General features: G+C 44.1%; 1 protein-coding gene and 1 pseudogene across 1 annotated transcript; one reads left to right on the plus strand and one right to left on the minus strand.

Moving 5' to 3' along the window:
- Window positions 1–44,163: 44,163 nt before the first annotated feature.
- MMP7 (matrix metallopeptidase 7) lies at window positions 44,164–50,562 on the plus strand. The gene is made up of 6 exons (XM_054016462.1): window positions 44,164–44,375; window positions 46,188–46,411; window positions 46,515–46,663; window positions 48,993–49,118; window positions 49,552–49,713; window positions 50,355–50,562. The coding sequence occupies exons 1-6, from the start codon at window positions 44,268–44,270 to the stop codon at window positions 50,375–50,377; spliced, it is 792 nt and encodes a 263-aa protein (XP_053872437.1). The 5' UTR covers window positions 44,164–44,267; the 3' UTR covers window positions 50,378–50,562.
- Window positions 50,563–67,692: 17,130 nt separating this feature from the next.
- On the minus strand, window positions 67,693–96,611 carry LOC128841111 (maestro heat-like repeat-containing protein family member 2B; annotated as a pseudogene).
- Window positions 96,612–118,473: the final 21,862 nt, after the last annotated feature.

The raw sequence follows: 118,473 nt of genomic DNA on the forward strand, positions 1-118,473 counted from the left end.
CACGGGAGATTTCTCCCAGCCAATTCAATATTGAGGGGTCGTGTACTGGACAGCAGGGTAAACGCCAGTTGGAGGGCTCCTGTCAGACACCATGGGTCAAGGGACTAGTGTGCCTCTTGAGAGTCCGTTGGGGATTGTAAATAAGTTATGGAACGAAGGGAAACTCCCAGTACAGACAGGAATGTCTAGGAGAAAGTTGTACACACTGTGTGTAAGGAATTGGACTGGGTATACCGCGGTATTGGCCAACCCGGAGATGAGGTGGCCTTCGTATGGCTCTTTCGAACAGGCTGCCTTAAGAGGAGTAAGGAGCCAGATCGAAAAAGACCATCCGGGACAGTTATGTTACTGGTTTTGTTGGGACACAGCAGCAGAGCTGTGGAAATCTTTAAAAATTATGAACAGGAGTACTTGTGGCACCTTAGAGACTAACAAATTTATTAGAGCATAAGCTTTCGTGGACTACAGCCCAGAAGTGGGCTGTAGTCCACGAAAGCTTATGCTCTAATAAATTTGTTAGTCTCTAAGGTGCCACAAGTACTCCTGTTCTTCTTTTTGCGGATACAGACTAACACGGCTGTTACTCTGAAACTTTAAAAATTATGGCAGTCAGGTATTCTCCCGAGAGTGAACCCCCCTCCTTGTTATTTCGATGAAGGGTGTAAACCACGGCGTGTTTTGACTCGTCAGTTGGTCCCCACTGCACCTGCCCCTATTCCTCCGCAGGGGGACTCTCTCCAGGGTGCAGAGGGGAATCTGCAGGACTCCAGGTCGGAATCTCTGCAGAGGGATAAGGGGGAAATGGAAGGGCACACCTCGGGAGGAATAATTACTAGGCAAATGACCAAGCAGATGCAGCAGGTTGCATACCCCTCCCCTGGGGACGCCCAGAGGGTCCGGTCGCATCCGCAGATACTTACACCAGGGACGAATACATCCCTGAACCACCAGCTCAGCCCGTTCCCCAGGCCTGGATCAACTACGGGCAACAGCAGCAGCTGCAGCAAACTCAGCCTCCTCAATGACGGTACCCCGGGGGCAAAGGCAAACAATGTGATGGTCTTATTTCCTTAATGTCTTTAGCCGGCTCCTTCCTCACTTTCTCCCCTCCCAGCAAAGAGCCTCGTCTAACCCTTTCAGTCCAGGGACTGCCTGTCTCCTTCCTCAATGATACTGGAGCTACTTTCTCTCTTTTAAATCATGCCCCCTCTCCCTGGCTATCCTCTGAGGTTAAAACTGCAACTGGGGTGGAGGGCAACCCAGTCTCTGGGACTCACTTTGCCTCTAAATGTTATTTATGCTGATAAATGTTTTTCTCACCATTTTCTTTTTTCCCCAGCTTGTCCGATCCCTTTGATGGGCCGGGATTTACTCTGTAAGCTTGAGGCTACTTTAACCTGCACTCCTGAAGGGGTAGGATTATTGATGACAGTGTTAGGAGATTCGGCCCCAACTCAGGGTAATTGGGACCCCCCCCTCTCCCCTGACCTCACTGACTTGCCTTTAACCCTCTGGGGAATTTCTGACACTGATGTTGGCCTGCTCCTTTCAGCAGAGCCAGTAAGGATTCAAGTGAAGCCCTCCTTAACCCCCCCGTCAGTCCCTCAATACCCCCTGTCGTTGGAAGCCCGGGAGGGCATCCGCCCCATTATCGAGGGATTCATTGCACAAAAGCTAGTCCGCCCTCAGCGCACCCCCTGTAACACCCCTATACTGCCTGTCAAAAAGCCTCCTAAAAAGGACGGAGACCCTATTCGTTGGCGCTTTGTACAGGATCTACGGGTTGTTAATCAGTATGTGGTCCCTCTTCATGCAGTAGTTCCTGATCCAGCTACTATCATCAGCCAAATCCCCTGGGATGCTGAGTGGTTCACTGTTATTGATTTAAAATCAGCTTTTTTCAGCATTCCTGTGCACCCAGACTCTCAGTATCTCTTTGGTTTCACCTGGGAGGGACAAAGTTATGTCTGGCAACGACTTCCTCAAGGCTACAGAGACAGCCCCATGATTTTCAGCCAATGCCTTCGCCACGACTTGGAAGGCTTCACCAGTCCGCAGGGATCCACGTTAGTCCTATACGTAGATGACATCCTATTAGGTAACCGCGAAGAAGCTGCCCTCCGCATCGATGGTAAGGCACTTTTATTATACCTACACACCAGAGGCCACAAGATAGACCCTAACAAGATTCAGTGGGTCTCACAGAAGGTCCGATATCTGGGCTTCCTGTTAACCCCAGAGGGGAGACAAATGGACCCAGTCCGCATAAAGACTATCCAAAACTGCCCTCTGCCAAACACCAAGAAACAACTTCAAGGTTTCTTAGAATTAATTGGCTTCTGTCACCCCTGGTTGCCGTCCTGCGGGGAGTTAAGCAAACCACTCCACCGACTCACTGCTAACCTTGCTCCTGACCCTTTGCAGTGGTCCCCGGACACAATCCAAGCCTTTCAGTTACTCAAGGACAGTGTGGCCTCCTCCATCTCTCTCCGCCCCCCAATTACAGCAACCCTTTCACCTTTTTGTCCACGAGAGGGGCGGAATTGCTAGTGGCGTCCTTACCCAGCTGAGCGGGCCCCACCATTTCCCGCTTGCTTTTTACTCTCAGCAGATCGACCCTGTCGCTCAGGGAACCCCATCCTGCACCCGGACTCTGGCAGCAGCTGCCCTGCTGATCACAAAGGCAAAGAGCCTGACCCTGGGTCATTTTACCACGGTTTGGACCTCTCATGCCTTGTCAGCCCTTCTGCGTAGGGGCACAACCCAAGTCTTTTCGGCCCATCGTCAGCAACAGCTAGAGGCCGAACTCTTAAAAGACACTAACCTAATTTTTGAAAGGTGTGGGCCCCTTAATCTAGCTACCTTGCTTCCTGACCTGCCAGTCCTCCAGGATCAGCACGACTGTTTGGAAGTAGTTTATAGCATCTTACAAATAAGGGACCTGGCTTATGCCGGATGGCTGAGCCTGCCTCCCTCGCTCCACATACCCCGTGGCAGTTCACTGGCACCATGATAAGGGGGGTCACTACGGCACGCACGCCCTTGTGGACACCATTGCTCGCTTTTGGTATGCTCCAGGCATTCAACCCTACTTCCTGTCAATAGTGAAAGCATGCAGCACATGTCAGCGTAATGGACCTGCTCCGCCTCTTAAAAAAATTAAGGGTGGAAGACCTCCGCCTGCTGCTCCATTTCAACATCTTCAAATTGACTTTGCAGATATGCCAAAGGCTTTTGGAAAAAAGCACCTCCTTGTTTTGGTTTGCCCTCTGACTTCCTGGGTCGAAGCTTTTCCTACTGCTAATTGTACTGCTGCCACAGTGGCGAAGATTCTCCTTAGAGACATTGTACCCCGTTTTGGCATCCCTCTCGTGCTTGACTCAGACCACGGACCTCACTTTACTGGTCATGTCCTTGGCTGTTTAGAACAAGGACTGGGCATTTCACACTCCTTTCATACACCCTACCACCCTCAGTCTAGCGGGAAAGTTGAGCGTATGAATAGGGAGCTTAAGTTTACATTGGCTAAATACTGTCAGGAAACAGGATTAAAGTGGCCTCAGGTACTTCCCTTGGTCCTGTTTCACCTTCGTACTCGCCCAACCCGTGTATTGGGATTATCCCCCTTTGAACTACTCTATGGACACCCCCCTTTCAAAGGCGGGGCGCTACCACATGCTGATGTTTCACTATTGGGAGGGGATCATATGACCGCGTGCCAGTTTCTCTCCCTACAGGCTCGCCTCCGTACCCTTTGGAAAGCCTCGCAGTTTTCCCAGTCCGTGCCGCTGGAAGAACAGATCCACCCGTTCCAACCAGGGGACTTCGTCTGGGCCAAAAAGTTCATTCGTGGCGACACCCTCCAGCCGAGGTTTACTGGACCCCACCAGGTTCTTTTAACAACCCAGACTGCAGTGTTCCTGGAAGGACGCAAATCCTGGATCCACCACTCCCACGTCAAGCCAGCCGTAGTGGACCACAGTGACGGACCAGCAGCTCTTGCCACCACTGAGGACACTGCCTCCAACCAGTGGACCAGCTTACCTCTTTCAGACATCAGACTTAAATTGACTCGGCAAAAATGAGAGGACCTTTTATTCTGACAACTGTATGTTTTTTATTATGCCTTTTTAGTTTATTTTCTACTTATGAAGATAATGCTTTTATTAGATATTCCCATGAGGTTAAAACTCGTATTTTAGGAAATAGAAGTAATTGCTGGGTATGTACTCAATTTCCAGTAAATGCAGAACAGGGACTACTAGAATCTTTAACCAATGAAACTGCGACCCTATTTGAGAATCAGGCCGGGGAAATGTCCCAGCTGCGCCAGTTAGCTTTGCAAAACCACATGGCTTTAGACATAATGTTAGCAGCCCAGGGAGGAACTTGTGCCCTCATAAATGAAGAATGCTGTGTTTTTGTAAATGACACCTACTCTGACACTTTTCAATGTACCAAACATCTAAGGGAAATGGCTAAGAACTACTCCTCTGGCCAGCCACCTTATAATTGGTGGGGAGCCTTATGAAATTGGCTGCCTGGATTTGGGTGGGTTAAAAAAACTCTTGGTGGGTATTGTTGGGGCCATAGTAATCCTTATAATACTGTGTTGCTGTATTCAGTGTGTCCCCTCCCTCATAAACTCATGTAGGTCAGTTTATTCTTTTCCTACTTCAGCCAAGGGCCTTACTCTCTTCAAGTTGGCCCAGGCTGAAATTGCCAAGCGGCCCTTGGCTCCTTTAAATGGGGTGTAGCTTTTGGTAAATAGTTATCCCAAAGCTACAAATGGAGGAATGTTGAGTCTGAACTTTTGATGAGCTTAAACTTAACCCAGACTTGATGTCTCTGTCTGAACTTTTAACCGAAGCTCTGACCTGCGAACTACTCATGACACCCCCCCCTCCCCTTAAGTAGCCATCTCCCCTTATCTCTTTTTGAATATACATTTTAACCTGTTTTATCCTGTAAAATCTTGTTTGATTATGCATGACCATTATGATCTGTTAATCACTTTGTTTACTTCTGTGTATAAATATTGATGCTCACTCCTAATAAATTTGCCACACTTACTCTGAAGCCTTTCAAGCTAAGGATAGTGTGAGCCCGTTGATCAACGAATTGGTGTCTGGTCTCTGACAGATTGTGAGCCCCATACCAACTCCGCACGAACTCGGGTGCTGGAGAGGTGAGTGAGGTTTTTACCTAACAGTTGGATTACATCTACAGACTATGGGCCAGACTCTGTTACTGTTGATGAACTGTATTTTTGATTAACTGTATTTTTTTTAAAAAACATCCTTCTAAAGTTGGGGGCCAACATTGGTGTGGGAAGTAATGAAAACTCCTACGTCTGGAGTACCTGATAAAAAACATTTTATCCCTGTGGGGCAACAGAGTCCCTGGCTCAAGAAAGTATTAACATACATGTAAAGAGCCCCTGGCACATATGTATTATTCTGTGGTTGAAGCTCTAGTTCTAAAATCATTTGTACTCAGCTGCATAATGTTCACTGATTCACCCAGAAGGGCTTTCCTGTTTAAGTAATGGAAAATAGAGATCAGTGCACAATTAGAGAATGAACTCATGGAAAAAACATATCAGATTATTTTACTGTATGAAGAAGGGGGGTATAATTGAGGAACAAATCCTGCCTATCCCTCTATGGCCATGCAGAAAGCAGGATTTGGAGGAAGCGTTCGCACCTCCTTTGCAGTGCAGACCTACAGGGGTATCTTGTGTAGTATGGTACAGAGGAAAGGTTAGGATGGTTTCAATACACTGCCCAAATTAGCTGATAAATGTAATCTAGGGTGTGAGTCACATGCTGCTACTGGCAAGAACAGATTTGCCTTTATGAAAATATATTACAGAATTCTACAGTAATTGCCCTAAAATACTTACACTTTCAAGGGGGAACGAGGGAGGAAGAAACAGTCAGTACTGTAGATGGGATTAATTGCACCCTCAGGAAGTTCGCAGATGACACTAAGCTGTGGGGAGAGGTAGACACGATGGAGGGTAGGGATAGGGTCAAGAGTGACCTAGACAAATTGGATGATTGGGCCAAAAGAAATCTGATTAGGTTCAACAAGAACAAGTGCAGAGTCCTGCACTTAGGAAGGAAGAATTCCATGCACTGCTACAGGTTGGGGCCCGATTGGCTAAGCAGCAGTTCTGCAGAAAAGGACCTGAGGATTATAGTGGACAAGAAGCTGGATATGAGTCAGCAGTGTGTCCTCATTGCCAAGAAGGCCAAAGGCATATTGGGCTGTATTAGTAGGAACATTGCCAGCAGATCGAGGGAAGTGATTATTCCCCTCTATTCGGCACTGGTGAGGTCACACCTGGAGTATTGCGTCCAGTTTTGGTCTCACCACTAGAAAGGATGTGGACAAATTGGAGAGTGTCCAGCAAAGGGCAACGAAAATGATTAGGGGGGCTGGAGCACATGACTTATGCGGAGAGGCTGAGGGAACTGGGGTTATTTATTCTGCAGAAGAGAAGAGTGAGGGGGTATTTAATAGCTGCCTTCAACTACTTGAAGGGGGATTCCAAAGAGGATGGAGCTAGGGTGTTCTCAGTGGTGGCAGATGGCAGAACAAGAAGCAATGGTCTTAAGTTGCAGTGGGGGAGGTCTAGGTTGGATATTAAGAAACACTATTTCACTAGGAGGGTGGTAAAGCACCGGAATGGGTTACCGAGGGAGGTGGTGGAATCTCCATCCTTAGAGGTTTTTAAGGCCCAGCTTGACAAAGCCCTGGCTGGGATGATTTAGTTGGTGTTGGTCCTGCTTTGAACAGGGGGTTGGATTAGATGACCTCCTGAGGTCTCTTCCAACCCTAATATTCTATGAAAACAGCTGGTCAAATACCACAGAATTCTCCTTCTTCTTTTTTGTTTTTTAAGTTCTGAATGGCTGTTTGATTCAACCATATTTGTCACCTTAGTTGTTGCTATTCATATGCAAATCATTTGGCTCCCATGACTGAAGAATTACTGTTCATTGTACAAAAGAATACCTGTATTTGCATGCAAACAAGGGTGTCGATCTGCAGAACAGAACTGCTCATATACAAAGGGTTATGAAAGTGCTCTATAAGGGCACCATCTATTGTCATGTAAGAATTTATAGCATTGTCTATAAGGTAATAGGTTCAATAAAGTTGTTGTACACTTCAAGCAGTTTCCTGTGTTCATCTCTTTAACATGCTGTGATGGGGTGTTCAGCCCACATAAGCCACTGAGACAGTTAATATGGGCCAGAAGGGTCCAATTAACTTTATATGTTGCACTGAGAGGGAAGCCAGGCATTGATAAGGCCTGATTGCAGAGGAAGCCCAGCTGAGGGAGGGGTTGGAATAGGATTCTAAAGCTAGGAATTGAGAAAAGGAGGAGGCTGCCAGTTGCACTATGAATGAAACTAGTGGACCTCCTTTCTCTGCCAAAGTTAATTGGGAATTGCAATGATGAAAGTACCAAACAAATATATGAGACTTGTTGGGAATGCACTAGGTGAGCTATAGCTCACAATGTTAGAACTCCACATGCTGTTCAACTTACAATGTGGATGCAAGAGTTGAAAGACAAGGAAAAGCTAAACAAAGTCAAAACTTTTAGTCAGAGGGAAATTAGTTATGGATGGAAAGTCATAAATCCAAATGTTGAATTAGACGTGTTTTATAAATTTAAGGGTAAAAAGGAGACAATAGGTATAAAAAATGAAGTGTACCAGCATATAGATGAGAAGTGGAGTTGTTTTTGTCAAATATATACAGATGGGTTCAAAAATGAAAAAACAGCAGGAGTAGGGGACGGCATATTGTATACCAAAATTAGGAATTAGTACATCTAAAAGAACATCTGATTTTGTAGCTATCATGGGAGCCAAACTAATAGCAATAATGTTAACTTTAAGCTGGATCTGGGATATATGCCCAACATTGGTGATCATTTTTTAGGACTCAATATCAGGCTTTATGAAAATAAAAAGGGGTGTCTCCATATGTAGAAGTGATTTAAACAATGAAATTATATTTCTAATAAAATGAAATGGTGAACAAAGCAGCTAAAAATACTATGAGAACTGGAAAGACTGACAAAGAAATACCCTTGAGTTAACAGGAATTCAAAAGCCTAGAACAAAACAATTCAGGGATGGCAAAAAAATTGGATCAATGAAAAAGGAAGACATTTTTTTGAACTGTGCCCTGGAGTTGAAGGTATTGACAAACTTCAGAGCCCCGATAGGGAAAATTAACTGATTTTATTTAGAGTACTAATTGGCCATTGTTGTCTAAACAAAAATCTTTTTTGAATAAATGAACACAAAGATGCATTATGTGCGCAAGATAGAAGAAACACATGATCATCTTTTATGGGTATGTCAGGGCTTTGATACAGATTGGGAAAAGCTTTTGAGGAATTTAAGCAGTATAAGGTAACAAAAGTTACATTACATTATTTATTAAAAATGTAAGGGAAATGGGGTAGTATTAGAAAGGCATTCTTACATTACCTAAAAGACACAGAGCAGAATGAAATAATATAAACTGTTAGATATTTAGTAATTATAGTTGGTGGCAGCTATAGAGTATCCAACAAATCTGCTTCACCATGAAAAAGAAAGGAGGATGCTTCAGGGAAGGGGCCTGCAGTCACTCTCTAGATGGAAAGGGAGTTGGTCAAGGAGGAAGTCCAAGGGGAAAGTAAGCTACAGGGAGCAAAGGAAGCTCTGGTGGTAAACTCAGAGATAGACTAAGAGATAGAGAGGTGAGATAGGAAGGCGCCCAGGGAACCAGCAACTGGGACTGAACCTGAGCAAACCTGGATTACATAGGACCCCTGGGCTGGAACCCAGAATTGCAGGTGGGCCTGGGTTCCCCTACCAGCCACTTGGAAGTAGCACAGGACATGGGGGTGGAGAGGAAGACCGTCTGAGGCAGAATTTGGATAGGTTGGCTCAGTGGCGGCTCCAGGCACCAACACTCCAAGCGCGTGCCTGGGGCGGAAAGCCACTGGGGGCGCCCTGTCGGACCCTGCGAGGGCAGCAGTCAGGCAGCCTTCGGCAGCATGCCTGTGGGAGATCCACCCGGTCCTGCGGATTCAGCGGCAATTCAGTGGTGGATACGCTGAAGTCGCGGGACTGGTGGACCTCCCGCAGGCATGCAGCCGAATCCGCGGGACCTGGGAACTCCCGCAGGCGCGCCACTGAAGGCAGCCTGCCTGCCATGCTTGGGGCGGCAAAAACGCTAAAGACGCTCCTGGCTTGGCTGGTGGGACTTTGGTGCTCCAGAAATGGGGACTGTACAGTGAACTGGCAAGTGGGCCAAGTCACAACGAGGGAGCACTTCACTTTGCAAAAATAGCAGGACGATAGTGCAAACAACAAAAAAGCAGGGGTGCCATATAAAATGAAAGCTAATTCCTGGAACTAGGCACAAGAAGGCATAGCTGCCATGAGTGGAGCCCTTTACACATGCACTTCTTAGCACAAATTGACAATTTTACTGTTTAAAAGTTTCTGTCATCCAATACCACATGACCACATCGGCCAACCACACACCACAAATAAAGACTACTCAAAGTGAACAGTTTGGAAACAATTCATGGGTTGAAGTGTTTGCATTAGCTCTGTGCGAAGATATTTATAAGAAATCAAAGTCTATTGTTGAAGTATGAGACTCTGTAAGCTGATCACTTCCATTAAAAGGTCACTTAAGACTCCCTGGCCTGTGTGTATTTTTGTAACTCTAGGCATATCTGGACTGGAAAATTCGATTTGAGAATGTGGCTAAGATTTATTGTGGGAAAGTCTAAGGACCACAGCAGCTCCCAGGAGCAGTTCAGGTGCCTTATACAATTGGCTCCTAATTGGGGAAATGGCTGTTGCCCAATTTGGTATAACACAGTTGCACACTCATTGAAAATTGAGGACTGGAGTTTAATTACATTGAAAAGAGTTCATTTGCATGGAATTTCCAGTCCAGTCTTTTGTCTCATCCTTGGTTTGTGCCTGTGGGGTGCTGCCATTGTGTGCTCTGCTCTAATCTAATTTTTCAATTAAAAACCACCGAACTGGTGTGTCCTATTTTCTTTGAATTAATTTTTCCTGGAGACATTCCAATAGCAGTAGAGTCACATTGTTCTGATTCTATTAGGGGTGACATTAGAACAAAAACACTTTGGTGGCTGAATGCTACATTTCATGGGATTCAAAAGCACAGCTGATATAATGCATGTAAATGCAAATAAGTTTCCATAAATTGCTCCACTGCAGACTGCAGGCCATATCTTTGAGTCTGGCCAAACTGCACAAGCTGCCAATAAGGGGCCAGTATCCAGAGGTGACTTAAAGTTGTCCTTTGTATACTGTTGTTCCTCTGTATGCCATCCTCCCTGCACTGTTAAGCACTCCCAGAAATACCGTTATATATATGCCATCCCAGAATAGCCATAAGGAGCTAAAAACATAGCCCATGATGGGTATGGCTTAGGGGCATCTCAACTATGCCATCTTTTCTCTAACCACACCCCTGTCCCAGAGAGGGCATGTGACACACAACCCTCGGGTTGACACTTTATCACTGCAGGATCCTTCTTGCCCTGGGTGGACCCTCCCTGAGCCATTTAATCAGGTTTTACTGCTAAAGTACCCAAAGATCTGGCCTAGTACCGTTTACACAATCAATCACTTTTTCACAGCCAGGTATCTTCTGATTTGTAGTTAGAAAATGTCTTAAAGAACGTACGCATTCGCTCTGAACTCCATGAAAAAAAAAACACTGAAGGGCCCAATCCTGCAAATATTTTAACTACCAAGAGCAGTTCCATTAATGCCAAAGCTATTACGCAGGGGAGTAAGCATTAGAGCCCAGATTCTCAAAAATATTTACCTAACTTCTATTGCTTTCCTTGGGAGTGAAGATTCTCAGTACTTTTGAGGATCTGAGCTAAGGTGCTTGCAGAATCAAGCCCTAAATGTACCCTTTCATTCACCATAAATGATTATCACTTCTGGATCACAACTATAAATATTTATTTTAAAATGCATTAGAAAAATGCACCCTACTCTATGACTACACTAAATTTACCATTACATAATGTGTATCCACAGGAAACCATGGCTTATTAGTAAAGTGTAAAAGCAACTGGAAGAAAAGGATCAGAGAATAATTGTTTGATGTTAATCATCCTCTTTCATTTGTAAAGGTACGTCTATACTTACTTCCTGGTCTGGATGTAAGTGATCGATCTTCTGGGATCGATCCCGGAAGTGCTCGCCGTCGACGCCGGTACTCCAGCTCAGCGAGAGGAGTACGCGGCATCGACGGGGAAGCCTGCCTGCCCCGTCTGGACCCGCGGTAAGTTCGGACTAAGGTACTTCGAATTCAGCTATGTTATTAACGTAGCTGAATTTGCGTACCTTAGTCTGAAGTGGGGGGTTAGTGTGGACCAGGCCTAAATGCCTTCTTCATCAGAGAGTTTCATTAATCTTAACACACAGTCACAACAATATTCATTCTAAAATCTAAAGTACTTGATCCATTTATTGTCACTCTGTCATCCCCATAACACCCAGAGGTTCGCTAATGGATTTCAGTGTATCTGAAAAACATGAGTCACTTTCAGGCAGAGTCATTCAACCCCCATAAAGTCCATGAAGAATAATGGGAAAGTTTCATTGTTAGATGGAAATGCTGTTAAAAGACTTGAAGTCCACTTGGATAGTTTTCTTCATTTTGTCAAACTCTGGATTTTATTTTTGTTTACCCTTGCAAAATGAGCCTGAGGGATTAATTTAGCATGATTTCACATTTGCAAAGGTAGGGACAAATCCTGTTGCAGTATATCAGATGCTCAAATGAATTGCACCATAATCTCTAAACACTATGGGTAAGTTTTTGTTAGGCCAACCCTGAGTGCTTCTGAAAATCTCACCCTATGGGCCAGATTCTGATACCATTACTCTCACCAAGCAGCACCAAATGTTAGTCCCAGTCACGCCAATGGGACTACTCATGGAGTAAATTATTGTTCAGAGTGAGGAAGGGCAGAGGGACCCAGTCCTATGGACTAATGTCTGCAGTCCTTAGGTAAGCAAAATAGAAGTCAGAAGGAATTTTCCTGAATGAGGATTGAAGGGCCTGGCCTGCATTCCATGCACCCCTAGGTATCTTCAAAACTTGCTCTGGCTCCAGTTGACATTTTGTTGTGTCAGAATACAGACTGAGCCCAGAGAGAGAGCTGCAGTATGTGGCTATGTGAAGAAAAAGGAGGATAAGTCACAATAGCAATAAATCTCTGAGAGCTTGTCTCATGTTGGGGGTGGCATGCATTTGACAATGTCTACTGACGTGATCATGAAATACCAAATTCCATCAGAGATGCTATTAAATTAAATCCCAAATCTAACTCACTGGGGCAAGATGTTGATTGATGTTACAGCTTCAGATTGGCTGCTGCACTCCAAAGAAGTGCTAATAACTATTTTGTGGTGCCCAGATGGACTTTTTAGAGTGTTAGTTACAATGAGGGTTCTCAATCTTTTTCTTTTGAAGGCCCCCCCCAACATGCTATAGAAACTCTATGGCCCAGCGAGGGAGGGCCCTCCAGGATTCAGACTCGGGGGGGGCTCTGGGCTTCAGCCGTGGGCAGCATTCTGCCCTATGGGGCTGGGAGTGGGGGGCTCGGGAGCTTCACGGGATGGGGGGGCTCAAGACTTTGCCCCTCAGAGCAGGGAGCTCGGGGGTTCTGCCACTCGGGGCAGGGGACAGCTCAGGACTTGAGCCCTGCAGGGTTGGGGGGCTCCAGGCTTCTGTCCTGCAGGGCAGCTTATTGCTGGGGCTTGGAGAACCAGGGTTTGGGCTTCAGCCCTACAGGCAGGGGGGCACCAAGCTTCTGCATCATGCCTCGCAGGGTGCAGGGGCTCAGGGCTCTGAGCAGCCCTGCTTGGCGGACCCCCTGAAATGGCTCACAGCCCCCAGTGGGCCGTGGACCTGCAGTTGAGAACTGGTGATTTACAACACAGCACCAAAAATAATGAGAGAGAACGATTAATCCAAAGAGATAGACAGTTTGTTTGAAAGTGGGAGCGACTTTAGCTGCAATTTACATATAAAACAATGTAGATTACAACAGTGCTCCGGCATCTACACTGGCATGGCAGGTAGCTATACTACCATCACCAGCCATATACCTGCGGTGATTCCCTTATACAGGAGGAATTCTCTAACGTCAAGCTGCAGCTGGTTTAAGTTCACTTAGTGCTACTTACATGGTGTAAAATGAACTTGGTGGGCCAGAGAATACAGCCCTCTGAGCTCACAAGTCACAACTCTGAATAGCTGTCTATTAACATTTATTAAAGAGACAAGGTGGGTGAGATCAACCAACTTGGAAGTGGGAAGATGGAAGCAACTTGAAAGTTAGTCCAATAAAAAATATTACCTTACCCACCTTATCTTTCTAATATCCTGGGACCAACAGGGCTATGACAACACTGCATATTAACATTTATTTGTCCTGCACTTTCCTTGCATGTAGGATAGTGAATTATACCAACAAACTGAGGCATGAGGAAGTGGACCAAGCAGTAGAGATGTCTGTAAATGTCTGGAGTGATGTCACACCACTAAATTTTGTGACTGTAGACAATGGCAATGCTAATATCATGATTACATTTGCTTCTAAAGGTTCCTGGTTTCTTCGGTGGGGCTTCCTTAAAGAGAATTTCCAAAAGACATTTTGAAGTGCTAAGGTTTCCTTTTGAGGAAAGTAAACAACATGAATTTCAGTGCTGTCAATCTTCTCATATCAAGTCAGGCTATTCCTTCTATTGATGTACAGTATCTGGCCCTCATCGTCATAATATCTGAGCATCTTACAGTCAGAAATGAACTTTGTCCTCACAGGACTCCGTGAGGTAGAGAAACATGATCCCTACTTTACAGAGCAGGAACTGAGGCACAGGGTAGATTAAATGACTTATTCAAGGTCACACACTGGAAGTCTGTAGTTAAGACAGGAATTGATCCCAGGTCCCATCTATCCTAGTGTTATACAGCTGACCATCTCTGTAGTATTGGAGCACAATTGAGCCTCAGTCTAGTGCATCAGCCACTAGACCATCCTTCCTATTTGATGACTATTACAAGCCAGTGTAAGCTGAGCTGCCTTAAGGCTGCTCTACTTTATGGCAGCCCAGGGAATGGGGAGAATATAAAGATGGTGTTTAGATACTTTTCTCCTTTCCTGTCACGTCCAGCACAGAGTGCAGCTCAGCAGAAACCACAGATTGGAGATTCTGAGTTTAAGGCCTGATTCTACCCTCAGATACACATGTTAAACATCCATTGAATGCAATGGGAATAGCATGGTTGTAACTGAGGGCAGAATTTAGGCTTTAAAGGGAATTACTACTACAAAGATTTTAGGATTGGGACCATAGTGTAAATCTACCCTGTAAGGAAGATATCAGTCTCTTCATAAAATTGATTACTTTAATAGGGATCATTTAATTTTGTTTGGAAAAATCTGGGAACTCACATGGAAACAGTTTTTAATATTTAGAAATACATGTGTGGAGGACAGATGTGAAAGAAATATTAACAATGTTTAAATTGGATGGCCCAGATCCTGACTTTCTTATATGTCCCCTTTGAGCCACTGCATTGGCTCAGAGAGCAAAAAGGGAACTAAACATTGCTTTAAAGCAGCAGCTGAAGATTCCCCTGTAAATAGTAGGGGGCATTCTGGGGCAGGCTAAGGACCAGGAGGGGGCATGGCAAAGGTTTGAGAGGTGCGACTGGAGCATGATGCGCTCTGGCAATCTTGGCCAGCAACATCTTGGGAGTAGTTACCTGGCACAGGAAGTTAGAACTTGGCCCCTGGCAGCTTAGATTGGTTGGGTCAGCAGAAAGCTGGCTTGAACCCACCTGTGATCCTCTATTTCCCCAGAACATGAAGCAGAGCTCTGGAAAATTTGGAGGTTTAGCTCTATGAGTTGTTGACCTAACACATGCCTGTGTGGTTTGAAACACTAGCAACAAAGTCAAGTTAAATGAGATGGAAAATTTGAGGACCATGTTTTTATCTTTGCTCGAATTATGGTAGTTTGACGTTGAGTTGATTACTTGTTTCCATCAACTGTCAACTAAAACCTTTATGTGCACTTTGCCAGAGTATGGAGCCTTTTCCCATTTGATGGGTCTTGTGCTGTGCTGGGTCATGTATATGGACCTGGGGAAGAAATAGGAGGTGACATTCATTTGAATGAAGAGGAATTTTGGACAACGGATCATGTCTGGAAAGGCAGGTGTTTTGTTTAACTGATCAGCTCTCCCCCGAAGTGCAGTGGAGCAACAAGCATTAGCTTCAGACTCTTACGGCAACTTTATATACAGTAAAAAGCAACAGAAAGTCCTGTGGCACCTTTAAGACTAACAGATTTATTGGAGCATAAGCTTTCGTGGGTGAATGCTCACTTCGTCACATGCATCCGACGAAGTGGGCATTCACCCACGAAAGCTTATGCTCCAATACATCTGTTAGTCTTAAAGGTGCCACAGGACCCTCTGTTGCTTTTTACAGATCCAGACTAACACGGCTACCCCTCTGATACTTTATATACAGTTAATTTCATTGCATATGTCCCTCTGGCTGCTGCCACCATGGAAATAGGTAACACATGAATACAAGCCAAGTTTGATAAAAAAAAAATGATTGCCTCAGGTTAGGCTATTGAGTTCACATCTTGATCCCCAAATAAATGGCTTGATTTGTAAAAGCGCTGAGCACTAAGAAATTCCCAATAGGTACTCGTTTTTAAAAACAATATTGGGCACAGTCCACTGGGAATGCAAAGCAGTTTTGCTATATAGAAAGAGTAGCATGCTCCAGCAAACAGGCTGCTTTCAATTATCTTTGCACTATAACTGTTCTTGGAGCATGACAGGATGAAAAGACTTTGCAAGAAAAAGAAGTTTAGTCTTATTACCTCAGAAAAATCCAAAGACTATTGAAAACTATTGGAATCTTTTCATTACTTCAGTGGGTTTGGGATCAAGCCCAAAATAATAATGCTACAAACAATAAATGGTGAAAACCAAAACCATGAAAGCATTGTAGCAAATAATCTTCATCTTAGTATACACACTTTTTCTCTATTCACTCGTGAACGCCAGTTAAAGTGTGTTCTGTTTGTCAAAAGAATCTTCAGGGTTTTGTATTATGGCATGTATCAGACTTTTGAAGAATAGTCAATCCACAGGCTTTTAATGATAAGTCCTTTTTATTATTTCCTTCCATGTCCATCTTCATTTACTTAGTAAGAATATGCACTTTCTTTGCAGTAGTCACCTCTGACACACATCCCTCCTGAAAACCTGTTTTCCTGGAGTATACTTGATTTAGAGCCAAATTTAACTTTTCTCCAGGAAATACCTGCAGGAGGCTGGTAGGTGAGCCAGGAAACTCAGTAAGATACAGAGGTACAACAGCATCCAAAGAGTGGAAGATTAATCCAGACAAATTCAGACTTGAAATAAGGTGCAAATTTTTTACTGAGGTTAATTAATCATTGGAACAATTGGTAGTGCACATTGTTTACTAGAAATCGAAGGAAGCGCCTGTGTGTGGGGTAGATTGCTATATGAAAATATGCGTCCTTCATGTCGAGGGTGGCGTACCAGTCTCCAGGATCCCGGGAAGGGATGATGGTCCCCAAGGAGACCATGCGGAACTTCAACTTTACTATGAATTTGTTGAGTCCGCGTATGTCTAGAATGGGTCGCAGACCCCCTTTTGCTTTGGGGATCAGGAAGTAGCGGGAGTAAAATCCCCTGCCCCTTAACTCTGGGGGAACCTCCTCTATGGCCCCCATAGAGAGGAGCCCAAAAACCTCCTGTGTAAGGAGATGCTCGTGAGAAGAGTCCCTGAAGAGGGACGAGGATGGGGGGTGGGAGGGGGAAATGAAGAAAACTGGAGAGCGTATCCCCTCTCCACCGTGCGAAGGACCCAACGCTCCAAGATTATAAGGGTTCAAGCACGGTGGAATCGGGAGAGGTGATCCCGAAAGAAAGGCTAGAGATGAGTTTGAGCTGCAGAATCCATACTTCTCTGTAGTTCAAGGGTATTTAGAGTAAGATCTATGTTTGATTTACGTGCATGCCCCTGAAGTTGAGATTCCTTTGTCTATCTGCAAAAAGATTGTAGTAATGGATATTGTTATTTGCTGCTCGTTAGAATGTGCAGTTCCAAAAGGAGTGGGTTTAGTTCTTTAAAAAAAAACAGTTGGAAATAAGTATTGTCTCTCAGTTTTGACGACGTTCCAAACATGATGGAACCTGGATACTCTAAAAAGATGGTTTCTTAGCAATTAATAGTCTAAATGCAGCCTTTGAATGGGAAGGTGAGTGGCAAATATGATGCTGAGCCAGAAGAAAATGTTTAAATGTACTATTTGTTCAAATATAAAATTCTACTTTGCAGGATAATTTAAATGACTCCATATAGCAAGTATTCATATATGGGTTGGTTTTGTAAATTAGTATTATTACTGTATCATGGTCTGATGCAGTGGTTGTGGGTCAAAATCCTTCACCTAACCTGCAAATAGGGCCTAGGGAACCCACACAAATAAGCTGTAACAATTACTACACAGCATAGGTAGAAATAATTGACATATCCCATTGCTTTATGCTGCCCTCCTATAGGTTTGTGGTCCAGTAAATCTGCCAAGTGTGGTTAGATGTTGATAGCTGTTTGGCTGCTTGTGTGTGTTTCCTTTGCATGCCGCCCCAGCCCTGTGCAGACAGCTGGCATGGCAGATCTTGAGCGAACCCCACAATGACCACAAGATCTGTTAGAGCAGTGGTTCCAAACTTGTTCCGCCGCTTGTGCAGGGAAAGCCCCTGGCGGACCTGGCTGGTTTGTTTACCTGCTGCGTCCACAGGCTCGGCCGATCGCGGCTCCCAGTGGTTGCGGTTCGCTGCTCCAGGGCACTGAGAGCTGCTGGAAGCGGCGCGGGCTGAAGGATGTACTGGCCGCCACTTCCAGCAGCTCCCATTGGCCTGGAGCAGTGAACTGCGACCACTGAGAGCCGCGATCGGCCGAACCTGAGGACGCGGCAGGTAAACAAACCAGCCAGGCCCACCAGGGGCTTTCCCTGCACAAGCGGCGGAACAAGTTTGTGAACCACTGCGTTAGAGGATGAAGGCACCCAGACAGGTTTATTGTTGGCAAAGCATGGTATTAGTATTCCACAGACTCTACTGGACCATTAATACATGTATGCTCGTAACAATGGAGCAGCTCAGTGAATGGCAGGACTTTTCGTTTCTCCCTAAGGCCAGCCAAAGATACTCCCTTTGAGATACATCTTTATACCCTGATACAAACAAGTTAGTACTGCCCCTTTGACATAGTTAGTTACTGCCCCCTGATGTTGCTAGTTATTACCCATTATTTTGTACATGTTGGTTTGATTAAAACATTTTTATTACGTACCGTCATTCTGACCTTATTTTTTAAGAGGGGTCAGTGTGTTCCTGTTATCCCTGGGGAATGTTTTTGTACTGTCCTTGATATTGGGATGTTTTGGTACCACTTGATATTGGGATGTGTTTGCGTGAGTGCTCTGTGCCTAGCACTTCTTAGGAATGTGTATTTCTGCAATATTAGCCCTGTTCTTGCCAAATTCTGTGAGCAGGTCCTGCCTTATATAAGGGCTTATGTCTCAGGCTCTCTTCCTACTACACCATATACAGCTCCACTGACCAAGACCCAATACACTTCTTATTCCCTGTGCCTCAGTCAGAAACTTCTTAGCCTTGCAAATATTCTAAGAAAATTATGGGTGAGTGAAACTACATTATTGTTCTTTTTCTCTCATAGGTTTCATGTACATTTTTGGTGGCTCTCAAGTACATGCATTTAGCTACGAAGAAAGAAAGATTGTGTTTTCCATCAAGATGAATGCTTGGTTTGGATGTTAATACTCAAAGACAGTGGTCTCATAAGCGCCAAAAGGATGCTATCAGCTTGCCGTGTTTGAAACAGCCCCCATTTGTGTGCATGCAACTTTGTGCATGCATGTATTTGTGCAGCTGTCTTGGTGCACGAGCACCTGTGGGTTCAGCTGAAAGATGGTGGAATTTATACATGCAAAACATATTTGGAGAAATGAAATTTGTGCACAGAATAAAATCTCTCACATGCATATGTGCCACATGTCTGAAAATCAGGCACTTAGTGTTCCAGTACTTCTGCTCTTTACCTTTGATAGCTTGCAGCACAGATACGTCACTCAGAAACACTGCTGAGACACTATGACTATGGGGATGGTATTTAAACGTGGGTAGAATAAATAAGAAAGAGAAGTTAAAACCATGAGCTAGGCTTTCGGTTAAGTGTTCCACACAATTATACAAGGGGCTTTTCCCATATGGGGACACTTAATGAAAAACCTGGCTCATGACTGTAACTGCCTTCCCCATGGTAATGTGAAACGCTTAACCACAAACCTAGCACATGATTGCAATTGCTTTTAAAAATGTGATCTATTGGGTATTAGAGGATAAATTATAGGTTTCTAACTTAAATGTGTATAATATGCTGCTTCAATGTGTGTGCACAAATTCCAGAAGGGTTCACAGCTCTCATACACAAATGCTTGTGTTTGACATTATATGTTTGGCTAACAAATAATGGTCCTGCTTGGTTTGGTCTCTCAACCCCAGTACTGGAAAGTCTTTATGAATGTTTACATCAGTGAATCCTTATCTCAAAGGTTAATCATTTACACAGCCCAAGGGCTGCTGTTAAGTCCTTGGTGTTTATTCCAAATAGAGACATAGAAACAGTAATTTACCAGGTGGAACCTCAGAATAACATTTACTGACCTCACGGTTTTTCATGCTTCTTTGGGTTTCAGGCATGCCTAAGCAGGATACTGAAATGAAAACCCTGTGGTTTTCACACCCATAGAGGAGAATAAGACAGAATAGCTCAATTATACTAACAGGGAAACAAAACTCATCACTTTGAATGAAGCAACAATGAAAATCATTCCAACTTTATAGCAAAGAGATTGATAAGCCCCATTTTGTTAATGTACAATAGCACAGATTCATATTAAAGTACCCAGTGTGGGCATCATGATTCACATAAACTGCCTTCCTAGTATTTGACCCAGGTATATTTCCTGATCAACATAGGAAGACAACATGTCTTTTCCATTGCTGATATAGAATGAAGCTTATTTATACAAATCCATCAGGCTTCAGTGTGCGCAGGTAGCATCCTTGCCTGCTCCAAAACGTAGTAGTTCCTACATGTTGCTTAGGGTCCAAACTCACTCGCCCCCTTCCTGGGGTTTGTCTTAACAATAAATTATCACAAAATCAACCACTAACTCCAGCTCATGTCTCCTGTGTTCCTCGCCTTAAGAGTGGTCCGCCCCAGCCACGGGACCCCTTTATATTTCTAGAGAGAGCTATTTTCACCTCCCTTATATCTAGGGTGGATTTAACAAATTATATGCAACAGTAAATCAGCAGCACTCACTTACCATCTTCCCACAGGATGAACATCTACTGATAGGGTGGGTTCACACAAGTTGTCAGTGTTTGAGCCCTACACAGCCTTACGGATCTTAAACCATGAAGCTCTTGCAAGGGTCTTTGTTTATTAAACCCAACAAGTGAACTGGGGGAAAAACTGCCTTTTACATACAGCTAAAACTCATCTCTCATCCTGATCGCTGCAACCTCCTGCTCCCTGAGCCCCACAAAACCCAGGTCTCAGCCCACGCAAAATGCTGTTGCTAAGTCCATCTCCCTTGTCTGTCATTCTCACCCCCTCTTTGAATCCCTCCTTTCCTAACTGCATCAAGTTCTGCCATTCCCAATTTATCCACCCTTTTCTCTTAGTGTGTCACCCCATTGCCCTACCCATGGCGCCAGCCTGGGTGACCTGTTTATCCACTTCTCCCACAACTGTCTCTGTATGTTCTGCCATGCTGCCCCCTATGCTTGGAGTGACCCTTTGTGAGTGCTCTCTAGGGACCCGAGTGTGACAGGGCTGTTCTCAATTCTAACTCATAGCTCATCCCATGCTCTTAGGCAGAATATTTATCCCCATGGCTCTCCCATCTGTGGCTAATACATTCCTTTGAAATAAGCCCAGTATTAGATAAAGTTTTAGCAGCTTTGTCCTCACAAAAAAATTCAGGGGAATCTGGAGTAGGAGAAGAGAGGTTATTTTACCTCCATATTTGGCACTGGTGTGACCATGGCTGGAATACTGCATCCAGTTTTGGTGCCCACAATTCAAGAAGGATGTTAATAAATTGAAAAGTGTTCAGAGAAGAGCCACGAGAATGATTAAATGATTAGAAAACCTGCCTTATAATGACAGACTCAAGTAGCTCCATCTATGGGCAGGATCCCCTGGGAGGCTAATATGTGGGGGAAAGGAGTCTAGGAGAGCTGGCTGTATTTTAAAGAAGCCTTATTGAGGGCACAGGAACAAAACATCCCGAAGTGCAGAAAGAACAGCAAATATGGCAGGCGACCCGCTTGGCTTAACAGTGAAATCTTTGGTGAGCTTAAACTCAAAAAGGAAGCTTACAAGAAGTGGAAACTTGGACAGATATTGCTCAAGCACGCAGGGGTATAATCAGGAAGGCCAAGGCATGATTCAAGTTGCAGCTAGCAAGGGATGTGAAGGTAACAAGAAGGGTTTCTACAGGTATGTTAGCAACAAGAAGAAGGTCAGGGAAAGTGTGGAACCCTTACTGAATGGGGGAGGCAACATAGTGACAGACGATGTGGAAAAAGCTGAAGTACTCAATGCTTTTTTTGCCTCAGTCTTCACAGACAAGGTCAGCTCCCAGACTGTTGCACTGGGCAACATAGTATGGGGAGGAGGTGAGCAGCCCTCAGTGGTCAAAGAACAGGTTAAGGACTATTTAGAAAAGCTGGACATGCACAAGTCCATGAGTCCAGATCTAATGCATCCAAGGGTGCTGAGGGAGTTGGCTGATGTGATTGCAGAGCCATTGGCCATTATCTTTGAAAATTTGTGGCAATCGGGGGAGGTCCTGGATGATTGGAAAAAGGCAAATAAAGTGCCCATATTTTAAAAAGGGAAGAAAGAGAACCCAGGGAACTACAGACCAGTCAGCCTCACTTCAGTCCCCAGCAAAATCATGGAGCAGGTCCTCAAGGAATCCATTTTGAAGCACTTGAAGGAGAGAAAGGTGATCAGGAACAGCCAACATGGATTCACCAAGGGAAATTCATGCCTGACTAAGCTGATTGCCTTCGATGATGAGATTACTGGCTCTGTGGATGAGGGGAAAGTGGTGGATGTGATATACCTTGACTTTAGCAAAGCTTTTGATATGGTCTCACACAGTATTCTTCCCAGCAAGTTAAAGAAGTATGGATTGGATGAATGGACTATAAGGTGGATAGAAAGCTGGATACATTGTCAGGCTCAACGGGTCGTGATCAATGGCTCAATGTCTAGTTGGCAGCCGAGTGCTCCAGGAGTCGGTCCTGGGACCGGTTTTGTTCAACATCTTTATTAATGATCTGGATGATGGGATTAATTGCACCCTCAGCAGGTTTGCAGATTACACTATGTTGCGGGGAGAGGTAGATACGCTGGGGGGTAGGGATAGGGTCCAGAGTGACCTAGACAAATTGGAGGATTGGGCCAAGAGAAATCTGATGAGGTTCAACATGGACAAGTGCAGAATACTGCACTTAGGAAGGAAAAATCCCATGCACTGCTACAGGCTGGGGACCGACTGGCTAAACAGCAGTTCACAGAAAAGGACCTGGGGATTACAGTGGATGAGAAGCTGGATATGAGTCAGCAGTGTGTCCTTGTTGCCAAGAAGGCCAACAGCATATTGGGCTCTATTAGTAGGAGTATTGCCAGCAGATCGAGGGAGGTGATTATTCCCCTCTATTCGGCACTGGTGAGGCCACACCTGGAGTACTTTGTCCAGTTTTGGTTCCCCCACTACAGAAGGGATGTGGACAAATTGGAGAGAGTCCAGCGGAAGGCAACGAAAATGATTAGGGGGCTGGGGCACATGACTTATGAGGAGAGGCTGAGGGAACTGGGTTTGTTTAGTCTACAGAAGAGAAGAGTGAGGGGGGATTTGATAGCAGCCTTCAACTACCTGAAGGGAGGCTCCAAAAAGGATGGAGCTAGGCTGTTCTCAGTGGTGGCAGAAGACAGAACAAGAAGCAATGGTCTCAAATTGCAGTGGGGGAGGTCTAGGTTGGATATTAGGAAACACTTTCACTAGGAGGGTGGTGAAGCAGTGGAATGGGTTACCTAGGGAGGTGGTGGAATCTCCATCCTTAGAGGTTCTTAAGGCCCAGCTTGACAAAGCCTTAGCTGGGATGATTTAGTTGGTGTTGGTCCTGCTTTGAGCAGGGGGTTGGACTAGATGACCTCCTCAAGTCTCTTCCAACCTTAATATTCTATGACTATGATTCTATTTAGCTCAACAAAGAGAAGGTTATGGGGTGACTTGATTATAGCCTATAAGTATCTATGTGGGGAACAAATATTTGACAGTGGGATCTTCAGTATATCAGAGAAAAGTATAACACAGTCCAATGGCTGGAAGTTGAAGTAAGACAAATTCAGACTGGAAATCAGGCATAGATATTTAACAGTGAGAGTAATTAATCATTGAAATAACTTACTCAATGTTGTGATGGATTCTCCATTGCTGGCAATTTAAAAATCAAGCTTGGATGTTTTTATAAAAGACATCTTTGGAATTTTGGGGGCAAGTGCTAGGGCCTGTGTTATACAGGATGTCAGACCAGGACCGCAATGGTCCCTTCTGAGCAAGCCCATCAACAAAACCAGCGAGGGATTGTAGCTAATATGTGCTATATCTGTGGGTTTCACCTACTGCTGCAGCCATCCCTGGGTGCCAGACACAGGAAGAAGGATGGATTTTATTTATTTATTTATTTATTTAATTGCATTGCAGTACCACCTAGGAGCATCAATCAAGGTTTGGGGCTCTCTTATGCTGGGCACCATATAGACACACCATAAAGAGGATAGTCCCTGCCCAAAGAGCTCACCATCTAGGTCATGAAAAGACAGCAGGTGGATAAGACAAAGGGGATTTGTGGGGAGGACAGGAACAGTAAAGTGAATAGGTTGTCATACAACAAGCAGAAGTCTCAGCCCACTACTGGCCTAGACATTAAATGTGAGTATTGCCTGAAATCAGTAAGTTTTATCTCTAGGATTGAGTTATATAACCAGCAAAACTTCTTGACTCTTAGCAAAAGTATTGCAATTTACAAATTTTGTCTGAGTTTGGGTTTGTACAAAGCCAGAACAATGTGCTGGAAACTCATGTGAACCAAAACCACACACTTTCTCTGCTGTAAATTCACAAACAGCTGTTAATTAACACCCTTCATATTCTCTTGTTACAGAGCCAGGAGATTTCAAAATGATCCTCAGTTTTCCATCTCATCCCAAGCTGCACACCATCCCTGACAGCATTCTGGACTTTCATTTAGGATTGTATCAAACATAAATGAGTGAGCCACCTACTCAGTTAGGACCACCATTCCTGCAGTACTTTGGTATCCCATGGCCATCTTTCAGCCAGGTACTTACCCTTGTTTAGTTTGTAAGATCTGATGTTTTTACAGCAGAGGAAGTGAATGAAAATAACTTTCATTACAATGTATTTTGGGATCTACCAACCCTTTCCTCTTACACATGTTCACTAGATTTCTCAATTTCTTTAACTCTAATACACACTGCTGTGTTTTGTGGACTCATCCCTCATTATGCTGAGCTCAAGTTGCTCATGATCACTGACACCAGACTTTCCTATTATTCACATGTTTTCAGTAACTTCTTCTTTCTCAGGAAAAAACAGATGTAAAGGATGGTTGCTCTGCTTCTAGACTGAGAAGTTTTCCTCTATTTTTCTGGGATACATTCATTATGGTTACAATAATAATACTTTGCATTTTAATAGCCATTTATGTGCTCAAAGCACAGTATAGATACTGACTAATTGATTGTCACATTTCCCCCTTTGTGTTAGGTAGGGAGGTATTGCAATCCTCAGTTTACAAATGGGGAAAAAGATGAAGTGATTTACCCAAGTCCATACAGTGTCAGATTAGAACACTTAACTCCTAACCTAATGCTCCTTTCCCAACACCATATTTCTTTCCAGCTTCTTACTGTACTCTGCCACTCCCCTATCATTACATCACAGTATCAGGATTAACTGCACCTTTGACTCCCCTCCTGGTCTTCCTTGAGGGCACCCACTCAAGGTTTTAGGCTTCCCAGCTGTCACCTCTCATGGGGCAGATACCTACATCTCTCCCTTCAGGCTGGGAGTTTAGGCTTGCAATCCCTCTGCACCTCACTGTGATTTCCCAGGAGGTCTCTCTCGGATCCAGCACCTGTGGTTAACTCTTTCTCCAGGGACCACTTACCATTCAGCCTTCACAAAGCAAACTGCAATTATTCTTAGGACAAAAGCATTACAGACAAAACATAGAAAGAACAATAAAAGAACTTACACACATGCTAAAAGCTTACCAGATGTCACCCCCAAATTCAACACAGCACTCTGTTGGGGGTCAGTCTTTCAAACCCCACAACTCATTTTGCGCCCTTGGTTACAAGTTCACATCAGTTTTTAGATCAGGAACCAGACCACAGCTGGACAGTTCAGCTGTTTCTTTATACACCTTGGGCCTTTGAGCTCCATTCTCCAGAACTAGGTAATCACTAGTCACTTACCCTCTGCTAAGGGCATAGGTTCAAAAGGCTGGGATTTTGCATAACTGGGGTGGTATAATTTGCATGAAGCACGCCCCAAGGATTCCCCAGGAAACCCATGTAACACTCATTGTCCCAAAAGACCATGCCTGTCTGGCACATTTCAATATAGTCGTTTGAACTCCTTACACCTCCCAGGTTTCACATCTGTCACACATTATACCTCCCTTTTGTGAACAGCTCCATGAAGGAAGTTGGTGTCATCTCTGAGAAATAATCATAGTATTTCCATTTTATATCTTAAGTTATTTTATAGCTTTACTGATGCCAAGTGATGCCATCCTGGAAAGTCTGATAACGCTGTACCCATTTATTATATAACTTGCCATCTCTTTTCTGTCTGCCCTACTTAAAATATTGTACTTCTGTTAAAAATTAATTTAAAAGGTGCAAGGTAGAAGAAACACAGTCTACTGTGTATAAGCTTCAGGGAGTAAAATGGTCCATTTTACTGTTGTGCCAGTTTTCCACAATAAAGAACCTAAAGGCACACCAGTGTCATACAACCAAGTAACCAAGAACAGAGACTACATTCTCTAAGTCATTCCATCTATTTTAGGTCCTGTAAGCTGTGTACTCTGAACACATTACATTACAGGTATGTAGATCTAGGCAGAATTGATGCAGTGGAACTAGCGTCCACCATCAGTTCAGGGATTCTCCAATGATGAAAAGAGAACAGCTTATTAACAGGTTGAAGTAAATTACAATTATCTACATGAACTCCACATACTTGATATTGGGAGTGAGAACCACAGTATACTGAAGCAAAATGGTGCCTTTTAATACTTGTGCCTCATGGGGCATTATCCTGTGCAGCTGGCTTTTGAACAGTAGAGATGTTCAACAAACTATCACATTTTTTCATAAAAGGAGGGTACTGAGGTGCTTATTAGATACACAGATCGTACTCCATTGATTAGCATATCATCTGCCACTCCTGTGCTGATTTAGAGATTGCACCATTAGGGAATGAAGAGCCAGATTTTCAGATTTGCTCATCACCCATATTTGGTACCAGAACTTTCAAACGTGCTTAGCATCCATTGAAAGCAATGAGTTGTTGGCCATGGAGCTATAGTTTCCTGAATGGTGCTGATCAAAATTCCATTGTTCGTCAGAATTATGAATTTTCATGAAAAATGTTCCCCTTTCTCTACAAATTCAATGCACTTGTTATGATTATAACAGTAAATGTCATGATTAAATAAAAGTTGCACTTTGTTTCTCAGGTTATGAATCAATAGGTTCTGTGGGCTAAGATACTTCCTCACTTGTGTAGTAATATTGGCTGGCTAATTGCTGGAAGAGCAACAATGTGGTTGAATGAGGATCCCCTTAAAATTTGTCTGATTCCCTTCCCAGCTTGTTGAGCAAGTTAGGACATTTTACTGATCTCTACAAGGACAGTTAAACCTCATGACAGCCAAGAACAATAAAAAAGGTGATTAAACACTCAGAGAAATAACACACTGGGCCAACCCCATCCCTGGGGTTACACCACTCAAGTCACTAGAATTATTCAGGAGATTAATTTGGTCTACTAAGATGTATTGGTTGAGGGATACTTCACATACTTCTGCTACCATCATACCTTTTCATGAAGCCCTACAGGATGTCTGAATTATGTTGTGAGCAAATCCTTTACTCAAACTGTCTGCTACTTATGTCATTTCAACTATGTGTTTTGCTATTCTTGAAAAGTACAATTCTATTTTACTGCCTAATGGATTAATTTTCTCCTTTGCAAATCTCAGGGACAAGGGGCCTGAAATTCTATCTCCCATTGTGTGGTATATTTACATCACACTATTGATAATCCTAAATGTCTTCTCTGTCCATTTAGCTACCTGGGCTCTCTTGTTACTGGCTTGATAAAATGTTTCTTTCCATATATTTTTCTTTTATGTTTATTTTTTTCAGAAACTAAATAAATATTGTACTACTGTAAGCTGTAGAAAAACCTATAATGTAGCATAATATTCTGCCCATGTATTTCAAAAAAATCAAAAATATACATTTCTCCCATATTATACTTGATTTAAATCAAGTAAAGTCTATGTAGAAGATAGTAAAGTGTCAAGATGATATGGTCCCGCATGTTATTCTTATCGATAAACTAGGCAAATACAATTTAGATGGGGCTACTATAAGGTGGGTGCATAACTGGCTGGATAACTGTACTCAGAGAGTTGTTATTAATGGTTCCCAATCCTGCTGGAAAGGCATAACAAGTGGGGTTCTGCAAGGGTCTGTTTTGGGACCGGCTCTGTTCAATATCTTCATTAACAACTTAGATATTGGCATAGAAAGTACGCTTATTAAGTTTGCAGATAATACCAAACTGGGAGGGATTGCAACTGCTTTGGAGGACAGGGTCATAATTCAAAATGATCTGGACAAATTGGAGAAATGGTCTGAGGTAAATAGGATGAAGTTTAACAAAGACAAATGCAAAGTGCTCCACTTAGGAAGGAAAAATCAGTTTCACACATACAGAATGGGAAGAGACTATCTAGGAAGAAGTACGGCAGAAAGGGATCTAGGGGTTATAGTGGAACACAAGCTAAATATGACTCAACAGTGTGATGGTGTTGCAAAAAAAGCAAACATGATTCTGGGATGTATTAACAGGTGTGTTGTGAGCAAGACACAAGAAGTCATTCTTCCGCTCTACTCTGCGCTGGTTAGGCCTCAGCTGGAGTATTGTGTCCAGTTCTGGGCACCGCATTTCAAGAAAGATGTGGAGAAATTGGAGAGGGTCCAGAGAAGAGCAACAAGAATGATTAAAAGTCTTGAGAACTTGACCTATGAAGGAAGGCTGGAAGAATTGGGTTTGTTTAGTTTGGAAAAGAGAAGACTAGAGGGGACATGATAGCAGTTTTCAGGTATCTAAAAGGGTGTCATAAGGAGGAGGGAGAAAGCTTGTTCACCTTAGTCTCTAAGGATAGAACAAGAAGCAATGGGCTTAAACTGCAGCAAGGGAGGTTTAGGTTGGACATTAGGAAAAAGTTCCTAACTGTCAGGGTGGTTAAACACTGGAATAAATTGCCTAGGGAGGTTGTGGAATCTCCATCTCTGGAGATATTTAAGAGTAGGTTAGATAAATGTCTATCAGGGATGGTCTAGACAGTATTTGGTCCTGCCATGAGGGCAGGGAACTGGACTCGATGACCTCTCGAGGTCCCTTCCAGTCCTAGAATCTATGAAATGCATAAAGTCAGTGTAAGTTTATGCAGACAAGATTATGTTACTATCTCTATAGGAAGATCTTAGAAAAGGAAATATTGTAGGAAATCTCTCACAACATTAGGGTCCAAATTCTGCAGTCATGTCAATGGTGGTGTAAATTATACATTGGGACAAATCATTCCCCCCGATATGTAAAACTGCCAACTTGGGCAGGTTGGTATTCCAAGGACAATTTCTGACTTCTTGACTTTTACAAAACTTAAATATTTGACTCTGGATAGTACTCTCATACAATGGCATCCAAAACTCTAGCTCAGTCAGCTCCCCAGTAGCAAATTCAATGTGGGGCTGTGGAGCTGCTTCTGAAGCTGTTTTCCAGTTAGCTTGATTCTGAAAAAATGTTATTGTTCAAGAAAAAGATCTTCAGTAGATCACCACTTCACCAAACAGGTGTGATAGAACTGCTGGTCAGAGTTCTAGGAAATGTTTTCCCTTGGGGTTAAATTGTGGCCACGTTATTCATGTAATGAATGTCACTGACATCCCAGGGTCATATCATCCCTTGTGAAATCAATGGAGCCACACTGAGGATAAAGCTAGTCTAATGGAGCTACTCTAGTGATTAAGACAAGGAAAGCTGGCACTTTATTGATGACATCTGTTAATTCTATGGAGTTCTGGGGTGTACAGCATGATAAATTTCACGCCTCTAAGGTCATGACACCATTGTCTGTGCTAATTTATGGGCACCACCAATCTTGTTTAAGGATAACATTTTAGATTAGAAAGGTGATTGTTTTTTCTAATCTAAGTAGTCAGAGTGTGTCCTTGACCCACACTGTGACTAGCCACTGCAGTCCACTGGCCTCTGTTACACAAATATTATACACAAAGGGACAAAGCTGTGCCTGGCATAACTCCATTGAATGTCATGGAGTTGCACCCAGGTGAAATTAGAACCATATTTTAACAACATAATTACAATTAAAATATTTGAAATACATTGGCCCTTTGAACCTTGTGTGGTCATTCACACCTGTGCAAAGTGAGTGCAAAATGGATGTAGAGCACTACCAAATCAGTAGTACTTCATCCGATGAAGTAGGCTGTAGCCCACGAAAGCTTATGCTCAAATAAATTTGTTAGACTCTAAGGTGCCACAAGTACTCCTGTTCTTTTTGAGGATACAGACTAACACGGCTGCTACTCTGAAACCTACTACATCAGAATTACACTCGCACTTTGCACAGGTGTAAATGATACATAAAGTACACAGCATGGTGACATCAGGCTGAAGTTTGTCATAGATCACATTCATACACATAGTGATGACAAATATTTTTGTTATAAATGTAAAGGAAAATTAATTTATAGGAAAACATGAGTGTTGGAAAATCCCTGGTATTTTGCCATTCTTTGGTCTTGCTACTCAATCAAGGTTTGTTCTCCAGTGAGGTTATATAAGAATGCAAATTATGAAGCCACAGGGACACAAAATGGGCTATGTTCCAAGGATTGGGGAGAGACTCAGGATGGTTGGAGAATGTCCTGTTTCCTTTATTAAACATTAATGCAGAGATCCATGCGGACTAAAGTGCATAAAAGACAAACACATTGTTCCTGGTTTGTGCTCAGGGAATAATAATGGTGAATCATCTTAGAACCAATAAATGGCATAAAGTTGTTCTTTTAGTCTTCAACTTTTGGGTGTTGAATCAAAACACCTGAGTTAACGTAACATTCATTTTCCTCAGAGGGACAGAAACGCATTAGAACATATCATAGCGAGATGCCATATCTTGCCTGATGCCTTCTATGGTATGTGATTTTGCTTGTCGGGTTGCTTTGGCTCGTGGAAACAGAAGCCACAAAGGAAATTAGAATGTATACCTCATCCCAGCAATAAGAACGCACATTCCATTCATGTTGAAGATAAAGAACGTTATCAGATGAGACCCAAGATACCATCATTCATTTGCCTGAGACAGATATGAGGAAAGCAAAACCTCCTACCACCAATATAAAGTCCCAAATTCTGATCACTGTTACACTAGTGTTAACCCAGAGTAACTTTTGTGAAATCTGTGGCGTGACTCCAGGTTTACAGTTCACTGATATAACTGACATTACAATCTGGCCCAAATGGGTTAATGATTCTAAAGAAAGGCCAGCTATTAAAACATCCATTTCTCTCTCTGACTTGTTTTCCATTAAAGTTATAAGTGTTCATAGAAAGAGAGCCTTACAATTGTGAATTATAGCCACTGTTATCGACTCAAGGAAACATACTTATTGCTGAAGTGGTACTGGAAGTCGTTTAACTGCAAGTGTAGACGAGACCTGTATTCTTGTGTGTATATTAATTAATTCTGATAGCATCCAGTGAAACTCTCAGGCTTATTCCCAGCTCACTTCCACCTCTGCCTAAGTAGATTCTCTAGAAATGTGAAAACAGAGTGCAGGACAGGTTCTATGTGACATTTATTATATGTGTTACTATAACGCCTAGGAGCCCTAGTCATGCGGCAGGACCCCACTCTGCTATGTGCTGTACAAACACAACACACAAAGATGGTGCTTGCCCCAAAGGCTTTACAATCTAAAAGGAGAGTTATATAAGAGTTTTCTCTCTCATTGCCATGGCAGCTAGCCACCTTTTTTGTTACCATGTGGTTAGAAGGCACTTCAGCTCTGATTTTCTGAAATTTCATGTCTTCCTTGTGTGTGTGTGTGTGTGTGTGTGTGTGTGTGTGTGTGTGTGTGTGTGTGTGTGACTATATGATTTCTTTAGGGCCTAATTGTGTGGCCCTTAGCAGGTACTCACATAAACAGTCCCATTGAAGTTAGTCAGACTATTCATGTGAATCACTATTTTACAGTGCACAACTGCCCCTCCTTTTTTAAAATATGTCTCCAGGTAGAATTCCCCAGCATAGACTCCTAGAGTACCATGTGCTAGCAAGAACTTCTGCTATGAGAAAAGAAACTCTGAGTCATGTTCATCATGAGGGTTTTCTTCTTCTCCTTCATGCCATTCTGCTCTCTCTAGGGACGGGGAAAAGTGACATGGGAATATCTAGGAATCTTTTATTGGATGCTATTAAAATTAATGAAGCCAAACTCAGTTTTAATTCTTAAAATTTCTAAAAGCAAAGGCCCAATAGAATTTTTCAGAATAAATTTCAAAACATTGTTGCCAATTAGGATAATAGGAAAAGAATGAATTAAAATGGTGTCCCTGTCCAGTAAATTAATTAATAGAAAACAACAGAAAAATTGAAATATGAGGATTCTGGGTAGACCTGCCTTGGATTTTTCCACAAACCATTCCCCCACCACCACCCATCAGAAAATGATGATTCAGCAAAACTTTTTGCAGAAATATATTTGTTTTGATTAAAATTTTGTCAAGAAGGTTTCTCAAGACCAGGATAGAATTTCTGGTCAAAACCAGAGAGAGTGAGAGACTCTGGAACAGCCAATAACCCAGTCATTAGGACACAGGCCTAGGAGGTCAGAGACTCAGCTTCAAGTCCTGGTCCATATCAGGCAGACCAAAGATTTGGGTGTGGATCGCCTACATCTTAGCTAAGTGCTCCAACCCACTGGACTATTGTCTATTCCAGAGGGAGAGTGAGGAGTGTGTCTCCAACCCCCAACCACTCCCAGAACAAAGGTCTTAGTTTTATTCTGCATTAGGATGGAACAAATTTTGAAACTTCAACACCAAATCTGATTTGACACCAGTTGTATGATGGTGTAACCCCATTGTATTTGTGGAGTTCCTCTGGATTTACGCTACCATAATGAAGATCAGGTTCAGACTTATTATCTCTGAGTCCTTTTTGATAGAAACAGAATTCTGTAAATCATGAAAAATTCTACATTATTTGGTTTACTGTGTCTGTATTCCCAAAACTTTGTACAACCACCTAAGCATGTACATCGGTTTGATCAAAAAGGATAAGAAGATAAAGACTGGATTTGTCTATACATAAACTTAGGCCTTGTCTACACCGCACAGTTTTGTCAGTAAAAGGCAGCATTTGCTGACAAAACAGAGAATATGTACACACTAAAAAGCTACTTTTGGCGGCAAAACTCTGCTGTCCAATCACCTTGATGAGAGGCATAATGCTTTTTGTGGCAAAATTAAAGCGACAAAGCATCAGTGTAGACACTACCATTCCTTATGTTGACATAACTGGCCTCTCCCAGTAGCCCACAATGCCTACCGTGACCACTCATCTCACTGTTTAGAACTCAGCTGCCCTGCAGGCATGCACCTCTCCCCTTTCCTCCAAGAAGCTTTGACATTCCTCAGCTTGGAGAGCTCACAGAGCTGCTAAGGATGCCACTCCTGGTAGCTGAGGCTGGAGCAGAATTTGAGGGAATCACACACCCATTAACTGGCAGACAGAATGGGCTGCTGTTGCAGGCAGGGAGAAAGGGGACAGACTGCTGTGCTGTGCTGGGCTGTGCTGTGCTGTGCAGACCTGGGGGCTGATGCCGGGAAGGGGAGGTGTCCACCTCCCCCAGGATTAGTTGCTCAGGCTGCTGTCTGAACTTAAAGCGACAGCATGCTGACACAATCTCCCCAAACACACACACTTCCCCAACACACACTCTGTTTCTGTCTCTCACACACACACACTCCCTGTCACACACTCTCTCCCCCTCCCCGCCACATACACTTCAGTTCAAAAGCGGCTGACAATCTAGTAGGATGCCCAAGGAACAATTTTTTAGGTATAAGAAGTATAGACTGTTTAATATGTTCAATTAGTTGTTGTTTAATATGTTCAATTAGTTGTTTAATAAGGCGTTTATGAAGTAATGTTAAATAAATCACTGGCTTTAAAATAAGATCCAATATGGAATGTATAAATTATTGACCCTTGGACTCCATCTCTGAGAGCGGACTTGTTTACCATTAAGACACAGGCTCAAACCAGTCGAGACCAGTTTTTCCCACCAAAACCAGCCCTCAGCATTCCATCTCCTCAGAACTTTTCCAGCCACAAAAGCTTTATAAGGACATGTTCAGCGCCTGCACGGCGCTGTCCACCCCAGCGACAGCACAGACACGGTCAGGTCTTCACAATGCTCCAGAGCTGAAGAGTGAAGAATACCATCTATCCCGCAGTGAGGCTGAGGAAAAGGAGGCCTGTCATCACCATTCCTGCCACATCTTACCTGTGGAGGATCCTGCATTCCTGGTGTCCATCATCCCAGAGGGTCTCCTTAGTCATCTGGACTCCCCAGTGCTCATCCTCAAAGGCTCTAAATCAGCCGGAAAGTGGAAGGTCCTGGGCATCACAGCTGTACGTGGTATCCATTGCACCTGAACAGTAGGAAAGGTTTCTGTGTTGGGGCATCATTTAGTGTTTTCAAGTTTCCAAGGGAGGGTTTATGGGCCTGAGCTTTAAGCTCCCAAAGCCAGTCACTGTTTCATTGTATTAATTAAGTTTGCATTTTCCCCTATTCCTCCCAGTTTTCTGTACCTTTACCCTGAATACACTTACCTTTGTTTGCACCAGATCACCTTGTCTCCTCTTTATTTTATTTACACCCACACAAGGACGGAGGCTAAATCCACTTGTGATAGATACAGGAGGGAGTCGAGTTTGTATCTTCTGAGAAAAGGGGCTTTCCTTTCCTATTTCTCCCCTTCCATTTCTAAAGTTTTCCTTTGAAGCGTTGCCTTATTCCCCTTGAGGTAACAAACTGGATTGAGAAATCTGCATCATGTGATGCTGTACCTGCCCCATGAGGCATTGCAAACCCTTCCTAAAGCACTCTGTGGCCATTTGCACAGTGGGATAGCTACCCACCATGCACTGCTCTCGGTGTCAACATAAGAGCTGCTAGTGTGGATGTGCTCTGCCGACACAAGGAGCATAGTGTGGACATGCAACAGCAGTTTTAATTAAAGCGGGATAACTTTTTTTTGATGAAACTCTGTAGTGTAGACAAGGCTTTAGTGCGTGAGTAGGCAGGGTGTGAATATACAGTGCACCAGCTTAGTACGTGCCAAGTGGCCACATAGATCCTGCTGCTGCACACTAAACAGCAGTGGGTCAATGCACATTATGGAACTTTTAGTGCATGGCAGCAGCACCTACGTAGGCACTTAGTGCATGGCAGGCTACTGCACGGTAGATATACACCCCAGCTTACCACACACTTAAGGCTTGTCTTCACTACCAGGGTAAGTCGACCTAAGTTACACTACTCCAGCTATGTGGATAATGTAGCTGGAGTCTACGTACCTTAGGTCTACTTACCCCGGTATCTTCACTGTGCTGAGTCGATGGGAGACGCTCCCAGTCCACTTACCTTAATCTTCTCGGGGAGCTGGAGTACTGGCGTCGACCGGAGAATGCTCTGCTGTCGATTTAGACCAGCTGCATCAATTGCAGCAGTGTCCGTCTCCCCACAGCGAAGACCAGCCCTAAGTCTCTATATAGACAAGCCCAGATCCTCAAGGGTAGGAGTTAGACCCCTAAATAACTTAGAGGATCTGGGCCTCTGTGACTGATTCTGACTATTCCTTATTTGCCTATTTATTTTTGCATTATTTTTAATTGTATTGCAGTTGTGCCTACAGCCCCACCCATGGACCAGGACCACGCTGTGCTAGACACTGTACAGACACAGAATAAAAAGAGTGCGCATGACCCAATCTTCATTTTGTAATTTATTTTTAATTACAGTAATATGATTCCCAATATGATTCTATAATGACCAGGAAAATGTTTGCAACTGTTTAAAATATGTCAGTTCTTTGCTGTTTGATGCACATAGCCATTTTTAAAAAATCCCAGTATGTAGTAGGTGCTTTCCAGCAGAAAAGAAGGAATCATCCCTGCTCCAAAGAGCGAACAATCTAAGGATAGGTTGACGGACAAATAGACATAGAATTATAAATTCTTTACCATTCCTCCTAATCTTCATTTTTTGTGTGGTTATTCTTTCTGTCTCCAATTCAAATTGAATAAAGCAAAAATTGCATATCAAAAAGAAATTCTCATACAACCCAGGTGTGTGTGTCACCATGAAATAAAGAGACTACGTGTCTATGAAGATTATCAAGGAAGTGAAAAATAAAATGTATAAGATGTCAGATTTAGGTAATGTTTTCAGGAATGCACATCCTGTTGTGGTTTATTGCTTAATTTGATTATTGCAAAAACATACTCACTTGCACTGCTCTACATCCATTAACACCCAATGACTGCAAATACAATAAGAAGGTTGTGAACCCATAGTATGAGACATATTCTGCCCTATTGCTTAATTAGTGGGGACTCAAGTGTTTCTCCATTGTCATAGAAGCAGGATGGAACCAGAGGGGACTTTAAGGTCTCATTGTTATAGAATGTGCAGGCTGGAGGATTTAGCAGAGGAGGTGGTCTGCTGGCTAATCCCCAAACTGGAGGCAGAGGGAGAAGCACAGTGGCCCAGATCCTCAAAGTATTTAGGCACCTAATTCCATTGTAATCAATGGGAGTTTGGCCACTGTCTCCAAGGCTTCTGGAGGGAAAGTGGCTACCAAACTCCTTTCTAGAAGCTAAGACATCTAATGTAGTAAGTAATGGCTGTGAGATACCAGCATTGCACAATGTCTTAAGTAAAGGATTAAAATCAGTCTTGAGCTTGATTTAGGGTACGTCTATACCCAGCCGCTAGTTCAGCGGCTGGCAATCGAACTTCTGGGTTCGACTTATCGCGTCTTGTCTGGACGCGATAAGTCGAACCCGGAAGTGCTCGCCGTCGACTGCGGTACTCCAGCTAGACGAGAGGAGTACCGCGGAGTCGACGGGGGAGCCTGCCTGCCGCGTGTGGACCGAGGTAAGATCGAACTAAGGTACTTCGAACTTCAGCTACGTTATTCACGTAGCTGAAGTTGCGTACCTTAGTTCGATTTGGGGGGTTAGTGTAGACCAAGCCTTAGTTAGAGTACTATGAGCCTATGTGGTTCTGCTGGCAAAACAGACTGTATAAAGTTGATACCCCACTGTTACTTGGCACCGACAGAATCTGAATACAGTAGAACCTCAGGAACATCTTGGGAATGGAGGTTGTTTGTAACTCTGAAATGTTCATAACTCTGAACAAGATATTATGGTTGTTCTTTCGAAAGTTTACAACTGAACATTGACTTAATATGGCTTTGAAAATTTATTATGCAGAAGAAAATGCTGCTTTTAACCATCTTAATTTAAATGAAACAAGCACAGAGAGTTTCCTTACCTTGTAAATTATTTTTAAAACTTTCCCTTTATTGTTTTAATACTTTACATTTAACACAGTACTGTACTGTACTGGCTTTTTTGTTTTGTTTTGTTTTTGTTTCTGCTACTGCCTGATTGTGTACTTCCAGTTCCAAATGAGGTTTGCGGTTGACCGGTCAGTTCGTAACTCTGGTGTTCGTAACTCTGAGGTTCTACTGTACTTCTAACTATTAGCAAGCTAGACTTATGTCAGCATAAGTAAAACCATTTTTCCATTTTGAAAAGTTACTATGGTGTAGTTTAGAATATTAGATCTGTTTTACTACATCAGTTAGAGGTGTGAAAAATCTACACTCCTGAGCGATGTAGTTAAGGCGACCTAAGTCCCCATGTAGACAGGGCTAGAATTCTTCAGTCAACCTAGCTACTGCCTCTCGGGGAGGTGGATTAGCTACATCAGCAGAGAATCCTTCTGGTCTGCATAAGTAGTGTCTACACTGAACTGCTATAGCAGCCCTGCTGCAGTGGCACCGCTATAGTGTTTAAGTGTAGACAAGCTCTATGTAAAAATGATCCCTAAATACTCATCTGCTCTGTCAATCTGTGCAGTCAGAGTAATATTTGCTTCCTTCACTCTCCAAACTACATTTTTACCATCTTTTACACCAGTTACCACTGCAGAACCAACACACATATGGGAGAGGGAGCCCAGTCTGGCTGCCCTGGCTCATCCACCCCTAAAGGGGCTGTTAATTAAGTTCTATGAGCATGTACTTAGCATCTCCTTTGCAGCCCCAGTGAAGACAATGGTGATGAATCAGTATAGTAGTGGTTATCATCAGGTCTGAAGAGTCTTTATTACTAGAGATGATGAGCAAACCAGAAAGAACACAGCCTGATTTCCTACCCCAGGGTAGAGTTTGTATGGATGGTGTGATAAATGAAGTGTGTGTGTGCGGGGGGGTAAGCTCCCTTTGATGGACACCCAGCCAGCCAGTTAGCTGAGAAAATCCCCTTGGACCAAGGAAGGAGCACTTGGGAATTCCTCCCTGTGGGGTACCCTCAAGCCCTTTCACACACACCCTCCGGGGAAGAGCTGAGAAAGAAAACAAAGGAAATTAGCTGTTGCTACCAGCTAATCAAACAACATGCACAAACCTCTTAGAACACCAAAAATACAATCCTGTTCTTAAAAAAGATAAAATGTATTAAAAACAAAAAGAAAGGAAATACATTTGGAACTTAGGCTTTTTGCTAGATCTTAAAAGAAACAATTACAAAAATTAAGCATCAAGAGAGCTCTCTTGAGGTTCAGCTTAAAGGTTACAAGCAAAACAAAAGCATCTGGGGTTAGCACAGAGGAATCCACAAGCCAAAATAAAGAAATAAACCGAATTGCATCTATTTAAACATGCCCTGTCCAATGATTTCTTCTAGGTATGGAAGATGAATTTTTATACCTGGTTCAAGCCTTACACAGCATTCCTGCTTATAGCATTGCTGGGAAATTATATATTTACTTATAAATGGAGCAAAATTAACATGAAACACACTTATTATTAACAATAGCATTACAGATAAGATCAGAAACCCATTCAAATAGGAACTGTACAAATAGGAAACTGCACCACTCCTGAGGAACTTACAATCTAAACAGACAAGATGAAGTGTGGGAGAAAGGATGCAATATAATCCCTATTTTACAGATGAGGAACTGAGGCAGAGATATTTAAGTAATTTAGCTAAGGTCACACAGGAACTTTGTAGGAAAGCCAAGACTTGAACCCCATTTGTAGAAGTCCAAGCATAGTGACTTAATCACAAGATCAACCTTTCTAGGTAGCAAGTATCAGAGGGGTAGCCGTGAAGCTCCCCCTCCTAGGTCACTTTTTTAAAACACAAACATTATTCTGTTCCATAAAATCCAGATGGGTTTTTGTGCGTCTCCAGCATGCCAAGGGAAGAGTAGGCCTTTTAAAAGCTCAAGAATCCTATGTGTTGCGATTACAATAGTGGGAATGTTTGCGACTAAGGGAGACAGTTTCCATAGAAGCTAAACCTAAATTATGGAATTCGTTCTTGCAAGACACAAGTTTGACAAGAGACCAGAGACTTCCCCGCTTGCAGAAAGAAATGCAAACTCATTTCTTTGACTGAGCTGTTCCCCAGAGACACAATAGGCACAAACAATCAATAAACAAACCAAACTTTTTCTCCTGAAAAGGAAGAAAGAGAGAGAAACATTGTAAAATTTCATTTTAAATACTTGGAAGGCTCTCACATACTGCAGTGATACGGATTATGTAAGCAGACAGAGAGATGGCTAAGTGGTACCCATTAGTTAAGTTAATGCATGGGGAATCATGTGGGGTTGCAGCTGCTGAAATAAACTTGGTTAAGAATATTTATAGAGCACAAAAGACAGAGTAGCAGAATGAGTTCTTCATTTCAGCCTGTGAAGTAAGTTCTGAAAATATGGCTTTTTAACTAAGCAGTCTGTCAAAGTTAGACTCAGGACTCATAGTTTGTCAGACCATTCTGTTTTATTAGCACAGTGCTCTGCTAATAACACCCAGATAATATGAGCACCATGCAAGATTCAAACAGTCTTATTTATACAGATAAAAGGGTGCAAATTAAACAAAGGGACAGAGAGAGCAAAATTGTAAAATTTGCCTGGGGCACAATATGCATATCCTGCTTCCTTATTAACTCTTATCGATCTAAGGCTAATGCTTCACCAATCGCCCTTAAATGGAGCAATTTATTAACAGTTAATGTCTGCTTTCCTGACACCTGGATTGCAGCATGTCTCATTTTTACTTAAAGGTACATACCGCATTCTTTAAGTCATTCTATTTCTTTAATATAATTCATTTCACTTTCATACGTCATAGAAGGCTCTTGAGTTAAACGGTACTTCTGTCTCTGTGTCAAATATTGCAGGCACCAGCCTGTAAATATCAGATACTTGAGCCTACTGTAGGTGTTCCGATAAAGTTCCAACCCCAGGGTCTTTCTAACTAACCCCTACACTGACAGGTGCAAAAGGTGCAGTACGGTAGAAAGTAGAACCATAGGACTGGAAGGGACCTCGAGAGGTCATCTAGACCAGTCCCCTGCACTCATGGTAGGACTAAGTATTATCTAGACTATTCCTGACAGGTGTTTGTCTAACCTGCTTTTAAAAATCTCCTATGATGATGGAGATTCCACAACCTCCCTGGGCAATTTACTCCAGTGCTTAACCACCCTGACAGTTAGGAAGTTCTTCCTAATGTCCAACCTAAACCACCCTTAGTGCAATTTAAGCCCATTGCTTCTTGTCCTATCCTCAGAGGTTAAGAAGAACAATTTTTCTCACTCTTCCTTGTAACAACCTTTTATGTACTTGAAAACTGTTATCATGTCCCATCTCGGTCTTCTCTTTTCCAGACTAAACAAACTCAATTTTTTCAATCTTCCCTGATAGGTCATGTTTTCTAGACCTTTCATCATTTTTGTTGCTCTTCTCTGGACTTTCTCCAATTTGTTCACATCTTTCCTGAAATGTGGCGCCCAGAACTGGACACAATATTCCAGTTGAGGCCTAATCAGCACAGAGTAGAATGGAAGAATTACTTCTCGTGCCTTGCTTACAACACTCCTGCTAATACATCCCAGAAGGATGTTCACTTTTTTTGCAACAGTGTTACACTGTTGACTCATATTTAGCTTATAGTCCTCTATGACCCCCAGATCCCTTTCCGTAGTACTCCTTACTAGGCAGTCATTTCCCATTTTGCATGTGTGTAACTGATTGTTCCTTCCTAAATGGAGTACTTTGCATTTGTCCTTATTGAATTTCATCCTATTTACTTCAGACCATTTCTCCAGTTTGTCCAGATCATTTTGAATTTTAATCCTATCCTCCAAAGCACTTGCAAACCTTCCCAGTTTGGTATTGTCCGCAAACTTTATAAGTGTACTCTATGCACAGCCCGGGAAGCAGGAAGGAGTCTGGGGGTGGAGCGTGGGCAGGGCCACACAAGGCTGTTTGGGGAGGCACAGCCTCCCTGTGCCTTCGATACCTGTCGACAATGGTGGAGCAGCTCCATGTGGCACCTACCGTGTATAAGGCCTGCTCCAGAGCTTACTGAAGACAATGGAAGTTTTTCTGTTGACTTCAGTGGGCTTTGGATCTGGCCCATAATGTGTATTGACCCCGATTCAGCAAAAATCTTAAGCATTCAATGAATCTACTCTTGTTCTTAAAGTTAGGTACATGCCTAATTAGTGAATCTGGACTATAATGCACAAGCTAGCCCTTAAGATGATTTTCTGGCACCACTACCTAATTGTAAGTGATCCTACCTCTCCACTTATCAAGGCCCAAATACGTGACAAAGACCAAAATGAGGAACACACAAATATTATTCATGCTGGACACTTAAAATGCTATGTGATTAGTGTAATCAACTCTTCTTCTAACCTCCTTTTCATTTCTAATGTAAGTGATCTTCAGCAATAAAAGTGAGGGGACCGCAAATTTGTCAATCGAGAGGTATGGAAGTGAGGCTGGAAGGTGAATGGAGGTTTTGCTAAGAAGCGTCAGAAAGTAGGAGCAGATTCTGCATATAGCCTTCAGAAATTGCCATTTTTTTCATAAATAAAAATTTGAACAGTAGCTTTTCCTGGTGAACTTAAACACAGATCTGAAAAAATATTTAAATCAAACTAAATACTCAGACAGCACAGCAAAAGGCATTGAATGTCTTATCTATCTAAAGAAACTAAAACAGTTTTGTTGTAATAGCAGATGTACAGTATAATAAAGTTCATATATGGGCCAAAGAAAACTTTTCTCATGATTTCATGACCTTTTATGGTAAATTCTTTCTTCTGGGCATCAGCCAACACACTTGAGCCAATCTTGAACTCTTCATTTAAGGACAGACTCAAGTGTTGCCTAAAATAAATGTGTTCAAAACCTACCTCAATCCTCCCTTACAAGAATAATGACCAGTGACCATTCAACAATGAATCACTTGGTTCTACTTCACTTTTTCACCCGACTGAACATTAAAAACACTGAAAGGCAAAATACAGAAGTCATCATATCAGATATGATACATAGTTCGTAGTTTCACTGTGAAATACTGAGAGGCACTATTGCCTACAGCACAAAAATTCCCCTCTCAGTCAGTGGGATTATTCTACAAGAGCTAGCTAAGCATTGGTTTTCACAGAACGATTACTTACCTGAGTAAAGGTCCTATGAATCTTTAGATGGCAAGACGGAGACTTTTTTATATAGTATTATGCTGCTTCATTGTGTGGAAGGAGTAGCCACAATAATTAATATTACACAAGAACTTTTATTCTAACATCCTATAGGTTTCAATATTTCAATAACTTTCACCTCTGAGGTTGAAATTTCCTGATTTGGGGCCAGACTTTCTGCTGTGCCCAGTTTCTGTTGAGCGCAGCAGAGTGAGGGGGTGTTAGTGAGCTAGTTATGGCCCCCTGAATCTCTGGTTCAGCTTTGGCCCTTGCCCAGGTTAGAGAAGCCTGGGGGCTGCTCTAACTAGTGTTAGCTGATAATGACCTTGGAATTTCTCTGATTTATGTGAGGAACCAGATCATCCCCCTGATAGCCCAAGATTGTGAGAGCACAAAGTGGCAGACCTCTGTCTTTTAACTGTCACCCCTTTCTCAATTGTGCCAAAGCACAGCTCAGCCCCAGGAAACTTTCTATTAATTTCAGTCAAAGTAGAACTGGGCCCTAAGGCCTCTCTCCTGCAATTACATACATGCTTAACTTTATGCATGTGAGTAGTCCCATTGTGAAACACAACAGATGCCTCTTCCCCAGTTACAGCACCATGCTGGGATGGCTTCTGGGAGGGGTCTATTTGTCCTTTTCCTCCAGCTTAGATCCACTGTCACTAAGTTGTACACGCACAAAGCAACAGTAAGCTGATATCTGGCCTGAAGTACCCTGTGCAATAAATCCATTGCTTTCTGTAGAATTCCATGGAGTGCTAATGAAGCCAGAATAGATCAGATAGATGGCCTTGGCCCAGCTCTGCTCTCATTTACACTACTACTACCTCACTGAAATCCAGAAGGCTGCACCTGCATAACTGAGTATGGCTCCTTACTCTTTCATATAAGCATCTGGTTGTTGTTTTTTTCACATGCGTACCATAGGATAGTTCTAGCCCCTTTATTTTATACCTAATAATCCATTATAGAGATTGACTCATCGGAGCCTATCAGATTTGAAGTAAAAAACATTGAGATGCCCAATAACCTTCCTACATATAGAAGGGGCCAGATGCTGACCTCAATTAAATCTGGAGAAACCTCACTAACTTCAGTAAATTTACTCCGGATTTTCAATAACTTCGAGGTAACTGACATCAGAATTTGGGCCAGAAAGCTTAAACAGAAACTTTTACAGTGGCAGGTATCACAAAGTATGTAGTTTTAAGTGATTTCATTCACACGGCACTAACACTCATTTAGTCACGTCCTCCGCAGTCAATCAATACGTGCAGAGTATCAAGCCAGAAGAGTGTTGAAATGTGTGTTAATGGCACCAAGGAAATTTTGGGAAGCTGAGATAGTACAGTAAGCATATTTATCGACTGAGGTTAAGAAAGCTAATTTCCCTGTGCCTCTGTGGTTTTAGCGCCTGAATCGCATGAAGGGAGAGATAAAGAAAGTTGGCTGCCTGCTCTGTCAGTGTGACATCAGCTGTGCTGTCAACAAAAAGATTTAGTTAATGTTTCTTCATTTACATTTGGAATAAAGACACCTTAGAAGTGTTACCGCAAATAACAAAACCACAGAGGAAGCCTAAAAATGACTCATGCAATCTATTACCACACACAGCAGTAAGGGCCTATATAAGCATTATAGCTGTGATCATTAGACACAGAAGACCTCAGATTTTCTCTTTTTAGCAGAGATCATCTGATAACACTATGAGATACATCCTACTCTGCGCTGCACTGTTCCTGCCTGAAAGTCTTGCTCTCCCAGTTCAGTTTAAGCCAAAGCCACAGAGCTCCGGAGACCTGAAGCGTATACAGGTATGTCACGAATGGGGCCGTAAGGGTGAACTGTGAATATGCTGCTTTTCCATTTTAAGTCTACGTCCTAATTATTATATTTCTTTCTAGAGAGCATTTCACATCATTTTATTTTTACCTTGGTGTTATGTGGTTGTTACAAGTCAGTTCACAAAAACTAGAAGGCATAAAGTGAAAATTTTGAAAGCGCCTAAGTGAAATTGCAAAAGTGAATTAGGGCCAGGTATTAAAGATATTTAGGTACCTAAAGATATGGACTGGCATCTAGTGGGACTTTCAAAGGAGCTTATAATAATTATATATATATATATATACGAAATAAATTCCAAGAAAATGGAGTCTCTAAAACCAATGGGCCAAATTAAGGATTAATTTGATGTACATGTGGGTGTGTATTATATATATATAATATTCCAGTAAGATAAAAATAATATATTAATAATGAGGGACTAACTATTTTAGATGCATCTAACCATAGTTGTATCCAGTGCTCACATTTCTTTGAGAAGAGGCAAGACTAATTATATACACCACACTGGTTGGACTATTCTCTAGATTCTAATGCTCAGTGAACTCCCATTAAAATAAACAGGACCACTTGCTTCAGTGTCTTCCTATTATTGGACAAGGCTTTCTCTGTATATTTTAACCTGTATTGTGGAGAGATGGCAGGCTGTTTCATAGCACTTGAAAGTGGTAGACTGAAGTGTGAAAAAAAGATGTTATAATTATCCATGATTAGCGTATAAAGTAACACCACCACCACCACAAATAAAAAGTTGGGGGAGTTTTAGGAGAGGTGATTTCATCTTATTGTGGAGTAAAACCTATGTTAAAAAATATCCTCGAGGAGTCCACCGTTCTCACAAACCCTCTCCTTCTGGTGAGACCCATCATATAAAAAGGTACAGGATGATTTCACAGTAATGTTTATCAAAAATTGTCACAATGAATGATGATTTATTATTATTTGTATTGAGTACAAACAATATGATCCTTTGGTCCTACCCTCCACCTCCTCTTACTCTATCTATTTTCAAGCCAAAAATACTGCTTGGTTACAGATCATTTTCTGGGAAGTCCATATATCCCAGGTCAAGCCTGTAGAGCCCTTTTTTTTTTTTTTTTATTAAAACTCTCCTTCTTTGCACATTACTGATTGATAGTCTAATTGTTCCTTTTTAAGAAGTTCATTGAGAACCTAGCTGCAAATGACATCTTCTGATGTTCATTTGAGTAATTGCTTATGCATGAACCTTTCCAGGCCTAAGAACTAGGCACCCATTTCTCATTTACACCAATGCCTTTTTACACCACTTTGTAGTGTAAAGGGATCTGAAAGTGGGTATACATTTACACTCATTTTAATGTCCCTTTACACTGCCAGTCTGGTATTATGAAAGGTCCTTAGAGTAAATGAGAATCAGAATTATTTGGACATTTACAAATAATACTATAACCAATACCTGCACAGAACCCTTCATGTATTTCATAAGAGAAAACAGAATAGAGCCCTGAAGCATCTGGATGTGAAGTAAGGTTAAGTACACAATTCTCAAAGGAGAAAGGTAGTGAATATTTTAACACCAATCTACATTTTTATTTTGTTCACATATATTGGAAAAGTGCCCTCATATCTGTCTACATTGTTTCCCTGTTATGACAGATCACGGTGGGTTTCTAGGGGTGCACTAGTGTAAGTATACCCAAGGATCATCTGGGTCTTACACTTGCTGACAAGTTGATTCTTAAAGGTATAAGAAAACACAACTGGAGATACACCCTGAGTCTAATGTTTCTTTTTATTTTTAGAATTACCTTGACAGGTTCTTTCCATCCATTAATAAAGCAGATGACCGTACCTTTGAAGAGAAAATTAAAGAGATGCAGAAATTTTTCCACCTGACTGTAACAGGAAAATTTAATTCAGAAACAGAGGAAATGATGGATCAGCCAAGGTGTGGCATCCCCGATGTATTAGATTACAGAACATTTCCAGGAAATCCAAGATGGAGGAAGAATTTGTTGACTTATCGGTTGGTTATATTTCACTTTTTGTATATTTTGTTTTCTTTTAATGATGCCATATCATTCTATACCTTAAAATGACAATATTTTATTTTCTTGTGTTGCCAAAAGGATCCTTAACTATACACCTGATCTGCCTCGTTTTATGGTGGAGGAAGCAATCGAAAAGGCTTTTAAGGTGTGGAGTGACGTGACTCCACTGAAGTTTCAAAAAGTTGCCAGGAGAGAAGCAGATATCCTGATTCGTTTTGCGCATGGTGGTGAGGCTGCTGCTGAATTTTTAAGAATCCATGAATTACATTTTATTTAAAGCTGAAGCTATGCTTTGAAAGCTTATATGTTTTCATAGCCAAAGATTGAACAGAGAACAAATATTTTCATTCTGAGTTTATCTAATTTTTATCTTGTTCTGCAAGATAAAATATACAGTCAGTATAGCTATCAGGAGGTAACCGTGTTAGTCTGTATCCACAAAAATAACAAGGAGTCCGGTGGGACCTTAAAAACTAACAGATTTATTTGGGCATAAGCTTTCGTGGGTAAAAAAACCTCACTTCTTCAGACTGACTTTTTTACCCACGAAAGCTTATGCCCAAATAAATCAGTCAGTATAGCTGCCTCTCAAGGGAGGCATTGAGTTTATATATAACATTGATAACAAATATAAAATATTAGATAATATTTGATATCAATGTTAACTAATCAACCATCACAAAAATGCCTTGGGAGTTCAAACAGTAAAATTAGGAAAATAGTATCTACTTACTTGATTGTAAACATACTCCTCTGCCATGAACATTACTCCTATTTGTGAGCAAGCAAGGATTCTGCATGCCTGTGTGGGGTTTAAACACCTTGGTCACATGCCTCATTGTAAAACAGAAACATAGATTTTTTTGCCTCTTTAGAGCCAAACACAAACAGAGCAGAGCTTCTTTCCACTGCAGTCCAAAGCAAAGCCATAGGGTGTGGCTTGTTTTAGCCATGCTCAAAGCATAGGTCTATAGAGTGTCTCACTTCCAAGAAGTCTGAAAGCGGGAGAACGAATGCACGCGCACACAAACATGCATGCACCCTGGTTCCCCTCTCAGTGCTAGTCCTCCTCTTAGGCCTTGTCTACACTAGGTACTTGCTTTGGTAGAGCTATGTCCCTCCGTGGTGTGAGAGGCAGCTATTCTGACCATTGTAGACCAGTGCTAGGTTAACAGGAGAATTCTCCTATTGACCTAGGTACCGCTAGAGCCCTGCGCAGATACAAATTTATATCCGTGGATATAAATCGGTGTCCGCGGAACTGCAGGGCTCTCCCGGGAACCACAGCGGTGAAAGGAGCAGTACATGGGGCGGCCGGTCCCAGGAGCCAGCGCCCTGCATCGGCAGCTCCTCCATTGTGGCTGTACTGCCCCCAGCCCTGCCTCTGTCCCTTCCACACTGCTGTCTGTGTCTCCTGTCTGGGGGTGTGCATGCCACTTGAACACAAGAGTGCAACCAGCTGCTGGTTCCTGGTGCCCAACAGGGGTGGTACAATTGCGCCGAAGGAGCTACCAGCGGGGGGCACTGGATCCTGGGAATGGCAGCCCCACGTTCTGCTCCTTTCGCCACTGCAGTTCCCAGGAGAGCCCTGCAGTTCTGTGGATAATGATTTATATCTGTGGATAGCCGCATCAGCAGATATAAATTTGTATCCGTGCAGGGTTCTAGCTACTGCCGCTTGGGGAGGCAGAGTACCTACACTGATGGAAGAACCTCTTCCATCAGCGTAGGTAGTGTCTACATTGAAGCGCTCCAGTGGTGCAGCTGCAGCATTCTAAGTGTAGCCAATCCCTTAGAGATTCATCCACAAACATCCAATAACACAATAATCTTATGTGTCTTCCGGGTGATGAATTTTTCACAACTATCCTGCAAATCCTTGCACTCCAGCAAGAAATTGTAGCCCTTCTTATAGGCAGAGGAGGAGAGTCAACCTTTTCCAGCCAACCTCTGGATGAGGGTCTGGACATCCCAAACACTGTTATAGAAGAATCTAACAGAAGATACCAGTGTACCAAGTGAGGTCCTCAATTTTTCAAAGCTGTGGTTACTGATAACATTCACCTGATGTATTATAAGTGGTGCAGATGGCATTATCTATAGTTATCATTGCCCGATACTGTCCATTATAGGACCTTCAGATGCTTATAACTTTGCAAAACTTAAGCCATTCAGACATTTTCTTGCTGGGTGTCAGCCTCAGGCTGAACATTTTTGTAAAGTTTCGATAAGATGATTCCGCCATTTCTGAGAACATGCCCTCAATAACACAGAGGTCCTGTGGGGAAAATATAATATGCGATCATGTAATTAAAAACTGTACCATAATGCATACACACACAGGAGCCGAATTCATTGCATAGGCAATCTTAAGTATGGCATTTCCTACCTTCTGAGTGCTTGATTTTGCAACATTACCATTATTTTAGTGTCATTTTTAATGTAATGTAATCTACAATTAATAAAAGCAAACTCTAAACTTCAAGATGTGGAATTCAATGTTTAAAATGCATCATTCTGTCAATTGCTGACACATTCATTTCTTTTCACATGCAGAACATGGCGACTCAGCCCCCTTTGATGGAAGAGGGGGAATACTGGCCCATGCCTTTGCACCTGGCTCAGGGTTAGGAGGAGATGCTCACTTTGATGAGGGTGAGAAGTGGTCAGAAGATCATATAGGTAAAGTATTCTATGTACCCGTCACAATAATTTCAGCTCCTGCTAAACAAAACCCTGGTGTTTGCAACATACTTACATTTACCTCCCATAATAGGCATATAGGGTCTGAGGCACTCAAAGCACTTTACAAAGGTGGGCAAGCAATATTATCCTCTTTTTATAGATGAGGCACAGAAGGTTTAAGTGATTTGCTCATGGTCAAAAGATGAGTCGGGAATAGATTTCAGGTTTCCTGACTCCCATTCCTGGGATCTGCAATATTCTTCCTAAAACATGTGGACATACATATTGTAATTAAATGGGAGAGCAGGTAAAAATAAATTAAACTTATTGGATTTCATCACAATGGAAAGAAAGATGCAAATTCCCCTGGTTGTAATGCTCTGTTCCATTATATGTTAACAATTTTTTTCCACTTTTTTCTATATTTTAGGAACAAATTTGTTTCTTGTTGCTGCACATGAATTTGGTCATTCTCTGGGACTCGGTCATTCAAATGTTGAAGGTGCTCTGATGTACCCTATCTATCGCTACTGGGACCCAGACACCTTCAGCCTTCCAGATGATGACAGACAAGGAATTCAGAAATTATACGGTAATTTCAGTGTGAGATGTTAATTTTTATATAAAAAATGACCAACAAAGGGACAGATTTTGCCACACTTTACACTGAGAAGTACCTTACTCAGCAAACAGCCCCACTGATTTGAATGGCCTACTCTCAGAGTAAGGTACTATGCAACATAAGGGTATCAAAATTTAGACCAAGACAACATAATTCACTTTATACCTCCCACCTACCCTTTCTGGAGTCTGAGAGCAACATCTCCATATTGCAACAAAAGCTAATAGAGTTGGAGATCCTGGCAGACTATGTGTTCCCAGCACACCAGTGCCTTGCAGAAATCAATGAGGATAACATTCTGCTAACCATCTATTACTGAGTAGTACCTTGCTCTGCCGAAAAGGCCATTGAAATCAGTAGGACTACTTGCTGAATGAGAGTTTGCTCAATGTCAGTATGGCAGAATCTGGCCCTCACTTCACTGCTCATGGAGTCAGGTGCTACTCACTGTGAGTTACAGTGGCAAAATTGCACCTTAAACCAATGAGAAAATCTTGCCTGTGGCACTTGTGTGGACATCCCCTTCTATGGGACACTTCACAAAGTGTATATTTCTCTATGTTTTGTCTCTTACACAAATATCTTCATGTTTCCATATTTCTATTCCACAGGCCGCAAAAGTGAAAACTTCTAAAGAACCATGGTGTGTTTAAAAAGAATGAAGAATTCACACCATAAATGTTTCGTTTTATTTCTTCAGTGAATTAAAATTGCAAATGTTTGAAGAGCAATTTCTGCTCCTATACATTTACTGAGATTTGAAAACCTCTTTAAATTTATTCAGTAGTTTCTGTGAAAATAAAAATTCTCCCAGCACTATTCTGCCTCCTGCATTCCTGTCTGTCCTAATCTCTGGTGGGTTGCATTTCACTGATGGGTTCAGTGACTCCTGTATGTACAATACATATACACAGGACAAAATTCTCAGTTGGGTGCTTGAAATGCATCTAACTCCATGGTTTAGGCTCCTTGTTCCTAGCCCACTCTCTTCTCCCTGTCCCTGCCCTGTCCCTTCCCCCTCCCTGCCCTGTTCATACCCAGACTCAGAGTACCCTCCATAGGGCCCAGCAGAAGGATGTAAGATGATGCAGTGTACACAACGAATCCCCACTTCAGCACCAGAAGGGTTGGATCCCCACACAGAGGGTCTCTCCCTCTGTCCCCAAATCCCATGGAGATCTAAGAGGCCAGTTCTGTTTAAGTACTTAGGGGATATGACCTCACTCACTGCAGAACTTGAATGCTTCTCAGGTATTTAAATATGGAGATCACAATTATGGTACCCCACCACTCTCCATTTTTATTCACTCCTTAATCAGGCAGGCTCCTGTTGAAGTCAGGACAAGATAAAAAAAGAGTAAGGGCCTCAGGAAATAGCCTATGGCAGCCATCCCAAATGTTTGAAACCTGAGCCACCCTTCAGGAAAAGGAAAGTAATCACACATTGTGACACAGAGGCCCTGTCATGAGTCTGGGTCATAGGCAGTCAGGCCTAGTGCTTGGAGCAGGAGTCAGACCTAGTCAGAGTCCAAATGCCAGAGCCCAAGGTCAAGGCAGAGTCAGAGCCAGGGATCGGAGCCAAAGGTCAGAACTGAAGGCAGAGTCCAAATGCCATCGACAAGGATTGAGTCAGAACCAGGGCTGAGCATCAGAACCAGATTCCATGGAGTCAGGGAAGGCAGGAGCAGGGCTGGGACAAGACAGGAACAAGGCCGGGTGCAGGGCAGGGTTTAGCTTGGAGCAATGCCAAAGCAAGTCAGGAGCATGGCTTGGAGTGAGGCAAGCACAGGGAGGCACAGAATCTGTGGGCATGTACATTGATCCTCTATAGCTGCTGGGCTTAAAAGCAAGCCACCTGACTGCTTTAGCCAATTAGGTGGTTCTGCTGTGCTCATTGGCTGCCTGGTGACCGGGCAGGCACAGCTGCAGGTCCTGACTTCTAACAGACCCATTGGTGCCAGCTGGCAAAGGTTTCACTACTGTATGTCACCAACATACTATATGTCAGGCCTGACAAGCTCACTACACCTATCACGCTGCTTTCATGTCCCACAAGGGACATGTGATGTGTCTAATAAAAGCTTACGTCATACTGATCCTTCTAATTGTTGTGAGATGTATGTACAGATGAAGTTTAAGGCAGTACGTATATGTACTGAAAATACGTCTTTGACAACCCTGCCTGGACCACAGTCTCTAACAGGTATTGCCACACAAAGGGATGTAGATTCACCTATCTACTTAGATTCACATGTAAAAGAAGCTTTGTAAGCCCACACAATGGAAGACTCCACATGCAAAACAGACAACAGGAGTAAGTGAAGATAGCTTGGAGCCAGCACTCCAGGAAAGGATCCACGGGGGTCATCCTGGCTCTGAGGACAAAATCAATGGAGGCAAAAATCACCTTGTTTATCCTCCCCTGCATGATGCAAAAAGCCTTTTTCCTTCCTCATGAAAGTTGGATCCCAGGCATGTTGGTTAATGATGCTGGGAGATTGCTTTAGGTGAGAAACTGCTGTAATCATTGATTTTAACCTGTTAATGTTACATTTAGACTCTAAGAAGCATGTTATGATTTTCATTTTATATGTAACCCGTTCTGTTTCCATTATTCTGACTCGGTATCTCTTAAATCTTTGATAATAAATATAGGATTATTCCACTATACATATATCTCAGTGCTGTGATGTTATAAAAGATCTGATCCTGAGTTGTACCAATCAAGCTGTTTGTATTCTGTTCTTTGGGGACAGCTAACCTGGTAATTTCTGTGAGTGTCCTGTGACAGGAACCTGATGCTACAGGGGAACACTTTCAGAGGGACTTGGGGGCTGTGGTGCACCTATTGTTACTGTGCGAGGCAAAGTAAAGGCTGGCAGAGCCATCCTACCAATCTCCTCAGGGCTAACAGGTGTTAGAGAGAGAAAGCATGAGAAAATCTTCCTCTCGCTGGATGGGTAACAAGAGCCCTGGGCACCCCAAGAAAGCTACACATACCCCTATAACCTACTTTCACTCCTCCAGGTGCCTCTTAATCTTAGCCAAACACTCAAATATGTTCAGACCATGTTCAAATATGATAAGAACTGTTATAAAGAGGACCCTGATCAACTGTTCTCCAAGTGCATTAAAAGTTGAAGTAGGAATCAGCTTGATCTGCAGCAATGGAGATTTAGGTTAGATATTAGGAAAAACTTTCTAACTATAAAGATAGTTAAGCTCTGAAATAGGCTTCAAAGGGAAGTTGTGGAATCCCTATCACTGGAGGTTTTTAAGAACCCATTAGACAAACAGCTGTCAGGGACAGTCTAGGTATAGTGCTGGACTAGATGATCTTTCTAAGTCCCTTCCAGCCCTACATTTCTATGATTCTCTAAACTGTGGAATTCAACTGGTGAGCCCCACAGTGAACTGACCCTCCAGCCTTCACCCAGCTCTAGTCCAATGTGAATTATTAACAAAATGAGCTGGTCCCTGATACGGAGAAGTCACAAGACCAGTGAGCACAGCAGGACATACCCTATCAGAGATACCTAATGACAGTCATTCCCTTGTAGTGCAGTGGGGAAAGCTAGGGAATCCAATAGTTCTTCTTCGAGTGCTTGCTCATATCGATTCCAATTAGGTATGCGCGCGCTGCGTGCACAATCGTTGGAAGATTTTTACCTTAGCAACTCTTGGTGGGTCGGCTGAGGCGCCCCCTGGAGTGGCGCCCTTATGGCGCCGGATATATGCCCCTGCCGACTCAGCGCCCCCTCAGTTCCTTCTTACCGGCCGTGACCTCCACATCCCTAGCTTACTAGTTGTATTATAGATAGTTCTTTAGTGTAGTTTACCAGTTTACTAAGTTTAGAGTTGTTCTTATTGTGTTTTGTAGATATAGTGTATATAAGTTGAGGAAACGGGGTTTATCCCCATTCCTCCACCCGGTACCAGGGCTCATGCCCAAGTCTCGGGGTTTCAAACCTTGCTCAGCCTGTCTCAAGCCGATGCCTATTGGAGATCCCTACGACTCCTGTTTGAAGTGCCTGGGGGAATCTCATCAGCCTGATAAAGTGTCGCATTTGCAAGGCTTTCAAGCCTCGGACAAAAAAGGAGCTGGACTTCCATCTAAAACAGCTCCTGATGGAGACGGCACTTAGTCCAATGCCCTCGGCACCGCGCACAGACCAGGAACTGTCAGTCTGCAGCGCGCCTCCGGCACCGGAGCGACCCAGCACCAGCAAGGTCCCTCGGCACCGGACGTCTCTGGCATCGGTACAGATGCGACACCGCTCGCTGTCCCCATGGCCCAAGAAGCAGCACAAACCACCTGCTGCTCCTTCGCAGTTGCAAGCACCGCCTGCGGCCTCAGTGGAGCAGCACCCCGTGCCAGACCATATGAAGGCGCCAACTCCAGCACCGTCGATTCCAGCGCCCCAAGTGCCGTTGAATCCGGTGCAGATAAGCTCCCCGGTGCACACCGTGGTTGAGCTGGGCCTACTGTCCACTCCAGAGACCTTCTCCACTGCTCGCGACCTGATAGCTCTGACTGAGCCTGGACCGTCTCACCCACCGGCACCGCCGGTGCGGACTGTCCCATCCATAGGGAAGCCCGCCTTCATGCGACCTCCATCGCAGGGTGAAACAACTCGGCACCGCTCTCAGTCCCAGTCTCGGTCCCGCAGATGGTCCCGGTCGAGGCGCTGCTCGCAGTCCCGGCACCGGTCTCCATCTCGGAGCCGGTCATACTCGCAGCACCGTTCCACCTCCCGAAGGTCTCCTTCCCGGTACGATCAGTACCGATCCACCTCCTGGCACCAATCCCGGCACCACTCGTCGTGCAGCCAGTCACAGCAACGCCTGCACTGTCGGTCCTCGTCTAGATCTAGATCAACCTCCCGGCACCGTTATGACCGTTGGTCCCGCTCCCGCTCACGGTACTGCTTGGGACACCGGCCCTGGTCCCCAGTCCCCAGGCGCGGGCCAGTAGACCGCAACGCTTCAAAGCAACAAGTGTGTTCGGAACCGCCTTGGCCTTCTCGTCAGAATTTGGCGTTATCCCAAGCGGCAAGTGCCTATGAGGTCCATGGCCAGGACGCGGATGATGCTAGCCAGAGACTGGATGAAAGCCAGGATTCCGACCAGGGTCCCCCACAATGGTCCTTCTGGACCCCCTGGGCATACCACCAACCCCAAGGTGGCCCCTCAGGAGCTTCTCGCTTGGCTCATTTGGAGCCTTGGGTGCCTGAGGCAACTGTTAGCCGTCCTCCCCCAATACTCTCTGAGATGACCGCCCTACCACCTCAACAGGCTGATGCGCCTACGGATGTAGACCTACGGCAACCGGACCCTCCTCAACCTGACCTTCCCCAGGACCCACTAGTCCAGGGATTGTCCTCCTCATCCTCCTCCGGCCCTCCACCTATAGATCTTCGTGCTCACCAGGATCTACTTTGTAGGGTGGCACAGAATATGAATCTGCAGGTGGAGGAAGTAGCGGAAGTTGCGGACCCGTGGTGAACATCTTGTCGGCTGATGCCCCCATGCAGGTAGCTTTGCCCTTCATCAAGACCATTCAGTCTAATCTCAACACTATCTGTCAGTCCCCAGCGTCCATCCCTCCAACATCCAGAGGGATGGAAAGGAAATACATGGTGCCCTCTAAAGATTATGAGTACTTGTATGTGCACCCCCAACCTTGCTCCCTCCTTGTACAGGCTGTAAACGAGAGGGAGAGGCATGGCCAACGAGTCTCCGCCCCTAAGTCCAAGGACGCTAGACCCCTGGATCTGTTCGGGCGTAAAGTCTACTCAACTGGTGGCCTACAGCTCAGGGTAGCTAACCAGCAGGCTCTCCTGAGTCATTATAACTATAACACCTGGAACTCGATGGGGAAATTCAAGGAGTTGGTTCCCCAGGAGTCCAGGGATGAGTTTGGGGCCTTGCTCGAAGAGGGCAAGAAAATGGCAAGGACATCCCTGCAGACGTCCTTAGACGCAGCTGATTCAGCAGCTAGAACTCTAGCGTCGGGAGTAGCTATGTGACACATCTCCTGGCTGCAAGTGTCTGGCCTTCCACCAGAACTGCAGCAGACTATTCAGGACCTACCTTTTGAGGGCCAAGGGCTCTTTTCAGATAAAACTTATCCCAGACGGCAAAGTCTGAAGGATAGCCAGGCCACCATGCGCTCTTTGGGCATGCATACCCCAGTGACACAACGCAGGCCCTTCCGACCCCAGCCGCAGCACACTTACCCTAACCCTCGACCACGACAGGACTTCTCAAGAAGGCGTGGTCGTGGCAATAGGCGGCGACAATCTGGTCCGCAAGCAGGCCAGAATCAAGGGCCCCCTAGACCATCAGCGGGGCCCAGACAAAACTTTTAAAGCTGCGCTCAAGGATGGAGCACCAGTCTCCTCCCAGGATCCTTTCCTATCTTTCTCCAACCGCCTCTCCTCTTTCCCCCCTGCGTGGTCCCACATAACGTCGGACCGCTGGGTCCTACACACGGTGGAAACTGGATATCATCTCCAGTTTATTTCACACACCCCCTTTACACCCACCCTCCCCGTCCCTCTTCAGGGACCCTTCTCACGAGCAACTCCTCTTACAGGAGGTACAAGCGCTCCTGTCTATCGGAGCAGTGAAAGCGGTACCAAGGGACTTGAGGGGCAGGGGTATTTACTCCCGCTATTTCCTAATTCCCAAAGCAAAGGGGGGACTCTGGCCCACCCCTGCGCAGACTCAACAAATTCATGGTAAAGTTGAAGTTCCGCATGGTTTCCCTGGGAACCATTATTCCTTCCCTGGATCCTGGAGACTGGTACGCCACCCTCAACATGAAGGACGCGTACTTCCACATAGTGATTTCCCACCTCTCGGGCGGTTCCTTCGCTTTGTTGTTGGACAGCAGCACTTCCAATTTACGGTCCTCCTCTTCGGCCTGTCCACAGCACCAAGGGTCTTCACAAAATGCATGGCTGTCGTAGCGGCCTGACTCCGCAAACATCAAATCCAAGTGTTTCCGTACCTCGACGACTGGCTCATTCGGGGTCGGTCCGAGCTACAGGTGCAGTCTCATGTTCAGTTCATCATGACCTGCTTCAGGCAACTGGGCCTGCTGCTCAACGCCGAAAAGTCCACTTTGGAGCCAACCCAAAGAATAGACTTCATTGGGGTAGTCCTGGACTCGAATCTCGCCAGGGCGTGCCTACCGCAGGCCCGCTTCCAGTCCATGATGACCATTATCCACGGCCTCCAAAGCTTCCTGACCTCGACAACGCGCACATGCCTCAGTCTTCTGGGCCACATGGCCTCATGCACCTTCGTGACCAGACATGCCAGACTACGCCTGGTGGTACGCCCACTTCAGACCTGGCTCTCGTCGGTGTACCATCCAGGCCGGGATAGTTTGGACACGGTACTCACGATACCGATTAAGGTCTTATCCTCTCTGGGTTGGTGGCTAAACCCCAGCCTGGTGTGCTCTGAACATCAGACCGGATGAAAGGCCTCCCGGTCTCTTCGCAGCGAATCTCGTCTTGGATTACCTCATGTATCCGTGCATATTATGACTTGGCTCGTGTCCTAGCTACAACACTCACTGCCCATTCCACTCAAGCTTCGTCCTCCGCCTTTCTGGCTCATGTACCCATACAGGAGATCTGCAGGGCAGCGACTTGGTCATCCGTGCACACTTTTGCTTTCCACTATGCCATAGTGCAGCAGTCCAGGGATGATGCGGCATTCCATGCCCCACAGCACTCTCTAGTCCCCACCACGGACGCGTCATCTCTCGGCTGGGGCGCTCACCTTGCAGACCTTCGCACTCAAGGTCTTTGGTCCGCGCAAGAAATAACCCTGTACATCAATGTCGGAGAGGTGAGAGCAGTTCAACTGGCACGTCAGGTATTCCGCGAACATCTGCAGGGCCGTTGTGTCAAGATCTTCACAGACAACACAACGGCTATGTTTTACATCAACAAGCAAGGCGGAGCGCGGTCAACCCTCCTCTGTCAGGAAGCCATACATCTCTGGGAATTTTGCATAGCCCACTCAATCGACCTGGTGGCGTCGTTTCTCCCAGGAGTCCAGAACACCTTGGCAGATCGCCTCAGCAGGTCCTTCCTTGCTCACTAGTGATCGATACGTCCGGATGTTATCCATTCTGTTTTCCGGAGGTGGGGATTTCCCCACATAGACCTTTTCGCCTCTCGCGAGAATCGGAAGTGCCAGGTGTTCTGTTCTCTCCAGGGTCGCTCCCTGGGCTCCCTGTCGGATGCCTTCCTGATACCGTGGGAAGACCACCTGCTCTATGCCTTCCGTCCGCTTCCGTTGGTCCACAAGGTCCTTCTGAAGTTACGCAGAGACAAGGCCTGCTTAATCTTGATCGCTCCAGCGTGGTCCAGACAACACTGGTACACCACACTCCTCGATCTGTCGGTGACCGAACCAATTCCTCTACCATTGTGGCCGGACCAGATCACTCAGGAATACGGCAGAAAATGTCATCCGTACCTGCAGTCCCTCCACCTCACAATGTAGATGCTGCATGGCTGACTCAATCTGAGCGGTGTTGCTCCAGTTGCATGCAGCAAGTGCTCTTGGGGAGCAGAAAGCCCTCCACTAGGTCCACATACCTGGCCAAATGGAAGCGCTTCTCCTGCTGGTGTGCTCTGAGTAATACTATCCCTCTGGAGGTGCCAGTACCTACCATCCTAGACTATCTGTGGTCCCTGAAACAGCAAGGCCTAGCTGTCTCATCTATCAGAGTACACCTAGCAACGATTTCAGCCTTCCACCCTGGCGAGAACGGGCGCTCGGTCTTCTCCAATCCCATGGTCAGCAGGTTCCTCAAGGGTTTGGAACGCCTGTACCCACAAATTCGTCATCCGGCCCCTACATGGGACCTCAACCTAGTCCTATCTAGACTCATGGGTGCCCCCCTTCGAACCGATGGCCACCTGCTCGCTTCTGTACCTGTCCTGGAAAACGGCTTTCCTCATTGCTATCACATCAGCGAGACGAGTCTCGGAACTTCAGGCCCTCACATCGGACCCACCGTATACGGTGTTCCATAAGGACAAGGTACAGCTGTGACCACACCCCGCCTTCCTCCCTAAGGTGGTGTCTGCCTTTCATGTCAACCAAGACATCTTCCTACAGCCGCACAGTTCGCGACGGGAACAACAGCTACATTTCCTAGACGTCTGCAGGGCTCTTGCCTTTTACATCGAACGAACGAAGCCATTCAGAAAGACGTCTCAACTGTTCGTAGCGGTGGCAGACCGGATGAAAGGCCTCCCGCTCTCTTCGCAGCGAATCTCGTCTTGGATTACCTTATGTATCCGTGCATATTATGACTTGGCTAGTGTCCCAGCTACACGACTCACTGCCCATTCCACTCGGGCTCAAGCTTCGTCCTCCACCTTTCTGGCTCATGTATCCATACAGGAGATCTGCAGGGCAGCGACTTGGTCATCCGTGCACACTTTTGCTTTCCACTATGCCATAGTGCAGCAGTCCAGGGATGATGCGGCATTCGGTTCAGCGGTCCTTCACTCCGTGACATCTAACTCCGACTCCACTGCCTAGGTAAGGCCTGTGAGTCACCTAATTGGAATCGATATGAGCAAGCACTTGAAGAAGAAAAGACGGTTACTCACCTTTGTAACTGTTGTTCTTCGAGATGTGTTGCTCAGATCCATTCCAAACCCACCCTCCTTCCGCACTGTTGGAGTAGCCGGCAAGAAGGAATTGAGGGGGTGCTGGGTCAGCAGGGGCATATATCCCTTATGGCGCCACTCCAGGGGGCACCTCAGCCAACCCACCGAGAGATGCTAGGGTAAAAATCTTCTGATGATTGTGCACGCGGCGCGCGCACACCTAATTGGAATGGATATGAGTAACACATCTCGAAGAACAACAGTTACAAAGGTGAGTATCCATCTTTTCCTCTCTGATAAAGTCTTGTAGTACACAAACAAGGACTTGGCTTAGAATAGCAGAGATGCCTTCCCTCACCCACTATTACAGGCACCTATCCTAAGTCTGTAAGTAAACAGATGTAGTTCACAGATAGTCTTCTGACCCAGAAATAGGCTGGGGCGGGGGTGGAGGGTAACTCACCAGAACACAGTCCATTCCACTTACAACCCAGAATTCATCAGCAACACTGACTTCTCATAAAGACAAAGAAGAGGATATGATTAAGAACCAGACCCCAGATCACTAACTACAGAGATTAGATCTAGCTTTATGTGTATCCCGGAAGAGTGGTTAGAGAGCCCAGAGAGGCTGAGTTCTTCTTCCATACCAGCATAAGAATTGTGATTCATCTTTTAAAAATAAAACAAAAACATGTGACATTTAATTGTATTATTAGTTGTTTTCCCTTTTTAAGTAATAAATATGAAATAATGCAATCTAGGTATGTTTAGCATTACGCATATCAGAGTACAGCTGGTCTTTTAGGGGAAAATTAATAGGTGTAGAAAGCTAAAAGGATAGATTTTTTCTTCTGTTGCTATCTGATGTTCTTTCATCTTGGATTGGCTGAACCAAGGGGGCGGGTTTTCATCAAGGAGAAACAAACAGAACTTTCATACCATAGCCTGGCCAGTCATGAAACTGGTTTTCAAAGCTTCTCTGATGCGCAGCGCACCCTGCTGTGCTCTTCTAACTGCCCTTGGTTCACTCTACTTCCCTGTAAGCCAACCGCCCTCCCCTCCCCACTTTGATCACCACTTGCAGAGGCAATAAAGTGATTGTTGTTTCAAATTCATGCATTCTTTACTAATTCATCACACAAATAGAGGGATAACTGCCAAGGAAGCCTGGGAGGAGTGGTGGAGGAGGGAAGCACCGGGTGGGGTGGTGGAGGAGGGGAGGCGGGAAAGACAAGGCCACACTGCACTTCAAAACTTATTGAATACCAGCTTTCTGTTGCTTGGGCAGTCCTCTGGGGTGGAGTGATTCGGTGCCCGGAGCCCTCCCCCCGCACGTTCTTGGGTGTCTGAGTGAGGAGCCTATGGAACTTGGGGAGGAGGGCGGTTGGTTACACAGGGGCTGCAGCAGTGGTCTGTGCTCCTGCTGCCTTTCCTGCACCTCAACCATACGCCGGAGCATATCAGTTTGATCCTCCAGTAGCCTCAGCATTGCATCCTGTCTCCTCTCATCACGCTGCCGCCACCGCTCCTCTTGCTCCAGCCATCTATCCTCTTGCACATCCCTCCTGTCCTCGCGTTCATTTTGTGCTTTTCTGGACCCTGACATTGTCTGCCTCCACGCATTCTGCTGGGCTCTTTCAGTGCGGGAGGACTGCATGAGTTCAGAGAACATTTCATCACGAGTGCGTTATTTTCACCTTCTTATCTGCACTTGCCTCTGGGACAGAGATGATAGGGGGAGCGTTGAAACATTTGCAGCTGCAGGAAGAAAAAAAGGGAGAGTTGGGTTGACCATTTAAAATGGGTTGGCCATTTAAAAGAAGGGGTTGCGGTTTTTGGGTTAACATGCAACATGAACCCAACTAACCCCCCCACACACCCAAATCTCTGGGATGATTGCTTCACCCCCTCCCCACACCGTGTGGCTAACAGCAGGGATGATTTCTTTTCAGCCACAGGCACACAGCCCAGCAGGAACAGCCACCTCTGAATGTCCCCTTAATAAAATTCCCCTATTTCAACCAGGTGACCATGAATGATATCACTCTCCTGAGGATATCACAGAGAGATAAAGAACGGATGTTGCTTGACTGCGTTCCAGTAGCTTTACTGGCCGCGAATACATTCCAAGTCTTCAGGGCAAATTAATCATTAAACACGCTTGCTTTTAAACCAGGTATTAAATTTACAAAGGTACACTCACCAGAGGTGCCTTCTCTGCCTTCAAGGTCCGGGAGCCCGGGTTGGGAGGGTAATGTCTCCAGGGTGATAAACAGTTCCTGGCTGTCAGGGAGAACAGTTTCTCTGCTTGCCTGCTGTGTGCTATCATCTTCCTCGTCCCCAAAATCCGCATTCCTGTTGCATGAGACTCCCTTGCAGGAGTCCACGTACCGGGGTGGAGTAGTTGTAGGGGCACCCCTTAGAATTGTATGCATCTCATGATAGAAGCGGCATGTCTGGGGGTCTGACCCGGAGCAGCCGTTTGCCTCTTTGGTAGGCTTGCCTGAACTCCTTAAGTTTCATGCAGCACTGCTGCGGGTCCCTGTTATAGCCTCTGTCCTTCATGCCCTTGGAGATTTTTTTCAAATATCTTGGCATTTAGTCTTTTGGAATGAGTTCTGATAGCATGGATTTGTCTCCCCATACAGCGATCAGATCCAATACCTCCCATTCGTTCCATGCTGGAGCTCTTTTGTGATTCTGGGACTCCCTGGTCACCTCTGCTGATGAGCTCTGCATGGTCACCCGTGCTGATCAGCTTGCCACGCTGGCCAAACAGGAAATGAAATTCAAAAGTTTGCGGGGCTTTTTCTGTCTACCTGTCCAGAGTGGTCACAATGGAGCACTCTGGGATAGCTCCTGGAGGCCAATACCATTGAATTGCGTCCACACTACCCCCAAATTCAACCCAGCGATGTCGATTTCAGCGCTAATCACCTCGTCGGGGAGGAGTACAGAAATCGATTTTAAGACCCCTTTAATTCGACAATAATGGCTCTGTTGTGTGGACGGGTACAGGGTTAAATCAATCTAATGCTGCTAAATTTGACCTAAACTCATAGTGTAGACCAGGGCTCAGACTCCTAACAATCACATGTAGGTGCATAAATAGGGGAGGGATTAGTTGTAAAGTCACCTTTTTGAAGATAGTGGGCCATGCTGCCCTATGTGGCAATGGAGCAGGGCAAAGTAGCCATAAAGCTGCCCTAAGAGGGCAGCTAGGAATTCCCCCAGCATGTGCAAATCCCTAACAGAGAGCTAGCATATATAGTGTACAGCCAGAGTAGATGGCTGAATGTCACCAACAGCTTTTGCGAACAGGGGCTGCTAACAGGGAGTTTCGCAAGGGAGTTCTCCAGGTGAAGGAGGAGCAACACAGCATGGTTACCCTTTTGGGGTAAGTGACTGTCTGTAGTGTGTGTGTGTTTGTGTTTGAGGGTTACTTGCTGTGTACTGAGCTTGTGTTTGTCAGTCTGTTTGGTTGTTTGAAGGACCGTGTGCTGTGGCTGGCAGTTGGAAGCTGTGAGCTTCAAAGGAAGGTTTGAAAGCTAGAAGCCTCTGGTAAGTGGCTGAGCCTTAATCAGTGGGCGGGGCATTCATACAGGCCAGGGCTTTCTAAAGCAGCGCACAAGCGACCAGGGAGCTTTTGCGAACAGGGGCTGCTAACAGAGAGTTTCGCAAGGGAGTTTGGAAGGGGGGCGAGGGTCCCTTGCCGGTTCTATCTGTTTTCTCTTTATTCCCCTTAATACCTATAAACCAACTACATTCAAAACTTCTTGCTTAAACAACCCTTTTAGCAGACAGGGGGCTGCAGATGGGAGTTCAACAGAGGGAGGCTTACGATGGTTAGGAAGACCCGCAACACCTGTGCCAGCACTGCTTCTGTCTCCTCCACCTGTGCCTGTAGCCAGACAGAGCACCTGAGCATGGATGCTTTTACCCAGATCCTGGTGTGGTTTTGCAGAGACTGTAACTTGCAATTTCCACTTACTGATATCCAGGCTGGGGGGACCATCCAATGTGAGAAGTGCCTCCTGGTGGAATCTCTCACGCAGCAGGTGGGAGAGCTACAGGAGGAGGTGGCTAGGTTGAGGAGCATCCAAATCCACGAGCAATTCCTCGACAGTGTCCATGTGGAGACAGCTGAGGTAGCTGTCCCAGTACACAGGACTGCTGATACACCACTGGTGGAGGAGGAGATGGCTCAGGGTGGACACTGGCAGCTGGTTACTTCTGGCAGCAGGCAGTGCTCCACCCCTGCTCCGAATCCTCCTGCCGTGGTAATAGGTAACCGTTATGCTCTTCTTGATACAGGAAAGAAGGAATCACCCCCTACAGTAAAGGAGGAGAAGCCTCGTACCCCTAAGGCTGGGAGGTCTGCTGCCACCACTGCGAATACGAAACGTAGGGTAGTGGTGGTTGGAGACTCTCTGCTGAGGGGGACGGAGGCGCCCATCTGTTGCCCTGACATTTCATCTCGGGAGGTATGCTGCCTGCCGGGAGCCCGTATCCGAGACGTTACGGAGGCATTGTCGAGGATTATCCAGCCCTCTGACTACTACCCCATGCTACTCATCCATGTGGGCACAAATGATACTGCGCGGTGTGACACTGAGCGGATCAAGAGTGACTACAGGGCTCTGGGAGTACGGGTGAAGGAGTTTGGAGCGCAGGTGGTATTCTCTTCAATTCTTCCTGTCAAAGGTAGGGGCCCGGGCAGAGACAGATGCATCATGGAGGTGAATGCCTGGCTGCGAAGATGGTGTCGCCAGGAGGGCTTTGGCTTCCTAGACCACAGGATGCTATTTGAGGAAGGACTGCTAGGCAGAGATGGCGTTCACCTTTCGAGGAGGGGAAAGACCCTATTTGGACACAGACTGGCTAACCTAGTGAGGAGGGCTTTAAACTAGGTTCGACGGGGACAGGTGAGCAAAGCCCACAGGTAAGTGGGGAACATGGAGACCGGGGAGATGGGTCGGAAACGAGAGGGAGTGTGGGCTATATTGGCAGAGAGAAAGGAGGGTCAGGACAAAACTGGGAGGAAAGATCAAACCAGTATCTTAGATGCCTATATACAAATGCGAGACGTATGGGGAATAAGCAGGAAGAACTGGAAGTGCTAATAAATAAATACATCTATGACATTGTTGGCATCACTGAAACTTGGTGGGATAATACACGATTGGAATGTTGGTGTGGATGGGTACAGCTTGCTCAGGAAGAATAGACAGGGGGAAAAGGGAGGAGGTGTTGCCTTGTATATTAAAAATGTACACACTTGGACTGAGGTAGAGATGGACATAGGAGACGGAAGTGTTGAGAGTCTCTGGGTTAGGCTAAAAGGGGTAAAAAACAAGGGAGATGTCATGCTAGGAGTCTACTACAGGCCACCTAACCAGGTGAAAGAGGTGGATGAGGCTTTTTTTAAGCAACTAACAAAATCATCCAAAGCCCAAGATTTGGTGGTGATGGGGGACTTCAACTATCTGGATATATGTTGGGGAAATAACACAGTGGGGCACAGACTATCCAACAAATTCTTGGACTGCATTGCAGACAACTTTTTATTTCAGAAGGTTGAAAAAGCTACTGGGGGGAAGCTGTTCTAGACTTGATTTTAACAAATAGGGAGGAACTTGTTGAGAATTTGAAAGTAGAAGGCAGCCTGGGTGAAAGTGATCATGAAATCATAGAGTTTGCAATTCTAAGGAAGGGTAGAAGGGAGAACAGCAAAATAATAGAGGCAATGGATTTCAGGAAGGCAGATTTTGGTAAGCTCAGAGAGCTGATAGGTAAGGTCCCATGGGGATCAAGACTGAGGGGAAAAACAACTGAGGAGAGTTGGCAGTTTTTCAAAGGGACACCATTAAGGGCCCAAAAGCAAGCTATTCTGCTGGGTAGAAAAGATAGAAAATGTGGCAAAAGACCACCTTGGCTTAACCACGAGATCTTACATGATCTAAAAAATAAAAAGGAGTCATATAAAAAATGGAAACTAGGACAGATTACAAAGGATGAATATAGACAAACAACACAGGAATGCAGGGGCAAGATTAGAAAGGCAAAGGCACAAAATGAGCTCAAACTAGCTACAGGAATAAAGGGAAACAAGAAGACTTTTTATCAATACATTAGCAGCAAGAGGAAGACCAAAGACAGGGTAGGCCCACTGCTTAGTGAGGAGGGAGAAACAGTAACAGGAAACTTGGAAATGGCAGAGATGCTTAATGACTTCTTTGTTTCGGTCTTCACCGAGAAGTCTGAAGGAATGCCTAATATAGTGAATGCTAATGGGAAGGGGGTAGGTTTAGCAGATAAAATAAAAAAGGACAAGTTAAAAATCACTTAGAAAAGTTAGATGCCTGCAAGTCACCAGGGCCTGATGAAATGCATCCTAGAATACTCAAGGAGCTAATAGAGGAGGTATCTGAGCCTCTAGCTATTATCTTTGGAAAATCATGGGAGATGGGAGAGATTCCAGAAGACTGGAAAAGGGCAAATATAGTGCCCATCTCCAAAAAGGGAAATAAAAACAACCCAGGAAGCTACAGACCAGTTAGTTTAACTTCTGTGCCAGGGAAGATAATGCAGCAAGTAATTAAGGAAATCATCTGCAAACACTTGGAAGGTGGTAAGGTGATAGGTAACAGCCAGCATGGATTTGTGAAGAACAAATCATGTCAAACCAATCTGATAGCTTTCTTTGATAGGAAAAAGAGCCTTGTGGATAAGGGTGAAGCTGTGGATGTGGTATACCTAGTCTTTAGTAAGGCATTTGATACGGTCTCGCATGATATTCTTATCGATAAACTAGGCAAATACAATTTAGATGGGGCTACTATAAGGTGGGTGCATAACTGGCTGGATAACCTACTCAGAGAGTTGTTATTAATGGTTCCCAATCCTGCTGGAAAGGCATAACGAGTGGGGTACCGCAGGGGTCTGTTTTGGGACCGGCTCTGTTCAATATCTTCATCAACGACTTAGAAATTGGCATAGAAAGTACACTTATTAAGTTTGCGGATGATACCAAACTGGGGGGGATTGCAACTGCTTTGGAGGACAGGGTCATAATTCAAAATGATCTGGACAAATTGGAGAAATGGTCTGAGGTCAACAGGATGAAGTTTAACAAAGACAAATGCAAAGTGCTCCACTTAGGAAGAAAAAATCAGTTTCACACATACAGAATGGGAAGAGACTATCTAGGAAGGAGTACGGCAGAAAGGGATCTAGGGGTTATAGTGAATCACAAGCTAAATATGAGTCAACAGTGTGATGCTGTTGCAAAAAAAGCAAACATGATTCTGGGATGTATTAACAGGTGTGTTGTGAGCAAGACACGAGAAGTCATTCTTCCGCTCTACTCTGCTCTGGTTAGGCCTCAGCTGGAGTATTGTGTCCAGTTCTGGGCACCGCATTTTAAAAAAGATGTGGAGAAATTGGAAAGGGTCCAGAGAAGAGCAACAAGAATGATTAAAGGTCTTGAGAACATGACCTATGAAGGAAGGCTGAAAGAATTGGGTTTGTTTAGTTTGGAAAAGAGAAGACTGAGAGGGGACATGATAGCAGTTTTCAGGTATTTAAAAGGTTGTCATAAGGAGGAGGGAGAAAACTTGTTCACCTTAGCCTCTAAGGATAGAACAAGAAGCAATGGGTTTAAACTGCAGCAAGGGAGGTCTAGGTTGGACATTAGGAAAAAGTTCCTGTCAGGGTGGTTAAACACTGGAATAAATTGCCTAGGGAGGTTGTGGAATCTCCATCTCTGGAGATATTTAAGAGTAGGTTAGATAAATGTCTATCAGGGATGGTCTAGACAGTATTTGGTCCTGCCATGCGGGCAGGGGACTGGACTCGATTATGTCTCGAGGTCCTTTCCAGTCCTAGAATCTATGAAAAACTCCTAGCTTCCCACCCAAGTATATGGGGTGTGAGCTGGAAACAGAAGATGGCACAGACAGAGTGCATTGTGCTCCAGCAATCCCCAGTGCAGCAATGGCTTTTAGAAGACAACATAATTTAGAACAACCCAGAGTCTAGAGCTCAGGTTTATTTGAGGATCTGGCCCAGTAGTTTACTATAGTAACAGACAAGACCCTTGAGCAAGCAGTATAATGTACATGCTTATCACTGAGCTTGTCCAGAGACTGCATGTCCATCAGAATGACCAGATGTTCTGATGTCTAATAAAAAATGCTTTGAGTAGTTAAAATCAACCAAGGCTACTTTACAGGGCCTGATTCTTCTCTCACTTACAGCATCTGAGCAGTATGACAACGGCTAAGATTGGCCAGTATTATAGTTGCCTCTCTGTCCCTCTCTTGTTCCGATTTTGGGTACTGGGAGCGCCTTGTTCTCTATGTCTCCTTTCCACTTCATTCCCCAAGCATTCTGCCAGACAGATGTCACTTAGGACCTGAGTTGCCACCAGCTGGACAGTGGGACTTGGGTCTTTCTGTAGGACCTGGAGAGCTGAAATTACAGAGGACAACATGCTAGTGAACAGACTGTCAAATCACAGCTAAGAAGTACAGAACCTTGAAGTACCTGAGCAGAACAATCACATGGAAAAATGTGAAACTGGGCTCAGTCCTTATATTGGGATGGAAAATCCATGAGAGATGAATATGCCTCATTTTTCAAATAGTCACCTGTGCCTGAAATAGCTGGAGACTTATTACCTCTGAGTACCACACTACAGAAGCTCTCCAATACAAAGAACGCTTTAGGTTCCTCCATTGGGACCTTTCCATGCTCCAAACTGGGGGGAGACCCTGACTCTACCAGAAACTCAGCCACTTTGCTGTAACTGGAAGAAGGTCTGTTGTTTCAATAGCTTCCATTTTTAAGTTATTTTCCATCTTTATTCAGGAGCCACTGCCTGAGCTCAAATAAACCTGGAATTAAACAGAGGCCAGGTCCAAGCTGGTTTATGTCTGACACAGGGCACTTAATGGAAGAAAAATTGCTGGTGGAAAATTTGGGGTAGCAGAAAGTGGCTACAACGTCTCACCTGGGGAGTCCACAGGGAGCCAACGAAGCCCAAAGAGTGGATAGCACTGGCTGGGGAGGGGGCATTGCCAGGACAACCAGGAGATGCACTGACTCATATCATACCTGCTGCAGCTGCCGGCTTCAGGGGAAACTAAACCTGACTTCTCCTGGGCAAGAGTGAATCTGTCCTTTAATGTGTGTCTGATGCACTTTGCACCAGTGGTATCTGCTTGTCAGCTAAATTCCTTTATAACTCACTAATGAACAGGACTTCAGCTGTATTTATTATTTACACATCAGCAGATGTTCCAGGTTCAGCCACTTCATACGCTGGGTGTCTGTGTGTTCCAGAATGATGCCTAAATACACAATGTAAAACAAACAACAATAATAATAAAACCTTCCCTTGTTGAGTGCACAGTGATATTAGCAGCCCCTAAGCAGGTCTTTGGCTTCTCCTACTGTGGGCCTAAGGGTAAGCTGTGGGCAAGAGGATGCTAGAGCAGTTTAGAGTCCACAGCGAAGAGAATAAGAGAGACATTTTTTAAAAAGAATGTTTACATAAAACCCATTTGCTTTAAACAGTCTGTGTTCCTCTTGCCACTGCTGTCAGTTATTGGAGACATATTAGGGTAGTGTCTTGGTCTAGTGGTCTGAGCAAAGGTCTGGGGCCAGGAATAAGTGAGTTCTAAGCAGGGATCTCACAAGGTGACGGATAGATGACTTAGGCCACAATGCCTGCCTGTCTCACATGGGTGTGCTAGGAAGAAGAGGGCACAGGGCCAAAGAGGAGGAACCTAATGTTTCCTTGACAAGGTGGTGTGGCCAGGAACCTGAAACAGCAGGCACTATGGGGAGGTTGGGCTGCATGCCTCCCAATGATGAAGTAGCAGTGAGGAGCACTGAACAATGCTGTGGGTAAGTCTGCACTTTGAGCTGGGAATGGTACCCCTAGCTCAATGGGACATGCCCACACTAGCTCTGACTGAGCTAGTATGCTAAAAATAGAATGTAGCTAAGGCAGTACGAGCAGTGGGAGGCGCTAGCCACCTTGAGAACAGACTTTGGGGTTTGGATGGGATCACACTTGGGGTGGTTAGCCCCTCCTGCCATCGCGGCTACTCTATTTTTAGCACACAGGTCCTAGTGTGGGTATGTCTCATCAAGCTGGGACCTATACCCCCAGCTCAAAGTGTAAACATGCCCTATGTGACAATGTCCCAGCCTCTACTACTAAATGACTGCACCATGCTTTCCCTGCAACAATCCCAAAGCACTTTATAGCAACTAATGAATTCCTCCTACCACCATGCTGGAGACGTAGGGATATTAACATCTCCATTGATGTATGAGAAGCTGAGGCACAGAGAGATTGATGGAAGCTCAGTGCTGCACAGTGGGATTTTTTCTGTCTCCCTCAATGGGAATACCAAAAGGGACACTGGGCATCATCTCTCCCCAGCTAACTTGGCTGCAACTGCCCGGATCCCTTCCCAGCTGCTATAGAAGTACATGATGGTGGTTTTGTACAAGCTCTCCAGCAGCTCTGCATTCTCTTTGGCCTAGAGGAAGTCAGGGACACATGAGCTCTCTCTGGCTAGAAGTGCCCTTTGACTGCCAGCACATGCTTTTACAAACCACAGGTAAATGAGAAAGAACAGGTAGCTGGGTAGAAGTGGGAAAAAAGGGAATCTGTGGCAGAATTACATTTACCATCACCCGCAGTCATATATCTCACTCTTACAGTTATTTACATTATCCATCACACATCCCCCCCCACACCTCTACACCACCACAAGCCACTCCAGTAAATAATCTCCTACAGTTCAACAGCTCACTCACAAGGTGTCTGCAAATGTCCACCTGTAGCTCTTCAGGCTTCAGATCGGCTGTGCCACTAAGGTGATCATTAATTGCAGTTTGGAGCCTCTTCAGTCCCAAAAATGGGGCACAGAGGTGAAATGTAGCTCTGCATTCCTGAAAAAGTGTGTCACACCATTTAATTGTTCCCTACTGTGTGCTATGTTCATTCAAAGGGAACTCATCTGCTTGACTGCTCATCTATTCCAGGATAAAAAGGGATTCATCTGGCTGTAATTGGCAGAAAACATGCAGGAATGACTAATAGAGGGGAGAGCTTCCACTGAAACCTGGAGGTTGCATCAATGTCTTTTTGGAACAGATATACTTATGAAAGCTGCTTCACCAGGCATAGCTGTGGTCTCTCCTCTGTTCTGGGGAGGCAGGGGCCTGGGGTGCAGAGACAGAGAGGAATAGAGACCTGTCAGGGTCAGACCCATGACCTATCCTGGATTCTGGTGAGGCAGCCATGGACCAACCTGGCTGGAACTGATTCAGCAGGAGGGCAATGAACTGAGGGGAGAATTAGGGCCTTCACAGCAGGCAGGAATAGCAGAGCTCCCCTGGCATTGGGAGGAAGATTCCTTTTGCTTAGTAAACAAGTCACTGTCGGTCTTACCATTGAAACTTTGGGGTTTGGGTCTTGCAGGTGCAGCAGAAGTGTGACCCAGCTCTGCCTAACCTGGTCGGCGAAATAGGCCTTCCATTTTCTCTTTGTCAAGTGGGCCAGGTTGCCAAATAGGACAAAGGCCAATGAACGAAGAGCATTATCCTCCTACAGCCAAGAAAGCCCCGCAAGTTGATAACTAAGGACAATCACATCACGCACCTTGCACAGCCATCTCTTCTACGCTAAAGTAGAATGACTCCAACTACAGCTAGTCGGAAAAACTTTAAATTAACCAATTTTTTGTTCAAAATTGCTGATTCATCAAAATATTTTAGAGACGGTTCAATTTTGATGAAATTCCTCCAGAAGCCAGGCAGGGGTCCTTAGAAACCTGCCCGGTGTCTTGCCAGTGCACCCATCCAGCTCCTTGGCAGCCGATCTAGCAGGTTGACTGGGATTGTGGGCTTCCAGGCCCGCAGCTTCTGGGACCCTAGGAGTCCTGGCTCTCAAATTTGCAACTCCCTGGCACCTCTAGCTCCCAGAGTTTCCCGGGTTCCCAGCACCGGGATAGTCTGTGAGCAGACTGCCCTGGGCCCAGGCTTCCAATAGAGCTAGATTGAGAATAAGTAATTCTGTTTCACAAAGAGTTTTGAAGTTTGGGGAGAGGGGTTCCCACAAATATGAACAAAACCAAAATTTGAAATCTCAAAATTCTCTGCAAAATGGAATTATCATTCCAACCCTCTCACATAAAAATGGTATAGAGCAGGTCCAAAACTCTCTATTGTACTCTGCAACCTTCTTTTCATAGTTATCTACCTACCTAATCTAGTATTCAGATTTTCTTTGAGGTTCTCAGTGGAAATATAGAAGAACAAAAGGGTGAGACTGGGAGCAAGGATGTCATCCCCATCCTCTTAATGTTCTCCTCCTCCATAAAAAACCTCTTCCCTGAGGCCTCAAATCTCTTCACTCTTACACGAGCAGTGCCCTGGGAGTCCACATCATGCACTGTCAATGGAGTCTAATCAAGATCAGTTGAACTGGGGTTGGAGAGTTCTGTTCACATACATTGTCAAAGTAGGTCGGGATCTGTTGGGTGAGGTCTCTGAAGGAAGAACCTACATCCTTCTCCTTCAGCTCATTCAGGACTTTGGCCAGTGCTTTTATGCTCTCGCCAATGACTTCAGAACTGAAAGTGTCATTTAAGGCCCTGATCAGTATGTCCAGAAGAAACTTCTTGTGCTTTTACACCTGTACAAATATGATATTAAAGAACACTTATCACTGATCACACTTTAAAGTTTTCTTTAGCCGTTTTCAAACTGTGGGAATTTCATCTACCCTCCTCCCCCTCCGAGACCTATAGCTATATTTCAGACCAGGTGCTAGCTACAATGAGCCAAACTTGGGGCCATAATACACCTGTGTAATCCTATTATTAGATTCCTAGTTACTTAGATTCCAAGGCCAAAAGAGACCATTGTGATTATCTGGTCTGACCTCCTGCATAACATAGAACTTCCCCGAAATAGTCTCTGTTGATTTTAAAATTGCTAGGGACAGAGAATCCACCACAGCCCTTGGTAAATTGTTCCAATGGTTAATTAAAATTACCATTAAAAATGTATGTCTGAATTAGTCTAGCTTCATTTTTCCCCATTGAATTTTGGTATACCTTTGCTTGCTAATGTGAAGAGCCCATTATCAAAATTTGTTCCCTATGATGTGAGTAGTTATAGACTGTCCTCACGTCACTCCTTAACCTTCGCTTTGTAAAGCTAAACAGATTGAGCTCCTTGAGTCTATCACTAAAGGGATATTGTCCAATCCTTTGATAATTCTTGTGACTCTTCTCTGAATCCTCTCTAATTTATCAGCATCCTTCTGGAATTGTGCACACCTGATCTGAACACAATATTCCAGCAGTGCTCACATGAGTGCCATATTCAGAGGGAAAATAACTTCTTTACTCTTATTCAAGACTCCTCTGTTTATGCCACAACTTCACACTGGGAGTTTATGTTCAACTGATTATCTGCCATGACTCAAGTTTTTTTCATTATCATTGCTTCCTGGGATAGAGTCTCCCATCCTGTAAGTATGGCCTGCATTTTTTGTTCCAGATGTATTCATTTACATATGGTCATATTAAAGTGCATGTTGTTTACTTATCCCAGCTTACCAAAGGATCCAGCTTGCTCTGTATTGACTGCGAAGAGGTTACTAGGGTATGTGAGAGAGCAGAATTTGGCCTAGTGCATTGTATGCAGCCGCTGTAAACTCTGAACAACTATTTCCCTTGGTTTCTCTAGTTATGCTGCATTCTATTCAGTATTCTCTCTTACCTTCTCAGGCACCCCATATACTAAATTTCCCAGGCCTCTTACAGGCCTGACGGACAATGCTGTTCCTATCATGTGACCTTTCTTCCAAGATGTGTAAGACAGACTTAAGGAACTTCTTCTCCCTGAGCATGGGATCACTCATTAACTGAAATAAAATCAACATGTCCATTAGCCCCAATATGATCATTAAGATTGGGAATATAATTTGAGCAGACATGTAATACCCTAAAAACAACAAGGAGTCCTCCTACAGCCACAGTCTTGTGGATACGGACTAATATGGCTACCCCTTTTATAGTTGGCACATAATACACTGTAACTTTATTATTCCACACTGTGACGGTGCTGCCCGTGGGAGCCAGCTGAGGTAACTCAATTAGGGTGAACTGCAAACAAAACGGGGCAGACAACACCCCAAAAGCTGGTGGATATTCCAATAGTTAGATTTACCAAGCCAGCACAAAACAATTTCTATATTGCCATATCGGTTACTCAGAAGTCCAAACAACGCAGTTCCCTTTAAGTGCCCAGCCTCAGGCCTCCGTCCAGACACACCTGTCAAATATGATGATGATTACTGAAAATCTTATCTCATCATATAAAAGAAAAGGTTCTTCCAATCCCAAAGGATCAGCCACATACCCAGGTCCAATTATAACTTAGATCTTCCCCAAAATATACGCTAATAGTCAATTCTTATTAACTAAACTAAAATTTATTAAAAAAGAAAAGAGAGAAAGTGTTGTTTAAAAGATCAATATACATACAGACTTGAATTCAATTCTTGAGGTTCAGATACATAGCAGAGGTGAGCTTGTAGTTGCCAAAAGTCCTTTTAGAAATAGTCCATAGGTTATAGTCCAATATCCATATTCAGGGTGACTCAGACAGGTAAGTCTAACATCGGTACTGGGCAAATTAGTCAAAACAATAGTTAAGAATAAAATTGTCAGATATATAGAAAAACATAAACTGTTGAGCAATAGTCAACATGGTTTCTGTAAAGGGAAATCGTGTCTTACTAATCTGTTAGAGTTCTTTGAAGGGGTCAACAAACATGTGGGGGATCCAGCGGACATAGATTTCCAGAAAGCCTTTGACAAGGTCCCTCACCATAGGCTCTTACGTAAATTAAGTTGTCATGGGATAAAAGGGAAGGTCCTTTCATGGATTGAGAACTGGTTAAAAGACCAGGAACAAAGGGTAGGAATTAATGGTAAATTCTCAGAATGGAGAGGGGTAACTAGTGGTGTTCCCCAAGGGTCAGTGCTCGGACCAATCCTATTCAACCTATTTATAAATGATCTGGAGAAAGGGGTAAACAGTGAGGTGGCAAAGTTTGCAGATGATACTAAACTGCTCAAGATAGTTAAGACCAAAGCAGACTGTGATGAACTTCAAAAAGATCTCACAAAACTAAGTGATTGGGCAACAAAATGGCAAATGAAATTTAATGTGGATAAATGTAAAGTAATGCACATTGGAAAAAATAACCCCAGCTATACATACAATATGATGGGGGCTAATTTAGCTACAAGTCAGGAAAAAAGATCTTGGAGTCATCATGGATAGTTCTCTGAAGATGTCCGCGCAGTGTGCAGAGGCAGTCAAAAAAGCAAACAGGATGTTAGGGATCATTAAAAAGGGGATAGAGAATAAGTCTGAGAACATATTATTGCCCTTATATAAATCGATGGTACACCCACATCTCGAATACTGTGTACAGATGTGGTCTCCTCATCTAAAAAAAGATATACTGGCACTAGAAAGGGTTCAGAAAAGGGCAACTAAAATGATTAGGGGTTTGGAACTGGTCCCATATGAGGAGAGGTTAAAGAGGCTAGGACTCTTCAGCTTGGAAAAGAGGAGACTAAGGGGGGATATGAAAGAGGTATATAAAATCATGAGTGATGTGGAGAAAGTGGATAAGGAAAAGTTATTACTTATTCCCATAATACAAGAACTAGGGGTCACCAAATGAAATTAAAAGGCAGCAGGTTTAAAACAAATACAAGGAAGTTCTTCTTCACGCAGTGCACAGTCAACTTGTGGAATTCCTTACCTGAGGAGGCTGTGAAGGCTAGGACTATAACAGCATTTAAAAAGAGAACTGGATAAATTCATGGTGGTGAAGTCCATTAATGGCTATTAGCCAGGATGGGTAAGGAATGGTGTCCTAGCCTCTGCTTGGCAGAGGATGGAGATGGATGGCAGGAGAGAGATCACTTGATCATTGCCTGTTGGTCCACTCCCTCTGGGGCACCTGGCATTGGCCACTGTCGGTAGACAGGATACTGGGCTAGATGGACCTTTGGTCTGACCCTGTACGGCCATTCTTATGTTCTTATGACTCCAGTCAGTGACTGGGGATCTCAATCCTTGTGGCTTAAGGTTTCTCCCTCTTGAAACCCAAAGCAGATCTGAGATGAAGTAGGATCATGTCCCAAGGTTCTTATACATTTCCAGCAGCCTTTTGGCCTGAGAAAACGATAGGCTCAACTTTCCTTCTTCTAAACATTATGGCAATTAGCATAGTCTTAGGGACTCTCTTCCTGCAAACCCAGCTGAAGCAAATGCTGCCAGAATCAAACTCCAGCTATCCCCTGAATTTCTGTGGCCAGAGAGCAGCACCCTTTCTTGCCCCTCCAGTTCCTGCCAGGAACCAACCTGCTAAGGCCCTGCAGCTCCTTTTATCTGAGCCTGATGGACTCTGATTGGCTGCTTTCATGAGGCCTCTCTAGACAGACCCAGGTTTGTGGCTCTTTTCCTAGGGCAGGGTATAGTAGGACTAAGGGGCCTCTTGTAAGGAGCCTCAAAGCCCAGGTACAACCCATCACAGGCACAGATAGATTGGTTTTTCTTAGAACCAGATGAGCCCCTAAGATAGTTGCTTAGCATAAGTGGGAAATATAATGACAATGTTAGAGGAAGGATGTGGAAAGGGAGGATGGTCCAGCAGTTAGCACACTAGCCTAGGACTTAGGAGACCCAGGTTCAATTTCCTGCTTCCTCATAGACTTCCTGTGTGACCTTGGGCAAGTCACTTAGCACTTCTGTGCATCAGTTCCCTGCCTGTAAAATAGGAATAATAGTGCTTCCCTACCTCACAGGAGTGTTGTGGGGATACATACATTAAAGAGTTTTGAGGTATTCAGATACTACAGTAATGAGAACCTAAGCTAGATGTTAATGTATTTGTATGTTGTTTGTTTTGTAGTATTAGGACACTAGGTTCATTCAGAAGATCTGCTGAGCTAAACCAAAATCAGGAGCTGTTGGTTAGTATCAGCACTAGGACTTGGCAGAAGAGGTCCAGTAATTCAAACTCTGTCTGTATCTCTCTCAGCCAGCACCAGTGGTTGTGTAGCTAGTATAGGCAATGACAGCAATAAAAATAACAGAGAGAGAATGACTCAGAAAGGTGTAATGAAGTTCCTTGTGAGGTTTCCATATAAAATGACAATTACTCCTATGAACTAAACTGTACAACTCCCGAAAGAAAGGCATATAACAGGCATATAATGGTGAAACTGCTCTTCAGAGCCCTGTGTCTTACCTGGGCAAAGAAAGCTGTGCTGGTGACTCGGTGGTTTTCTGTTGGGGAATTCACCCAGGGGAGGAGGCTCTGTATGAGCTCAGGTGTTATTAGTCCAGAACTTAGCAGAACATTGGAAGACAAAAGAAACCACTTATGGGGTAGATTGCACACTTCAAAAACTCAGCTGCTCTGAGCATACAGCTCTGACATCTATGAGTGGGAGCTGTGTGTTTCCACCCAGGGCACCCCACACAAAACTATAAACTGGAGGTTCCCTCTCAGCTACTCTATTTGCTACTGATTCCCAAGGATAAAATGATGCCTCCTAGATCTCTTATCTCATCAGCAGACATCCCCTCATGGTGAGTCTTGGGGTTTTCAAGAAGAATCCAAGTTCTCTGCTTCCTGAGCGCTCTCACCAGTCTCTCATTCCCACCCTTGAAAACCACAGACTCTAATGCTTCAATAGAAAGCCTGGGGAAAGAGAGGCACAGAACTGCAGCAATCAGTAGGAAGGTGCAGCCTGAACAGAGTCCAGAAGCCTCGGTTACTTGTCAGGTCTGCTGTTCATCGACAGTTCATCCCTTGGCAATATCCTGGAGACCAGTGTCCCTGGAAGGACTTGATGCCAGGAGGTAAGCTTCAGTCTCATACATCTCATATGACTAGTTTTGCTAGGGACAAAATGTTGCAGTAATTTTTCCCTTTCTGCAAGGAGTATGGGCACTAGCAGAGTACAATGATATGGAAAAGATAAACAATTAGGACCCAAAAACTGGGGGCATAGAGTGTGGTGATCACTAATGGACATTTTGGGGTCATATCTCCAGATATGATGTGACAGAGTGCTGAGGGTTTGCACCTAAGTCAGCACTCTGGTCACTATTAGTACTAATTCGGTTCCTCACAGAAGGCCTAATTGGATAGAGGTGTACCTGATTACGAGGTCAGATTGGGGCTAGTGAGTCAAGGAACCAACCATTCCATTAACAGGGAAACTGTATAAGAGGACATGAGGAGGAGCCCTTTGCGGGGAACAGACAGAGAAAGAAACTTGGGTGACCAGATGTCCCAATATTTGGGGCTTTATCTTATACAGGTGCCTATCACCCACTGTCCTGATTTTTCACACTTGCTGTCTGGTCACCCTAAGAGAAACAGAAAGACAAAAAACTACGAAAGCCTGACAAAGTGAGGTCTCTGAGTGGAAACACCTTACCCCCCACTTTTGGAGAAGAGTTTAGAAAGTTGAAATAAAATATAAAGGTGTTATGTATTAGTAGTGGGATTAAATAGACTACACGTTGGTGTTTACAAGCAAGAAAGTCTCAAAGCAGTCTGTGTTTGTGGAAGATGTTGGGGTGCAATACCCCTCTCTGTCACAGCTGGGGGCTTATCAGGGATTTCCCTGTTATCTATGCAAATGGAGAACCTGTTGGAAAAGCCGGTGTAGATGTTTGGCAGTCCGGGCAATAGAGGGAACACTGAAATGGGTGGTAAAGCAGCAAAGAGAAGTGTAGAACAGGGGTTCTCAACCTTTCTGTTTCTGAGCCTTCCCCCACCCCCAACATGCTATAAATACTCCATGGCCCAGTTCCAGGCCTCTGCCCTGCCAAGGATCAGAGTTTGGGGCTCCTGGCTTCGGTTTTTAACCCCACAGGGTTCGGAGGCTTGGGGCTTTAGTGCAGGTGCTGGGTCTCAGTCTGGCTGGGCTCAGAGCTTCAGCTTTCTGCCCTGGGCCCCAGCTAGTCTAATGCCACCCCTGCTTGGCAGACCCCCTAAAACCAGCCCGGTTGAGAACTGCTGGTGTAGAAGACCCTACAGACCTTCCAAAAATCCCACCATGCAGAAAAACAGCCTTTGCTTGCCTGGTAGGTTTAACAGCAAAAGAGCCTTTAGGAATTTATACGGGAGCAAGCCCAGGTCTGGCAACAACTCCTCCAAAGTTTGGCAAGTCCTGTGACAGGAAATGGAAACCAGGCACAGGAGATCAGACTCTGTAAAATGGGACCTGCGAACAACCCTGATGTGTTTTTGGTTACTCTTAAAGGAGCAGCAGAGAGACCTCATAGGGACAGAACAATGTGGGCCCTTCAACTGACACCCTATTTAACCGGGAAGCACAGATATGGCTCTTAGTGATTAGCAGGCAAGAGATTATGACATGATTAAGGCAGCCATGCTGGACTAGGTGAGGCCTGTCCACAGAAAACTACTGCCAGAAATGTAGAGTTGAAAGATGGATTGAGGGATTATGCCTCTGTGCATTTGGACAGAAATTAAAAGATTGGGCCACTCAATTGGTAAGGCCAGATACTCAAACTGTGGGGGAAACCATGGACTGTATGATTCTGGAAGTTTCTTCAGAATCTCCCTGAGCATACTTGAGTATGGGTTACGTGGCGGGGAGCCAGTTAATCTGGACCCCACAGTTAAAGTTAGAGGAATTTGCAGAGGCGGACATTCCCAGAGTGAGTCAGTGGTTTAAGGGACTAGATTTGAGAAGGACCAGAGTGCCTACAGCTGGGAAGGGCAGCAAGAAGAGGGAGAAGCCTCCAGGATCTGTAGTGGGAGCTTGGTCTACAGTGTGCTTCTGACATGGATGTGAAGGACATCTAAAAAGAGATTGTCCTAAAATGGACTGTGGGTTTGCAGTTGTGGTTGGGACAAGACTCCCAGGCAGGAAAGAAAAAAGAAAGTACCTATCATATCGGTATGGGTAGGGAGGAGCCACCAAAAGACCTAATGGACACAGCTTCATCCTGTTTGCTAATCCCCACTGGATACTTCCCAGAGGTAGGATCAAAACTGAATATGTACATGGGGACAATAAATTTTGCCCAATGGCAGAGGTGACTCTGGAAATCAAGGGGAAGTTTAGGCAGAAACATGTAGGGGTAGTGGACGGATTGCCCCACTGCTTTCTACTGGGCATGGACTGGGATCCCTTTCTAACAGGGACACCAAGGCATGTATAGAGGCCCAGGAGGGTGGAAATAAAACCTGCAGGGCCAGGTAAAGAGAAAATATATGTAAAGGGGCTGGAGGAACCTAGACATGAAAGTACAAGCCACAGAAGTGAGGATGGAGAAGTTCCCTGAGAGACAAGAGGGAGGAGAAAGAAAACAAAGGTCAAGGAGTAAAGGTGACTTAAGATCATCCATTGGGGTCAAACAGTCATCAGAGCCCTTACCACCAGGATCTCAGGAGCAGGCATCCCTAGAACACTTTGGAGGGACTCAGAGCAGTCTGTGTTCATGGAAGAGGCTGGGGCACAGCATACCACCCCTCACATATAGGTACCTAAAATGGGCCAACAGCATGAGCAGAATATACACATAGCTAGGTACCCATCCATGTGAACAAATTCAAGTTTTGTGGACAAAAACTTAGGCACACATGCTTGAAAACCTAACTCACTGTGGCCACTACATAAGATCACCCTTACTGGGTCAGTCCAATGGTCCATCTAGTCCAGTATACTGTCTTCCAACACTGGTCAATGCCAGCTTCTTCAGAAGGAATGAACAGAACAGGGCAATCACGAAGTGATCCAATCCCTATTGTCCAGTCTCAGCTTCTGGCGGTCAGAGGCCTAGGGACACCCAAAGCTTGGGGGTGCATCCCTGACCATCTTACCTAACAGCCATTGATAGACCTGTCCTCCATGAACTTATCTAATTCTTTTTTTAACCTAGTTATATGTTTGGCCTTCACAACATCCCTTGGCAATGAGTTCCACAGGATAACGTGTGTTGTGTGAAGTAGTACTTCCTTATGTTTATTGTATACCTGCTGCCCATTCGTGAACAGAGTTTAGATCCTGGTTTCCTGGGAAAATTCAGAGACATTATAAAACCATGAAGTCTGTAATTTGAGCACCTTGTTGGCATGGAATAAAGAAACACAACAATAATAGAAACTAATAACATTGTGAGATTGGTGGGAAATGTACATTAATGGGCTACCAGAGCTGAAGTCAACTGATGACTCAGGAATCTCTTAGTGTTAACTGGCGAGGGGCACAGAGTGGGTGCCGAGGGGTCTGGTGTGTACATTCTGGTTCACTAAAAGATTGCCTTATGAGTCTCAAATAAAAGCCCATGTCACCAATATCATTGTGAAACACATGTACAGATGTTGTGTAAAAAGTCATGTATATGCATTGAAAATTATGCTCTTACGATCTGTGTCTAGGGACTAGTCACCAGGAAAGATGAAAAAAATGGTTTTCTTTCAGGCAAGAAATGTTTATCCATCTGTTTGTTTACATGTAAATTAAGCATGTAGGGTTCACATTCAGTTCAGAAGGACTGTGAGATCTTCAAAGAAAGAAAAGTAACAGGAAGTAGACAGGGGGTGGGGACCCAATTTTGGGGTACACATCAAAGGTTTGCTCTAGTATATTTAGAGGACAAAGAAGACACCCTGGCATCCTTCACTTAGGAAGTAGGTGGACAGCGTGTTTGCTTCATGAAAGAGGGGTCGCTATCAGGCTTTGGTTGAGAACTTTGGGTGAGAAACATATTTAGACAGGAGGTTAACCTGTTGGTTAAGTTTAGTCTCTAGGAGCATGTTATGATTTCATTTTACATGTAACCATTTTTCGCTTGCATTCTTACTCACTATCACTGGAATCTCTGTTCTTGTTTTCACTATAAATATATCTAAGTGCTGTGTGTTTTGCAGTATAGAGTATAAGTAATAAAGTATAAAGTATAGAGTCTAAAGTATAAGTAATAAACTGATGTGTACTGTTCCATTGGGAACAGAAGGCCTGATAATTCTGTGGGTGTTCAGTGGATAAAGGTCTGGACAGTATAAGGAATGGTCAGAAGACTCGGGGGTTGGTGTGTGCCTATCACTAACCTGTACAAAGAGACGGAGGCCTGGATGGCAGTGTTTGTTTTGCCAGAGCCTGGTAGTTTCAGAGAACTGACCCACAGCAGGCACAGACAAGACTTCCTCACTCTAAGGGCAGGCGATGGTAAGATAACCCTGGGAACTCCTGGGGAGTATGTCACAACTCTATTGGAATTCTCTTTGTTTCTCTCTCTTGCTTCTAATTACCAGCCAGGGTTGCCCTCAGTAAATTGTAGTCCTTTTCGGAATAACCGCCTCTGGCTGCTCATCCTAGGCAAAAGCATCTCTTGTCCTAGGGTTCGGCTGACCTGCTGCAGGAGAACAGGAAACAACTCTGGGAGCAGCTCCTGCACAGCTTTGCTCGACTGCAGTGCTGACACCACCTCAAAGATGGCACATGTTGCCTGAAAGGAGAGCATGGTAAAAAATGAGATCTCTTCCCAACACCATCTCTCCCCTTCTGATATCTGCTGTACTGTACTAAATTCTCACTTCTGCGAGTAACTTTAATGACGGCGAGCAACTCGCTTAACTCGTGGCTCAGTTTCCCACATCTGTAAAAATGTGTATGACCTACCAAGGCATGTTGTGAGTCCTAAGGAATATTTGCAAAGCACTGTGAGAAACCTGGTTCAAAGACCTTCTAATTGCCAGATATTATTAAGTAAACCAGCCACATACTCTAAAACTGCCATATTTGTTTCACAGACAGCAAAGCTGGACTCAGGGAAACAGTACATCAGAAGAGCCCACACAGCAATATTATACCACACTTCTAGCTTTCCATCAGCAGAATTGCCACAGGGCAGAGGAAAGCCTGCAAGACGTGTCTGTCATCTAACTTACTGAGAGAGGTTCAGCAGCTGCCAAATGCCTGTCAATTTCAGTCTCTGAAGTGATGCTGCTTTCTTGGCTTGTTGGAGTCTTTATCTTGTCTATTAGGACCTGTAGGACTTGAGTGGCAAACAAGGGGTCTCCCCCCAGAGATCTCCACAGCTCAGTGGTGTCACTGCAATTTAATAGAAGTTACATGTAACCCCTGGATACTTTTGTGGCTCAGACTGAATGAGTCATATTTACGTAAAGACCAAATTTTCTCCTTGCCTATGATGAGAAAGTTAGGGAGTATTGTCCTCCTTTAACGCTCCTCGTGTTTAAATAATGAGTTTCCAGTTACAGATTTGGTTAAGTGACCTAGTCTTTCTGCAGCCTAACCGTTAATACTAGACTTCAGAAGGACAGGACACAGAGCGCCAACCTCAGTTCCTGTTTTCCCACTTCCCAGTAAATATGGAATCATGAGCATGTGGCTCCCAAAGATCTAGGGTTTGGAAGGCAAGTTGATGAAAGAAAAGCCATATTCCTACCAACTGGACATACAACTATGAGAACGAATATTCATGGCCATCCTATGTCCCCTTCACAAATGGTGTCCCTACCCTTTGTTTGCCAGAAGCTGGAATTGGGCAACAGGGTATGGATCACTTGACAATTACCTGTTAGGTTCACTCCCTCTGGGACACCTGGCATTGGTCACTGTCGGAAGACAGAATACTGGGCTAGATTGGACCTTTGGTCTAACCCAGTATGGCCGTTCTTATGGTCTTAGATTCCAGCACTGATAACTGATAACTCAGTTAGGGATCTTTAAATGAAATGATGGATCTGCTTCCAGTCCAGTTTTAAGTACCAAGGATGGCAACTCCATTCTAGCAGCCACACCCTCACTGATACCGAGCAGAGGTCTGATGATAATATTGGCCCTATTCTTTGTAATCAGCCAGGGATTTGGACTTGAAGCGGTCATACTACCAGGAAACCAACAGCCACTGCTAATTTCCCCAGTGAGGTCAATTCAGGTGTCTGGAGAGGTAAATGTTTCCAACAATACACTTATCAGGGGCGGCACCAGCGCAGCAAGCTTGTGCCTGGGGTGGCAAGCCACTGGGGGTGGCATTCCAGTCGCCATGAGGATGGCGTTCCGGTCACTGTGAGGGCGGCATGCCTGCTGCCGGTCCCGTGGCTTTGGCGGCAATTTGGCAGCAGGCGTGCCGAAGGCACAGGACCAGCAGATCACCCGCAGAAACACCGCCGAATCCGCGGGCATGCTGCCAAAGGCTGCCTGACTGCCATGCTTGGGGTGGCAAAAAACATAGAGCCACCCCTGACTCCAGTTATACCAGCAAAGATAGGTCTTTAGAATGTCAAAGCAGCTATTAATTAATGGAAACAGAATGACACTTAATTTCTCTCCACACCCCACCTTGACATGTTCTTGGACCTTCCTGCAGAAAGACCCAGGCTATTAACCTTTAGGAATTATCTCAAACTGCTGCTTAAATGAAGCCCTATATCTCCCAGTAAAGCTGTGGGATCCATGTTTTACCAAGATGAATGCAACAGGTATATACCTGTCCATTGGCAGACGTTTGCTGAGGACGCTGGAGATCACTCCCTCTAGGTGATGGTGATCTAGAATGGACACTGCCTCCACCAGGAACTGCCTCAAGCTGCCCTCCTGGTTAGTAGGCATGTGGATATATATTATACCCAGGATATCTGGCACCTGGAAGGAACAAAACCAGAAAGAAATTTCCCTTTTTCTTTCTCTCCATTCATTCTACAGAATCAAAACCTTAATGTAGCCATTTAGCCATTTGCTGCTTTTTTTGAAATTCCTCACTTCAAGAAACAAATGTTCAAATATGTCTGCATAAATTTAACCCACAAAAATTACCCACACTTGGCTGTAAATATGAACATTGACATACACGTATATATTCCAGGTAATTTAATGTGGTGGTGCCCAGCTATGCATTAAATAAACCAGTTCGCATGCACAAAAGAAGGCTTTGCTTGCCCAGATTTTGCAGGTGTGATTTAAGCAGCCAAATCTGACCATTTGCCTCAAAGAATGCGGAGTTCATAAACAACCACAAGCACAAAATATGCAAGTGCTTTAAATACAGTGTGCAAATGCCTGGGACTATGAACAGGTGACTACCTCTCATACTCATTCCTAGCCCTTCACATCTTCAAAACACTGTGCACACATGGCAGTTCTGCTGCGAGGGTTCCCTGTCCTGAAGCCGTTCACCAGCCTTGTTAGAAGATTTGTGGAGAGCTTCTTTCATCTACCCCTCATGCACTGGGCTCCAGAATAAGGCATGTAAATAGTGGATCCCAAAGACACTATAGTTTTCTCCCTCCCTCCTTCTATTCTTAAAGGGTACATCTACACAGCAAAAAAATCCCACAGCAGTGAGTTTCAGAGCTCAGGTCAACCTAGGCCTGTGGGGCTTGCACTATGGGGCTAAAAGTGTAGCTGTTCCTGCTCGGGCTGGAGCCCAGGCTCTGAAACCTGGGATGAGGGTGGGTCTCAGAGCCCAGGCTCCAGACTGACTGGGAATGACTACAGTGCTATTTTTATCCATGTAGCCCTTAGCCATAGGCCTCCTAATAACTGGATGTCTCCAAGTGCCAGTCAGTCTGTCTTGTTGTATTTTCCCCAGAGTCTGTTTTTTCAAGCCTTTCTTGGCTGAATACTGTGGCAACAAGCTAGACAAATAAATAACCAACCATCTTCCTTTTCCCTTGGATTATCTCTGTCTACTGCTATTGATTCTGCCATTGCCTATCTTAGGGTAGGAACAGAGATGGAATTGACTTTGTCTGAGGGAGAGAAACAGCAAGATTTTTGTTCATTACACATGAGGGCAAAGATCTGAAAGCCTACAGTTTAGGCAGAAAACCTCTCCAGTTTCCAGTTTTATTTTCAGAGGGGTAGCCGTGTTAGTCTGGATCTGTAAAAAGCAACAGAGAGTCCTGTGGCACCTTTAAGATTAACAGATGTATTGGAGCATAAGCTTTCATGGGTGAATGCCCACTTCGTAACTAGCTGGTTACTAGCCCCACTCCCACAGCTCACTCCAAGTATGGAAAGGCATCATGAAAGCGTAAATGTAAAATGAATGGTGCCTGGTCACTAGGACATTCGCACAAGCTTTTTGAGTCAGTTACCCTGGCCATTTTGGAAGATGCCTGAAACAGAGCCTCGGGGTTTGGAGCTGTTAGTGCTTCACGGAGACATCTCAGCTCCTCCTCCGCTGACCCCAGGTTCATGGACTGGCCTGGAGTGGAGAAAAGGAGAAAAAGTACTGTAATGATTAATGAAACTGAACCTCTACTGCATGGATATTCATACAGGGGGATCCATTTGCTATGTTGTTATCAGCATAATGTAAAATCTTGGCCCCATTGAGGTCAATAGCAAAACTCCTGTTGACTGTAATGGAGTCGGGATTACATCCTAAATGTCTGAAAGTTAACAGTAGTCGTATGTTATTGTGAATGATACAGGACTGAACAAGCACTGTATTCAGCTTGGAGCAATTTCTGTGTGTGTCTGGTTTCAGTAGCCTCTCTGGTCTCAGTATTTAAATCTAATCTCATATTTAACTACAACTCATGCAGGTTGATCTGAGGTTCCAATTTAGAGATGAATCCCTCCACCAAATTCTCATTGTAAAAGAGATGGGGATGGACAAAACTTCGGCAGGAAACCCAGGCTCATCAGTCACTTCTAAACTATGATGGGATTACTGTGTTGTACACTCAAAGATTGGAGTGCCTTATTCTGTTTCTGAATCATCAACACTGTTTTTTAGGACTGATTAATAATAATTGGAAATAGGGTGACCAGATGTCCCGATTTTATAGGGACAGTCCCGATTTTGGGATCTTTTTCTTATATATACTCCTACTACCTCCCATCCCCTGTCCCGATGTTTCACATTTGCTGTCTGGTCACCCTAATTGGAAATGGCCTTAAACGATAACCAAGCTCTATCCCTTTACATCTAACCATTAGGTGAAAAGAATATCCTACTCTTTCACAAAGGGGAAAATGGCCTACACTTACTCCAATAGCTTTGAATGCTCATAACAGAGGGCTGCTGGAAGAACTTTTTGTTTAAAGAATTATTCCAGGAAACCCCTCCAATACAGCCAGCGGCAAGGTAAAGAGAATGAAAATGTTTAGTACTAAGGGCTTGTCTACATGCAGATATTCAGGAAAGCTAATCCAAATTCATTAAACATCTATGGGGACACATTTATTGAGAATTCAAGTGGCCTTAATTCAGGTTAGTTTAATTCATGTAATTCACTAAAATTAATAAGGGCCATTTTAATTCCGAATCAGAGCATGCACGCATGTGTTTAATGCCATTTAACTAATGCACTTTAAATTTACATCTTTAGTTAATTTGGATTAGCTTTCCTTAGTGTCCCTGTGTAGACAAGCCCTAAGGAATTTAGCAGTTATCTACCTGTATGCAGACCATTTATTATTTGTACAGTTCCCAAAAGTGTGCTAGGCTCTTTACACATCATAATCTTCTCTTCTAATGGGTATTTACAAGATGACCATCATTCTGTTATCTAAGTGCCAATAGACAAGACAGAAAGAACTAGATAGGCAGAAAAATGGACATTACAACAGTGAAAGAAGGTGAAGAATTACTTATACCTGCTAATGGTGAAGAATTACTTATACCTGCTAATGGTCTCCTCACCTTGTATACAGAGAAGGCAGCTGATACAGTCAACCACCCACTGAGAGGACGTGGCCAGTGAATCACAGCTGTATGGTGCTATTAGTCCAATCAGAGATCCAAACTGATCAAAAGTTTCCTTAGTCTAATTAAAAAAGAATGAAGAATGAAAGTTCTCCAGCTGTATTAGACTTCACTTGCCATCCTTATAGTTGATACCAGTCAGCTCTGTGTTTTTGGGGAACCAGGGCGCAGTATCTAGCCTGTCTGACTCATGAAGGACACCCCACCACCACCAGTCTCTGTTTGAACCAAAACCGATCAAGGAAAAGGCTTGCAGAGAGCAGTGAAGGGCACTGGGAGACACACCTAGACCCCTCCTGACAAGGATGACAAGATTAAGACATCTCCATTTGCTTACAGAATGAAGAACAGAGACAACTCCCCTAGCCTCATCTGCATGAAAGATGGGACAGGGATTAGCATAAAGAATGCGGAACAGAGAACCGCACTGAACTCTGGGATCAGAAAAGCAGGGATGCACTGCATCATGGGAATCCCTGTTCCATATGCTAATGAACTTACACCTGCACACACCCAGCTCAGCAGTTATCAGATCAATTATAGTAATAAATCTTTGATATCCCAAAATACTGAAGCAGCCTAGTTGCCTTTTGAGTTCCCTGGAAGAAAACACCACTCATAGCCAAGAGTGATCAGCTCCTATTGTCTAGCCTAAAGAAAACCCTTGAGTCATCAGTTTACCCAAAAACAAATCTATTGTTCTCCCTTGAAACATTGTATTTTCTCTACTAAACCCACTACCTATGCCTAAGTAAGGGTTCTGATGTAGAGACCCAAACTCTGCATCAGTTCCACTGGGATTCCATCTCCTGACTGATCGTGCTGGGGGCTCTGCCTGTCTCCAGCACTCAGGACCCTGAGCTACCACCATCACCTGGGAACCCCGACCAGTTCAAGCCTCATGGAGTGGGTGAGATCTCTTTCTCTCTCTCTCTCTCTGTTTTCTTTTCTACCTCAGGTATTAACCTTTAAAATGTAACTGTTATGTTTGTCTAGCCCTCCTTGTGTAGTTATCACTATTATTCAATAAATAATGTTTATGGTTCAGCTGGTTGCTTCTCTCTCTCTCTCTCTCTCTCTGAATTTTACTCTTTTGTGTTTTTAGCTTCCCCCATTTACTCTGCAGCAACACTTCTTTTACCTAAACTAAAGATCCTTGTAGTGCCCCAAAATACTGTGGGGTTTGCTTATCAAGTGGGTTACTACCAGTACAATTGTAATGTGAAAGTGTGATAGGGATGTGTTAAACTTGGGGTACATAAGGGGGGGCGGTGAAACTGCTGCTCAGCCCAGTCTATTGAGACCAAGGGCGCATAAGGGTACCAACTTGAAAGTGCTGCTTAACCCAGCCCACTGAGTACAGAGACATATAAGGGGATCAGCTGGAGAGTGCTGATTGACCCAGTCTGCTCAGACTTGCTCTGCTAGTGTGTGTGTGCACATGTTCATCACTAGTTCTAGGGCTGGAGAAACCCAGCCCTGGGGAACCTAGGTCCTGCAGGATAGCTCCATTGGGAGGGGACTTGCAGAAGGAAGGAGTAGAGCTCCTATGAACACACAAGTGACATAAGCAGCACATTAATAGAATTACAGAACCCGCGCCCCCCAGAAGGGTAACCTTAATCAATGAGCCTACCCCAAAGTAACGGGCACATCTGGTAACATTGTGCCTCTAATTCCTGTACTGTACTGGGTAATGCACATTGGAAAACATAATCCCAATTGTACATACAAACGGATGGGGTCTAAATTAGCTGTTATCACTCAAGAAAGAGATCTCAGAGTCCAGCGGCGGCTCCAGGCACCAGCGCCCCAAGCGCATGCCTCGGGCGGCAAGCTGCGGGGGGCACCCTGCCGGTCCCTGTGAGGGTGGCAGTCAGGCAGCCTTCAGCGGCTTGCCTGCGGGAGGTCCCCGGTCCTGCGGCTTCGGCGGCAATTCGGCAGCGGGTACGCCGAATCCGCGGGACTGCGGACCTCCCACAGGCATGCTGCCAAAGGCTGCCTGACTGCCGTGCTTGGGGCGGCAAAAAAGCTACAGCAGCCCCTGTCAGAGTCATTGTGTACAGTTCTCTGAAAGCATCTGCTCAACATGCAGTCAAAAAAGCTAACAACATGTTAGGAACCATTAGGAAAGGGATAGATAATAAGACAGTAAATATCATTATGCCACTATATAAATCTACAGTACCCCCACACCTTGAATACTGCGTGCAGTTTTGGTCATCTCATCTCAAAAAAGATATGTTAGAATTGGAAGAAGTACAGAGAAGAGTAACAAAAATTATTAGGCATATGGGACAACTTCTCGTACAAGGAGAGATTAAAAAGACAGGGACTTTTCAGCTTGGAAAAGAGACGACTAAGAGGGAATATGATAGAGGTCTACAAAATCATGACTGGTGTAGAGAAAGTCAATAAGGAGTGGTATTTAGCCCTTCACATAAAACAAGAACAAGGGGTCACCCAATGAAATTAATAGGCAGCAGGTTTAAAACAAAAGGAAGCATTTCTTCACACAATGCAGTCAACCTGTGGAACTCTTTGCCAGGGAGATGTTGTGAAGGCCAAAAGTATAACTGGGTTCAAAAAAGAATTAGATGAGTTCACAGAGGATAGGTCCATCAATGGCTATTAGCTAACATGGTCAGGGACGCAACCCCATGATCTGGGTGTCCCTAAACCTCTGACTGCCAGAAGCTGGGGCTGGGACTGTCCAACAGGGGATGGTTCACTCGACAATTGCCTTGTTCTGTTCATTCCCTCTGAAGCATCTGGCACCCACCACTGTCAAAAGACAGGATACTGGGCTAGATGAACCATTCTTCTGGGGGATGCAGGTTAGCCATTCTTATGTTTCAGGTTCTTAGCTGATTAAATAGAAATTGAGCTTTAGCATCCTGGGAGCATAAGAACCAAGAATGCATTTGTGACACTGGCAGACCTGTCAACCTGTGTATGACCCATAATAACTTAACAAGAGGCACTTCTACTGTGTCAAGACAGTTCACTTGCATGTGAATTTCAAAGAGATGCTTTAGACACATGTACTGGGGAGGGACAGCTCAGTGGTTTGAGCATTAGCCTACTAAACCTAGTGTTGTGAGGGGGCCACTTAGGGAGCTGGGGCAAAAATCAGTATTTGGTCCTGCTAGTGAAGGCAGGGGGCTGGACTCAATGACCTTTCAAGGTCCCTTCCAGTTCTAGAGGATAGGATAACAGGAATGGTATAACACATGTCAATACAAAGCTGCATTTTCTGACTTCCCTTCTATTCTCCATGGACCACTCTCCTCCTAACTAGCACTTTACCTTCAATGTACTGCAGCAGAGATGGAATCTTTACTACCCACATATCACACACTGCTCCATGGATATTTTGGTGCAGGACCTTTAGTAATTGCTAGGCAGCACATCCGTGTCCTTCCCTTTCATAAGGGGATGAGGCTACTATCTGTCAATGAGAGAGAAAAAACAGGCTAAGTTTTGTCAGCAGAATACCAGTTTGTTCCTGAAACAGGGAATAGTTCAAACTCTCTCATTGTGGAGACCATACAATAGAGTTGTTGCTTCTACTACAGTGCTTTCCTGAAGAAGAAAGCATTCTAGCTAGTACGAGGATGCAGAATCCCTCCCTGTCTCAGGAGAGGGCGGAGAGAGAGAGACCCAATCATACACATTCCTCAGCCTAAGTCTACAAGCATCTAGCTATAAAACTGATTTTTATAGTTAACTGTCCCACTTCACATTTCGCAGAAAACCTATTCTCATGGTCTACTCACCAGGAGTCACGTCAACAGCCCCTGGGGTGTAGGGAGTTTCACTAGGGAAAGAAACAGAATATCATTAATTATGCCAGACTTTGCAGAGAGTCCTGCTGATGTTATTCACCTATCCATTTCCAGCGTGCCCACCAATGTTGAATACAGCTGATAATAATTTGCATTTCCATAGTGCTTTCAGTCTGAGCATCTCAAAATGCTTTACAAACATGAATGAATTCCGCCTCACAGCACTTCTATGAGATTGGCATTAATTACTCCTTCATTTCACAAGTGGGGAAGCTGAGAAAGAAAGATCATGTGATTTCCCCAAGGTCACGTCAGAATTTTGGTGGCAAGCTGGGAACAGAACCCACATTTCCCAGCTCCCTCCCATGGCCATGTTGTAATCACAAGACCATCCCTCATTCATTTTAGACTCCTGATTGCAGATGAGAGAACTGGAGCAGACTGAACCTCTTCATTTCATAGTGCCTGGAGAGAATAAATGAAAGAGTTTCTGTTATAAACCTTGCCCACTGTAGTAGAGGCAAGCAGCTTCTTCTCCTTCCTGTTGCTTTTTCTCAGCCAGTTCCCTAAAGGCATCTGCACAGAGGCTTCATAGTACCAGTGTTCTGAGCTGGCACCACATACTCTAGAAGCCTTGGCCATAACACCTGCAGAGAAGAGCGAGACTGTTCAGTACATAGCTACTTCCATTCCCCCACTTCCAGTATCCTGCTGTCTGAATCCCTCCCTGTCATGTAGCTTCTCCTTTTATTCATCACTGACCCTTCTCTAACCTATCACCTCATTTCTCTCTCCCCATCATCTCACTCTACCTGTCCGTTGCCCGCTCACACTGTCTTTTAAATACACTGTCTTGTTTGGTGAGCAATTTGGCTCTCACCCAGAGATGAATCCTCTTTCCCTGCATTATAGCATTATGGAAATATTTAGATAGCACCATAAACTCACCCAGAACTTTACAGAACTATATAAGGCACAGTCCCGGCCCCAATATCTGTTCAAATCCAGGATCACCAAATCTAAATTTCTGATGTATTCATGGGGGAATCTAAGGGGAAGTTGCACTCAGACAGTGGAAAAAATTAAGAGAATATCTCTGCAACATGATTCCTTCCAGTTAAGTTGTTTTATATCTTTTCTCTAATGTGAACCACTTACTCCATGATGAAGGGGTCACATCATCCCTGACATGAATTTGACATGCTGTTCCTCCATTATGCTGACTGTGCAAAAAGTTTCCTTGTGGAGAGGTACAAGGAACGTAAGGAAGAATGTCCCTATTTCAAGAAGCAGTAGCAACAGGTCACTTAGTTGGGTCATTCCACTGACTGAGGTGTCCAGACATTGCAGGATGTCAATGCACAGGGTTTGGATAGTGCTTTCTTCCTGAACATCCAGGGTGAGAAGTATTGTACCCTGCTGTGAGATAGCTATCTAGAACGTATTAGCTAGAACGTAGTAAGACACTGGCTATAGAATCAGTGTCCTTCTCTTACAAAGTCATTTTGAACATTGACCTATGCCTGCTTTTATATTGCACTGGAAATGCACAAGTGTCTGAAGAGAAGAGAATAATAGAAACTCCTAACTGGTGGGTCAGATCCCAGGCTTAGGAATACCCTAAAGTGAAGGGGATGATTCACTGAACACAAAAGAGTTTCCCCAACAGTGTTAAAAAAATTTTAATTTGAAAAACTGTTTCATCTTTTTATCTCTGAGGAAAAACATTCAGACTCCGCCCATTGGAAATAAATATGCAGAACCAGGGGGATCCACTCGGTTTGTTCTGATGCCCCAACCAGCTTGGTCATTCTGTGTGGAGTGAGTGTGATTCTATCAATGGGTCTAATTCTGCTCTTACTTACTCCGGACTAAATATTGATTGACTCTACTGATTTCAGGTTAAGGAGAGCAAAACTGGCCCGATGAGAAAAAGCAGCCTTCTTTAAGATAGAGGGGAGGGTGAAAAAAAAGGCCTTTGGGGAGTATTGCCCAGTGGTTTCCTTGTAACTTCCTTACCTTTGTAAGGTATGGTAAGAGTTCTGTTGTCAGTGAGGACGTGATTTCTTCCCATGCAGCCTATTCTTCTCCTGATGATCTGCTAGCATTTCTGCTCTCGCATCTGGAGACTGAGAATGAGGCTGTTCATGTGGCATCTTTGAATCTGCTCAGACCTATTGTTGGTGCTGACTGTAAGTAACACAGGAGCAACTGTGCCAACTGCCCTCTTGGCCGACATGCTGAGGGTTGAGTTGGGAACATCCAGCGCTAAAAGCATGAACTACTATAGATTAAGCTAAAGAATCAAGGCTTTGTAGGCATGGCAGGGCTGTAACAGACTCATCGCCTCTGCAAATGGGGCACATAAGCTTTATAACACACAGTCACCAGTGGTTTGGATATCCACTAAGGGACCAAATGCTGCCCTAAATTACGCCCATATGGCCACACAGAAAGCAACAGAGGGTCCTGTGGCACCTTTAAGACTAACAGAAGTATTGGGAGCATAAGCTTTCGTGGGTAAGAACCTCACTTCTTCAGAAATCAACAGGTTCAACTAAGTGCTGAATGTAGCCCAGGATATTTTTCAAGGTATTTTTCAACTTCAAATACAGAAGTTAACTTGGGGCTAATGCATGTTAACAATAATCAGATAAAAATAAAATAGTACTCCTGACCTGATAATCAGAAGTATTATACACTATAGACTAGATTCTGAGTTCTGTTATACTGGTGTAAACACAGATTAACTTCGGTGACCTCAGTCTATCTAACTCTTTTATAATATTTCCATCATGGTAGTATGTTGGCACTATTTATAGAAATGGAATTACTTTAGATTTACACTGGTGTAACTGAGACCAGAGTCTGGTCCTATGTTTTTCCCACTGATTCTGTATAGGAGAGAAGCTTGGTACTATTCTTAAATAGGGCCCTTTGAAATCCAGGAATAATTCCAATGTGGAAAGTGAATGTGTGGAACAAAGAAGTACTGTACACCTCTCCTTATCTTTCAGTGCCTGAGACAAGAGTTTAAAAGTTTGATTGTGAAGGCAGTGAAATCCACTCTCAGTGATCAGAATGCTAAGCTAAGATTGTGTGTGGAACAGTGAAATATTTCAGTGTTTTTCAATGTTATGGAATGAATGGATATCTAGGTGGAGCTTTCATTCAGATCCAGATGAGAGACTGCAGAATAGAGAAGGCATGTCATTCTCCTGTCTGTGATAAATGAATCCGTGTTCATAATCCAAGGAGATAAAATCAAAAGCATAAGGACTCTCATATCCTATCTCATATTTCGGGCAGAAGGGATAACAATAACTCATGTGTGTAATCTCTACCCTTGCAGGTGAGGAAGGCAGTTCTTCATTTCATCAGGAGGCTGCTCAGTTCAGAAAGTGTGGAGAATTGTGCAGCAGGGGATATGGTAGCATATGTTTTCAGCGAGTTCAGTGTGTCCACCAGCAAACTGGTAAGGAGAGTTCTTAACACTTAGGACTCGATCCTACCATTCTTGCATGCTGATTGCTCCCCTTGACTTCAGTGGGAGTTGTCAGTGAGGACGTGGACTGAATGATTAGAGCCAGACTCTGATCAGTTATATTGGTGCAAAGTCAAGGTAACGCCACTGACTTTAGTGGCATCACTCTGGATTTATACTAGTGAAACAGAGATCAGAATCTCACACTGGGTATTTACATCTAACAGAGTTATCTACGTTACTCAAACCTCTGCAATAGAACAGCTCTATGTGATTTTCTATGCTGAGCTGCTTAGCTTGAGAATAGGGAAGAAGGGAAATAGTCAAAGAAAAACTAATCAGAAGCAATTAAAAAGAAAATGTTCAATTAATTTCTAAGCTTACATTTCCTACTTGTCCAAATAGAGGGCTGAGCCCCAGGTAGATGGTACTGAATGCACAGTAAGAATCAAACAATGACCAATACATTAGATAAGAGAAGCTAAAGTGTTTTGAGCAGCAGAGCTGATCTAATCAAGACCCAGCCACAGTTTTTACTATACAACTCTGACTCTGACTTCCCCGATAATCAGTTTATGGTGAAATTGCTTTACAAACTGAGTTGGATATTAGCTAAGAAAATGAGACCGCTACCTGCTTACTCTTGAGTCTGCAGAAATCAGTAAGACATGAGGAAGTTCCCAGGCTCTGCACTATCACGATAGATTTTTATTGTTAATATGCTTCAGATCTGTTGTGCTTAAGCTCAAGGGATCCAAGCAAAACCACCCCTCACCTGGTTGTGCAGAGCACTGCAGATGGCTTGAAACTTCCCTTAAAGTAGAGGGATATTATATTCACCAGAGACCTCCAAGAGCTGGCTCAGACTCTGCAACAGGGGGTGAAAGTCAGATGGTGGGCACACAAAGGAGCAATTTGTAGTGACCGAAGCAGATTCAGGGGATTCATAGATTCCAAGGCCCGAACGGATTATTGCCATCATCTAGTCTGACCTCCGGTATAACACAGGCCATAGACCTTGCCCAAAATAATTCCCAGAGCAGAGCTTTTAGAAAAACATACCAATCTTGATTTAAAAATTGTCTGTCTTGGCCCTTGGTAAATGGTTCTAATAGTTAATTATCTCACCATTAAAAATGTACTCCGTATTTCCAGTCTGAATGTGTCTAGCTTCAGTTTCTAGCCATTGGATCAAGTTACACCTTTCTCTGCTAGATTGAAGAGCCCATTATAAAATATGAGTCCCTCATGTAAGATATTATAGACTGTAATTAAGTCACCCTGTCACAGGATAGGTCCACCCTGTCAAGGTGATATCAGGTTGTGGAGGAATTGAAGTAGATCTGGAGCAGCCCAACTGGCCTAGTCTCCCTAGCAACCACAGCAGTTCTGGCTCCTAGGGCAGCATAGCCTAATGGTCGGGATCAGTGCAGCAGTCCTTCGGTAAGGGTCCACGGCCCAGCAGCCTGAGTCACTAGGGCTGTCCTTCTAGGTATGGCAATGCGGCCTAGTGGCCAAAGTCAATAGAACCACCTCTCGCGCTAAGGCAGTGCAGCCTAGTGGCCAGAGTCAATAGACTCACCTTTTGTGGCAAGGAAATGTTGCCTAATGGCCAACCCTTCTCCACTGGGTCCTACCTATTCCACAGGGTCCCAGCCCAGGGCCCTGTCTTGCCACAGGGGTATCTGCCACCAACTCAGCAGGGATCCTTTCAAAACATGCCGAGTCAAAGTCTGGTACCTCAACTGGATCAATGCTTAGTCCATCTAGGCTACTTCCCACCCGTTCTTCCGCAGCTGGTAGTCTCAAGGATTCTGTGGTCTCTCCTCCATCTCTGGCATTGGGTGGTTGGGGGTCGGTTGCAGCCACAGTCCAGCTGCCCTCTGAATCCTGGAGCACTGGCAGTCTCTCTGCAGGAGCCTGCAATGCACCTCTGCTCCCTTTGGCAGTCATCCCAAACTGAGCTGAGCGGATCTCCTTTATAACCTGGTCCCAGTTGAAGCATGTCCAGCAGAGATGATGGGGCATGGCCTCCTCAGCCCACAAAGTATGATTAACCCCTGCTGAACCAATGCGGGGTAGGTAAACCATATCGCGGACCCTTTTACTTTCTGTTTGTTAAACTAAATAGATTTAGTTCCTTGATTCTACCACTGTAAGGCATGTTTTCTAATCCTTTAATCACTGTGGCTCTTCTGTCAATATCCTCTCCAATTTATCAACACCCTTTTTGAATTGTGGGCACTAGAACTGGACACAGTATTCCAATAGTAGTCACACAAGTGCCAAATTTAGAGGTAAAATAACCACTGTACTCCTACTTGAGAGTCCCCTTTTTATGCATCCCAGCTTTAGCTTTTTTGGCCACAGCATCACACCAGGAGTTCATGTTCAGCTGATTATTCACCATGACCCCCAAAATCTTTTTCAGAGTCACTGATTCCCAGGACAGCATCCCCCATCATGTATGTATGGCCTAAATTCTTTGTGCCTACATGCATACATTTACATTCAGCTGTCGCAGCCCTATGCTCTGTCATGGTGTCTGGATGGCCAATTGTCAGTCAGAAGGTCACATCGGTGTCATGTGCAGCACCTTGGTGCCATGTGCAGCGCCTTGGTGTCGTGTGCAACACATTGGGGCCATGTGACCATTCTCGAACCTTCCGCCTGGTCAATTGTTGGTCACATTGGTACCATGTGCTACAATTCCGGTGTGCCGTGTGCATAAGCTTAGCGTACCGGGTGCAGTATCTGTTTACGTAGAGGGCACCAGCTCGGAGCCTGGTTGGTGTAGGAGCGGGGAACCAATCAGATGCTAGCATGAGCAAGGGTCTTCGAATAAAACTATGTCCCGCCTAAATCAGCAGGAGTGTCCGCGTCTTAGCTGGAAGGCCTGATCACCCTTTCAGCCAGGATCTCCTCCGGATTTAGCCAGCTCGTGTCATGTCATCTCGGGTTACATCTCATCTTGTCCCTGGTGTCTGTACTGCTGGTCAGCTGCGCCTGGAGTGTGATATGTACATATTAATTTTTGTAGATATTCTGTTTGTTGGGCCCTTTTTCTTTATTACTTGGTACCAAATCTCATGTATAGTGTATAGAGGACAAATTGTTACAGTTTACTCAGTTTTGTATGTTTGTTCTGGTTTTTCAGTAAACAGTTGGTTGTAAATTATCTGATTCTTTGTTGTTAAGTATACATAGACTGTTTTATATTACTGCTCTGATGATATTTTTGGTTGGTTATTTGTTCCTATTTCAATTGAATTTGTATTGTTAGTTGATAAAGGTACTCCTCCCCAGCCCAAGTTGTAATTCATCCCCCATTAATAAACGGCCACCTGTTTTTGAATTACAATCTGCCTCTGTCTCAATTTTCCTCTTCCACTCGAATCCTCATTCGAACCTGTATTGGTCTCGGACATCAGCCATATTTAAATGCACCTTTGTTTGCGCCCAGTTTACCAAGTGATCTAGATCACTCTAAATCAGTGAGCTGTCTTCTCCATCATTTACCACTCCCCAATTTTTATCTCATCTGCCAACTTTATCAGTGATGATTTTATGTCCTCTGCCAGGTTATTGATAAAAAAGGTGAAAATCTAATTCCTGCATCTAAACACTTTTCTCCGTTGCTGCTTGAAGCTTCCAGAATGTCTCTGATGCCATCTACATATTTTATTATGTTTAAGCAGTTGTGTAGAGCCCTGATGCTATCAAATAAGTCCATGATGCATTGGTTCCCTCCAAATCATGGATATTTCAACCCCAAAAGTGACCACATACTCTGTATCAGAAAGCTTCAACCAACATAGACGGTGAGTAAATATCACTTCCAAAAAGTTATAGCTGTCTCATGACTTCATTTACAACTGTGTAGCCCCACTGAAGACAGAATATGGCCCCTTACTTCTTGCTCATGTGGTACTGAGGGTAGATGAAATAGAGAGACAAGGTGAGTGAGACAGTATCTTTAATTAGATTATCTCACCCACCTTTTGTCGCTCTAATATCTTGGGACCAACATGGCTACAACAGCACTGCATAGAACGGTAGCTGAAATAGGCAGGCAATGATTTTATGTCTATCTAGTTATATAATCCAAAGTAATGCCCCTCAAGCCTCCTTATTATTAATTTCCAACCCTTGACAGTTGGCTTGGTACTGACCAGAGACAATATATGGCAGCCCCTGCTCTGAGGAGCTTATGATCTAAAAGAGAGACACAGAGTTGACAGGATGTACTGGGAAATCACAAGGAAGGAGTAGGTGTTGGGGAGGTGTTTTGTTTTTTATCTCCTTATCATCCTCCCCAGGAAACAGAGGATGCTTTTCATAAGAGGCATGTACCTACAAATCTTGTTGCCTGGGTCACCATGTGTATAAACCCAGAACTTGTGTGTATATTTATTATCTAACAAGTCACTATCTGGACCACGTAACCCCACTGGCAGCAAATTCCTTGCGCAGTGCATACATACACACACATAGACAGTTAACTTAATGAGTGGTACCTCACCTTGGTGACGTGAAAAACATCAGTGTCCTCCTTATATTACTCAAAGAGCTATGAGATCTGTTCAAATATCTGATCTTGCTGTTCCTCTTTATGTAGAAAGAGGCTCATCATGGGACCAAGGGCTTTGATGATGGCCTGCTTAAGCTGCATAGATTAGACACAGAATTTATGTTCCTACGAATTAATTCAATATCATCCAATGGGCACACCTTTTCTACTTCTAATGAGTGCAATTTCCCTTGTTCCACTGTAGGAACGGCCCTATCTCAATATTTCCTGGTAAAGAACTGGGACTTGTAGAGTTGGTTTCAGGATTATATTCTAATGCACTTCACAACTATACCAGGTAAGATATTTCCCCAGATTAGTATGCATTCTAGGTCAATTTATCCCTGCTGTAACTCCACTGGGGCTGAATGGACTTATACCAGGAATTAATTTAGCCCACTGTCCCATGTTCATCTGCATGTTAGGTGCATAAAACTAGAATCCATGTACACCAGGGGTCAGCAACCTTTCAGAAGTGGTGTGCAGAGTCTTCATTTATTCACTCTAATTTAAGGTTTCGCGTGCCAGTAATACATTTTAATGTTTTTAGAAGGTCTCTTTCTCTAAGTCTATAATATATAACTAAACTATTGTTGTATGTAAAGTAAATAAGGTTTTTAAAATGTTTAAGAAGCTTCATTTAAAATTAAATTAAAATGCAGAGCCCCCCGGACCGGTGGCCAGGGCCCGGGCAGTCTGAGTGCCACTGAAAATCAGCTTGCATGCCGCCTTCAGCACGCGTGCCATAGGTTGCCTACCCCTGATGTACACTGTGTACAGACAGAATTTCCATGATGTGCTGACATTATAAACATATGGTTTTTGGATGTTTTACATGACACTCTGTTCCATCCAAAAGGACCTACCATTAAATGCCATCATCACAAAGAGTGCCAGATACATAGAATTTAACATTACAATTTCTGCTAAAGGTTTAGAAAGCCAGCAATTCTCACCTCCAGCTCCTCACAGGTCAACCAGTTGCTGGTCACATGACAATAAAGGGGAAGAATTTTATCACAGAGTTGCGATTCACCCATTCTGGGGAATGGGCACTTTCCCAGTTACTGAAATATACATTTACTGCCCTTGACCATTTTTCCAGAACTGCATGGAAGGAGAGAAGACAGGCAATGTGAAAAGGACATATTAGTAATGAGGAGAAGTTGCTTTATCAGTGAAGATACCCAGGCCTATAGTTTACTACAATTTCATGGCAGCTACTGCTCAGTTCAGGACTAGACGCTGAAATCTCATATCAATTTTGAGCTATTTCTCTTCCCCCCATTCCATGTCTTGTTTCTCAAAACGCTTTTTTCTTTGTATATCTCTCAATCTTTTTTCAATTACCATCATTTGAAGACATATTTTTTCTCCCTTCCTTGTTACTTCTTAATTAGAGCTGGTTGAAAAAGCAGTTTAAATTAAATTAAAAATCTTTACTGTTGGGTTTTTTTTTTTCTTCAAAATTGCAAAGTATAAAAATCATTTATATTTTTCAAAAATCAAAAAAATTCAGCCACCTCTTTAGCTGTTCAAAAACCCTGGCTGCACACTTCCTGATAAAAATGGTCTTTGACATTTTTCAGGTTTGGTTTTCATCAAATTTGGAACAAAAATTATGGAAAATATAATTAAAAATCAAAATATTTCAACCAGCTCTCTTCTGAATGACTCATGTCCTCTGCAGTTATTGTTTATTTAACCCTAATACTGTATGATTTCATCTTGAGTTACAGTTTGTCTGAAAGATGTTCAGTACGCCTAAATGCCATTGGCTTTACTGGGATTTGAAGGTAGTGGGGAGCACTTTGCCCTAAAAGTAGATGTATCTAGTGTCCTTGCTAAGAAGAATTAGGGCCCAATCCTGTTCTCTATGAAGTTGATGGCAAAATTCCCATTTACCTCAATGGCACAGGATTAACCCCTTACTGAGCATCACCTGAAAAGCAAAGGAAGAGAGAAGAGAGAAGTGGAGAGGAAGAGAAGACAGAGAAAGAGGGTGAAAGGAGATGATGATAAAGAAACTAAGGAGCGAGAATGGGTGGAGAAGTGGGAAACAGGGGATTTTTAAATGTACAGTAATTGAAATCTGCTCTCTTCACCTCCTCCCCCAGGAGCCTCCTGGCAGATGGGCAGCTTCAGTCTTTGCATCTGTTTATTTTAAATTATATCTGTAAGTCATAAAGGGCCTGAACTTACAAATGCTCAGCGCCTCCTGCAAAGTAAGGAGCACTCTCAACTTCATTGAGTGCCACGGGAGCCAAGGAATGCAGCACCTGGTTCAATCCAGGGCAGGGAGAACAGTTAATGGCCTGTTTGCAAACTTGGTCAGTCACTTAAATCTGTACCAAGAGCCCCTAAATATCCATTTTGGGCACCTACAGTAAGTGCTGGCACTTACCACCACAAAATGCTTGTCTTATCCTACTGTCCTCGACTAACTTCAACATGGAGATCATGACGTTCAGGGTCATTCCCACAAAAGGGATACACTTAAGTGCTGCAGAGAAAGCCCAGAAGAGAAGGAAGACAGAAAATCGGCTGCTCTCCACCTTCTTACAACACACTTAGAAACACTGTGGGGCAGGATGCTTGGGCTCCTAGACCATTTTGCGCTGCGTAAACAGCAGAATGGCTTTAAAGCAGCCATTGAAAGCCAGTGGGGGATTCATCCTGAAGAAGGGAATCCTCCACCAGTGTACAGCTGTGCGCGATGCCCAACTCACTCCCACAGTAAGGGGAGAGAGCACTGGGGCGGGATGGAAAGTGGGGTGGAGAAGAGCTCCACTAGACCTGATCTTCCACTCATTTCCATCTTTAAGGAACTTCAATCAGGGGCATAAGTTAGAGCTTGCACCTCCGTCTGGACAGCGCGTGATCTGGAAGCCAGAACTAGCAACCGCAGTTAATCTTGTGTCTCTCCACACACACACACGCATACACACACTCAAAGAGAGCTCTGTTTAGCTGTAACATTTTTAGTTAGAGAGAGTAATCCCCTCTCCTTAAATGAAAGACAATAACTTTGAAACAAAAGATGGAAGTTACCATACCCTAGGCTGATGACAGGTTGCCCAACATAATGAAAATAAACTCTTCAGACAGCTCCAGTGGTTTCAGATGACACTGCAGCTCATACATCACTTTATTGAAATAGCAGCGTGCCAGAGTCACTAAGGTGTTGTTAGCTGCCACTTTTAGTTCATTTGTTACTTCCTAAAAAAAAGAGAGAGAGAGAGAGAGAGAGACTGAGGTGCTGAAGCAGGTTGCACTAGCCAGAGTTGTTTATATGAGTCAAGTCCTTATTTCTGTGCACAAGTTGTGAATGAACCAACCCAACTTTCTGTGATTAGAGTCAGTAGTCATAAATATTCACTGAGTCATTTGGCTAAACAATTTTCAGCCTTTGAGTTGTTTGCAAGCTGCTTAGTTAGACTATTCACTATTAGCTACTTGTGGTGGATGATTGGTCACCATAGTCACATGATATTTTTCCCTGCCCTTCCCTGAGGAGGTAGTGAGACACAGACTGGGCAGCTTCAAGATATTCAGAGAGCTTTCCTGGAATAAACTGTCCCCAAAAAGGAGGCTGACTTCCTTTGGAACAAGAGAGGGATTTTTCCATGGGTTTTCCTGCTGGCAAACTATATTCCAAATCCAATGCTGCTTCTTTCGGAGATAGCTCAGATTCTGTCTGTCTTAGGGCTTTATATTGCCACTTATCGCTATAGTATCAGAGCGCCTTCCACATAAAATCAGTATCAATAATGAAATCCCTAGTAGACTTCGGGAAAGACTTGCTCGTTAAGAAACCATAGGCCTGTCTTTGTGTCTGATATCATGTGTCTCAGGTCCTGATCCTGCAAAGCACTTAAGCACATGTGTAACTTTCAGCATGTGAGTTGTCCCATCTTATGCATGTGCACAAGTGCTGTCTAGGACCTGGGCTTTGGTCTGGAGGAAGGTGTGGACCTTTAACAGGAGAATACATTTTAGTTTCAGTATATAGTTTACCCCCCAAAAAAAGAGTTTAAATTAGTTAAAGCTTTGGATCCTTTGATTAGTATCTCGGGAGAACTAACTTATCTGAGTCTCTCTCATGTGGTTTGAGGCTAGTGTTATTATTTTGTTCAGTAGCCTTCTCTCTAAGCCCCGGGTGTCCTGCTCTAATACTTTCTCCAGGACACAGTAAATGTCTACTCTGTTTTGCTGGGGACAAAACATAAAAGAGAACAATTGGGAAAAGTTTTTCTTGATGACCATACAGTAATTTGGCTAATAAGCCCCTGCCCTAAAGAGCTTACAATCCAAACATGAAATGACTAGCCCAAGTCTTATCATAAGAGAGCAGGTCCGTGGCCAGGAAGAGAATTCTAAGTCATTATCCAGAGTCCTATCCACTAGGCCACACTGACTCCTCAGCCTGCATGCTTACACAAGTAATCCATTGGCTTAATTGGTATAAAACATGTCATGCCCTCCACAATCACCGCATTTAGCAGCACTTCAGAAGCAGCCGAGCAATTTACATATTTTAATCTTCCTGGAGAGCAAAGAGCCAAAATAAGCGCCCTTCACTGCCCCCTTATCTAGTTTCATTTATTTAAAACAAACAATAAAAATGAGCACCTTGCCCTTGCTCTATCCACTCCAGACAGAATTTGCAAATGTGTAATTACAAAATACCCAACTCCTTCAGTAAATCCTCAACAGCTCCTAGGGGAAATTAGCTCAGCAGTTAGATCTACATTGGCAGTAGCGCACTCGAAGGTGTCTTTTATGAGGCCCATCAGTGTAGAAATTCACAGATGATACTAAATATGGAGGAGTTGTAGTATCAGTTGGGACAGAGAAAAAATAAAGAGGGACACAGAGAAATTAAAAATCTGAGTAGAGAACAAGATTAATTTCAGAAAACTGCAAACTAGCATATCTGGAAAGGAGGTAGAAGTGACTGACATAATGGAAGGAAGAAAAGTGAGAAGCAACAAGTGTCCTGAGGGTGACAATGAAAAACAAAGTCAACATGTATATGCAAGATGTGATGGCTACCACAAAGAGCCATGTGGGTTGGGTCTTTTACACACAGGGATCATGGCACAAAGCAGGAAGACAACAGTTCCTCTCTGTTCAGCTGAGGTGTGACTGCATCTGGATTATTGCATTTTTTTCTAGCACCACATTCCCAGAGAGATCAACAAATTGGAAGTAATTCATGGGAGAGCAAAAAAGACTGCAAGGGGCTGGCAGAATTGACTTCTGAATAGAGCCCTGCAACCTGACACAAATCCTATGGGACCTGACTACAGGCGTCAGGGTCAGGTTGGATGAGAAAACAATTGGACCCTCTTGGGCTCAAGTCAGGTCAACTCTCCTCCTTTAGCCCATGGGATCAGCACAACAGTGACTTCATGTTCCTGTCAGCCACCCCCTCCTTTCTGTACTGCATGCACTGTGGAGTGAGGATGCCGAGGAGTCACAGTCTCTCGCTCACTGCAGCACATACCCAGAGCAGTATGAATTTAGAAGCCTAAGGGTATGTCTACACTACGGGATTAATCCGAATTTATATAATTTGGATTTGAAAAACAGGTTGTATAAAGTCGAAATGTATGCGGCCACACTAAGCACATTAATTCGGTGGTGTGCGTCCAAGTACCGGGGCTAGCGTCGATTTCTGCACCGTTGCACTGTGGGTAGCTATCCCATAGCTATCCCATAGTTCCCGCAGTCTCCCGCGCCCATTGGGATTGTGGGTTAAGATCCCAGTGCCTGATGGGACAAAAAACATCGTCGCAGGTGGTTCTGGGTACAGCCTCACCTTCTCCCTCCCTCCTCCCTCCCTCCCTCCCTGCATGAAAGCAACGGACGGCAGACAACCATTTTTGCGCCTTTTTTCCTGGGTGGGTGAACACTGCAGACTCCATACCACGGCAAGCATGGAGCCCGCTGAGCTCAAGACAGCAGTCATGAACATTGTAAACACCTCGCGCGTTCTCATGGAGTTTATGCTCAGCCAGGACCAGAAAAACGAGGCGAGGAGGCAGCGGCGGCGGCAGCGCAGCGACAAGCATGATGAGGACATTGACATGGACATGGACACGGACACAGATACAGAATTCTGTGAAACCACGGGCCCCAGTGCTTTGGAGATCATGTTGTTAATGGGGCAGATTCTATCCATGGAACGCCGATTCTGGGCAAGGGAAACAAGCACAGACTGGTGGGACCGCATAGTGTTGCAGGTCTGGGACGATTCCCAGTGGCTGCGGAACTTTCGCATGCGTAAGGGCACTTTCATGGAACTTTGTGACTTGCTGTCCCCTGCCCTGAAACGACAGAATACCAAGATGAGAGCAGCCCTTACAGTTGAGAAGCGCGTGGCGATAGCCCTGTGGAAGCTTGCAACGCCAGACAGCTACCGGTCAGTCGGGAATCAATTTGGAGTGGGCAAATCTACTGTGGGGGCTGCTGTGATGCAAGTAGCCAAAGCAATCACTCAGGTGCTGCTACGAAAGTTAGTGACTCTGGGAAATGTGCAGGCTATAGTGGATGGTTTTGCTGCAATGGGATTCCCTAACTGTGGTGGGGCGATAGACGGAACCCATATCCCTATCTTGGCACCAGAGCACCAAGCCACCGAGTACATAAACCGCAAGGGGTACTTTTCAATGGTGCTGCAAGCACTTGTGGATCACAAGGGACGTTTCACCAACATCAACGCGGGCTGGGCGGGAAGGGTTCATGACGCTCGCGTCTTCAGGAACACTACTCTGTTTAAAGGGCTGCAGCAAGGGACTTACTTTCCGGACCAGAAAATAACCGTTGGGGATGTTGAAATGCCAATAGTTATTCTTGGGGACCCAGCCTACCCCTTAATGCCATGGCTCATGAAGCCGTACACAGGCAGCCTGGACAGGAGTCAGGAGCTGTTTAACTACAGGCTAAGCAAGTGCAGAATGGTGGTAGAATGTGCATTTGGCCGTTTAAAAGGTTGCTGGCGATCATTATTGACTCGCTCTGACCTCAGCCAAAGAAATCTCCCCATTGTTATTTCTGCTTGCTGTGTGCTCCACAATCTCTGTGAAAGTAAGGGGGAGACCTTTATGGCGGGGTGGGAGGCTGAGGCAAATCGCCTGGCTGCTGATTACGCGCAGCCAGACACCAGGGCGATTAGAAGAGCACACCAGGAAGCGCTGTGCATCAGAGAAGCTTTAAAAACCAGTTTCATGACTGGCCAGGCTACAGTGTGAAATATCTGTTTGTTTCTCCTTCATGAAAACCCGCCCCCTTTATTGACTGATTTTCTGTAAGGAACCCACCCTCCCCCGTCCCCCAGCTTTCTTTCAAACCAAATAAAGTCACTATCATTTAAAAATCATTTATTCTTTATTAATAGATTAGAAAAAGAGGGAGGGAACCCGGGTGGTATTTGGGAGGAGGATTGCTGGGAAGGAAAAAGCCACAAAGAAAAGGTTAAAAAAATGACAGCCTTTCGCTTGGGCTGTCTACTGGGGTGGAATGGGAAGGTGTACGGAGCCTCCCCCCCCGCGTTCTTACACGTCTGGGTGAGGAGGATACGGAACATGGGGAGGGGGGAGGGGGGAACAGGGGCTGAAGCGGCAGTCTGTTTTCCAGCAGCCGTTCCTGAAGCTCCACCAGACGCCGGAGCATGTCTGTTTGCTCACGCAGCAGCCCCAGCGTTGCATCCTGCCTCCTCTGGTCTTCCTGCCACCACCTCTCATCTCGAGCGTCTCTCCTCTCCTCACGTTGGTCCCTCCTGTCCTCACGTTGGTCCCTCATGTCCTCACGTTGGTCCCTCCTGTCCTCACGTTCACTGGCTTCTTTCCTATACTTTGAAACTGTTTCCTTCCACTCATTCAGATGAGCTCTGTCACTGCGGCTGGATTCCATAATTTCAGAAAACATCTCGTCTCGCGTTCTCTTCTTACGACGCCTTATCTGTGATAACCTTCGGGATGGAGGAGGGAGGCTTGAGGAATTTGCAGCTGCTGTAGGGAGGGGAAAAAAGAGAGAATTGTTTAAAAAGCTACATTTTGCAGAACAATGCTTATACTCTTTCACGGTGACCAACACTATTCACATTACATAGCACATCTGATTTCTGTGCAAGGTCGCATTTTGCCTCTTAATGCTGAGTGCCTGTGGCTTTGCTGCTAGAGATCACAGGTCTGGGCAACAGAATTCGGCTTGCATGCGGCCATGGTAAGCCATTGTCTTACAGCTTCTGCGCCCTCCTTTCCCACATACCAAGCAAAGCCCATAGAATGCTGCGGTTTTTCTGTTAACATTCAGCAGCACCAGAAAACAAACTAACCACCCCCCCCTCTCGCCATGAATTCTCTGGGATGATCGCTGTACCCCTCCCCCCCACCGCGTGGCTGGTATCAGGGAAGATCCCTGCAGGCACCAAACTAACCACACACACCCCGCCGCCGCCCCCCTCCTGCCATGAATTCTCTGGGATGATCACGGTACCCCTCCCCCCACCGCGTGGCTGGTAACAGGGAAGATCCCTGCTAGCCAAACGTGAAAAACTCAGGGCCAATTTCCCATCTGCGCTTGGCTAACTGCAGGGAAGGATTTATTTTCCGCCACAGGCAAACAGCCCAGTAGGAACGGCCACCTCTGTCCCCTTAATTAAGTTCCCGTATTTCAACCAGGTTACCAGAAGTGATATCACTCTCCTGAGGATTACACAACAAGATAAAGAATGGATGTTGCTTGAATGCCAGCAAACACCGGGACCATACGCTGCCAGGCTTTGTCAGGCAATGATACCAGATTACTTGCTGCAAGCATGGCGTGGTCAAGTGTCCTACCATGGAGGAGGGAATAAGGATGCACTGCCCAGAAACCTTGTGGCAAGGCTTTCGGAGTACCTCCAGGAGAGCTTCATGGAGATGTCCCTGGAGGATTTCCGCTCCATCCCCAGACACGTTAACAGACTTTTCCAGTAGCTGAACTGACCGCGAATGCATCCCAAGTCCTCAGGGCAAAGTAATCATTAAAAACCGTTTGCTTTTAAAACAAGTTTTATATTTTAAAAGGTAAACTCACCTGAGGTCCCTTCCATGGGGTCAGAGTCTTGGGTACTGGCTTGGGAGGCTTGGGAGGGTACTTCAGTCAGGGTGAGAAAAAGATCCTGGCTGTTGGGGAGAACGGAGTGCTGTGTGCTCTCTGCAAGCTCATCCTCCTCCTCCTCCTCTTCCTCTCCCCCATCGGCAGAATCCTCAGGCGTCGCTGATGAGACTATCCCCGACCCAGAATCCACGATCACAGGTGGGGTAGTGGTGGCAGCCCCCCCTAGAATTGCATGCAGCTCGGCGTAGAAGCGGCATGTCCGCGGCTCTGACCCGGAGCGACCGTTTGCCTCCTTTGTTTTTTGATAGGCTTGTCTGAGCTCCTTGACTTTCACGCGGCACTGCTCAGAGTCCCTATTGTGGCCTCTCTCCATCATGCCCTTGGAGATTTTTTCAAAAGTTTTTGCATTTCGTCTTTTAGAACGAAGTTCTGCAAGCACTGAATCCTCTCCCCATACAGCGATCAGATCCAGTACCTCCCTCACGGTCCATGCTGGTGCTCTTTTTCGATTATCAGCCTGCATGGTTACCTGTGCTGATGAGCTATCTGTGGTCACCTGTGCTCTCCACGCTGGGCAAACAGGAAATGAAATTCAAATGTTCGCGGGGCTTTTCCTGTCTACCTGGCCAGTGCATCCGAGTTTAGATTGCTGTCCAGAGCGGTCACAATGATGCACTGTGGGATAGCTCCCGGAGGCCAATACCATCGAATTGCGGCCACACTAGCCCTAATTCGAAATGTTAAAATCGATTTTGGCGCTACTCCGCTCGTCGGGGTGGAGTACAGAAATCGATTTAAAGGGCCCTTTACATCGAAATAAATACCGTCGTTGTGTGGACGGTTGCAGAGTAAATTCGAATTAAAGCTGATAAATCCGAATTAAAGTCGTAGTGTAGACCAGGCCTAACTTTAGGCCCCCTGTTTTGAAGGCTGCTGTGGGGAGGAGGGATAGCTCAGTGGTTTGAACATGAGCCTGCTAAACCAGGGGTTGTAAGCTCAATCCTTGAGGGGACCATTTAGGGAACTGGGGTAAAAATCTGTCTGGGGATGGGTCCTGCTTTGAGGAGGGGGTTGGACTAGATGACCTCCTGAAGTCCCTTCCAACCCTGATATTCTATTAATCTTATTTTATGGTAGTTTAAATACTTGCAGAGAAGACTCATGGAACAGAGTTCATCCAGTTGCCTGTAGAGGTCATAAAGGAATTTTTCCCCCATGCACAATTGGCTAAGTGTACACTGTGAATGGGGTGGGGTGGTTCCCTCCAACCTTCATCTGAAGCATCAGGGATTGACCATAGCAGGAGATGGGACACCTGGTAGGATGGACCAGTGCTCCAAGATGGTTCAGAGAATCTGTTTCCTTAGATATCCTGCTCACATGCTCAGGGTCCAACTGATCTCCAGAGTTGTGGGTGGGAAGGAATTTTCCCCTGGTCAGATTGGCAGGGACCTTTGGGTGGGAGGATGGGGCACTGATCACCTGCTAGGATCACCCAAACACTTCCTCAGCTCGACTTAGATCTTGGGCAATAGTAGACCCTCAAAAGGAGGCCACACAGCTTTACACCCATGGTCACTGTGGTGTTAATTGGCTGCACTTTACAAGAGCTGGATCATCAGTTGACTTTGAGTGTATTTACAGGGGGCAAGGTTTTCACAACACAAGCCTTGTGCACGCACACAAATAGTGTTCTGCAGCAGTCCAAGTTGAGCTGCAGCAATGAGCTGTGGGATCCTGCCCGTAGCAGGTCTTGGGCTTGGAATTCATACACTTCTCTCACTAATGAGGATCAACCCATACTGAATGCAGCTTGACAATACCCCATCACTTAAAACACATTACAGTCAGAGAGGATGATAAATATTCCATTTATACACATTATGTATAAGGCCCAAAATGTCTGAGGATGCAAGAAAACAAATGTGGTAAATACAGAAAATGCATTACTGCAAAAAGAGCTAGCAAATTGACTCCTGCTAGCAAGAAGCTTCTTTACAATGTACAGTAAGATATTGGGCTTAACCTAACTCAGTGCTAGGTTGAATTGTTAAAGTCAGTGAAAGTTTTGTCTGAGATGGGTATGAGGCCCAGATCCTCAAAGGGATCAATGAGAGCTAGGAGCCTAAATACCTCTTAGGATCTGAGCAAGGACTGTAGAATTTGACCTGATAACAACAATAACAATAATTTGCATTTCTAGAGAGATTTTCTTCTTCAAAGCATTTTACAAACATGTTTTCTAACTCTCTGCTTCAAATAAAACCCATTATTAATAGACAATTATATTTTTCTATCACAGCACAGACAAATAGGAGAATGAAGATGACACAATTTATTAAAGGGATTTTAAGCAGGTTCTAGTATGGAAAAAAAGTTAAAAGATCCAGCACTCTAGAGATGACTCTTAGCTGTGTGCCTTATGGCTTAAAGCAGAATTCCAAGAACATTACTTCGCTCTTTGAAATAGTTTCTCAATAAATGACAACTCAAAATATCTGCTTCCACCTAGTGGTGCAGGTTTGCATACCATGTGTTATTTATATTCCCTTTTTTAGATATCTTTGCCTAAAGGATAAAATACATGAGAATCTATGGAGACAATTCACACTTCTGCACAAAGCCACAAAATCACTAAGAATGTATATATTTGTTAGCAAATAGAATCATTAGGGAGAAGAAAATGGATAATCTCAGAGAGAGGCTCTCTCTTTCTCCTTCACTTTATTCTATATAGGTCTTTATACTGTTATCATCAATGCAGTATCTGAGCAGCTTCCCCTAGTACATTAATAATATGACTAACCTCTGTCATAGTAATATCTTTTATTGGACTAACTTCTGTTGGTGATAGAACTGCACAGAATTCTTCTTTAGGTCCTTGAAAGATTGTTTTTTTCACCAACAGAAGATATTACCTCGGCTAGGTGACCAGATGTCCTAATTTTATAGGGACAGTCCAGATATTCAGGGTTTAGGTGCCTTCCAACCCCACCCCCATCATGATTTTTCATACCTACTATCTGGTCACCCTATACCTCACCCACCTTGTCTCTCTAATATCCTGGGAATGACATGGCTACAACGCAGTTGCAAATAACATTTGTCATATCCAGTTCATTCTCTCTCATCTCCTCTCATGGGGAGAATTGTGTGTGCAGTTTTGTTTTGGTAGGGCTTTGATTTTTGGTTTGTTTGGGGGTGAGGTTATGTGTACACATTGCTCTGTATTTATATTAGAGAAGCCAGGCGGAAGAAATGCACCTTGCACTGGGAAAGGTGGGGAGGTTTGTGATGGTCCTTAGTTCCTTTGGGAGTTTGTTCCACTGTTACAGACTGTCCCTTGAGAAAGCTCTATCTCCTGCACAGACAAACCTCACCCTTATAGTAGAAAACTTCATGGTGCCTGAGAAATAGGACCTGTCAGCCACAGTCCTAATCCCAGGGATTTACCTGATATTTTAGATATACTGGGCCCTGGCCATTGGCGATATCCGATCTCCTAGAACTGGAAGGGACCTTGAAAGGTCATCGAGTCCAGCCCCCTGCCTTCACTAGCAGGACCAAGTACTAATTTTGCCCCAGATCCCTAAGTGGCCCCCTCAAGGATTGAACTCACAACCCTGGGTTTAGCAGGCCAATTTTGAGCACCTTGAAGAGAAGGACTGAGACCTGAAACCTGATATGTTCATGTTGCAGAAGTATGTACACAGGTTCACAGTGTCTGAAGGCAAACAACAAACAAAACTTCAATTACCACTGAATGAGGGAGCCTGTGGAAAAGAATAGTACAATTGTGTAATTAAAGAGTGTGTCAAAATGCACGTACACAGTACTCAGACTACCTGAATCCTGGCATTTCCTAACTTTCCATTGCTCAATTTTTCAAACTTACTAATCGTTATTTTAATGCAGATTTTATATATTTGTTTGGTGTATAAATATATAAAAATACAGACCTTGATTCATATCATTTTAGTGCAAACATCCCCATTTCATTGTTTGTTTATTTTTAAATAAAAAGTACAGGACTAGGTTCTGGCATTTTCTATATTGAGCTGTAAAGAAAGATAATTTTAAGGGTTTTAAATTGTCGAAACAGAGAAACAGAGATTGTCTCACATAGGGGAGGAGTGGGTGATGCAGTGCACACTTTCCCAAGCCAGCAGAGTTGCTGGACCCCAAGAGATTCCCCCTCTATTCCTGAGTCAACCTTTGCCAGAAGCAAGCAGACAGAAGGACAAAAGTAGCTCTCCATTTTAATAAAGACTCTTGTAACTTCCTAGGTAAACTGTTCCCTTCCATTCTTTAGTTTGACTATTACTCAGGCTCTTTTCTTACTGGCAAACTTGAATTTTGATTTTTCTATGTTATGGCCAGTCTTTATCATCTCTCTTGTAAACTTAAATATGCCAATCCCTGAGAGGACATACTTTCTTGTTTTTTCCTGATTCAGCAATCATAGCTCTGGGGATTGAGCTCCCATTTAAGGTACTTTTAATGATGACCCCCAGTCCTTTATTTCATCAATCAGGATGTTCAAAGAGAGCAGCTATACTTCACTGAACGCCATTGCTCTGACTTTGGATTCCCTTGTAGAATGTGTTGGACTGGGGTAGCTGTCTCAGCTGGATTCTTAATCTAGAGGAAAGATGCTCTGAATCAAGATCACGAATGGCACATAGATTTGGGATTAAAAGTACATTTTACTTTTACTCTATTTTTTTATTTCTCAAAAGGAACAGGACAACAAAGATAAAAAACATTGTGAATAAACAATATAGATATTGATGTATCTTGTATGAAATGGGACAGCTGCTCTTCTACTATAGGGATGGATGCCATATCAATAGATAAGATAAAAAGACAGGCCCAACTGAGAGACTAAACCCATATTAGGGCCAAATTCTGCTCCTCAGTTACATGAGTATGTCACCCCCTGACCAGGGCCCAACTCTGTGTAAAGAAGAGTAAATCTGGTCCAGAGGGAGTATAAAACAACTTCCAACTGTTTTTATTTTCTGTGTCTTCCAGCAGATGGTGGTAGAAGTCAATAGTATTGTTCATGCTGTAGCTGTATTACATTTCCTTGACTTTGGCTTGCTCTATGATAATTTTATATTTGTTATCAGGGCCAAACCCTCAGCTAATGTAAGTAATATCATTTCATTAAAATCAAGGAAACTTTGCCAATTTACCACACCTGAGAATCTGATCTTTGCAGTTTAATACTAATTAATCCCCTTCTATATTTATAGGGAATCATGTTTCCTCAAATGGTTTTAAATCTGATGTCAAATCATTTCAAGTTTAAATGTGTTTAACAAAGATTAACTGGTTCAAGTTAACATACTTGGAAGCCCAGATATGTTAAAACTGTTTAAGAAGGGTGGTTGGGTCTAAACTATAAAGACAGTTCCAAATATGGACCACAATTCAGGAAAGCAGCCCTATTCATCATAGCACATGAATGATGTAAGCAAGTTCTTAAAATTTGGATCTTAGATCATGGTCATAATTTAAAAAAATTAATTGACACAGCTGGACACCATTCACATTTGAAACATAAAGTAGCTTAAAACTTTCCTAGCTTGAAGTGGTTTGAAACTGCTTCAGAAAATGTAGTCCTCTTACAAGTGTAGATGCGAGGTTGCATATATGGTAAAGCCATGTATATAGAGTACATGCTGATCTTAATCATACAAATTTCCTAAGCACTTTACAGAATATCTAATTGCTTATTTTTAAATCCTAATCAGAGAAAAATTAAAATGATTTGTGCAAATAATTGAATTCTAAGTATTGTGTGACAACAAACACTCTTATTTTCTAGATCTACTGATAGCTAGCTCTGAGCCAACAAAACAGTATTTTCAGCGTTTATGGTTCTTTACTGAAGCAGGTCTATTCTTTATCTAAGAACATGAAAACAAAAGAATTCATAATATTGTTATCCCTTTTGACCTGAGCAATTAGGGAATATTTTGGGTCTTGTGAGTTGTTTCCACTAGGGGGAGAAATGGATGATGGAGTCAGGTATTTTTTTTTTTTTATGCAATCCTTTTTATTTACAAAGAATGTACACAAAGTTCTATTTCCCTAACGACAGCAGGAATAGTTTCTTGGCTCACAATTCCAAGCCTCTTTCTATCCAGCAGTTTACCCAAAAGCTCTCTCTCTCTCAGCTTTTTCTGAGATCACACTACAAATACTTCTCTGGGACTCCTTTGTGCTTCAGTGGTGTCACACTTCCTCTCCCCCAACCCCATCCCCCTGCATTTGCATTCAGACCCCAGTGAAAGCCCCTTCGACTGTATGACTTAACTCCTATTCCAGCTTTACTTGATGGTGGCTTCTATTATGTTAGCGATCTATTCCACAAAAGAGCTTGATTGTTTTTACATTTATCCTGAATAAAGGACAACTAGTAGGTCTACCAGCTTCAATAAGGCTTCCCCTTTCCCCAGCATAACTACCTGTTTTCATGTTGTTTTTATAAATCTGTATCTTGTACACTCTCACAAAACCTACAACATTATTTTATTTTTACTAACTTGAAACAGGCTATTGAATGCATAATTTCAGTTACACCAATGTAAATCTGTGGTAATTCATTAGAATTATTCCATATTTATCCTGGTGGCCAAATATGTTAGCAAGTCACTAGAGAAAACATTAAACTTTTTGATAATTGTTATTACAGATCTATCACAAGCCCAGAGAATTGAGATAATCATTTTTGGTTGGAAAATGTTGATGAAAATTAAACACTTTGTGAAATTTTTCCCCCATTTTCTAACCAGCCCAACAAGTAATGTTTATAGCCAAAAAACCTAAGGGGCATTCAGAAAGGGCAGCTCCAAGAATTTAGTAGAAAGAAAATCAAATGGTATTAAAGTGATGAGGAGGCTGTTTCTATAGCACTTAATTTCCAACAGATTTGGATTCAACAAGTCAAATAGAGCATATTTGCAGATATCAGTAAAGCTATTGCTACATGGATATCTTCCAAAGCAATTGTATGTTCCATTAAATAGTTATTCCCCACCCTTGCCTAAACCAGTGGTTTGAGGCGATAAGTTGAAGATAAACATCTGTCTCTCTGACTACACTTGAAAGATTTCAGAAGAGAGCAGGATTTGTGAGGGACAGGAAAGCAGAGCAGATAGTATGCTCAGGGAAACCATGATGTATGATGACAAAGGTAAGTGTTGTTTTTTCTCCTTCTCTCTCTTCTCTTTACAAATGAGACTGCAAGTAAGACCTGTGACCCATGACCGTCCCTGGCTGCCACTCAGATGGACAGCCCCGAGGCTGTGTCCAGGGCAGCCTTTTATACGCTTGCCCAGGAAACCCCTTAGAAAAGGCAGGAAGCCCTTCTGGGAAACCCCTTAGAAAAGGCAGGAAGCCCCTCCAGGGAAACCCCTTAGGAAAACTGGTTCTGACTGGAACTTGTTTACAACTTCCAGGAGAACTAAAAGAGCAGGAAAATGGACCTATGGTGCAAAACTCCATTTTGAAAACAATATGGATTCCTGTAGTATGAAAGTGAGCCCTACCTAACAGAGGCTGGCAGAGTCTTCCTGAACAGAGTGATCAGAATGGAAATTTGACAATACTTAAATTATTTTAATGCCGAAGCTGTTAATAATTAGAGGCCTGATTCTGCCACAGTCATTTACATTAGTTAGTACTTTATTTCATGAGTAGTGCTCATGTAGTAAGATAATTCCATGTAAGTGTGATGGCCACCATCTTGCAGAGTTAAGAGCACAAGATGCTAGAGCTTAAGCTAAAAAAACAAGACACTGTAGCTGGGGCCTGTCACAGCTCATATGTTCTGTGGCTCGGTAGAGTAGGACCTGTAACACACACTCACCGCTGGGTTACAGAAGGGTGGGAAAATCAGGCCCCATGACTGGCTGTGTGGGTGTGCAATGGAAACAGAGGATACAAAAAGTCCCTCTCATGTATCTACCAGCACAGCTGAAACAGCCAAGAACTTAGTCCTCAAACGCAAGGGCTGAAGGTGTGCTAGCACCATCAGTGGCAATAGAAAATCCAAAGGGGCCAGAATTAGGCGTCATGCCTTTCTGCACAGGTTGGTGGGTGTAGCCAGCCCTATACCTCTAAAAAGGAAATGCGGGAGCCATATCTGAACTCCCAGCCAGAGCCCGTATGTGCTCCACCACTAGAGGCCCTGATGCAGCAAGCCACCCCTATTCAGCAAAGCATATGCTTAACAAGCTTTTGCTTGAATCCCATTAAAGTCAATGGGATGTAAGCACATGCTGAAAGTTAAACGTGATTATGCAATGTAGTTGTAGCTGTGTCCGCCCCAGAATATTAGAGAGACGAGGTGGGTGAGGTAATATCTTTTACTGGACCAACTTCTTACTTGTCACTCTCACCAGCAGAAGTTGCTCCAATAAAAGATATTACCTTACCCATTTTGTCTCTCTAAGCATGTGCTTAGGTGGTCTAGCTGAATCAGGGTCAATTTAAACATATGCTTACCTCACTCAGGACTCATTGAGGACTAGTTCTGGTGCGGTACCCCTCGACACCCTATATACATGGCTGTACATTCTAAAGGCAGAGTCCTTGATGTTGTGCAACACAAAGGTAGTCATTTCTAGCATAGGATTCAAAATACTAGAATTAGAAGGAAAACTGTTTGACTGCATTAATCTCTGGCCAAATATTGCATAACACTAAATCCTGTGGGGGGAACTGGCAAAGCTGATTGAAAGTGCATTTCAACTCAAATGATGTATGTGCTAGGGAATTAGACTGTGAAAACAGCTAAGATTTTTGGAGGGAATAAAAGAGGGCTTGGGAGGGTGGTATCAAGTGAAGCCAGCAGACCAAAGTGGAAACGCCTAGCCAAATTCTGCTTTCAGTTATACCAGTAACAGAATAATTCTGGATTTGCACCGGGGCACCGGAATGGCGTGCAGGGGGGCACTATTTTACCAGCCATAAGGGTAAGCAAGGGGTGGAGGGGCGAAGAAGAGGGAGCGGGGGGTGGGGCCTTGAGGGAAGGGGAGGTGAGAGTGCGGGGCCACAGTTCAGGGATGGGTAGCCACCACACACACACTTCTGCCAAACCTGATTCACACCAGCTAAGAGCAAAATTTGACCAATATTATTGATAATATAGAACACATTATCTGAAGTTTACATTTGGTGTTCTAATCTAAACTATCTTATTCCACAACATTTTTGTCCAAAATAATGGTGTAATTTAAAAATCAGTGCAACAAAATGTGTAATTCTCTTTTCTGTTGACTTCTTCTAAGGACCGATATACAAAATATTTTTACTTTCAAAGAAAAAGGATAACTATAGCACTGCATTGTTTTTCAATTTGCTGATTAAGAGTCTCATTTTCAGATATGCCAAGTTCTCAGACCTAAAGTCAATGGGAGCTGCAGGTGCTCAGCCATCTTTGAAAAGCAGGCCTTGTGAACTGCCAGTCCAAGATTTTCAACAACTGGTAGCTAAAATTAGGCTCCTAAATCCATATTAAACAATAGGTATCCATTTTTAAAAAAAACTATCCTTATTGCAAACTCATTTTTGGAATAACTATAGCCATTCAATTTGCAGAAGTCTCTATTAAGAAACAAAAACAAAAAGAAGGAAGAAGGTTGTTTGCATTTCTAAGTGTATTTATTTCTGCAAACTGAGAGTAATTCATTTTTTCTGATTTGACTAACAGAAGATTTCATAACCAAAAAACTTCTGGTTTCTGATGTTTAGAGCATGCTGTGCTGGACATCCTGTGCAGTGAGGAATCTAACTTGTATCCGGCTTCCAATGTACTGGTGAAGTGTCTTTGAAGAAGAGTTAACTGTTTGAAGTGCAATATTAATTGAGTTAGTACCTGAAAATATGCATTTCCATCTTGAAAAAACTATTCCCATGCTTATTTCAGAACATTACAGTAATAAATGGGCTGTTTTGACTTTTGATTTGTTATTTTACTTTATTGACAGTTCAAAACTGAGTAGTTAAATCGTTTTTAATAGTTCCATTGCTATCAAATCTCTCTACACTGTCTATATACCAGTATTTCCCAAGAAGGATCACCACATTAGTCTCAGTCTTAATGACCTCTTGTAAAACAACAGACAATGAAAAGACAGTGGCATCCTGCATTGTATTGTGAACCTGTCAGATCTCAGAAGCTATCGCTGGTTCAATCAATACTTAGACAAGACATCTCCAAGCACTGTAGAAAATAGCATTGGTATGAAGAATTTCACCCGT

This window comes from Malaclemys terrapin, chromosome 1, assembly GCF_027887155.1.
Source record: "Malaclemys terrapin pileata isolate rMalTer1 chromosome 1, rMalTer1.hap1, whole genome shotgun sequence".
NCBI lineage: Eukaryota > Metazoa > Chordata > Testudines > Emydidae > Malaclemys > Malaclemys terrapin.

What these genes read in the sequence shown, in the direction of transcription:
- MMP7 (XM_054016462.1), top strand. Translation starts at nt 44,268, where the DNA reads ATGAGATACATCCTACTCTGCGCTGCACTGTTCCTGCCTGAAAGTCTT. An exon ending in GAGACCTGAAGCGTATACAG is followed by an intron (nt 44,376 to 46,187) that starts GTATGTCACGAA and finishes TTTTATTTTTAG; the next exon opens with AATTACCTTGACAGGTTCTT. An exon ending in AGGAATTCAGAAATTATACG is followed by an intron (nt 49,714 to 50,354) that starts GTAATTTCAGTG and finishes TCTATTCCACAG; the next exon opens with GCCGCAAAAGTGAAAACTTC.